Genomic DNA, 143,065 nt, shown 5'->3' on the forward strand with positions numbered 1-143,065 from the left:
CCTTTGATGTCTGCTATGGTCCACCCAATGGCTGTTTTATGCTCTTTTAGAACTTTAATTAAGCTCTCTTCTTCATGTGAGGAGAGACCTGCAGCAATTATAACAGGGAGAGTTTCGTTAGCACCCAAATATGTATATTTAAGATTATTGGGAAGAGGTTTAAGTTCTAGCTTTGGTGGGATGACAATGGATGGCTCCAATTTCGTGGATGATGGTCCAAGAGGCTCGATTGGTGGCCTAAAGGATGGTGGGTATGGCGGAAACACTTCTAAGGCAGCCACCACTTCTTGGAACTCCGGTTCACAAAGATCTTCCTCTTCTTGTGTTAAGACAGCTTCTAGAGCATCATTAGACTTTCTCTGCAAAATTTTGGAAGAAACCTCATGATCCACAACATCAATTGAAAAGCAAGAATCAAGAGAGATAGAAGGTTGAGATAGAGCATTAAGCATTTTAAATTCAACAGTTTCACCCAAAACAGTCATGGAGAGAGTGCTATCTTTCACTTTGATGATTGTGTCTGCAGTGGCCATGAATGGCCTGCCTAGGAGAATGGGATCAACACGATCTCCATTTGGATTGTCTTCCATGTCCATCACTACAAAATCAGCAGGGAGAATTAGTGTATTAACTTGAACTAGAATATCTTCTACAATACCTTTTGGATATTTTATAGAATGATCAGCTAGTTCAAGTCGCATTGAAGTCTTCTTCATCCCTTCTAAGCCAAGCTCTTGATAAACTGAATATGGCAAAACATTGATGCTTGCTCCCAAGTCCAACATGGCTCTTCCAACCTTCTTGCCTCCAATGTTAATGGGAATGTCAAAGCTGCCAGGATCATCTAGTTTTGGTGGAAGCTTCCTTTGCAATACAGCACTTACATTCTGGTCGAGCTTTACTCCTTCATTTGGAGCGAAATTGAGCTTGTGAGTTTTCAAGTCCTTGATGAATTTTCCATATGCAGGAATCTGTTCAATAAGATCAAGCAAAGGCAAATTGATATTAACTTTACTCAAAATATCATAAATCTCTTTAAAAGCCTTATCTTGCTTTGCTTTCTTAAGACGGCCTGGAAATGGAATCTGTGGAACATATGGAGCGGGTGGCACGTATCTATCTTCTTGAAGATGTGGTGGCACAAATTTGTCATCCCTTTTATGCAATTGGAATTGATCGGATTTCTGAGAATCTGATTTGGCCTTAGGAGCAGATTGAGAAGTTTTGAGTTGTTCTCCTTCCGTGGCCATGGTCTCCTCCTCTTCATTTTCTACAATCACAACATCATTTGAAAGATTAGAATCATCTTTATTATCAATGATCTTACCTGATCTGAGCACATGAATGGCCTTGGCTTCTGGGTTCTTTGGATTGATCTCAGTTTGGCTTGGCCATTTCCCAGGCACTCTTTGAGTTATTTCAGCAGCTATTTGGCCTAATTGGACTTCCAATTTGGAGATGGCAGCTTGTGTAGTTTGCTGAAAATTGGATTGGTTGATTGCCATCTGCTTCACTATATCTTCCAATGATGATGATGATTGTTGTGGCCTTTGGAATGAAGGGGGATTTGCTTGATTCTGGGTATTTCTCCATGAAAAGTTTGGATGATTCCTCCAACCTGGATTATAACTTTGAGAGTATGGATCATTTCTTGGACCTTGGTTGTAGGAATTTACCAACTTAGCTTGCTCTTGCACAAATTCTGGATATCCAGCCCCAAGTGGACAAGCTGTGGTAGCATGGTCATGAGATTCACAAATGCTACACACTTCCTTCGGAGGGCTTCTTGAGTTTAATGCAAGAAGAGCATCTAGCTTTTGTTCCAGTTTTGAAATCTGCACACTAGAAGCATCATTAGAACCACTAATAACACGTTTACCTCTTGTATCCGTATGTTGGGTCTCCATTGCTATCTCCTCAAAGAGTTCGTACGTTTCTTCTGGAGTTTTGGTTTTAAAAGAACCACCTGCAAAATTGGTGACTATATTATGACTAGAAGGGGTTAGTCCTTTATAAAACATACGCATTTGAAGCTTCAATGGAATCCCATGATGAGGACATTGGTTGAGCAACCCATTGAATTTCTCCCATGCTTCACAAAACGATTCATCATCTTGCTGTGCAAATAACAAGATCTTGTCCCTAAGCATGTCGGTCTTTTGCGTGGAGAAGTATTTTTCCAGGAACTTCTTTTGAATGGCAGACCATGTAGTGAGTGAACCAGGCTTCAAAGAATTCAACCAATACTTCGCCTTATCCTTTAAAGTGTATGGAAACACTCTCATTCGAAGTTGATCTTCTGTCACACCTGTCAAGGGAAAAGAACTCACAACATTAAAAATATCCTTTATATGAGTCAATGGATCTTCATTAGGTAAACCATAAAAGGAAGGCAGCATATTAAGATGAGAAGATTTAAGCTCATAATTTCGAGCTACAGTGGGCAGCAAAATGCTTGAAGGAGATGCTGGAATTGTTGGGATATCAAGTTCTCCCATGAACTCAATGGCAGCCATCATTTCTTCTTCTTCTTGGTCTGAACTTGCTTCCGAATTTGAAAGTGAAGAACCGGGAAGTTCAGTGTGGAGAGCAAGACTTGTAAATGTAGCAAGAGCTTGCTCTTTTGCAGTTGACAACTCCCTTTCTAGACGATTCTGAATTTCAGAGGTCACTCGTCTGGGTTGCAATGATGGTCCTGCGTTCAAAGATCTAGAACGTTGGAACGAAGACCTCACTTGTTCAAGTAATGGATTTTTAGACATAAACTACCTGAAACAGAAAATTAGATTAATTAGAAACACTAAAAAGAATAGGGTAACCTTGGGCACATAACCAGGGAAGAACTTTCGTTCAGTCCCCGGCAACGGCGCCAAAATTTGTTGTTAATATTATGTTAACTCGCAATTGTACGAGGCAATTAGTAGTATAGCAAGACAAGTACGAGGTCGTACCCACGAAGACTGAGAAGTTAAAACTAGTTATGTACTTAGATTACCAAATTCAAGAAAGTAGGAGGTTATGTCTAAAACAGAATTTAAAACAAGAGTGGTTGTGATTGTTGAACAAAAGAAGCAAAATGAAATTGCAAACAAAAACAAGTAAACAAATGTAACAAAGAGTGGTTTTAAGAGTTGGAAAACAGATTTTGAGACTAGGGCATTCGAATCACCATAACAATTCAATTCTGGGTTATAAAGATTCAAGTAACAAGTCTAATTCAGATTCAAAGATTGATTCTAGCTAAAGTATGATTAGGCCATGGTGTTTGGTCCTAACCTTGTGTTCCTAATTCCCTAATTTGATCATTTGTTGTCTAACCTAAAATTAAGCATTAGGAACCCATTAAGCATAGAAGAACATTTTAAACAACCAAGTATGTATCTAATCCCTGTTGTCGAATGTCCATACATACTCTTCCTATTCATAGTTCAATTCGAATTAAAGCATGGTGTATACTCTTAATTCAAACCAAGATAGTTAACAAACAAGTTCTAATGGTGATCAATCATTCAAACAAGCATGTTAACTTATAAGCATAATGAATAAGAACATGAATCATGAATCAAACTTGAAACTCCAAACTTATAAACCCAGAATATTCATGTTAGGTTACATCGAAGCCCTAGTTATGGATTTAGCTACTCATAATGGAAAAGAGACTTGAACATAAATGAGAAAACATAATGAATACAATAAGAGTAGAAAAACCCTTTTTCTGAAGTTCTTGTGGTGTCCAAGGCTTCTCCAAGTGCTTCTCCACTTCTAATGCTTCTCCAAGAGCTTCCCCACTTCTAGAAAGATGTATGAAGGATATGGAGGTGATTTGGGATGAGTTTGAGTGAGTGGTGATGGCTAAGGAAGATGAAATTCGTAGGGAAATGAAAGAGAGGTTTGCTGGAGTTGTTTTGGTGATTGTTGGAGTGTTTGGGATTTTGAGAGTGTTTGAGGATGGTTGGAGTGAATTGTGGGGGTTGTGAATCTCAGGATTTGTTGTTTTTTTGAATGTGGAATGGATGTGGTATTTATAGGGAGAGGGGAGTGACAAATCTGAATTCAATATGGCTAATGCATACAACACTTGCATTATAAAATCTGAATTGGTTGATGCACTTCACCAATAGATCCCACCAGCAGCCCTAGCTCATCTTCATGTCACCATGACCAAGCTTCCAACCAGAAATGATAGCTCATACCTAGCTCACCATGACCAAGCATCCAACCAGCACATGCTGAGGTCAGCATAACCAGCAACTTCAAGGGCTTACAACTTGGGCTTCTCTTAATCAAATTAGGACTTTAAGCACTCGAAATTGAAGTTCAGAATGTCTTCTTTCCAGCCATATATCATTTGGGCCAATCCAAGGTCGGAGGAGGAAGTTAAGGCCAAAACAAATTGCTAACTCATTTTGCGCGCTGATAAAATCCATCCTGAGCATGGCTCTGTGTTTGCTAGGTAACAGACTCCATATTTATCCAATGGGGCTGAATTTTGGATATGTTATAGTACACACCCATTGGAACAACTTTCATGAAGAATGCTGCCTCATCCGAGCTGTGTAGGTTGCTGAAACAAAGCTTGCAATATGACCTACGGAACTGGACTGGCAGGGGGCTGTAGCCAAAATGAGTTTGTCTTTTAAGCTCTTCTTCCATTCATCCAAATTAGGCCTTAACATGCTTGAATTGCATGAATTATGCTCTCTTGCTCTATTGGCCTACAAAACACACAAAGGGAGGGAAATAACTTAGAATTATAGGAATTAAGCAAAAGAAGTAAGTAAATTGGGCATGTATATGTATGAAATTATGAGCTTAACATCGATCGACTTCCACATGTTTGGTACGATCGTGTTGTACTGGGTTATGTGCTATCTCGATAGCTGATTTATTGTCACAGTACAAGTTTGTAGCTTTCAATGGTTTAACTCCCAGATCCTTCAGTAATCTCCGTAACCAGAGCAATTCACAAACTCCTTGAGCCATTTCCCTAAATTCTGCTTCAGCACTTGATCTAGCCACAACTTTTTGCTTCTTACTTCTCCAAGTGACTAAGTTGCCCCCCACAAATGTAAAGTATCCAGAAGTAGAACGTCTATCAGTGATGGATCCTGCCCAATCCGCATCTGTGTATCCTTCTGGGTCCATATGTGTATGCTTGGAGAATATCAACCCTTTTGCAGGGGCAGCCTTCAAGTACCTCATGATCCGTGTTACTGCATTCATGTGTGCCTCACTTGGTTGATGCATAAACTGACTCACCATACTCACAGCATAAGCTATGTCGGGGCGTGCGTGTGATAGATAAATCAGTCGCCCAACCAATCTTTGATACCTTTCTTTGTCAGTGGGTACTTGGTCTGGATACATCCCTAACTTGTGGTTCTGCTCAATAGGTGTGTCAGCTGGCTTACAATCAAGCATTCCAGTTTCTGTTAACAAGTCTAACACATATTTTCGTTGGGATAGAAATATGCCATGTGTTGATCTAGCAACTTCTATGCCAAGAAAATATTGTAACTCACCTAATTCCTTCATCTCAAATTTACTAGCAAGGAGCTTCTGCATATTCTTCATTTCTTCATTGTCATTACCGGTAACCACCATATCATCAACATAGATGATAAGGGCCGTAAGTTTGTCACCACTACGCTTTAAGAATAAAGTGTGATCCGAGTGGCTCTGAGTGTACCCAAAGCGCTTCATAGAATCTGTGAATTTTCCAAACCAGGCTCGTGGTGACTGCTTTAGCCCATATAATGATTTTCTCAGCTTGCACACGGTGTTGGGACCAAGTGCCATGGAGGTCCCTGATGGTGGTTCCATATACACTTCTTCTTGCAATTCCCCGTGAAGAAATGCATTCTTTACATCATACTGCAATAGTGGCCAGTCAAGGTTTGCAGCCAATGACATGAGAACACGTACGGTATTGATCTTGGCAACAGGTGCAAATGTCTCTTGGTAGTCAATTCCATATGTTTGTGTATACCCTTTGGCCACTAATCGAGCTTTGTATCGATCTATGGATCCATCAGCTTTGTATTTAATGGTGTATATCCACCGACATCCAACTGGTTTCTTCCCTTGTGGCAACTGGACCATTTCCCATGTAGAATTCTTTTCCAGAGCTTCCATTTCAATTGCCATTGCTTCAGCCCATCTGGAATCTGTTATAGCATCCTGCCACTTATTTGGAACACATACAGTAGATAATTGATTGACAAATGATGCATATGACTTTGACAATCTATGAGTTGAAACATGGTTATTAATGGGATATTTAGATGTGGCAGTAAGGTCAGGACAATATTGAGGTTTGGGTTTTCCTCTAGTGGTCCTAGGTGGGAGAGTGTATGGTATAGTATTAGGTGCTTCGGGAATTACATCAAGTGTTTCCTCATCACGAGACGATTGGTCCGATGGTTGAGAAGAAGGGGTTGTATTTTGTTGTTGATCACAGCAACCATTTGAATTGTCTCCTCCGGGATCTTCACCAAATAAGAACGACAATTTTCCTTCATCGCTGTCTAAATCTTCAAGTTCACTGGTGCTTGGCGACCGGTCGCTGGGTTCTGTGCGACCGGTCGCATTTGGACAGAATGCAATTTCGTCACTGGAGTCTTCGCAACCGGTCGCCTCTGGATTACGATCGGTCGTTTTTTCACAGAATCGATTTTCATCATCGCTGGAGCAAGGCGACCGGTCGCTGGGGTCAGTGCGACCGGTCGTTTCAGGAATGCGACCGGTCGCTTCTGGGTTACGACCGGTCGGATTTGCACAGACTTGGATTTTTTCTTCCTTCTCTTCATTCCTTCTCTCCCCCTGAAGAGAAGGGGGCATAGAAACTTCAAAGTAGGATAAATCTTCATGAAATGTGGCATCCATAGTGACAAAGAGCTTGCGAGTAGGAGGATGGTAACACTTGTATCCTTTTTGAGTTGATCCATACCCAACGAACACACATCGAATGGCACAAGGGTCCAGCTTACTTCTTTGATGAGATGGAACATGAGCATATACAACACAACCAAATATGCGAGGAGGCAGCTTGAGGACTATAGGAAGAGAGACATGACGAGCCAAGGTGTTCAGTGGAGTTTCAAACTTCAAAACACTACTCGGCACTGGATTAATTACATATACTGCAGAAAGAAGGGCATGTCCCCATAAGTAGTGAGGGACCGATTTATCCAGCATGTAAGCACGAGTAACCTCAAGTAATTGTCGATTCTTTCGCTCTGCGACACCATTTTGTTGCGGAGTAAAAGATGTGGAGGTTTGATGAATGATGCCTTGGTCTCGGAAGAAATGTGCCAAGACATTGTTCACATATTCCCCACCATTATCAGACCGGAATACTTTGATGGAGGCTTGGAACTGTGTGGTAATCATAGCATGAAATTCACGGATTGCAACAGAAACGTCACTTTTATGAGCTAGTAAATATACCCAAGTCATGCGAGTGCAATCATCAATAAATGTAACAAACCATCTTTTGCCATTGGAAGAAACTTTAGCAGGACCCCAAACATCAGAGTGAACCAAATCAAAAGGGAATTCCGTTTTATTATCACTTAAGGGAAAAACAGTTCGATGGCTTTTGGCCAATACACAGGTTTCACACTGAAACTGAGAATGATCTAGGCCACGAAACAAAGACGGAAACAAACGTTGAAGATAGCCAAAGGATGGATGTCCTAGACGACGATGCCAAAGCCAAATCTGATGTTGATTGCGAGCTTGTGAGCTGGAACCTTGAGTATGAGCTGCCCTTGGTGGTGAAGAGACCGTCAAGGAATACAACCCCCCTCTTCGTTTACCATGCCCAATCGTCGCGTGAGTCGTGAGGTCCTGAAAAAGACAATGGGAAGGATAGAATGTGGCATAACAGTTATGTGAGTCAAGTAATTTTCCAACAGACAGCAAATTGCAATTGATGAAGGGAACAAGTAGTGTATGAGATAAAGATAAGGAAGGGGAAAGTGTTATAGTTCCTTCACCAGCAACATTAGAAGGAACTCCATTGGCACTAGTGATGTAAGGATGACGAGACTTAGAAGATATTGTGGAAAACATAGTAGAGTCAAAAGTCATATGATCAGTGGCACCTGTGTCAATTATCCATGTAGTGGGTCGTGTACCTGATTCGGATTTGGAGAGTATGGTGGAAGATGGAGAGGCATCGGTAGTTATAACACGTGCTGCCTTGGGTGTTTTGTTGCGGGACTTGAGAGCATCCCACCACCCAGGATAACCATGAAGCTTAAAGCACTTCTCAACAAGATGATTACCACCATAATGAGTGCACTTCTGAGTTCCCTTTGCATCGTCAGTTTTGGGACCTTGGGGGGGAAGTCCGGAGGACGTACGGTGTGGTGGCCGATATGGCTTGACCACCATTGCACTTCCACCACCAAGCATGGAAGATTGGCGATTATCTTCTTCTACCACAAGTGCATAAGCTTCAATGACTGCTGGAAGCGGGTTCATGGCAAGAATCCGACTACGAACGGAATCAAAGTTGGGATCGAGTCCTCCCAAAAAATCGTACACACATTCAACTTCAAGTGCTTGTTGGTGAAGAGCCACATCATCGAGATTGGTATGTTTGCAGGGACGGAGGCTGTCAATTTCCTGCCATATTATGTGTAATTTTTCGTAGAAGACATTCACAGGTTCACCACTTTGAGAGGTGGTGACGGACTGACGACGGAGTTGGTACAACTTGGAGCTATTCTGAGTGACAGTATATGTCTTCCGAGCTGCATCCCACACCGCATAAGCCGTTGAGCAGTGATTGTTGTGTAGATACAGCTGCACAAAAATGGATTAAGCTGCATCCTCAACTTGTGATACTCGCAAGTGCACGAACCGTTGGTAGTTTAGCGTATGTAAGTGCGAGGTCGATTCCACAGGGATTGGTGATTGAATGATCCAATTTAGTTTCCCTACACAAAACAGAAATGAAAAAGAAAGGAAATAAATAAAACAATGAAGAAAGAAATAACTAACTCAAGCAGATAAGTTCCCAAGTTCAATTAGATTAATGGATTGATTCTAGCTAAAGTATGATTAAGCCATGGTGTGTGGTCATAACCTTGTGTTCCTAATTCCCTAATTTGATCATTTGTTGTCTAACCTAAAATTAAGCATTAGGAACCCATTAAGCATAGAAGAACAATTTAAACAACCAAGCATGTATCTAATCCCTGTTGTCGAATGTCCATACATACTCTTCCTATTCATAGTTCAATTCGAATTAAAGCATGGTGTATACTCTTAATTCAAACCAAGATAGCTAACATGCAAGCCTAAATGGTGATCAATCATTCAAACTAGCATATTAACTTATAAGCATAATGAATAAGAACATGAACCATAATTGAAACTTGGAAACTAATCAAACTTGAAAAACTAAAGAAAATAATTTACATAATGAAAAGTAAAGTGGAACTAAGAAAAACTGAAGGAGAATTTCAGCACAAATATTTCATTGCAACAATTGAAAACTAGAAAATGAAATTAAGAGAATTTGAGGGAGAGAAGGGAAGGGAGCTCTAGAGAAGTGTTTGAGAGCTCCCCCCCCTTGGGGTGTGTTTACAAGCTTAGAGAACCTCCCTATTTATAGGCCTAAGGAAGTGAAAAATCTGAATTCAATATGGCTAATGCATACAACACTTGTTTTATAAAATCTGAAATGGTTGATGCACTTGTATTAGAAAATTTGAATTGGTTGATGCACTTCACCAATAAATCCCACCAGCAGCCCTAGCTCATCTTCATGTCACCATGACCAAGCTTCCAACAAGCTCAATAGCTCATGCCTAGCTCACCATGACCAAGCTTCCAACCAGAAACAATAGCTCATCCTGAGGTCAGCATGACCAGCAACTTCAAGGGCTTACGAATTGGGCTTCCCTTAGGCAAATTAAGACTTTAAGCACTCAAACTTGAAGTTCAGAATGTCTTCTTTCCAGACATATATCATTTGGGCCAATCCAAGGTCGGAGGAGGAAGTTAAGGCCAAAACAAATTGCTAACTCATTTTGCGCGCTGACAAAATCCATCCTGAGCATGGCTCTGTGTTTGCTAGGTAACAGACTCCATATTTATCCAATGGGGCTGAATTTTGGATATGTTATAGTACACACCCATTGGAACAACTTTCATGAAGAATGCTGCCTCATCCGAGCTGTGTAGGTTGCTGAAACAAAGCTTGTAATATGACCTACGGAACTGGACTGGCAGGGGGCTGTAGCCAAAATGAGTTTGTCTTTTAAGCTCTTCATCCATTCATCCAAATTAGGCCTTAACATGCTTGAATTGCATTAATTATGCTCTCTTACTCTATTTGCCTACAAAACACACAAAGGGAGGCAAATAACTTAGAAATCTAAGAAACTAAGCAAAAGAAGTAAGTAAATAGGGCATGTATATGTATGAAATTATGAGCTTAACAGTGATCAAATAAGGCACGTACATTTTTGGTCATGGAGTTGAGGAGCCATGACTACACCAAACAGTTGTCTTCATCCCAAGCTTCATAGCTAGGATCATCAATGGCAGGGGCAATCTTTTTACCATTAATGAAACCAGCCATACGACGAGCAGTGATGGCCAAGCGAACACTACGAGACCATGCCAGATAGTTGGACCCATCCAACTTATCAGGAGTAATTTGAGAGTAGTCATGAGAGGACCGGGGTGGTGGAGTTGTGGAGTCGATCTTGGTGGAGTTGGTGGAGTCGATTTTAGAGGAGTCACCCGTGGAGTTGATTGAGTCGTTGGTGTCACCCATGAGGTAAATATATAAAGAGATGTAGAGGAAGAAATAGCTTAAAACTTCAGCAAACAAGAGCACAAAAAAGGCTTGTGATCAAGATCAATTTTGAGGCAAGGCAAAGTATGAGATAGGAACAATATAACAGCAAATTATGGGCAAGGATAGATAGAGATTAGGCAAGAACAAGGTTATGCAGAGACAACCAAAATCGATTGCTCTGATACCATGCCAAATATAGTGTAATTGAGAGAGTTGAGAATGTAGAACAAGGTAGGTTTTGCAGAGAATTCAAATCTGCCAATTGAATTACTAACTTGGTGAGGGTAAGATATACAAGTATACAAGGCTGATTATTAGTTACAAACAATGCACAAAACATGGAGGGAAACATGGAGAGTTTCCATCCCTAAAACGAGGAAATGAAAACAAGGAAAAGTAGGAGAGGTGGTAGACAAGCCTTTTAGGGATGTCTATGTTTTGTCTTTGTCTTAACTAACAATTCTGATGTTTTGGACCAGGTTTGGGGGCCTCCGGTGGCCTACATTATGTTTTAGGACGATTTGAAGCTCAAAAAAGGACCTCAAACACAAAAAAAAGGCAGCTGCTGTTTTGCCCAGAATTAGAAGGTTATTTTTCGTCACCAAAGAGGTTTTAGCGACGGTGTTCATCGGATTTTTCGTCACCAAAGAGGTTTTAGCAGCGGTGTTCATCAGATTTTTCGTCACTAAATGTCAGATTTCCAGATTTTTATGATTCCATATCCAGCTCAAATTCGTTCCAATTTCATTGCATTCCGAGACTTTTAGGAGCTATTACGGGTCTATGACATTCCAAGAAGCAAGTTGTGGGTGTTTAAGTTCGTCGCATTGTCAACTCTCTCTCACTTCGACATATTCTACGCTTTGTTCATCCATACACCTACACAAACCCGGGAAGTTCTCACACCCTCTCTCTCTTTAATTGATTTTGCATGACTTTGTTTTCTTTGTTTTAAACATTGAGGACAATGTTTGTTTTAAGTTGTGGGTGATTGAGTTCTTTGGTTTCATAATGCATGCAGCAGTCCTCTGTCTTTGTTTTCAATTCTGTTCTTTTTTGCTGCTGTTTTTGTATTTTGGCCCGCTTTACATTCTTTGTTTTTTCGTTCTGAATCCAATCATATAAAGAACGTGAAGTTTGGCCAAGTATTTTGTGAGATACGTGTAATTCTTTGCGCCTGGGTCAGAACTGCAGTTTTGTTTATTGATTTTCAATTCCTTTCAACTTTTAGTTTTTATTTTGTTGTTTTGTTTTGTTTTTCTCTTAAAAAGAAAAAAAAAATCTGAAAAATGTCATAAAATCCAAAAATATTTTCTTTTACTTTGAGTCTTGTTTTTTTTTTTTTTTTTTGTGTGTTTGTGGTAGTCACTTCCCAATTCTATGATGAGATTGAATTTTATTTGCAATTAACTTTCAAGAAATGTTGAGCATGACAATAATTCTTTACATTATTTTTGTGATTAGACTTTGGAAATCCTTATGCACATAGCCACATTAATATGATGTTCGATTGGGGAGTTCACATGATTTAAATTCCCAAATAAGGGTGTAGACTTATATAACCCTTATCATGTGAGCTTTTGAGCCTATGCCTTTCTTTCTTGAGTGTTATATACTATTCGATAATTTTCTTGTCTACAAGTCGTTGTGATCTCATTATTCTTTATTTTGGTCAAGTACTTGAGGATGTTTAAATTGTCTGCTAGAACTACTTTCATTATCTATTTGAGACATATTTCATGAACCGCATGGATTCTAGGAAGTGATATAGGCCTTGTTTCTTTCGTTTGAGCCCTTCTAGCCAACCCGTATCACTTTTATCCCTAGTTAACCCCCTTGTGCCTTTTATGTGAGCCTTTTTCGTTCTTTACCCAATTCTCCTCACCTTAATCTATCATATGTTTATCCTACACCCTTCTAAGGAGTTTTGTAGAGTATTTTCGTTGTTAAGGGAGAATTGCACAAATTATTCAATCATGTGGAAAGTAAAGGATACTATTTCAACCAAAAAAAAAAAAAAAAACTAATTTCGAAGCCTTTTCAACTTGAGTTATTAAGCCCTAGGAGTGTTTTACATTTAATGCCCTAAAGCTATCTAGCTTGGGAGTCATTGGCCTAACACTCGCTACATGGGTTGATTAGAAAGCTAATGGAGTTAGAAAAAAAAAAAAAAATTGTGAAAAAAAAAAGAAAAGAAAAAATTAAGAAATTTAAAAAATTCAAGATAGTATCAGTATGAAGTTTCGTGCTCAAAGTGCAAGTGTTATAATTTTCATGGAAAGCTCTATGAATTCCTTAGAATTTGTTCATCCATATCTTTTTCTTGTTTCACCCATCACCCTAAGCCCCATTACAACCTTAGTGAAAGTCCTACTTGATCCAAGAAGAAGTGTGGTTCCTCATGTGGAGAATAGGTGTGGAAGTACTATGGTCGGATGGTTTAAATGTTTTCAAGTATGCGATATCTTTCCATGAGATCTTTTATATTTGTCATGTGCCTTTATTTCAATCATGTGAGTACATCCTATTGCTTTGATTCCTCTCACATATATAAGTGACACTACCTAGTCAAATTTCGAGTGCTTTCATTGGAGTGAACATCCTTGGTGAGAATTGGAGTCAAAGCTTGTTCTTATTTGGTTATTTAACTTTTGTGAAGCTGAAGTCGTAGTTATGTTAATGTTGGCTATGTCACACACGACACTCCAAGTTGTTCAACTAAAGTTTGGTTAACCCTTTGATAATGTCTTGAGTTATTGTTGCTTATTTCTTGGAAGTTAGGTAACGGTTGGTGATTATCTCTGAGATCAATACTGGGAAGTTAGTCGATCACTTGTTTGCGTTGAGTCTTTGTTCTTTTGTTTTTATTTTCCGTGTTGTTTTGCTCGAGGACTAGCAAAATCTAAGTTGTGGGTATTTGAAAAGTCCATAAATATACTCATTTATGTACTCTTTTTATTTAGGTTTTGTAGAAAAATTAGATTTAAAAAGGGCTTATTACTTCACTTTTCTGATTTTCAGCTTTTCGGCGCTCTTAGAAGGTTTTTAAGGGAAAATCAACTTTTCGGAGGAATTTTAGTGCAAGGTCAATTGGAGATGAAAGCTAACACCTTGAAGTTCAATCTGTGATTTTTCTAGAATTTTCTACCAAGCCAATTGGTACAGTATTACAAGTAAAGTTAGCCCACGTGCAGACAGGACAGTTTCGTACATGTTACGTGAATATGAAGAAACGGAAGCCTTCCCGAATTTTCCAAGTTACGTGCTATATATGGTTGGAAAGATAAGACATTTATCTTTCTAAAATATATTTTTCCTGATTTTTCTAGAAGGCCGAAGATCCCCATATCGTGTGACAATTGGGCTGATCTGTATTTCCCTGTGGAGTTAGGAATTGTGATCTTTAATTTCCTTTTTGGATTCCTTGTTTACCAAGACTTCTTGGACGACTTTTCAGTAAATTTTAGGGTTTAGGACTTTGATTTAAGTCATATAAAAGGCCAGCCAAGGCCCCATACAAAGAATTCACGTCCAAAGGAGATCAACCGTGCAAGAGGAAAAAGCTGCCAGCGAGTTCTTTATTTTCCTTTCTTCTTTTAATTTTCAGTTCTTATGTATTTATTTTTGAGTTCATCCCAGAACATGAGTAACTAATTTCTTGTTAGTTAGGGCTTAATCTTGAAGCCCTAAACATGATTTCAATTCTATAAACAAGTTTGAATGAATTTTTCAGTTTCTACAAGCGTGATGATTTCGGTTTCTCTATGTTATGTGAATTCTGATATTTTGTTTCTGTGAGTAGCTAACTTTGAAGCATGTATCGGAATTAAATTGTTGTAGAACATAGGTCAATTGCCATATTGAATGTGTTCTTGTTTGCAACGAATAATTGGGTTAAGAACTAGTTATGAGAAATCGATTCTTGAATTCCTAATAACAAATGCCATGTTTTAGGGTTTTTGTGACACTCATATTCTCTTTGATCTTAATGGATTCTTGATTGTTAATTTGAGTAAATGCCATACTGGATTTCAATTAAGAATACACGTATTGATGTAAATGCCATACACTTTACATACACTTAAGAGAGAATCATACAACTCGAGTCAAATGCCATGATCTTGTTGTGAGTGTCGTCATCATATGCTTACTAGAAATTGATTATCTATTGTTGTTTATGGATTGATTGATTGTTTGGAGGTGGATAGTGAGTCCTAGCTATTGTTCTTGATTGATTTTAAACTAATTTCTCTTAAACTCTAATTTAAATTCTGTTTTGTTTTCTTTTATTTACAAAATCAAATCAAAACCCCCTTGGTGTTGGCGTGTGTGTGGAAGTCCTTGTGATTTTAATCTTTATTTTGTTTTCGTGTTTAATTGTGTTCTAGTTTTCTTTGTGTGACATTGATAAACATCTCTTTAGATTACAATCTCTGTGGGAATGACCCTTGCTTGCTTACTATACTATCATTTGATTTGTGCACTTGCAAGGTTTTAATATTGTTGTTAAAAATTACCAACACTCCCCCAAATCACCATAGCCACCTCCAGCCACCACCACAACTCACCGGACCGGCCAAGGAAGCATCGCCGCCACCTCCGCAACCCAGCCCAGCCTGCTCCGCCGTCCAGCAGCCACGAATCTGCCAGAAAAAAACCAGAAAATCGCGTCAATTTTGGCAGAATTTCATCGGCTCCGTTCGTCGTCATCCGGCCACCAAATCGGACGAATTAGGCACCCGGGCACCAGGTGACCCGCAGGAGGGACCTTCAAAAGGGTCCAGCTAGCTCAAAGTACCTATGAGTGGACTTTTTGTTTTATGAATGATTTATGCTAATTAATTTCATTAATTGATCTTGAATAAGTTTTATTCAAATATTAGAGTTGCATAATTATTATATGCTTTTAAGTATTTCCATTTTTTATGCTGATGAGGGGGATATCCTTAAGGGATATAGGAAAAAGGAAAATCTAATTAAATATCAAGTTTAATGGCAGCAGAGTTTTAAGTAAACATGAATTTGTTTATTCACTAATCTTTTCATAATTTTTATATATTTTTAGAAACCACCATAGGTACCCAAGATTAAATATGTTGCCTTGGGATTTTAAAGGTTGCCTTCGGTTTACATGTGTTGCCTACGGATTAAATGGTTGCCTTCGGTTATAATGATGTCTACGGACATCCAGTTGCCTTTGGTTATAATGATGTCTACGGACATCCAGTTGCCTTCAGATATGTTAGCATGCTTGACTTACACTCTGCGAGTCCTAAGAGGTACCAGGGACTGTGGGAGCAAGGTATGCGGATCAGGCCGACCAAGTGTTCTGCTAAGATTGCGGCTCGAGTGACTTTGTGTTTCCCGAGGTCTGCTAGGACGTGTCACTCCGGTGGCACGAGGATGGAATTGACGGAAACTAAAGGAATTGACGGAAATTAAAGGAATTGACGGATTGTAAGGAATTGACGGAATAATAAATGGGTACACCTAGGTGGTAGATTTGAAGTTGATTTCAATGCTTGCAAGGACTTAATTGTTTAATAAAGTGTATGGTTGATTCTATAGATATAAATATGAATGCATTGATTTCAGTACGAGTATAAATAAGAAAATGATTTAGTTTTATAACTGTTTTTACAGAGGGGTTAGTATGTTCATATACTATTTTTAGAAACTTTATTTTTGGTCCACTCACCTTTTTCATGTTTTGCGGCCCCAGGCAGTAGTCGTGCGTCAGTGCGCCACCACCGGGCCGAGTTCACCTTCCGCCACGTCTTTTGCCATTGTAGGGATTTGTATAATTAAATTATACTTATAATCCTTTCTGTGTAGATGCTCTGATATTGCCCTAGAACGCATGTCTAATTGTTGGTATGTAATTATTTTGTATGATGACAGTTGGTGTATATTGTTGTATTCATGTTTGACAGGTGTAGTTTTGGGATTGGTCTAATTGCAGGGGAGACTCTGCTGAGTTTTTCGGCAAAAGTCAAACCCCAGTTCCAATTAAAATTCTGACTAGAAGGGCAATTAGGTCATTTGTGGTCGGCACTTGCCAGGTGTCAGACACACACAGAATTCGGCTCAGATTCCAAAATGGAATTTGAGTCGGGTCCTATCATGCTCTCCTTGAGTCCACACTCAAAATAATTCCTCCCTCAATAAGGAGGGCAGTAGCGATCGTGTAGTGCATTCTAGAGCTCTTCTTAGGGTGGGTGGTTTTGTGAAAACACATTTAAAAAATCCAAATCTAGATGTCATGTCATCTTGGGTTTTGTCAAAAAAACTATTTTGAAAAAAACTGTTACTGGTCTCTCATATATATATATAATTTATATAATTGAAATTTTCAATAGGGACTGTTAGATCTGTATCATGTATTTAAAACCGTCGGATTAATTTCAACTAAAAATAACTATAATATAAAATTTGATTTGTACTTAAAACCCTCATTATAGCCTCCCTATACTGCATATGATCACAATTGACTTATCACTCACTCATGCCCACTCAGCCACAAGGCCCATAACATTTTGTTCATCTTATACCAATTCTTGGATTTTGTTATGAGTTATACCCAAATGAAAAAAAATATTCAAAATGGCTTTTTGGCCATTTACAAATATTATATTTATTTTTAGTTGAAATTAATCCGCCGGTTTTAAATACATGAGACAGATCTAATTGTCCTTATTGAAAATTCCAATTATATAAATTAAATATATATGAGAGAACATTAACATTTTTTTTACAAAATAGCTTTTTCACAAAATCCAAGATGACATGACATTCAGATTTGGATTTTTTAAATGTGTTTTCACAAAACCAGCCAACTCAAAGAAGAGCTCTAGAAACAGTGAGAGCTGGCTACGATTGAAACCAAATTTGCTACCCATAGTCAGTAGGATTTGCTACCCATTTTTAATGCAAATCAAAACCTAATTTCCTTGACTAAAATACCCAAAAAATGTTGAATGAAATTAATTAATTAACACCAAGAGTACAAAAACATCAACATGCAATTAATTCATGATTATAGAAAAAAGGAAAAGGGAAACATCAATCATGTTGGTATTCAAGAAATATTGAGAAAACATAATATAATCATGTTGGATATTTTCTGAAGAACTTAAAAGTAGTTCAGATCTTTTGCTCGCTGTTTTTAACTTCTCAAAATTCATAGATAACCAAAATAATAAAATCTCATTAGTTTGGAACATATATGCCATAATATTAATCATATTCTTTTGCTAGCTGACATATGTGGTTCTTAACTCAATTCATCAATAAGGACTCATCAACATTTTAGCACAAGAAATTTGAACAATCTTGCTATTTAAGAGATAACAAAAGTCTTTACTTATCGTTATCTTGAAATGATTGTATGGGATAAATCTTAAAATCCCAAGGATCTAACAAAGTTTCTTTGGGATTCCAAGGATGTAATAGAGTTTCAGTGTTATCCTGAAATTATTGTATTTGGTACTCCAGTCTAGTTTCTATGTGGATAGTTGGGCCTGATATGTTCTTCTTCACCACATCCATAGCAGGTGGGAGTCCTTATTTTATTTGGGGATGGTCCTCTACTACTAGATCCTTCATCTTTCTTCTCCCCAAAGTTCTTTTTTTGGGATTTTTTTGTTTTATGATCTTCAAACCTTCCTTATTGTACGTTTTTCATTTGGCTCATCGGGTAATCTTGCTCAAATGCATAGGAAACATCCACTATCTCTTGATATGTTTTGCTCTATTGAGCAACCATGTGTTGACGAGTACCATGCATGAGGCCTTATCGAAACCTAGTTGCCTTCATATCTTCATCTGCCATCAAGGAAGCTGGAAATCTTCCTAACTCCTTCAACTTTGCTACGTACTTGGCCACAGTCATCTTGCCTTGTTCTAGGTCGAAGAATTCTTGGATCTTGGATTGCTTGAAGGCGGTTGGAAAAATACCAATTAAGGAAATATTCTTCAAACTATTCCCAAATAATTGTGTCAACATACCCCATTGATGGAATACAGTGTCCCACTGTGACACCTCGGCCCAATTTTTAACTATGTATTTAAATTATTTAATTGTGAAATTTCAATTTTTGCCCCTGAGGTAGGGGTTTTGGTCACTTTTTAATATAGCAGGATTTTGGGGAATTGATTGGCACCATTACATATAGAGCGTCAATACGAGTTCGTAGACACATAGTGGGCTCAAATCAGAGTTTTAACGAAGAAGTTACGATCGACGGAAGTGCAGTGGCACAACCCTAAATATCTCAAAAGTCAGATTTTAAAAACCAATCATATTCTCTCTCTCTCTCTGTGCCCCGACCTCACTCTCTGTCTCGCAAAAACACCCAACCGACCACTGTTTTGGTCGGCAACTCCCTCCTCCAGCCACCGTTGGCCATGAGACAAGTCCCAAAAGAACCAGCCCAACATCCTCTTCTCATCCCTCCCTTTCTCCGCCACCTCTGTAGCCAGCAGTAGCTCGAAAACCACCTTGTTTTTCACCGAATTTTCAGTCATCGTTTCCGACGATTCCGGCCACCAATTTTGTCAATCCATGTATGCTTTTTCATCTATTCAACATGATCTAGCTAATGGTTGGGTTGGTTATGATCGATTTTGAAGTTTTGAAGCTCGATTTACGACCTAAGTTTTGACTGGTTTTTGGTTTGAATTTCCGACAAGCTATGGCTACTTTTTGGTTGTGGCCCAAGAGCAAAGGTTGCTCCACTAGTTGTCCTGATCACGTAGGTATAGGTATTATCTGGTGTTTCGAGAATTTTTCGGTCGCCAGAATTTTGTCAAGACACCCAAGCGCTACCAACGCGTGGGCCAAGGTTGGGTGGCTCATCTGGTTCTAAAATGTTCCCCATGTCGTCCCGAGCTCAACAGTATTCTCGGATGTGAATTTGGTTATCGTTTGAATATTGAATGGATTTACGCATATTAGGCGATATCCAGGTTTGATATATTCGGACCGTTGGATCGGCCCCATTTCCAAATATGTTGATCTATGCACTTCTAGGATCGTGTAGGAACTCATGGATAGAGAATCGGAGTTTGGATACTCCGAATCAATGATTCAAAGATTACATAAAACAGTGATCGTCCGATCGTGCTATCAAGAGCGATCCGATCGCTTGATCTGGACTAAACTTGCATGACGTGTTTAGTAAACCTTGTTGAACCCGTAGGAACTTTCGAATCGGAAATCAGAGGTCGTTGGCCTTGAGGGCCCGGTTGACCAAGTTTAGGAACTTTCTAAACTTCTAAAATTCCTAAAAATGCTTCCAAGTTTCCAAAAAATTCCACACAGTCGTATCGACATCTAGTATTTTTCCTTGAAATCAAAACACCAAAATTCTAACTTCAAAATCTTCGGAATTAATTTATCCTCAAATATAATGGTAGTATTTAATTGTGGAAATATTAATGTGAGCCCCGGAAAAATTTCAGAATGTTAGTACGGTCACTATAATAATTGCACGGTCCTATTTGAGGTAAGTTGAATTTTTCCACAATTAAATGTTTCTGGAGGCCTAAGTTTCTATGATTAGGTCACATAGCTTGGCCAACATATGGTCAGTGTGCCACTATGTATAAAAAGTAAAGAGGTGAAGGCATGTCAACCAAGTGATTAACAATTTCCCATCTGATTGAAATAAGGGAGTTTCACTAAAATACCCAAAATGGGGGCTGAAATTATAAAAATACCCAACACCCAAAACACTTTATAAACATACCCAAAACTCATCATTACACACACTCAAAACCCATTTATAAACATACCCAAAACCCATCATTACACACATACCCAAAACCCATTTTGGGTATGTTTCTATGTTTAAATAGTGCTTGGGTATTTTTATAAATACATGTCTAGGATTGGGTATTTTTATAAATATCTATTGAAATAAATCATTCAAAGTGATCTTCTAATCATTTCATTTGGTTTACGTCTATGATTCTTGTCAGCTCACTGCTCATATACTATATTGCAGGCATTACATGCTAATGCACTCTTCCTGTGCTCGATATAACAATGGTTGGCCCAGTACATGTGAAATGTTGCTTGAGCAAATTACAGCCAAGGGCTGTTTTCTGGTGGGAACTTCTTTTTGAGAACTTCTTTTTGAGAACACCGTTGGATTTAATCTAATGGCTCAGAAAAAGCAATTCTAAGTGAATCTGTTGTACTCTGTTGTACTAGAATCTGACCCTCAATTTGCTCTCTCTCTCTCCTCTCTCCTCCAAAACTTTTTCGGAAAATATTTCTTTCCCGCGTGGGCGCCATTTTTTCCCGCATTGTTGACTCTGTCCTTGAATGTTGATATTTTAGCCCCAAAATTATATTAAAAAACTTAAAGCAATCAGCTTTACCTTTCCAGATGACTTTTCAATCTCCCTAAACTACATCCCTCTTTTCTCATCTATTTTTCCATCTACCCATATTCAGAGACGGATCAATAGACTGGCTTCCTCGCTTTCATTTCTATACAAAGCATCACTCTTCTCTTCTGAAATATTTTCGTGAAAACTATCATGACTGGCTACCAATCTGGATCTATCGCTTTCTTTTTGGGAAATGGGTTTTGGATGTGCAGGTATGTGAAAAATTTGGGGTTGTATGTGTAGATTTGAGGTGTTTTATTTAGAAGAAAGGCAAAAAAACTAGATTTTTTTGTTTGGGTGGGCATGATTTATATTGGAGTTGAATATGATTGATTGTGTTTGTTTGTGGGTATTAGGATATGATCTTGCGGTTTTGTTTTTCATTCCATGTCTCTGCTTGTTGTCTACTCTTTGTACCAATATTTATAATTTATGGGCTATAGAAAAGCATAGAATGGATTGAACAACTCGGCTATGTTATTATGTGTTTGTTTGATGATTAAGACTGTGTTTTGGTTCTTGTCTCCTCATGATTAACACAAGTGAGCTCTTCTCTTTATTTTCTCTGGTTCTTGTCTCTTGCAGAGGTTATCTCCTTCCTTCCTTGCTCTGGTTAAGAAATCTGGTACATTCCTCTTCCTTTTCTTAATTTGAACATTTAAAAATATGGTATTTTGAATAAATCTCATGTAAAGACATTAATTTTGGCGAAATGGGTATTGGGTGTGCGGGTATGTGGCAAATTTGGGATTCTAGATGTAGACTTGAGGGGTTTTTTGTCTGCCTTGCCCTCCGCTTCACTGAATGGTTAGTCGGGGGAAAAAGTTTTACAACTGCCAAATAGTAGGTTTAGAGTTCCTAGCATAAACAGGAATAAGTCCCCTAAGGGGCTCTTCAGAGATTTTTATTTTCCTTCTCTTAAAGAAAAGAAATTTTTTAATTTTCCTTATGATATATTCGTGTTTCTCTTCTAGTTTGCAGCTGGATATACCTCTGGATAGAGGACAACAGTGTTGTGGAGTTCATTGGAAAGAGATTCATTGTAGGTAAGGCCTGTTTCGAGTTATGCTATAGGTTTCATAGGGCTCCAATTATTGATAATGATTGTTTGGCATCTCATAGCCTTATGCATACTGGTCATTGTTTCTCTGGTTTAATGAGAATACTCATTATATTGTTAATGTTTTGTCCATTTGTGTCATTTGTGGCTACCATATGGGCATACGGGACATATTTTCTTGGTTTTTCCTTTCTACAGAGGGATGCTGCAACTTTTTCTTCATTACTATACCATCTAGGTTTACTCACGGATAATCACTGATATGCAGGATGTGGGTGCTACCTTGGTCATCTGTCAATGGGGGTTTGATGATGAAGCAAATCACCTATTGATGCACATGAACTTGCCTGCTGTCAGATGGGTTGGTGGTGTAGAGTTGGAACTAATTGCAATTGCTACAGGTATGCCTTATTAAAAGCCTTTTTAGCACTTGAAATTTGGTAGATAATCAGCCGTATGTTGCTTTATATTATCATTTCCATCTTTGTCGACCAACAAAATGATGTATTTACCAGAGGGGTAGATGTTTGTCTAGTCTTAGCTTTCTCAAGAGCCACAACATCCTAGTGAACATGTACTCAATTGAAAAAACAACTGACATTAATTTGGGTGTTTTTGTGTAATAAGACAATTATTAGTTGTGTTTTTGTTTCAAACTTTCTATGACAGTGATAAACTATTGACAGGAGTGATGGGTTGTTGATAAACTATTGATGGGTGACTGATACAATATTGGTGGACTATTGATACATTATTCACTGGTTATTGATAAATTATTGAAGGGTTCTTGATATATTCATTATGTCGCTTTTTGTGCATATCTTGCTTTGTCTGCAGCGTTGGAAACTGATACCAGTAATATGCTAAATCATAATGTAATCGAATATAGAAAGAAAAAAAAATTGCTTAAACGTATTTTTGGTACTGCTGCATTTACTGTTGAGTATTCCTCTTAAATTGGGACTGTTTTGTTTCGTTTTGGGTTTAATATTGGAATTTTAGTAGCTTGGTTTTATTTTTATTGTGTTCATTTAATTTGTGCAGGCCCTTGTTTAAAGCTTTGGTTGCCTTGTGTTCAGAATCACAATGTTGCAACATCACTTGTTTGCCACAAAAATATGTTTCATAAACGCTTCAAAAGGATTCACTACAGCTTCAACATCGCTTTACTAAAGCTTCCTAAGTTTTATTTTATTTTTACTAAGAAGTCTTAATTACTATTTATGGAAATTTGAAGTAATAATTGGAGGAAGTGAATCATTTATAAATTATATCCATTCTACGAGTATCACTCTCTCAAAACAAGTTTTATAAAAGTGTCCGAACGAATTCACTAGAGCATTAGTGGTGTATCATTTTGGGTAATAGAAGAAAATATTAGCACATTCAATAATTTGTAAAGTTCCAAACATGTCATTTTGACTTTTGTCAAAATATGTTTCATAAAAGCATCACAAAGATTTCATTAGGGCTTCAATACTTATTCATTAGGGCTTCTACAAAAGGGAAGGAAATTGCAGTGAAATGGGAAAACTTCCAACCTTAAAGGCAAGGAAATATGTTGTAAGAGTTGTGAGCATTGAAACATATAATGTAACATAATCATTCAACGTGGTCATCTCTGCCAAACCAAAAGGCAAGGTAAAAACCTTGCACCTAACCATCGTACCACTGCCATCTGGCATCTATCAAATTATTTATTTGTTTTGATATCGAAATGGATTTAAAGCTTAAAATATGAAGTAATTTTTTTGTGAATTTTTATGAATTTATTATGAATTTTGGGAGTTAAAGCATTGTAAAATAGTAATAAATTAAATATAATAACACATGGCAGCGTCTTATAGGTACGTTTCAGAGTTTCCGACAAGTGTCAGTATCGCGTAATGCCATGTGTCATCAGAGCTTCATTCTTGTGTCTTTACCTTAAAAAATTCACAAAAAATGAATACAAAATCCAAAAAATGTACCAAAAATTTCTAAAAACTCCTTGTGACATTATCTTCTACTATGATGTGTGAAAATAAACTTTTGACTTTGGAAAATTTGAAGTAATAATGGGAGGAAGAGTTGTTGTAAGGGAGAGTAATAGTAATATTGTTAGTATATAAACAAACTTAACTTTGAGAAATTATTTGAATTTTGTATATGTCAAAATAATATTTTTAAAGCTTAAAAGATTAAGGAAATGTGATAAGAAGTTTGTGGGATTCTTTGGTGAAATTTTCAGATTTTGTATGAATTTATTATGATTTTTGGAACTTCAAGCATTGGAAAATACTAATAAATGGAAGAAAATGACACATGGCAGCACCAGATTGGTGCGTCATCAGAGTGTCTGAAAGGTGTCAGTATTGTGTACCGCCACGTGTCATTAGTGGTTTATTTTTGTATCTTAAACTTAAGCAATTGACAAAAAGTGAATAAAAAATTCAGAAAAATGCACAGAACATTTCTAAAATCTCCTTGTGACATTATCTTCGACTATGATGTGTGAAAACAACATTTTTACCTTGGGAAATTTGAAGTAATAATTGGAGCAAGAGTTCTTGTAAGGGAGAGTAATAGTATTATTCATTTTTTGTGAAATTGTTACATTTAAAATACAAAAATGAACCTCTAGTGACATGTGGCGTTACGCGATACTGACACATGTCATAAATTTTTATGACCCACCTATGAGATGTTGCCATGTGTCATTCTCTTCCATTTCTTAGTATTTTTCATATTTTAACTTCCAAAAATCATAATAAATTAATCCAAATTCAGAAAATTCACCAAAAATTCCCACCAACTCCTTGTCACGTTTCCTTTATCTTTTAATCTTGAAAATATAATTTTGAAATATAAAAATTCAAATAATTTCTCAAATCCAAGTTTGTTTCTATACCAACAATAATACTATGTTGAACATCCCTTACAACAACTCTTGCTCCAATTATTACTCCAAATTTTATAAAGTCAAAATTTTGTTTTCACACAACATAGTAGAAGATAATGTCTCATGTCATATAAATAACTATTTCTTTTTGCTTCAAAAATTAATTATAATTCAAACAAACAATTTTAATGTATTTCATTAATTACATTAGGGTTTAGGGTTTGGCATCCAATGTATTTTTCCCATTAATTACATTCAATTTTTGATCCGGTCCTTATGTGATCAAACAAACAATAGCTTAGGATTTACAAAGTGTATTTATGTATTTCATTTGCATCATTCACATTTAGGGACGACCCCCAACTTTAAATTTTTTTAAAAAAATTTAAACTACTTTTTTGGCTTGGGATATGAATTATTGGTGCTGAGAAATACATACGTATTTTTGTTGGTATTTTCCCATTTATTTTAATATTTTAAATGTATTTACAACAAAATTTGATTATATCTTTTTGAAAGGGGATACGTGTCAGCAAGGGATGTCGCCAGCTGGCATCTCATCCAAATCTAATTTGTTGTTAAAACTTCAAAATTTTATTACAAATGGTACGGTTTAGGGTTTACATGGTAGGGGTTAGAGGTTAGGGGTTAAGGGTTAGGGTTTAGGGTTTACGGGTTACTCGTACAAAGTATTATGGAAATATGACATTTCCTTCTCATATTATATATGTTTTTATGCTATCAAGAAAGAATAACTTGGGGTGGGTATTAAATAATATTGTACATGTGCACGTTTGAAAACCCAAGTTAATGTTTAATATTATACGTGGCTGTGTTGATCAAGCCCTCATGTCGTTGTCTCCATTATGAACTGTAAAAGGATAAAGAAACCGAAACCAACCCCAAAGCCACAACTGGGACACATGGGGAACCAGTTATGGGGTTACTAGTGAATGAACACGTGTACCATCACCCGATCACAAGTACCCTTTTTGAAGGAACACGTGCAAGTCTGTTATATTATTATTTTGTTTATGTTTTGTATTTCAACTATGTTTTTCTTTCCCGTGTATTTTATACATATGGTCAAGACGTGCAATATAGGCATTTCATTGTGGGCAATGTCGACTTCTTCAGCCAGCATTGAAACAAAGAGCTGTCGACACTGCGGTGCTGAGAAGGTCATTTTGGGTCCTTTTCAAAAAAAAATTAAAATTGTTTCATATTACAATTGTAATGAATTTAAAATAATAAAATATTTGTGGTTAGCTAAAATGGAGTGCATTGCTGGTAAAGTTTAGTTTTTCAAATTATTTTTTTTGGGTATAAACAAAGGAGGCATAGCCCCAGGAAAAGAAATAACTAAGTACCCTCAGTGCATATCAGACGGGATTTGGTAATCCCAACCGAATCCTCATCCAGTACCTAAACAATTCTTACCAACAAAATTAAAAACTAAACCACCCAGACAGTTCAATAATTCCATCACCCACAATCACACTCCTATATGCTGCAGCATCCCTGCAACAAGTCTATAGCAAGCTTTAACTAGAATAAATGGATGGCCTCATCACAAATTTGCACCAAGTCTACATTGGAGCTGAGAAATTCGCAATATTTTATGACAAACATCCCGCAGTCCCCCCTGAAACTTAGCAAGACACCGTGAATCATTCCACAATTTGTACATAACATATGTAAATTTGTAGGTGGAAAGTTACTCACCCACCAACTTGTTGGGGAGCATCAATTACTCGATTAACTGGCCACTCAGTTGTTAGTAGAGGACAACCGTCAACATATCCAGCTTCTTTTAACAACATAGGGATCAATTTCGCAACCGGCTGCAGTGCTTTTATCAATGTTTGAGTTCTGCACAAATCTAATTTCGAATCATACACAAATATTTCACAACTAGTTAAATGGACTCTAAACAGCTGGGCCTTGATTTCCTACTATATATTTTCCAACCCAGAATTTAGCTGGTCAACAACGCTTCTCTGTAAAAAAAAATTTTAAAAATAGACAATAGTTAGGATGAATTCATGGCACTATGAATGACCTTTTTAGGGAGAAACATATGGCAGCATCACTATGCATTGAACTTAGCATAGTTGTCTTCATGCTAGAATACTAAAGGAGAACTGAAAGTAATACAAAGATTTCAGGCATGAGTAATTAATAAATCCACACTATTCACTGTTATCAATAGATTCATATACATAATCTACTACCCAAATCCATATTACTCACCAATTAGAAAGATATAAAAATGATATCCATATCCATCAACACATTCAGATACAAAAATGATACACATATCCATACCATTCGCACTATTATCTACACATTCAGATACAGAAAATTATACCCAAATCCATACTACTCACCTATTATCAAGATATAAAAAATGAAACCTGCAAATTTAGATACAGAATCTGGTACCCAAATCCATACTACTCACCTATTAGAAAGATAAAAAAATGATACCCATATCCATACTATTGGCACTATTATCAACACCTTCAGATACAAAATCTGATACCCAAATCTATACTACTCACCTATTATCAAGATACAAAATTGATACCCATACATTCAAATTCAGAATATGATACCCAAATCTATATTCTATACTACTCAGTTATTCGCAAGATACAAAAATGATACCCAACTCCACACTCAGCTATTGGCAAGATACAAAAATGATACCCATATCGGTACTACTCACCTATTGGCCAGATACAAAAATCATATCCATATACATACTACTCACATTATTATCAACACATTCGGATACAGAATTGGATACCCATGTCCATAATACTCACAATATGATCAACACATACCTATATCGATGCTAACTTCTCAATTCCATTCCCGATCAAGGTCCCCAGGTACAGGCCCTGTATCACATGACATGGAAAAGGATATAGTTCACCATGAATGCAGGCACCATTCCTTCCATAAAAAGCCAAAACCATTAAAACTCTTACATATAACATTTATTTTATCAAAAAGTTAAATACTATTAATTTATGATATATGAGCTCCCAAGATTTGCTGAAATAAGACCACAAATTAATTATTTAGTTCTCACCCTGATCTACTACTAAACTAATCCAAAGCTCATACTCAAAATAACATATTCCATAACTCCAACAATGACAGAAATTGATGGTCACTACAATCAAATATCCAGTAAGCAACCAAAAAGCTCATCTCTTCATACCCAGTGAAAAACTGCAAATATATGGTTTATTATGTAATATTGATTCAAGAAAAATCTACCACTACTACCTGCTGACCAGATAAAGGGATAAACAAAGACATTTTTGCTTAGACTTAAATTTGAATAAAACAAGACCCCAACAATCAATGGTAAACATAATGTTCCCTATTGTGCCTGGAGGCTGGTATCATCCAGCTTCCCCACCATTACCTAAACCTAGGCTAGAGCAACTTTCGTGTTCACCTTGTGGCCTTTAATGGTAAGGAGATTATACCAACACAAAAAACTCTTTGGGGTCTCAGACATTTATTCAGAAACAAACCAATAGTAAAAAAGAAAACTGGAGAGCTGCACAACTATACTATATCTTTATCTTAGTCAGAAGCATAAAAACATCAAAAGCAGAGAAAAATTAAAAAGATCTGCTGGCAGTAGTGATGGCTTTACCTAGTAGCACTTAAGCGAGTCAGCTGTGGAAGTGTCATGGAACACCACCTAGCCTACTACTCCTATACACTTATTGCTTTGGATGACTAAAGCTCTGATTGGAAATTAATTACAAACATATTTCATAATTGCATAGCTTGGGAAGAATTCTGAGCAACTAAGCAGACATGTACAGATTGGGAAACAACCTATGTATGCTCTTTGGGTGTTCTAAGATTAAGAAGAAGAGACAACATATTAAGAGACTAATGGTGGAGGAAAAGGTTCTGGGTCTCGATAGGAAAAGGTTTAAGAGTGCTTAGTTTCTTCTTATATTTATCATGATGTAACAGGGCATGTTTATCTCCTATTTCAATGGAAGAAATTTTTCTTTAACTCTGTGATTCAGCACAAAGTTGGAAAGAATAACATGCAAGTATAAAAACACGTAAAGGAAAAAACATGCACAGAGCGTCCTTCCACACAGGACGACACACGTCAGAGAAAGGAAGCACAATGTCAACAAAGGGGATATCAATTTCAGTAAGAACAGCATCTCAATAAGAAGAATAAGAGTCAGAGGGCATTTGAAATGCCATTCTAAACACTAAACAAGAGTGTATATACAAACGACCAAAAGAAGAAAGGAACTAAGCAAACTACAAGGGCTTAAACATTCAGGCACAGATAGACTGCTTCTAATCTAGCAAAACCAAAATTCACAGGAACTAAGCAAACTACAAACGGATACTCATTCACACTACGATAAACACACCCATATCCATAAACTCCATTTAGCGATAAAATTGATAAGAGGAAGAGTTACAAAAGGTCGGTAGATAGAATATAATCTTACACTTCTTAAATTTCGCTTTCATTGCAGTTCACTTACCACAGAACTGGTTGATGCTTCTTTGAAAGATCAAAATTCGATTTGGGAGAAGTTCAGAAATGCAGATGTCGGGACAGCTAATTTTGGACAAACCGCTGATGATTCTTAGGCAACACTCGATTACGGAGGATGGAATGAATGGGCGACTGGAAAGGGTTTTGATATCAGAGGCAACACTCGATCACGAAGAAGTTGAGAAATGGGTATTTGAGAAGTTCAGAGATTTTGGGTCGTGAGATTTTGCACAAATGAAAACAGTTTTTTCTTTAATCTGGTTTTTGGGTGGAGTTATGACCTTTTGGGTACTTGTGTTGTGAGATTTTGGGGGTTTGAAGTTATTATTCATAAAATAATTAAATGGTGCAAGGAATGAACAAAAAAAAGGCGTGAGCGGCAAAAGAGGAGCTGCATTGTACCCGATTCTACTGTGAGCTTGTTTTTTCTCTTCAGCCATTGAGATCACTTCAATGGCTGAGATAGAGCCCCAAATAGAGGTTCGCAAAAAGATATTCTCACCTGAGCCGCTGGCTTACAGCCAATGCAAATTAGCTTTGGCCCGCTGCATATTTAGAAAAAGTGGTTGAAAGCCACGGAGCCTGATCACAGATAGTGGAACACGGCAAGGTGCTGAATCTGTAACTCATGAATTTTGAACACAAAACCCTAAACTCAAAGCTGCCATAAATTTTTGTTTTGTACTGTCAAGATTTCCCACTGGCATTGCCGAGGCTGCTTTTGACGCATTGAGTTAGCCCTGTCTTACTGAGAATGTTCTGCAACTTTTGCTTAAGTTTGAAAACGGGCATAGGGAACATCACATTAAAAGGATGAACAAACATCGAAAATAATTCGTGCAACTACGAGTACACTACGACAAGTTTCTCGTGTGCATTATGCAAGTTAGACTATATGGAAAGAGTGGTGTAGAATTGAATTGAAACTAGCTTGTTACGTTGTTTCTTTGCTTCGTCAGTGATTTTTAGTTAGTTGAGTCAAGTTAGGAGGTTTGCCTGCGGCTGTAGATAGATGAGAAAGAAGAATAGGCATCTTTGTATATATTTCTGTTTTTGTTTTAAATTTTGCCCTGCATTTTTTTAATATTTTATTTGCCAGAGTTTGATATTTTGTAAAATACTCTCTCTCTCTCTCTCTCTCTTGCGGGAGTATGAATATTATATTTTACTATTCATAAAAATAATTTTAGAAAGCTACAAAGATAGTCCCCATTCTTCCTCCAAGTTAAGCAAAACATCGATATTATGCCTTAGCACATGAAATATAGGCATTTGGCTAGTCTAGCCTCAAATGGTAGAAAACAAAATTCAGGGGCAAGTATTGCAAACATTTCTAAGCGCAAGGAAGAAAAACACAGAAAGAGAAGATTTTCTAACTCTATGCTAATTACTAATGTCAGTACAAGTAGTTGTAGGATGGATCACACTACTATTTGAGCTCAAATGCCAATAGGAGAACAAATAGAAGCAAAATCTTTCTGCTCTTTTGTTCGAAACGATTTTCCATCTTCATGCATTCAAGGGCCCATACCGATCATTTTCTTACCTTTGTTCTGCTTTCCATTTCCCTTCTTGTTCTCTCTAAACACATGGGCACCAGCGCTGCGGTCTCTAGATGGAGTTGCATGTAACAAATGCTTAACATCAAGTACACCATTTCTAAAGCGACCTTCACTTGCTTTCAGAACCCTGTTCTCAGGCCTTTGCTTCTCCATTGATCTTTTAGAACCACCACTGAAATTGCCACCAAAACGTCCAAGAACCATATTCTATGCAGATTGATTATTTAGTTAGTAAAAGTTGACCATGCTTCCCCATTCAACAAGGGCAACGGAAGAGAATAATCACCTGTTCCAGCAGTTTTTTCTCCCTTTCCTTTTGATTCTTCATTACCACTCTTGCTATACTTAGAGGAAGTCTCTGCTTCTTTGGAGGCTGTTTCAAGGGCAAGCACACATGAATATTTCTGGAAGACATGCAAATGAATATTTCCGGAAACTGAAAAGCATGCAAATGAATAAACACACAACCATAGTTGAAGGAAGCAGTGCTACTTGGAGCTCAGTGTACAACTGAAGGAAACCAATGTCAATTTTGTTAATGAGCTGTGTGCTTTACACTGATATTAGCACCATCAGTTTTATTGAACTAAAGTAATAACCTAAACAACAGTATGTCACAGCCAATCACCAGCCCACTGAAAACACGATTGGAACCACCACATCCACATTAACAGAACAAAACCATCATCATAACAGGCAACACACCTTAAAAACTAACTGCTATAAGCTACATCAGCACTCCACATTAAGCTAAAATGATGGACTATCTCTAAACTCATTAGAACTCAAAGCTAAATATTAATTTCAGGTATGAACTTTTTCCTTGGTCAATTATCCAAGCAAGTATTTATACCTTATGAGGTACCTTAGCCTTTCAAATCATCGTGGATGGGTTGAATTTAGGAGGAGATGAGTCATCAATAAACTAGCCCGAATAGGATTTAAATGCAAAGGATGCTAGAGGATTCAATTGTATCAAGATGATTGTGACATGAGATTTTCGATTGAAGGAGGTAATTATCAAACTGGCTACAGGTACATTACAACAAAGCTTGTAAAGTGTGGAAATAATAGGCACTATGGAAATTCTCCTGCTCACTTATCTTTCCAATAGTGAATCCTTTTCCCATTCCCACAACAAACCAGAACTCAAAAGAAAGCAGTGCATAGCTTAATATGTTACTTTTGAATAAGAACAGGGCAAAGCTCCATACCTTTCCACCTAGAGAAATCACTTTCCTATTCTCCAACTCCTTCCTTTGCTTCCATGTCATATGAGAAGAACCTGCAATGCAAAAATTTGAAGTGAAAAAGCAGACTAAAACTAGCTTTAACACAACTGAGAAGGCACACATTCAAACATATGAAGTTGTTCTATCGTATTACTTACATAATAAGTTCAATGCACAAATCATGAAGATAGATATCTCATAAATATTTTCCTATCTTTTATATATATATATATATATATATAGGGGACAGATCAATGGCACTATGTTTTTTACACAAGTTTTGACACAAATTGTAATCAAGTATAACTTTATTTCCCGGCTCATGAAATGTCTCACGCACATCCTAATATGGTTGAATCCAATTTCCCCACATCCTAATTAAGCAAGGTGTAGCAGGTTATTATAGATTAAGACATATTTTATTCATCACATCATGGCTTTTCTACTGTAATACCTCTTCCTAAGAATCTTCCAAAATATAAATATGATTTTGCAGATAAGTGCAAATTCTCTCAAGAAGGAAAACTTTAGCAATACTATTGTTTCACAAAGATATAAACAAAAATATCTCCACTTCCCAGTAATAATAAATACCAACAATTAGTATAGATGATTACGAGAAAAAACCTCCATGGTAACAGGTGAACTGGTAAATAGTACCCCTTCAAACTGTAAATAAATCTTGATCATTCATAGGGTAAAGGAGTTTTCCCTCATGCTTTAAATATTGTTAACACTAAATCCGTTTTGAACTGAACAATGATGCAATTGCAGTTTTCTCAACTAACTATTTACTAGAATATAACCATGCCTCAAGTTTAATAGTGGCACCTCAAAGGTTCCAAATCTTCCGTACACCTTGATACCAATGAGACCTATGGATTTCAGAATCCAAATTCAGTTGTTAATGACCCTAATTTGACAGAACTGTACGTAAATTTAGGAGAATCAAGTTCAAACTCATGAAAGATCCCTCCAACCTTTCGAATTCTAGTGCATCTAACCATGTATGACATATTCCATAACCTCTTGATTAATAGCTCTTACAAAACATCTTTGGTGCACTCTAACTCTCCAACTAGAGCATCTCAAGTCTAGTCAATTTTTGATTCGTAGTTTGATTAACTAAGACTTTAAGTTCATCAAATGCCATGATAGACTTGCAAAGCAAGAATGCAGTCCTGGACATGCAACAGAACTTGATTAAGCAAGAAATTAGCTCCATATTCACATGCTTAAGAGACTGTTGCCATATAAGCAAACATATATTTCACTCTGTTAGGTCTCAATACTGATTTCCTGATTCAATGACAATCTCAAATAAGCTCGAAATACAATCCATTCACTTCTAACACATATCCATAATCACAGCACAGAGAACATAAGTTCATCAAGAAGTTTGAAATTGATTTCAAGATACTGCTGAGAATATAAAACTGGAGCAATGTACTTTTTGACACTACAGTTTCTTAAGTAATTCAGGTCATCCAAGCCCGAAACTGACCAACATAATCACTATATGCCAATCCTTTACAAACTAGCATGTCTGCGTCATGTAGGACCAACCTAGTTTCATTCATCCTTAAGCTATTCATTACAACTATTTTCTCATATTATGCTGGTTGATTTTACAAGAAGGAAGATGCAAAATAATATCAGTTTAGAATAATTCAAATTTTTTATCAGTTTTCACAATATACTTCATACTATCACTGTATCAGAAAGAATCACAAAATTAAGAGCATAGTTAAACAAACTGAGCTACCAATAGGGTTACAGGTGCTTTTTTCGGTTGACAACCTTCCATTAAAACAACAAAAGAAAGTGGATGAATCATGAATGTGAAAAACAAGAGACAAATACACATACCCAAAAGCTCAATCTGTTTCGAAATCTTCCTCATGTCCATTTTTTGGATCTCAGTGGCAATTTCTTGGTTATCAGTTTCCATGTTTTGGTCCTTCCTATCCATTTGTCTCGTAGAGGGTCTCCCTTTGTTTCTTCCCTTATTCTTATGCATTTTTTGGGCTTCTTCGAACAATTTGAAGGAACAAAGTATTGCACAATTTTGTAAAACCCAATAACCTGCAAGGGGGAAACACAGCCCTCAGAGGTTGAGCTCAAACTACATAGCCTTGTGTGTGTGTGTGTGTGTGTGTGTGTGTGTGTGTCTTCACATTTTGCTTTCTCAACGGAAAACCACAAATTAAAATTAAATGAAATACCTCATGCACTTTACCAGCATACAGGATGAAGCACGAATTTGAAATAAATAAATAGAAAAAATAAACTCAAGCACTTCCACCAAACGAACCACGGAAGGTGAAGCACAATTTTAAAATTTAAACAAAAAAAAATGGAAGATGAAAGAATGTGATTCCACTCTGTCTGTATGTCTTGATCAAAACACAACAATCAAACATACAGAAAAAAAAAATTAACAAACAAACCCAGGTAAATGACATGAAATTTATACAAAGAAATGCATTGATTTCAAAGGCAAAACCCAAAATCCTATGCACCTCTCCTTTTTTTTCCTTTCTAAGCTTCTTTTTCCAACACTCTGCCTTGCCACAGCAATGGGAAAACCCAAAACCAGTCACAACTCAATCAACCTAAATTAAAACAGTCCAAAAACACAAACTCTGAAACATCCACTTTTTCAAACACTAAAAACAAAGAAATAAAATCAGAAATAAAGAAAAATTCAGAAACTTTCATACCTTTAATGGAAAGTGGACGATGGCAGTACTGAACGAGTGAAATTGAGAGAGGAGGGAGGAGGCGGAGCAAGAGTTGAGAGAGGTTTGAATCGCGCGAAAAAGAAAAAAAGTGAAACTAAAAAATGTAGAAAAATCTCGCGTTTTAATTTGTGGACTAGGTTTTGGGAAATTCTAGTCGGACCCAACTGTTTGCTAAACAGACCCAACACTTTTTTTACTCTAAATTCCAATTGTGCCCTTAGAGGTTGGAACAAATTAGGGTTTTATCACATGTTGCATTATTTTTTTTAAATTTTATTTTAAACACAAAGGCTATGGTGTTTTATTAAGGGTTAATTACATTTTTAGTCTATCTCAACAAAAAAAAAAAAAAAAAACAATTACATTTTTAGTCATCGGAATTTGGCTCAAAATTAAATTTGGTCACGGTGATTTCTATTTTCCGATTTTCTCACTGTGATTTCAATTTTCCAATTTCATCACTGTAGTTGCAGCAGTTAACAAATTAAGTCCTAAGTCTCAGTTCCGTCAGTTTGTTTGATTTAAAAAAATATTTAATCTATATATATAAAGCAAAAGGCAGAGAATGGTGAAACATTCAAAATACCAGAAAATGCCATTGGTTAATGCAAACATTAAGAATTGAAATTATTAATTAAATGAGGATAATATGGTAAATTCACACTTTTTCATGGTAAAAGAAAAATCAAATAATGGCCTATTTTTATGGAACATAACTACCTATTATCTTTTTTAATTCTAAAATCATTTTTAATTTTTTTTAAAAAAAGCCTCTCACAGGCGCGGAAGCGCGTGCAGAAAAACTAATATTAAGTAAACATCAATACAAAAATTTAAAATTTCAACAAAAAAAAAACTATCCTACCCCATCCTTCCGTCCCACTGTCATCCCCCTTCGCCACCATCCCTTCTCCAAGCGCCCACCACCACCTAACCCTTGGGCTCCAACCCATGTTTAACATAAAAAAGGAGTCTCCTATTCTACAACCACTTCTCAGACCACGTATATTATTAACTTTATTTTTGTTATTTACTTCCAAATACATGGGATATATGTTTTTCTGATGGCTTTGCTTGGGCCTGATGGAACAAGGGATTCGAAAGAAGTGCAAATACTGATGGTTCACGATACTATTATGCCTTTCGAGTTACCTCCTTTGTATGTGCACATCTTCTTTGAGGTTACCCAATTTCTATTATAGCAAATCAAAATACCAATTGTCTCCATATTCCATAAGGAAATATCGCTTTGTTAACACATGTCAAGCTACCAATAAACTAGTGGTTTCGACCGAAAAGAACTAGTGGATAAACCCGCAATGATGAAACAACAACGAAATATCAATAATACAACAATAAAAGCAATAGAATTGCAAACAACAGACCATTGTGTCAATTTCTCACCACAACAATAAAACACTTCGCTAACTATGATCTAATCATATGCATGATCAATCCAGAAATAACAAGTTCAGATATGCCATTACAGAAAATCCAAATAACAAATGCAAGAACAAATCCACAAAGAACAAGGACATTGGGAGATTACTCAAATAAGTTATTAGCCTCTATAATGATTCTGTAATAAATCATCAATAAGTCAGCAGACAAAATAAGTGTGCCACTACATAGTGCACCACTAATTAAGGCACTAGTCCTTGTCTAAAGGCACTATACCAACCCTTGCACTAAAGAATGTTTTATGATGTCTTGGGATGAGCCAAAACAACTCCTATAAATAGATGGAGTGTGTGTGCAAGTAAAAGAAGTGTGAAGAGAAGCATTAGTGCATACTCTCTACGTTGGTGTGTGTGTGAGACAAGAAGTGTGAGTGCATATCGAAGAGTTGTAGTGAGCTTTACACCCACATAAAAAGAAACCTCATATCTCCCTAAACACTCTCCTTCAGGCAATTCACCAAGAGCCTTGGTCTTCGGTACGTGAAATCAATGGAGTAACTTTTATAGCCAATCCAACGACCTTGGAGACGAAGAACGTGTAGAATCTTGTTGGCGTGCTCGAAACGTGGAAGCATCTCGGCGGGCTAGTAATTGCAAGCGGTTTTTCACTTGGAATCTTCTGCAAGGTATGCAGTACCTTATTCCGAATATATTAACAGTAATTAACAGTGGTATCATAGCTTGTATGCTTGCTTTTCGCCATGTTGAATGATGCATGAGATTGTGTTTTTTGTTGTTCCGCAAGAACTACCATGAAAGCATGAACCAAGAAACTTCTTTTTTTTTGTTTGATTGTTTTTTGATGTTTTCTTTCCACGCAAGTATGTTCCTCTATGTGATGTGAACTTACCTTTAATTTTTCGTACAAATTAAAGGAGTAGTTTAGGAGTTTTAGAAACCCAAGTGCATGAAAAACAGTTTGTTTTCGAGTTTTTTAGAGCATGTTTGCATGCTGTTAAGTTGTTTTTTATGCCGTTTCTTTGCCTTAGCATATTCTCTGTTGCATGAGCTTTCCAATGATACATCGTATGCATCATTTGGATGCATAACGAAGAAGATAAAGGTCTCCAAAGAAGGCCAAATGATCATGAAAATCTGAAAAATTTTCCTGGAAATTTCAGCAAGATGAACAGTGTTCTTCGTGAACAGTGTTCTTTGTGAACACATCCTCTTTGAAGGCGCATGAGAGCACGTATGCCCTTTGTAGAGCTTCATCTTAGACAAATGGAATCCAATCGTGGACTCCTCCCGTCTATTTTCTAAAAATCATTTGGCTAAGTATCACTTGGAATAAATGAAAAATTGTTTATTTATGAAGTTAGCAACAATAATGACATGTCATTTAGAAACTAAATATGTTATTAAGTTGTTCATATTTAGCATGCCAAATATGGATTTAGGATTGGTTGAGTTAATTTATGGGTCATACCAGTGGAATTGACTACCCAAAAAAAAATGTGTGAAGTCTAGGCAAGTTATTTAGGAAACACCTTTGGTGTTTAAGAGGAAATGGTATTTAAGCGAGTTCATCTCCACCACTACTCCCGAAACTTACCTGGTCACATTTTTTCGATGGACTTTCATTGGTTAACCTATTAAATGGACTCCCAATTTTAGATTCGTATGAGACCCATACGCTTTTATGAAACTGCGCAAACAATTGTTTGGTTGGAAACTTTGTGTTTTCTCAGTAGAAATTTGTTTAAAATAATTGAAAATGTTTATTTAGACTTGCTTTTTTTGGGTGATGATTACAAGCATAGCGAATTTTCGAGTCCAAATTTTGTAAGGAAGGATAATTATTTTCAATTTATTTTTTAAACAAGTAGAAATGTGCAAAACACTAATACTAAAGTCAATCCTTGTGTTTGATAGATAATGACCACCAAAAATGTTGTTGCTAACTTAAATAAGGGAGACAAACTTGAGGGTACCAACTATGATATTTGGCATAGGAAAATTCAATATCTCTTGAATGAGCAGGAGTTATTGGAAACATTAACCAATTCAATGGTCGAACCTGAGGTTGGGCAAACGGCCCAACATCGCCGTGATCTTGAAGCTTATCAGACTTGGTTCAAAAAGGATCGTTGTGCGCGCTTTACTATGCTAAGCAACATGTACAATGATCTTATTGGGGGATATGAAAGCTACCCTACTACCAAGGCTTTATGGAATCAACTAAAGTTTGATTTTGGTGGTACGTCCACCACTCGACTTAGAAGTTTGGTCCTGAAGTTTGGTCCTGAAGTTTGAGGTATACCGCAAGAATCCTAAGCACACGATTCATGAGCACTTAAGGGTGCTTTCTAGCATGATACGTGACTTAAAGGCTGCTGGAAATACCCTCACTGATGAGCAGCAAGTGCAGGTAGTCATCAAATCCCTGCCAGATTCATGGAGCTCCATGAAACAAATCATGACACATAATGAGAATATCAAAAAAATTTCTGATATTTCTCGTCATGTTGAGCTAGAATCGGAGCGCCAAGAGGCGACCAATGCTACTGCCCTTTTCGCCCAGGGTGGCACGTCTAAGACTAAAGGGTCTAAGCGTAAAGGAAAAGGAAAGACAGATAAGCAGGATGGGGCAAACCAACTTGCACCAAAGGATGACAACAAAACCAAGCGCCGTAGGGGCAATCATGGTGGGAAGAAAGACTTGTCCAAAGTCAAATGCTATAACTGTGATAAGAAGGGTCACTTCGCTCGTGATTGTACTGAGCCGAAGAAGGTATCTTTCTTAACTGAACCTTCCCACATATATGTATGTGAACATGTTTTAGTTGCTAATACGTCCTCTAGGTGGATTGTAGATACGGGAGCAACTAAACATGTGACTCGAGATCGAGAAGGTTTTCTGGATTATCGTTGAATTTCAAAGGACACCTCTGGTGTGTTCATGGGTGATGGAAGCTGTTGTTAATATTATGTTAACTCGCAATTGTACGGGGCAATTAGTAGTATAGCAAGACAAGTACGAGGTCGTACCCACGAAGACTGAGAAGTTAAAACTAGTTATGTACTTAGATTACCAAATTCAAGAAAGTAGGAGGTTATGTCTAAAACAGAATTTAAAACAAGAGTGGTTGTGATTGTTGAACAAAAGAAGCAAAATGAAATTGCAAACAAAAACAAGTAAACAAATGTAACAAAGAGTGGTTTTAAGAGTTGGAAAACAGATTTTGAGACTAGGGCATTCGAATCACCATAACAATTCAATTCTGGGTTATAAAGATTCAAGTAACAAGTCTAATTCAGATTCAAAGATTGATTCTAGCTAAAGTATGATTAGGCCATGGTGTTTGGTCCTAACCTTGTGTTCCTAATTCCCTAATTTGATCATTTGTTGTCTAACCTAAAATTAAGCATTAGGAACCCATTAAGCATAGAAGAACATTTTAAACAACCAAGTATGTATCTAATCCCTGTTGTCGAATGTCCATACATACTCTTCCTATTCATAGTTCAATTCGAATTAAAGCATGGTGTATACTCTTAATTCAAACCAAGATAGTTAACAAACAAGTTCTAATGGTGATCAATCATTCAAACAAGCATGTTAACTTATAAGCATAATGAATAAGAACATGAATCATGAATCAAACTTGAAACTCCAAACTTATAAACCCAGAATATTCATGTTAGGTTACATCGAAGCCCTAGTTATGGATTTAGCTACTCATAATGGAAAAGAGACTTGAACAGAAATGAGAAAACATAATGAATACAATAAGAGTAGAAAAACCCTTTTTCTGAAGTTCTTGTGGTGTCCAAGGCTTCTCCAAGTGCTTCTCCACTTCTAATGCTTCTCCAAGAGTTTCCCCACTTCTAGAAAGATGTATGAAGGATATGGAGGTGATTTGGGATGAGTTTGAGTGAGTGGTGATGGCTAAGGAAGATGAAATTCGTAGGGAAATGGAAGAGAGGTTTGCTGGAGTTGTTTTGGTGATTGTTGGAGTGTTTGGGATTTTGAGAGTGTTTGAGGATGGTTGGAGTGAATTGTGGGGGTTGTGAATCTCAGGATTTGTTGTGTCTTGAATGTGGAATGGATGTGGTATTTATAGGGAGAGGGGAGTGACAAATCTGAATTCAATATGGCTAATGCATACAACACTTGCATTATAAAAGATGAATTGGTTGATGCACTTCACTAATGCATACAACACTTGCATTATAAAATCTGAATTGGTTGATGCACTTCACCAATAGATCCCACCAGCAGCCCTAGCTCATCTTCATGTCACCATGACCAAGCTTCCAACCAGAAATGATAGCTCATACCTAGCTCACCATGACCAAGCATCCAACCAGCACATGCTGAGGTCAGCATAACCAGCAACTTCAAGGGCTTACAACTTGGGCTTCTCTTAATCAAATTAGGACTTTAAGCACTCGAAATTGAAGGTCAGAATGTCTTCTTTCCAGCCATATATCATTTGGGCCAATCCAAGGTCGGAGGAGGAAGTTAAGGCCAAAACAAATTGCTAACTCATTTTGCGCGCTGATAAAATCCATCCTGAGCATGGCTCTGTGTTTGCTAGGTAACAGACTCCATATTTATCCAATAGGGCTGAATTTTGGATATGTTATAGTACACACCCATTGGAACAACTTTCATGAAGAATGATGCCTCATCCGAGCTGTGTAGGTTGCTGAAACAAAGCTTGCAATATGACCTACGGAACTGGACTGGCAGGGGGCTGTAGCCAAAATGAGTTTGTCTTTTAAGCTCTTCTTCCATTCATCCAAATTAGGCCTTAACATGCTTGAATTGCATGAATTATGCTCTTGCTCTATTGGCCTACAAAACACACAAAGGGAGGGAAATAACTTAGAATTATAGGAACTAAGCAAAAGAAGTAAGTAAATTGGGCATGTATATGTATGAAATTATGAGCTTAACAGAAGCCATATAGAAGCTTTGGGAGTTGGTTCATATCAACTTCATATGCGCAATGGGCGCACATTGCTCCTCAATAATGTGCTCTATGTTCTTGGAATTCAGCATAATCTATTTTCAGTTTTAGAGTGTTTGCATGATGGATATTGTTTTAAGTTTTCTTCTTTTGGTTTGGATGTGTTATTGGATGGTACAATTATTGGTCATGGTTTTTTGAGGAATAACTTCTTTTATTTGGATTTGAATGATTCCGATTCCTCATCTTCTTATATAGCTTATGTTGATGTACATGTTGATTCTGCAACTTGGCATGCTAGACTAGGACATATAGGACGTGACAGGATGACAAGATTAGCTAGAGAAGGTCTTTTAGGCCCACTCGCTAAAGTTGACCTACCTATATGCGAATGTTGTCTGGCTGGTAAAGCTATAAGAAAGCCTTTTGGTAAGGCTAAGAGAGCTACTCAACCACTAGAGTTAGTTCACTCGGACATTTGTGGACCTATGAGTGTGAAGGCACGTCATGAGGCCTCTTATTTTCTCACATTTATTGATGATTACACGCGATATGATTGTCTAAAGCCTTGGATTGTTTCAAGCGTTTTATAGCTGAGGTTGAGAATCAGACAGAGAAGAGTTTAAAGGCTCTTCGTACAGATCGTGGACGCGAGTACTTATCTAAACAGTTTAAAGAACTATGTGAAAATAAGGGGATACGCAGGCAACTTACTGTTCCTTATACACCGCAACAAAATGGTGTTGCGGAGAGAAGGAATAGAACTTTATTAAACATGGTTAGGTCTATGATGGCGCAAGCTAATCTCCCAATTTCGTTTTGGGGAGATGCAATAGTAACTGATGCCTACATTCTTAACCGAGTGCCTTCCCAATCAGTCACTTCAACCCCTTATGAATTATGGAAAGGCGAAAAGCCCAATTTGAGGCATTTGCGCCCTTGGGGATCAGCTGGTTTTGTTCATAATACTTTTCACAAGCATGGAAAGCTTGGCCCTCGAGATAAAAAAACATATCTTCATAAGGTATTGCAAGCACTCGAAAGGCTATGTGATGTATGGTGAACATGCTGATGGAGGAATGACTGAAATAGATTCCCGAAATGTGAATTTCATAGAGAATGATTTTCCTAGCATTGGTGACGCCCAAAAGAATCTTGACCTCCATGAGTTGGAAGGAAGTGAAGATATTTCACAATCTTTAAGCGAGGATGGGGAATTAACTCCTGATCCAGTAATCGCTAAAGAAAGTGACAATGATCTGCAAACTAGTGGGAGCATACCAAAGGATGGTACACCGCTAGAAACTCAAGATTTAATGGGGCGCAAGAGCAAACGAGGAAGCATACCGATACCACTGTTAATTATGTTAATATATTTGGAATAAGGTACTGCATACCTTGCAGAAGATTCCAAGTGAAAAACCGCTTGCAATTACTAGCCCGCCGAGATGCTTCCACGTTACGAGCACGCCAACAAGATTCTACACGTTCTTCGTCTCTAAGGTCGTTGGATTGGCTATGAAAGTTACTCCATTAATTTCACGTACCCAAGACCAAGGCTCTTGGTGAATTGCCTGAAGGAGAGTGTTTAGGGAGATATGAGGTTTCTTTCTATGTGAGTGTAAAGCTCACTACAACTCTTTGATATGCACTCACACTTCTTGTCTCACACACACCAACGTAGAGAGTATGCACTAATGCTTCTCTTCACACTTCTTTTACTTGCACACACACTCCATCTATTTATAGGAGTTGTTTTGGCTCATCCCAAGACAGCATAAAACATTCTTTAGTGCAACGGTTGATATAGTGCCTTTAGACAAGGACTAGTGCCTTAATTAGTTGTGCACTATGTAGTGGCATACTTATTTTGTCTGCTGACTTATTGATGATTTATTACATCTCCCACTCACCCACATAGGGTGTGATAACCGCATAATCATCTTGAACCTCTTGTATACTCTCGCCTTCTCATACAGGAAATGGGTCGTGCGACCTTGCGAGAAAAGAACTCACAGCTACAAGAGCACATTTTATTAAGTCATCACCAAACTAATAAAAGTGCATCATTTGAAATCATCTCGCACATACACCAGACTTGTTCAAACTACACCGGTAACAACACTCCTAATCCCTCATAAAAGCAATGCTTCACCCCAAATATGTATTGTACTCATGACATGTCAACAACAAAATAAGACATAGACGCTGGCCAGCTATGAGTCACAAAAACATGGTGTATTGTCGAACTGTCTTCCTCAAGCGCTCATATCAATCCAATTATACTTAACTGCTTTCTTAGACATGCGCCTTGAGACCTTATAATTGATCCTAGGAAAAAAATGCTAAAGTAGCGACATCAAGCATTCTCTTTATGATATAGGCTAAAGTCAATTAAGGGTACATTTTTAGGATCTAAATTAATGATCCAAGTGGCTCACATAGTGATGAAGCAAGGATTCATTCATCGCTCCCACTGTCGATCGCATCTAGCACATACAGTATAAAATGTATGCTATGATGCATTCTCATAAAAATGAGCATGTCACTTATCCAAGAATTTGACATACATCATACGAATCTTAGTCTAGATATTACACAAATGTCTAACTTGAGTTCTAGTCTAAGTCACCCTCTTGGCGCCTTTTTGGAATCTCACATTCGGCTCAATACATGCTTCATAGATTTTATGGCAATTTTCTATGATCGACCTCTATCCTTTCCAAGGTCTCATCTTAGCTCCAACTAAGGCGACATATAGAGAAGTGTTTTATCTTGTTGCCTACTTGGGCGCATAATATGTTGTCTAAGCATTTTAGAACATAACACAAATGTCTCATCTTGCTCGCTATCTCAGCGCCAAGGTAAATCTCCCATGTGAGTGGGCTGATTCAAGCCTGGTGACAAATCTTTGTGCAAAAAAAAATATCAATCATTCTAGAACAAGTACCATGGAAAAAACGATTAACATTGCATTAATAATAAAGTCAATTACAAAATAGGTATATTAAAACCTTCGTAGTCCCATACTCCTAATACGAGAAAGGAATACATCTCTAGCAATGGGTTTAGTGAGAGGATTAGCAACCATATTGCCACTTGAGATATGCTTTAATATAACATCTCCTTATGCTACTCTTTGTCTGATATAGTGATAACTAATATCTATGTGTTTGGATTTTCCATGGTATTTCGGATCCTTTACATATGCCAAAGCAGATGTACTATCTGAGTAAACAAGTACTGCCTCACAGGTTTTGGTTGTATAGTTTAGTCGTTGCAAGAATCTTCTTAACCAAACAGCTTCCTGAACTGCTGCTGAGCAAGCAACATATTCTGACTCCATTGTGGATAGGGCTATGCAAGACTGTATCTTGCTACACCAAGAGATAGCTCCACCTCCAAGTATAAAAGCATAACCAGAGGTGGATTTGCGTTCATCTCTGTCATTTGCCCAATCTGCATCGCTGTAACCTCTAAGTCTCAAATCGCCACCATGGTAGCATAAGACAAGATCAGCGATACCTTGCAGATATCGAAAAATTCTCTTTACCGCTTTCCAATGAGCAGGTCCAGGATTACTTTGATAACGGCTCACCATACCAACTGCATGACAGATGTCTGGCCGTGTACACAACATAGCGTACATTAGACTTCCTATCGCAGATGCATAAGGAACTTTGGTCATTTGGTTTCTTTCTTCATCATTTTTAGGACATTGGTCAAGGGTTAGGACACATCCTTTTTCCATTGGTGTGTCTATGGGTTTTGAGTGATGCATATGAAAACGTTCAAGTATCTTCTTAATGTAAGTCTATTGAGACAAACCGAGAAGTCCTTTTGAACGGTCTCTTATGATTTTCACTCCTAGCACATAATTTGCCTCACCCATGTCCTTCATTTCAAACTTTGCGGACAACCACTTCTTAGTGCCGACAATAGAATCCATGTCATTTCCTGCTATGAGAATGTCATCAACATACAATGAAAGAATCTGAACATTTTCCTTGGATCGTTTTAGATACACACAGTGGTCTTCTTCAACCATCTCAAAACCAAAAGAGATGATTGAGGTATGAAATCTAATGTTCCACTGTCTAGACGCTTGTTTGAGGCCATAAATAGAACGTTTGAGACGACAAACTTTGCGCTCTTGTCCTTTGACCTCTAAACCCATTGGTTGATCCATATAGATCTCTTCGTCTAGATCTCCATTGAGAAATGCAGTCTTAACATCCATTTAAAAAAGGTTCAAATCCTTTTGTGCGACAATAGCTAGGATTAGGCGAATAGATGCAAATCTCACCACAGGGGAGAAAGTATCATCATAGTCTATACCCTCTCTTTGAGTATAGCCTTTCGCCACAAGACGTGCCTTGTACTTGTCAATTGAACCGTCCGCTTTGCGTTTGATTTTCAAGACCCATTTGTTTCCAATGGTCTTGCACCTAGGCAGAAGGTCAACTAACTCCCAGACCTTGTTTTTGTCCATTGAGCTTATCTCATCTTGCATAGCAGTCATCCACTCTTTACTAGCTAAAGATGATAGCGCTTCCTTATAAGAAGCAGGCTCTTCTTCATCTATTGGAGTACACAAGAAAGTTTCCCCTTCAATTTCAAAAAATCGACGGGGAATATTTCCTCGTTTGCTTTTGCGCACCATTAAATCTTGAGTTTCTAGCGGTGTACCATCCTTTGGTATACTCCCAATAGGTTGCAGATCATTGTCACTTTCTTTAGCGATTACTGGATCAATAGTCAATGTAATAAATCATTAATAAGTCAGCAGACAAAATAAGTGTGCCACTACATAGTGCACCACTAATTAAGGCACTAGTCCTTGTCTAAAGGCACTATACCAACCCTTGCACTAAAGAATGTTTTATGCTGTCTTGGGATGAGCCAAAACAACTCCTATAAATAGATGGAGTGTGTGTGCAAGTAAAAGAAGTGTGAAGAGAAGCATTAGTGCATACTCTCTACGTTGGTGTGTGTGAGACAAGAAGTGTGAGTGCATATCAAAAAGTTGTAGTGAACTTTACACCCACATAGAAAGAAACCTCATATCTCCCTAAACTCTCTCCTTCAGGCAATTCACCAAGAGCCTTGGTCTTGGGTACGTGAAATCAATGGAGTAACTTTCATAGCCAATCCAACGACCTTGGAGACGAAGAACGTGTAGAATCTTGTTGGCATGCTCGTAACGTGGAAGCATCTCGACAGGCTAGTAATTGCAAGCGGTTTTTCACTTGGAATCTTCCGCAAGGTATGCAGTACCTTATTATGAATATATTAACAGTAACTAACAGATTCTAATACTGAAATTTTTTACAAGTCCGATGCGAAAAAGGTACATCCTTAACATTAGATGAGATGCAGAGACATACCTCAACATCAGACAAAACAAGTCAAGGCCCAGGAAAAAAGTGATACGTGGCCTACAGGGAGTTTTTATAGAGGTCAGTTAACCAAGATTTTAAAAAAGAGGGCATTTTTCCAAAAAGTAGGCGAGCTGAGGGTAAAGCCGCTAATTTCCAAATAAGTAAATATTTTCAGCTGTTACCTGTCAAAATAGAGTCCTAGGAAGTGTATGTAATTATCGTGTGAGGATAATGTATTGCCTCTTCCTACTAACGTAAACATAAGATATGCCAACTTTAATCTCCCTGAAAGAAAAAAAGAACAGGAATATTATGAAATCCATCCATCATGAACTGGTAGGCTGCATATTGCTAGTGATTAAAATACAGAAGATAAAAGTTCATACAACATTGAATTTTCTTCATTGACATTCCAAATATTACAATGAACAGTCAAATGGCCATTAAAATCTCAATCTATTATATCAAAACAAAGCTTAGCCTCATCCCAAGGGCCATTTATCTCAAATTTGTATTCTTGCATTCGTATAAGCCAGTATGGACAGACCACAGTTACAAAAACCAACAACCCTAAAAACACGACAAAAAGAAACAAGTGCAGGGTATAAACCAAAGCCAAGGTCGCAATCATCAGACCAAAAGAACACCAAAGGTGCAGACGGAAGGAATACTTCCTAATACAGTAAGTAACCAATGGAGCAAAAAGGAAAACTTGCAAGGAGAAGAGCATCATGGCAAACACAAGCTGACTTGATGGAAGGCGTGAAGCAATAAAAACTGAGGCCACAACAGAAGCATTTAAAGAGATGCAACTTGTCAACGTTGGATTGTTTGCAGCCCCTAGGGTTCTTATGGTGGATCCAAAGTAGTCATGGAGGAAAAGATGAAGCACAAGGAGTGAAACTGTTACTGCCCAGATGGAGTCTGAGCTTATTGATCTTGTAAGAGTTTGATAAATGGGAGCCAGAAGATATAAGCCCGTGGTAAAGAAAGAAATATTGAGGAAGTAATGGAAGAGAAGATTGAGGGAAAACATTTCTTGAGTGAGGAGGAGAATAAGAAAACCCAATCCAAGAAGGGTGACATCAAGAAGCAAAAGGGAATTTTCATTAAGAGTTGATTTGAGGGTGTAGATCCAAACCAAACCAATGAGAGCTACAATGCACAGATATTGGGAGATGGAAACTGAATCCTGCATCACTTTTAGCATGTCCCTTTTGCCCACATTGGCATTTGTGACCATTTCTTCAAGAAAAGATTCATCAGTGTGATTGTCATCAAACCCAGGTTGCATCCCTCCGTAAGCCACTTTTCTCCATTTGGCTTGGGCAGGAGATGTCCTTTCAGTCATGCTGGTATCCATTACAATCCAAATGTCGAGCAAAATCAAAATCTGTCCTCAGTTACATTAAATCTCATGGGTGTATTTTGCTCTATTTGTTTCAACCTGTCCAAGAATATGGAATGGAACATAGACAATGAATAATAAATACGACAAACTATTAAAAATAATCTATTGACATTAAAGTTATTCTTGACCCTAATATTTTGTAGTTTTTGATCTATGCAAAGCATTAGCCATTTTATTCCACTCTTATTTTCAGCTGCTTCTTCATCAGCTTGGTATGGTTGTTAGTTGCTACAATAAAGAGCAGTGGAAAAGGCCAAACGTCAGTACTATACCTTAACTTAATTTCTGTTTCTAGGTTCCCTGATAGATTTCGCCACATGTTCTCATCACTCAACTCCACACTAACCTTGATGGATGTTTGACAATTTTCTGGGGGAGATGGATCCGTAACAATGACTCTGTGTTTTCCTGTTTCAGGTACTCTTTATTCACACCCACACCTACATTTCCATATGAACATTTGGAGTCAGTTATTTTCACCCCAGCATGGCAAGAAGGCTTGTTTTTTTTTTTTTTTTTTTTCATTCCTTCCGCTTCTTTAAGATCCATACTGACAGATCTCACAAAATTTATGAGTAGAGAACCTATTTCTTTTGGTTGTTTTAATGTTTAGGGTAAAGAACAAAAGTATCCTCAGTACAGCCAAAGTGTAAAATGATTTGAAACTTATTCCACTCCACTTGGGTTTGCGTTTTGTACAATGTAGAGTCATCATTCAGTAAAGAATGACAAGCAAAATCTTATTAATAATTAAGCAATCAGATTGTGAAACTGAGAAACCCACTTGTGCTTTCACATCCAATCTTAATTAGATTCTAAGTGAGGATTCTGCTCCGGTATTTTGGGTCTTGTTTTGGTTCTTGGTATTCTCCTTTCTGGGCAGGAATTAAAGACCCAGAGAGGCCTTCAGGAAACTTCAGTATTAAAGCCTGTATCCCTGCAGCACCCAGATGAGAAGGACTGAATGACTCAAATGAGAGAAGATGACTGTATGACAGAGAAAATGGAGTTCTTTTGAGTCTGATTTAGAATGGTCACAACTAATAGGAAAATAAGAAAATCATTAGGAAAGAGAGGGAGTGCAGGGGACAAAAGGGAGTGCCAAAATCACCTACCCAAGAAAAGCTTTAAAGTAAAAACCTCTCAAAAATATATATATATGAAGAAGGCAATAATATTTGAAACACCAGATAACCATACAGAAATAAGTACTTATAAAGTACAGAAAGAATGAGACAACCCTAATAATTTGAAAAGGAATCCGGTCTTGCATTGAGTAGAGGAAGGATTTAATTATAAAAACAAAGATCAAACACCAAAATAACCCCTAGGAAGGAACACTTACAATCAATTCAACCTCTCAACAGAAGAGAGTCACATTGAGCAACACAGATGTATTTCTCTATGATAAAACGTCACCTTATCTACTCTAGGACAATAAATTAAACTACCAGCCTACAAGCTCCTGTTTTGATTTGAATAAACAAATACAAATAAATAAAGAATTGCAAGAACAACAATCTATTTGGGTGTCAAATACTGAAAAGGGCACTGCAATTTGCACCAACTATTTTCATTACTCAATTATTGTATTGTTTTCAGAGAGCACAAACATAAGAACTAACAAGCGAAAATTCTATTAATATTCTTTTTTTTCTGGATTCAAAACAATAGATATAAGTATACTTCTGCAATACACACCAAAAACAAAAACAAAAACAAAAACAAGAAGAAAGAGAGATGAAATAGAGGAACGAGCTTACTTACAATTAGAAGCTGAGCTGAGCTGAGCTAGAGCTATTTGGAACGCCAAAGAGAAAAGAGATGCAAAGATTGAGGTCGGGTCGCTGGAGCAGACTTTAATTTGGTTTCAGGAAAATTGGTGTTTTGGGGAAAAAGATGCCGAATATGGCGGTGCTGTAGGAAAAAAACATAAAAGAGAAGTAGCAAACGACGCCGTTTTTAACAAGACTTTCCTTTTTTAAAATGAAAAACAAATTTGGTCTTTGAAAAAAAGCGGCATATTCTTATTATTTATTAGGGTGGTCATCCCCTCTCGAATCATCCGAAACCTTATTTCAAACCCTAAACCCAGTCCCCTGCCTGAGACATTACTCTCTCTCTCTCTCTCTCTCTCTCTCTCTCTCAAGTTCTCAACCCCTCAAAACTTGTTCACTCATTAACAATGGCGGACGAGGATTACAACGACTTGGATATGGGGTTCTCTCTCTGCCTCCCTTTTTAAACTGTGGTTGTTTCTGTGTTTTGTGTATATGAATTTGACTCACTTTTATTTTATCTAATGCAGATATGAAGATGAGCCACCAGAGCCAGAAATTGAAGTAAGCTTTTCTTTTTGTTTTGTTAGTTCGCTGTCTCTTGAAAGAGAAAGTTTTTGAAGAAGAATAATGGACAGGAAGGTGCAGAGGAGGATGTGGAGAATATTAACAATGATGATCTTCCGGGAGACACCATTGAAGCTGAAGACAAAGAGGAGCAAGCACAGGTGGAACGACCTCGGAAAACCTCAAAATTTATGACCAAATATGAACGTGCTAGAATCTTGGGTACCCGTGCACTGCAGATTAGGTATTTCAAATTCCAAACCTTTCCTTTTCAGTCTAAAATTTGAATTTGAATTTTGTTGATTAATTTTGGCTCTGACCCATCACAAATTTTAATCTTTCGACCAGCATGAATGCCCCGGTGATGGTTGAATTGGAGGGTGAGACTGACCCACTTGAGGTAACATTCCCCCGAAGCTATCTGTATATCATTTTAACCCTTATAAATACATTAGCAAATTAGTTGCCCCTCCCTCCCTTGAAGATGCTAGAATGTTAGTTATCAAGCTTCAGCCCCAATTTGACCATGTTATTTTGCTGCTTACAAAATCAGGTCCTTGCATATCGGATTTTTTATTATTGCTTTCTTAAATACTCATTTGAACAGTTTGAATAAGAGGTGAAAGTGAAGGAGGACTAGAACTTATGGAGTGATTATATCTTAAAACAAATACTAATGACCTTGTTGACTATCTCACTGTAGATAGGATGGATTTCTAAGGTTAATGGTTTGGGAATAAGAAGAGGAAATTAAAGAGTAATAAGTTTGTTGAATAATTGTCAGGAGGTGGTTTGTTTCTTGGTTAATTTTTGGGAGAGGAGGACATGATGGATAATATGGAAGCATGACTGTAAAGGAATTGTGTGAGTATATATCATGAGAACAAATTTATGCTTTTAATGTTTCAGTTTAATAAATTGTTGTTTGTTGTGTCCTCTCTCCCTATGAAATGTGAACAGATCAATGAAGGAGTTAGTTGATCTTGCCTTTTTGTTCATATGCTTTTACTATGCTTGGAGGGTCAAGAATTTGGTGTATGTAGTTGCTTATGCATATATAGTTGTGATGTGCGGATTAGGGAGTGAGTGTCTGGCCTCTCTAGTTCAGATGCTCATATATAGGTAGATGGTTTGCTCACTGTCATATATAGCTAGATGGTTGTAGGTGGTGAGGGGCTAGGAAGTAGCTTTTTTTTTTTTGAAGTGTGGCTCACTGTCACTATAAATGAGATTGTTTCTCTAAGTGTAATAGAGCCTATAATCAAGTAAGGACTGCTAGTTATCTAGATTAACAGCTGGGAAGAACATTATAGCAGTAAAGATAATGTTAATGACTACATTAATCAGAAAGAAGATGAATGTGACACATGCTTTGGATAATTGTTTTAGAAGACATGTTAGGCCAATGGCCATGGCACTCAGAATTAGAAAGATATTGCATACCCTTAGTTGGATCTCCTTTGTTGTTTCTAGTTCTTACAGCCATGTGTTGGGTGGAAACAATTTTCATTCATTTTCTACTCTTAAGTTGTTTCAAACAGTGGCCACATGGACCACATGATGATTGATCTATTTTACTATATATTGAACCATATTAGTAATTTCTTAGTTACAAATGAAAAGATGGTATATAAGTGAACTCCAATTGCTCCCTAAATTGTGCAATAAATTTTGTTCCCTTACGCTACACGAATATAATCTTTATTATTTTGAATTGCTTAGATTGCTATGAAGGAGCTTCGTGAGCGGAAGATACCCTTCACCATACGCCGCTACCTGCCTGATGGAAGGTGAGGTTCTGGTTTTATTTTCGCCTATGACTTTTTGGTCTTGGCTTTGTAACTTGTAACTTAATTGTTTAGGAAAAATGTTAATTGGGTGTGAAATTTTCAGTTACGAAGACTGGGGAGTAGATGAATTGATTGTGGAGGACTCGTGGAAGAGACAGGTGGGAGGTGATTGATCAGATTTCATTTACGCATGTAGAATGGTTACAATGTCTATATGTAATCTATAATTGTTAGGAAGATCTGCCTTTTGCCACTGGCCCTATGAACTTACATGTCGAAACACTGTTTATTTTTGGGTAAATATGTTGGAACTCTTTTGCAGACAATGTTCATATGGCCTTTCTTTTTGGGGTCCCTTTGGTTCCCATCTGTTAAAATTGGCACTGATCAACCTTAAAGTTACAAATTATTATACCATTGACCCTTATTCTGTGAGCTCGTTCGAATGTCATATTGACAAGAAATGAGAAATTTTCTTTAAAGAGAAAATCTAACGTTGTAAATTTTTACTTATTTTAAAAGTGGCATCAATTTGCAAAGGACCCACTAGTATAGTGGTTTGGAGTATTTACTCCCTCAGGTAAGGTCCTGGGTTCGAGTCCTAGTATCAGTGTAGTGTGTGTGAGTTTAGTATGCTATCGCCCCTCTCAATAGGAAAGGTCCTCAAAAAAGTGGCATCAATTTGTATCCATAAGTGCCGTGCCAATAAAAGAGCGCTTAACTTGAAAGTAGAAAAGAAACTATAATGAAGACTCTGCCGGTGTGTGATGCAATTAAGCCCACCAAAAAACAAATTGGACATATGTCCATTTTAATTGAAAATGTCTCATTCAGTCCACCAAACAACAAATTGGACCAATGTCCATTTTAATTGGAAATGTCTCATTCAGTCCAGCCCACCAAAGAGGGCTTGAGATCCGTACATTCCAAATATCAAAACTTTTTTTTTTTTTTTTTTTTGGTCAAGCAAATATCAAAACTTGACTCTACTAGAAACAGAGAAAGAGAAGATTAGGAACTAGTTGTTGTATTGGAGGCCGAATGTCCTAAATTAGCCAAGACATCCGCAAGTATATTTGCTTCTTGAAAACATGCTGGTTGTGTACACAAGAAATTAATATCATTAACCACAGAGTAATATAAAACTAAGAGAGTTAAGAGAGAATTGAAGAAAGAGAGTAACTATGGAATTTCTCATCTTAAGCTCGTATCTTTCATCTTCATTGAGTGCCTATTTATAGGCAGCTAGAATAGACTATTACAAATATAATATAGTGAGTAATTGGGAGGGTGAGTCATATGGTAGGTATAGTTGGATACGATGTGACATACATTAGGTATACTAATCCATGGTGGGCATCCATTACATATAGTTTATAACACTCCCCCTTGGATGTCCACCATGCATGAAATATGCCTCGTTAAAAACCTTGCCAGCAAAACCCAGTGGGATAAAAACTGGTCGAAGGGAAAAAGAGTACATAATCATGTGTTACATATAATTTTGTGTTATGTTCCATATAACACAGACGAACGTGTGACACTGCCTCATTAAAACCTTGCCAGGAAAAACCCAGTGGGAAAAAAAACCTGGACGAAGGAAAAAGAGTACAGTGTTGGATATCTTTATGACTCACACGCTCCCCCTGATGCTGGCAAAAGATTTGCGAGTTTACGCATCCCAATATCGTGAACCATCTTTCTGAACCTTGTAGTTGGTAATGCTTTAGTGAACAAATCTGCAAAGTTGTCGCTTGATTGTATTTGTTGGATATGTATTTCACCACTTTTCTGAAGCTCATGGGTGTGGAAGAACTTTGGTGAAATGTGTTTGGTTCTGTCACCCTTGATGTAACCATTCTTGATTTGTGTAATACAAGCTGCATTGTCTTCATATATTGTTGTTGGAGTATTTTTATTTGAAGACAATCCACACGTTTCTAGTATATGTTGAGTCATATTCCTCAACCATATGCATTCACGACTTGCTTCATGTAGTGCTAATATTTCGGAATGGTTCGAAGAAGTGGCGACTAGAGTCTGCTTTATGGATCTCCATGATATGGCAGCGCCACCACAAGTGAATACATAACCAGTTTGAGATTTGCCATGATGTGGATCAGAAAGATAACCAGCATCTGCATAACCGACTATTTGTGGTTTTGATTTCTCTGAATAATATAAACCCATGTCGGTTGTTCCACGAAGGTATCTCAATATATGTTTGATACCCTTCCAGTGCCTTTTTGTTGGTGCAGAGCTATGTCTTGCTAACAGATTTACTGAGAAAGCAATATCAGGTCGTGTACAATTTGCTAGATACATTAAAGCTCCAATTGCACTAAGGTATGGTACCTCTGGACCAAGTAGCTCTTCATTATCTTCTCTTGGGCGAAAAACATCTTTCTTTACATCAAGTGATCGAACAACCATAGGGCTACTTAATGGATGAGCCTTTTCCATGTAGAATCGTTTCAACAATTTTTCTGTATATGTTGATTGATGGATAAAAATTCCATTTGGCAAATGCTCTATTTGCAAGCCAAGGCAAAATTTAGTCTTCCCAAGATTTTTCATCTCGAATTCTTTTGTTAGATATGCAGCAGTTTTTGTAAGCTCTTCAGGGGTCCCTACAAGATTTAAATCATCCACATAAACTGCAATAATAGCAAATCCATTTTCCGTTCTTTTGATAAAGACACACGGACAAATAGGATTGTTTATATACCCTTCTTGTAAGAGGTATTCGCTAAGGTGGTTGTACCACATTCTCCCTGATTGCTTTAGTCCATACAAGGACCGTTGTAATTTGATCGAATACAAACCACATTGCTTTGGAATATTTGTTACAGGATTTTTAAAACCTTCGGGGATTGTTATATAAATATCAGTATCAAGTGATCCGTATAAATATGCTGTAACAACATCCATAAGTCGCATATCAAGCTTTCCTGTGACAACCAGGCTAATCAAGTAGCGCAATGTAATTGCGTCTATCACGGGGGAATATGTTTCATTATAATCAACCCCGGGTTTCTGTGAGAAACCTTGTGCTACAAGGCGTGCTTTGTATCTCACAATCTCATTTTTCTCATTTCGTTTTCGTACAAACACCCATTTGTGTCCAACAGGTTTTATGCCTTCAGGTGTTCGGACTACTAGTCCAAATACTTTACGGTTTTCCAATGAATCTAACTCTGCTTGTATAGCATCTTTCCATTTTGGCCAATCTTTTCTATGTCGACATTCTTCAACCGTTTTTGGTTCAGGATCCTCATTGTCTTTTGCAATATCTATTGCAACTTTGTAAGCAAATATATTATCTATAATCACTTCCTTTCTATTCCAGCTTTCTCCTGTACTCATGTAATTTAAACTAATCTCATCATGTGTATCTTCGGGTGCATATGCCGCTACAGGGGCAGTGTTTTTATCAACCTTAAACTGATCAGTTATTGTCTCTTCAGGAGTACCTTTTATGATTTTATATTCTTCTGGAATATGCACTAGTGTCTTTCTCTTTCGGGGATTTTTATCTTTAGCACCCACAGGACGCCCACGCTTCAGGCGTGCCTTTGATGTGTTATCATGTTGTCCTTCAGGGATATCAATCCTTGCGGGAGTATTTACGGCCGGTATATAAGACTTTATTACTTTCTTTGTATCAGTAAATGCGTCCGGTAATTGATTTGCAATGTTTTGCAAATGAATGATCCTTTGAACTTCATGTTCACTTTGATTTGTATGTGGATCAAGATGAGATAGTGATGGTACATTCCATGTAATTTCACGCCGTTCTTCTGGAATCGGTACTTTTTCTCCCCCTAACGGCGGGAAAATTGTCTCATTAAAGTGGCAATCTGCAAATCGTGCCAAGAACATGTCACCCGTTGAGGGTTCAAGATATCTAATGATGGATGGAGAATCAAATCCAATGTAAATGCCAAGACGTCGTTGGTGACCCATTTTAGTTCGTTGTGGTGGAGAAATTGGGACATAAACAGCACAACCAAAAATCTTTAAATGAGAAATATTAGGTTGTTGTCCAAAAACAAGTTGCAATGGAGAGTATTGATGAATAGAGCTTGGACGAATGCGAACTAAAGATGCAGCATGTAATATAGCATGTCCCCAGATCGAAGGGGGTAATTGTGATCTAAAAATTAGGGGTCTAGCAATCATTTGAAGGCGTTTGATAAAATTTTCTGCTAAACCATTTTGAGTATGAGTGTGTGCAACAGGGTGTTCAACATTAATACCAATTGACATGCAATAATCATCAAAGGCTTGAGATGTAAATTCACCAGCATTATCAAGACGAATAGTTTTAATAGGATAATCAGGAAAATGTGCCCTTAATTTAATTATTTGAGCAAGTAGTTTTGCAAAAGCATTAGACCTTGTAGAAAGTAAGCAAACATGTGACCATTTGGAAGATGCATCTATTAATACCATAAAATAACGAAAAGGTCCACATGGTGGGTGAATAGGTCCACAAATATCTCCTTGAATCCGATGTAAAAACATGGGAGATTCACCAACAACTTTTACCATTGATGGTTTAATAACCAACTTTCCTTGTGAACAAGCCACACATGGGCAATCACTCTGTGGAAGAATCTTCTGGTCCTTCAATGGGTGACCAAATGTATTTCCAATTATCCGACGCATCATTGTTGTCCCTGGATGACCAAGTCTATCATGCCAGAGCATGAATAGTTTCTGGTTATTAAACTTCTGGTTTATATAATTTGATTCTACTGCACTTATGGTAGTATAATATAATCCTGATGAGAAAGCTGGAAGTTTTTCCACTACATGCTTCTGGCATGAGTTAATATAAGTGATGCAAAGATATTCTTTGTTCCCCTCATTCATGGTTTCAATATGAAATCCATTAAGACGAAGATCTTTAAAACTCAGTAGATTTCTTCTGGATTTGACTGAATACAAAGCACTTTCTATATAAATGTTTGTTCCCCCAGGAAGTATTATTGTGGCTCTCCTGGAGCCTTCAATTAACTTGGAAGTACCCGAAATGGTATTTACATTGGCTTTAGCTATTTTTAAGTGCGTAAAATATTTCTTATCTCGAAGAATCGTATGCGTTGTTGCACTGTCTACTAGACATACATCTCCATCACATCTTTTGGAATAGCTCAAAGCATTGATATTTTTCATATTTCTATATAAGATGATAAAGATAATTAGATCATGAATCCATCTTATTGAATTAAAAACATTACACAAAAATGCAGAAATTGAAACACTCCATACAACAAGCCCTTTATTTTAAGTATTAAACACAACATGCGGAATTTTAAACACACAACATAAAGTACAATGCAAAGTTCAACATTGAATCATTCATCATTCATGTCATCATAGGCATCATGCCCATCATTGCTATCATTGCCATCATTGCCACCATCATTGGCATTTTCTTCATTGATTATGGGATCAGTGTTTCCATTTATTTCTGTAAAGAAATCAGAAACTTCTAAATGGGTGATATCTAGCGGCTCGTTATCATCATCAAAAAGATTATCGAAATCAGTGTAGTTTGTTTCCTTTTCCTTTCCCTTTCCCTTGATTGATTCTTGATATAGATTAACAAGATGTTTTGGTGTACGACATGTACGTGACCAGTGTCCTTTCCCTCCACATCTATAACAAGCATCATCATCTTTCTTTTGGGAATTATACATCACTTTTCCTTTTCCTTTTCTATCATTATTATTCCACTGCTGGTGGTGTGATGTGTTTCTCTTATGACTTACTTGATTTCGGTAATTGTCATAATTACGACCACGACCTCGTCCTCGGCCGTGTCCACGGCCGCGTCCACGACCACGCCCATATCGGCTTGCATTTGCTTCAGGCCATAATGTTTGCATATTTTCATTTGCATTCGCTTCAGGGAATGGTTTTGATCCCGTTGGATGAGACTGATGATTTTTCATTAAAAGCTCATTGTTTTGTTCTGCAACAAGAAGACATGAAATCAGTTGGGAATATTTCTTAAACCCCCTTTCTCTGTATTGCTGCTGCAGGAGCATGTTGGATGCATGAAAAGTAGTGAATGTCTTTTCCAGCATGTCTTCATCTGTAATTCTGTCTCCACACAAGGTTAATTGAGATACAATTTTAAACAATGCTGAATTATACTCATTTACAGATTTGAAATCCTGCAAACGCAGATGCATCCAATCATATCGAGCCTTTGGAAGTATTATGCTCTTTTGGTGGTCATATCTTTCTTCCAAATTTTTCCAGAGTATTGCTGGATCTTTTACCCCAAGATATTCAGTCTTTAATCCTTCATGAAGATGCCGTCGAAGGAAAATCATTGCTTTTGCACAATCCTGCAGGGATGCTTGATTCCTTCCCTGATGGTATTTCCCAAATTATTTGCTTGCAAGTGGATTTCAGCATCCAGAACCCACGTTAGATAATTCTTTCCAGAAATATCTAGTGCAATGAAATCGATCTTGGCAAGGTTTGACATTGTTGTGTATCTATAAAATAACAGTATAAATTAATAATATAAATACTCAAAATTATGTATTTGAAGCTATATATCAAAATTTAATAAATTTTAAGACTTCTGGCTCTTTGGATTATCATATCATTTAGAACTTCTAGTTCTAATATTATTTTGAATTTAAACTTCAGGTTTTCATTCAACAAAATTCACTTCTTAGTATTTATGATATTACAATTATCATTTTGGTTTGGAACTTCGGGTTCGTAATATGAACTTCGGGTTCATGTATAATAAGGAAACTTCATTACATAAAAATAATATATAAACTTTAGCTATTAAACTTATGCATATATTCAAAAAGGGAATAAGTATATGATATATAAATGTCATGCACGAATGTTAGATATAAAATGGATTAGAAAAATATTCTGCACAAAGGTTAGATAATAGATAAGTAACCTGCACAAAAGTTAGACAATATAGAATATTCATGTGTTGACATAGCTTCCACCTGTTTTAATTAATATATGTATAGCTACATCTAAATGAAACTTGGTTAGTAAAAATAGTACTCATATTTAAATTACAGTATATGAATTTAGAGAGAAGAAGATCATACCGAGTTCAATCAAGAGCCTCGGGTGGTTAGAGACTCGTGCTGATAACGTAATATAAAACTAAGAGAGTTAAGAGAGAATTGAAGAAAGAGAGTAACTATGGAATTTCTCATCTTAAGCTCGTATCTTTCATCTTCATTGAGTGCCTATTTATAGGCAGCTAGAATAGACTATTACAAATATAATATAGTGAGTAATTGGGAGGGTGAGTCATATGGTAGGTATAGTTGGATACGATGTGACATACATTAGGTATACTAATCCATGGTGGGCATCCATTACATATAGTTTATAACACAGAGAAAATAAACGCTAGGGAGGTCTTTTTCCATTTTGAAGTAGCTGAAGAAGTATTTGTGAATAATCTTCAATCTATTAATAAATAATATGGATTCAGATGGCAGGCCCATTACAGACCAAATTTAAGAGCAATTGCTTCAACATCTGAAATAGAGTAAAAACCAATTGGCATCGATCCTGGAACACGAACATGACCAAAAACATTTCTAAACCCCCACTAGCTTTCCCACAGTTCAAAACTGGGCTGTGAAAATTAAGTTTCCAAAAAGGAGTATCAAGGATTTTTCATTTAATGTTATACAAGGTTTCGCTGAGAAATGTTTGGGAGAAGGATAGTGGGATGGTTCCTTTTTTTTTTCTCTTAGATTTTAAGGTAAGGAGTTATGATGATTCCAAAAGTCCAGTAAAAATTGTTTTGTATGGAGGAGACCATTGGACATCATTTAACATGGACGAAAAAAATATACCAGTTTCTTTGAACCCAAATTTGCCAGCAAACAGTAAGTTTTTTCACAATCAGGTGAGGCAGACACAATATTTAGCTTAAGAAAGGGTGAAAGTTGAGAACAGATTTGCTGGGCAAAATGTCACTCAAACAGAGATGATTAAAAAGTTCATCACTTTGATTACAAATGGGAGACATCTGATGTCCATGAACTTGGCTAACTTTTCTGTAGTATTTAGCCAATTCTGTAGAAACTGCCAGGCAAAGATTTTAACTTCGGGCGGTACAGCCAATTTTCAAATAGAAAAGGAAAAACAATGAAAGAGAAAAAGAGACTATTACAAAATCTTCCGATAATTTATAGTGACACATGTACACAGTTCAGTGCCATCATGTTCAAAGTAACATTTTAGATTCAAGGAAATCATGCCAGTCTGGTGCTCAACCAAATGCTGCAATGAGGAAACCCTTGTAAATGCTCATGAACTTGGCCACGAATGCTGAAAAATAAAATAAAAATTGCCGGTGAGAAACACCATTAGAGATCCATGACCACTTCTTACAATGCATCACTTATGAGCACAAGCCAAAGAGGAAGCTGTAATTCCATAAACTAAATAAAATATGATGACCAGAAAAATAACTTCACACAAACTATTATAGATTCATGTGAAGAAAAAAGTGAAAAGACATGACAAGTGTGAGGAAGAAAGGAGAAAGAAAAAGAAAATTGCGAAAAATGATTCATGTCGTATCCCAGTATCCATCGCATTCGGAGTGTACGTTAGCCCATATCAAAAAGTCGAAGTAGCCAAAAGTCAAGAAATAATAGTACTCCATTGGTGGACATCTTTGCAACAGCTTGAAGGGAGTGTTGGCTGGGACCTATTTTGAGCACATGTTTTACTTTATGATTGTGTTTTATTAGCCTATATTAGAATTTGACTTCTAGGGGTATTTTTGTCTTAGTTGTGTAAACATATCAAATGTCTGGCGAGCATTTACAGGATTGATAAGTGGGGATATGAAGACTCCAGCTTCAAGATGAAATTGCATCTAAGATGAAATGAGACCGCCAAGTTGCACACAACGTCATCATGGAAAGTAGTAGTACAAAACAACACTAAAGACACATCCTCATCATTATTTCACCCAACATCTAGAAGCATAAAGGTACCTTCAAGGTGAAATATAGCTTTCTGCCCAAGACGCATCCTATGTTCCTGTAAAATAGAGAAATGAAACTCCAATGTAAAAATATTTACAGTAATCAAATACTGACTTTAATAAACTATTTCTAAGCTGAGCCACAAGCTTAAATTCCGTCTGACAACAAAACCTGCTAGTCTGCTCTTCATAATGCGTTCATCACATTAACAAGATAAAAGTGATGAAATTTGTCTACTGCCAGATTTCTGATGCGACTTAGTAACCTTATAGTCTCTTTATCCAAATTGTTCAATTGTGCTTCTGTTTATCAAAAGTAAAGTACAGGAACACCAACAGGAAGTGAAGAATCATCCTTGGTTTTTTATCTTTTCTTTTCCTTTTTTCTAGGAGACGGATCAATATTACCCCAACACGACATAGCTCCCAGTACCCTACATTGCATCAGAAATTGATGACCAGATTACTTCCACCAACCCTACTGCCCTATAATATAATTAACAACAAATAGCTGTTCTGCCTTTTTTTTCATCATCTACTAATATATATAAATCAGTAGGACATGGGGGATATTTTCAAGATGAAGGAAAATGACTATTAGGACATTGTGAATCACAATCAATGACTTGCTCACTTTGATTCACTTGTAGCCGGGTCAGTATGATAATGATTCTTAATCATGTATATGGGCACCAATTGTACAGCATAAGAGATTGCAAGTTCACAAGGGTTATAGATGCTCAGAGACATAAAGCATGATCAAAACCACATTGTGGAAAAGAACTACTGTCAGAATCAAGACTTTTGACCTAGACTTGATTATATACTTACATAATATGCATTTTCGTCCAAAATAAACAAAATACTTACATAATATGCAGCCCAATGGCAGACCTCGTGCTTCAACTCTGCATCCAACTTCTTCAATAACTCATAAAGAAGCCTCTGAGAAAAAGCAATTAGGAGCTTCAAATCAATTGGGAAAAGAATCATACAAAATAATAGTGGGAAAGATCTATACCTTCAACACAATATCTGCAAGAATACATTTAAGAAGTAGCTCATACAACTTTTACCACACTTGATAAAGCCTAAAGAAAATAGGTGTGGTAAAAATATTGTAAAAAACAACAAAGGGAAAGAAATCTCTACCTTCAAGATGATCTCTGGAGGAATACAATTAAGAAGTAGCTCATACAATTTTTGCCGCACCTGATAAAGCCTGAAGCAAATAGAACAATCTCTGATAAGATAGTTTTAAGAAATACTAGAAGATTAAAAATGAGAGGTCAGGAATCATCTGTCCTATTTCTATAATCATGAATATAGTTAGGAAAATAAAAGGAAAAGAATTCAGACTTTAGCAGTCACTAATTGTATGCAACAAAATAACAATACAGAATGTGTGAAATCCTTTCACGTAATATAATTGCGTTATGGTCAACAAGGGCCTGCTGGTCACTATTTTCATGCAATTAATTCAATCATAAGTTACAAAAGGTGACGCTTCGATAAGAGAAGAGTATGATCCTGCAAATACATATTCTATTTTATGCTACATGGCACCCATGCATGCTGCCATGAATTTCACAAGGCTTGGCCATCTTTTTGCTTCTAAGATATTCCTTTTTTTACCTCCCACTTTCATGCTTTCTAGATATAAAACAGTTTCACATTTGTAGATGAAAGACTGACCAAATCAGGACATCATAGGAGGTTAGACATCAAGTGATGGCAGAATGAGTACGTCTTACAAGATTAATCCAACAAGCATATATACAGAAGTTATGTCAAATTTGGCTATGTTGCAATATTCTACTTCACGGCCAGAAAGAGAAGCCATAACTATCTACTTAGTCTGCTTGAAGATGAGACATTGAGACTGACAAAGATCTAATGGCAGATTAACAATTGGTAACACGTTGAAAAGAAGCGGAAAGGGTGAGGATGGATAATACATACATCAAGATACCACAAAGTCAAGGCATGTGGCAAAGTAATTATGTTATGGATAACTGAGAAGTCCAAGCATAGTGCACTCCAGGTGGTACAGAAAGATGGACAAAAAGAAAGTTTAATGGCAAAACATAATCTCCGGATGGACAAGAAACTCATCATAATAATTATAGCAAAAGGATTAGCCCTAAATTCTTTGATGAAGACACCCAAAAAAGAAGCTAATTTTACTACTTTTTCTACACTATATCCACTTCCTCCATCCTATCATCAAAACCTATTAATCTTTTTTCAGAAAAACAATCCACATAAGATCCGATATCACAGACCGTCAAAGATTACATGCCTTTTTGCTGCCCCATATCAAGGTAATGACGGAAAACCCACACCACTTGAAGCACATTCAAAACCAAGCCCAAGTTTGCATTGTGAAGTGGATATGTACCAGGTTACAAAGAGATCAATAAAATGGCTTCTCAATCTATCAAAGTGGTTGAAGACACCACAAAAGAAACAGAAAAGCAAATACAAGAAACAAGCAATAAACATCACTAGACCACAGCTAGCCAATCCAGCATAAAAGAAGAAAAAGAAATCTCTCAAAAGTCAAAAGTAACTGATGCCCCCATAAAGATAGCCAGACTTTGACTCTATCCCAAGGTGATGACCCGAAGAAATATCTCTTTTAAAGACATAGCTACCACCCTACCCAACGTTAGAAGATAGACCTGAAATAAGAATCTAATCAAACTGATTAAAAGGTAAATCTCCTACCCCTAGAAAGGCACCCTTATATTCTACCACGTTATAACCATTAGATGGGTTTTTTCTTTTTTCTTTTTTTAACAACTTGTAGAGGGGGGGGGGGGGGGGGGGGGGGTCAAATGTGTAACATAAATCTGTGGAATTCCCACATTTATCTTTTTGTAATTTATTGAGTTGGATTTGATCATTAACTACAAAACGACAATTTCGAACTAACTACGAAAAAAATATTGCAATAAACGCCAATATTGTAGAGTGCAGAAAAACCAAACCTTTTTGGGCTCTGCTCCTTCATTACATCAGATGCAATTTCAGAAACATATTCCTCCCAATCCATTGGGGGTATTGCCTGGTTACTTGTAAAGGGATACCTACAACCACATCAATAGTACACAGAAAGACTATAGATATCAGGAATGTGCAAAGTCTACATGGTGCACAGAAGAAAAAGAAGGAAAAGAACTGCTTGGTGCAGCTGATGATCAATAAGAAGAACTATGGAACTTAACTGTTGAACACGACAAGTTTCTAATGACAATATAGATCTCCTTAAGCTCCTATTTGATTTTTCAGCTATACGAGCAGCAAATCCAGAAGGAAGCTGCAGCCCTTCTTTCTTTCCAATGAACTCCAATACTTTCATAATCTGGCACCCGAAAAAATGAATTCATTTAAAGATGCACGAATTAACAGTGGAAGTCAACATACTTGACAATCTTGTGTCTAACACAAGCAATTATACAAGTCGGAAGACAGAAAATTCAACCTGTTCTTCTGTCGGTGCATTTATTCGCACATTAAGACACCGAGACCGGATTGCTTCAGTAACCTTTGAAGAGCTGTTACAGCATAGTATTAGCCTGCAATAGGCACTATATTTCTCCATAGTTCTTCGAAGAGAATGTTGAGCTTCTCTTGAAAGTTTGTCAACTTCATTCAGCACTAAGACTGATATTGCAAACAGGACATAGTATCAGTATGCACTCTTAAACATTTGGACACCCAAATACTTTTTCATCCAACTGCAGTTTTTACTTTCCATTTTATTTAATTCTTGGTGCAAGCTGGGGAGGAAAAGGAAGAATACAATGCCAGTTTCACAGTACTGTGAAAATGATGAGAAACCACATAAATAACCATAATATAAACAAGTAATTCATTCAACTAAGAGATAAATATAACCAAATAAAAAGAATACGACCTGCATACATTGAAGTATATGTACAGAAGAAATACTAATAAATGATCAGCAAGTAAACTTATTTAAAACTACCTTTATATCCTTTTTTCCCTTTTGTGTCAATGGGTCTATTTTTAGCCATTTCTTTAATTATCTCTTGAACAATATATCTGTCCTGAAACCCTGCATCACTGGGGTTCAGTTCAATATGGTTGGTGCTCGATAATGTAGTCAGCTCTATATCAATGGTTCTACTTCCAGCCTGAAAATAAACCACAGAAGCATTTTAGTTAAAATGCAATACAAAATTAAAGGATAAAATAAGAAAGTGGAGTCCAAATACCAGTTATAAGGTGCTCAAAAATGCATGTACTATGTAATCAACAAGGATGATATTAAGAAAACAAAATACAGATCTATCATAAAACATAAATATTGTTTACTAAAAGTCAACAAACCCAAAATATCTTGAAATAAAGCGAGCATGAAAAGATAAATAAATTCGCCAAATACATTATACTGGGGGGGGGGGGAGGGGATTTATCAAGGAAGACATCTGATGCGGACATCATTAGTTAGTTTCCTAGATTCTCTAGTTTTCCAGATTTCACTAGGTTTTTAGTTTCCAGATTTTTAGTAGGATTTGATTTAAGTTTCCTAGTTTATTTGAATTAGTTCCTTGGTGGATTAGGATTTCTGTTTTAGTAAGGGATTTTTATCCTATTGTCTCTAGGTTTTAGTTTGCTATATATACCCCCAATGTAGTTCTTTAAATTGGAGTTGTTGAGATATAAAGAAAAGCATATTTTCCAGAGATTGGAGACTACTTGGTGTGAAGCCAAACCCCTGGAGTGATTCCAGACCCACCCCTTTTGTTCTATTTTCTGTTTTCCATTGTTTTCGCTTCCGCTAAACAACCTAAATACTCAATTCACCCATATCCTACATCAACATCTTAATCATTTCCAAAAGCTGCAATTATGTGGATGAAAACAAAGTTCAAAGATTCTATCAAGAGAAAAAACCCGAGACGATTTTTCTTTTGAAAATAAAAAAGTAGGTACAAAACTCTGTTCTTTTTTGGGAAAGCTAACAAGGAGTAATAATAATAAGCAGCACGTGTTTTCTGAAATGAACAGAAAGTGAAATCTAAGTAGAATATTCAAATTACATTCAAGTATGTAATGATTTGTCAATGTAATGCTTTAGCATGCTCAATGAATTTGCTAAAGTCTAAAGATGACCAGTAATTATCCAATAAAACATAAATCAACGCAGCTTCACCTAAATATTAATGAAAAATAACAATATTTCCTACAGAAGCAGCATGAATGATCAATCACATGAATTAAAAAGAGGGTGAAGCTTACATCAACTTTCCATGCCCTGTTTTCCACCTTCACCTGCCAACCACAAGAATTTCTCAAAATCCATAATCCGTCACAAAAGAAGCTTTTGTTCTCTTCAGACATGTTCTTAGTAGCCAAACAAAGGGTAAGGGCCAAAATATGCATAAATTGATAATTGTTACTGGGCTGGGAGAAATTTAAAACAAAATAAAAAGTGTGAGTTAAAAAAGCAGGGACCTTATCGGCGCTGGGTCCGAAAATCTGACGAAGAAGGGCGATGATTAGGGTTTTCTTGCCGGAACCAGAAGGGCCATAAAAGAGCAAATGGGGGCAGTCCTGCTCTGAGACCTGTTTGAGATCAAGATGTCAAAAATTCAATTATAAATAAAAACTAGAAATTGGGAAATGAAACCAGTAGAGATGACAGGATGAGGGTCTGGGTTCTACAAGTTTCTTGAGGTTTTGTGCGATATCTTGGTGGACCATTGCCTGGTCTAGGGTTTTGGGTCTGTACTTGTCCACCCACAGCATCTTCTTCAATCTTCAATCTTCAATCTTCACTTCTGAGACTACTGCCTTCACTCTTCAGTCTTCACTGAGAGAAGGAAAGAGCAAAAGTGGCGGGAACTCGCAGTCTGCTGCTGACCGTTACGGAGTGGTGCGGACTTGTTTCATCAACTATTAACCGTTGGTTGGATAAAATGGCTGCGTTTTAATTCCTATTATTTATTTGATTAAAAAAGTTAAAATGGAAAAACTTATCAAAAAAGGGTGATTTTATCTGGGGAAATAGCCCTATATACCACCAATTTTATAATCTTAACTAAAAATACCACCCCTTCTCAATTTTTGTACAACTATCACCTATAAATATAAAATTATTGTCCACTTATTGCTGAATTTTCACAAGTTCAGAAAGTTTATTCTCTCTTAGGTCACTCAGCTCTCTCTCTTTCTCTGGCACAGCTCTCTTTCTCTTTGGTTTCTGTCTAACGCAGCTCTCTGTGTCTCTCTTGGCTCTCTCTCTCTCTAGCGCAACTCTTTGTCTCTCTCTTTGCTCTCTTTCTCATAGCGCAGCTCTTTCTCTCTCTAGCTTCGTTATGTCTTTTTCTCCCTCTGTTCAGTCTCTTGCTCTCTGTTTGGAATCGCGAACCCCTCCCTTTAGGTACGTCTTCTGAATAGCTGCTTGCAACCTTGAAGCTTTAGTGGATCGCCGACCTCGAAAAGGTAGTGTTGATGGTTATTTTCTTAAAATCAGTGGGATTATGTGAAATGGGTTATATTTTGATTGTTTGGGTTTGTGTTAAATTCGTTTTGGCTTTAATTGCTTTGGGTTAGGTTTTGTTGAATATTCATGCTCAGTCATCTGGGTTTGTACCAATTGCACTTAGATTGGTCTGGATATGTGAATCTTGAAACTTGGGATTTTCCATTTGATGTAGTAGATCTGTATAGTGTGATTGCTGATGTATTACTGGTGTACTGCTGTTGTGTTCCTCTTATTTTACTGTCGTATTGCTGTTATGTTGATGTTATATTGCTATTATATTGCTTTTATATTGTGGTTATATTGCTATTGTATTGTATGGTTATTGTGGTTATATTGTGTTAATGAAATGTTGTTTTGTCATGGTCAGAAATGGAGACAATTGTTATTCTCGTGTGCTACAATGGAAAATGGGTCACCTCGAAGAAGATGTGCAAATACGAAGGGGGTGAGTCAAAAGGATTAATAGTTCCACGGACCATCAAATTTGCTGAACTGTTGGACCGTGTGCATCAGATTGGTAATACAAACAGCAGGGAAGACAAGGTTAGCTTAAAATTCTCAGTTTTGGTGGCCTCGAATGAGTCGAAGCACATAAAGATTGAGGACGATGATGATGTCAAATTTTTTATGAAGTACAATTCTGAGGTAACACCTTCAAAACTAGCTCCCTTACTCGTGAGTATAGAAGATAAAGGACTGACAAATGATGTAGTTGATAGTATACATATCACGACAGATAGTAGTCGGATGGGTCGTTCTTTAGTTGTCATTGTTGAAAGCAATGAAGTAACTTGGAATAATACAAATGGCACTGATGTGGGAGGTGAAGTAGGGACAGATTTTATGGATATGATTGATTTTAGCGAGGTGGATCAGATGCATGGTGGTGATAATGGTACTGAAAGAAATGAAGTGTCAGTGTACTCTGCCCCTCCTATTTTGGGCTGCTTGAACACATATGCCCAACTGCCAATAATGCATTTAGGAGGAGAATCTGAACCCATTTGTGAACATTATTGGAATCAAATAGGTGAACAGAACCGGTACAATGAAGCCGGTGTAAATGATGGAGAAGTATATTTGGATAGGGGGTTTTCGCGAAGTGAAAAAAATTCGAAAATTACAGTTGGGCAAATTTTCTCTACTAAGAAAGCATTGTTGATGGAGTTACAGTTGATGGCATTAAGAGGCCACTTTGAATTTAAGGTGCAATTGTCTTGCACTAAGAGGTTGCTTGTGGTTTGTTGTCAACGTCCATGCCCATGGCGAGTCCGAGCATCGAGAGTTGGAGAATACAGCTTCATGATTGTGAGGTGTACAACTATCCATGAATGTGATTTGAGGTTTGTAAGTGACAACCATCGTCAAGCAACTGCAGCACTTGTAGCCACTTCATTTAAAAGGAAGTTTAAGGATTCTCGGACAATATACACAGCAAGTGACATTATGAGAGATGTGAAACACAAGTTTGGTTTCAGCATCCAATATTCGAAAGCTTGGAAAGCAAGGGAGTTAGCTCTATTGTCCATTAGAGGATCAGCGGAGGAGGCATATTATATCCTTCCAGCTTATTGCTATGAATTGGAGCGTTGAATCCCGCCACAAAAACACACATCCAAACTGATGAGAACAATCACTTTGTGTATTTCTTTATGGAGGTTGGCGCATGTATTAGAGGGTTTCGTTCTTCCATGCGCCCAGTGATAGCCGTGGATGCCACTCATTTAAAATCCAAGTACAAGGGTGTTATGTTTGTAGCAAATGCATTCGATGGTAATCGAAATATATATCCTCTTGCTTTTGGGATCGGGGATTTGGAGACGGATGCATCATGGCATTGGTTTTTTACTAAACTTCATGAAGCCATTGGTGAGTGTCCCAATCTTGTTATTATTTCTGATCGCAATGTTAGCATAGAGAATGTGTGGAACAAAGTTTTTCCAACTGCGCAACAGGGCATATGCTTTTATCATATGAAGGGGAACATGAAACGCACTTGCAAGTTGAAAAAGCATGATCACATACTTATGCACTTTGAGAAGGCTGCGAAATCTTATTCCATTGCTGAATTTGATTGTCATTTTCGCAAGATCAAGCGAAAGGAACATGTTGCTCAATATCTTGAAGAGGCAGCGTTACATAAGTGGTCTAGAGCTCACATGGATGGACGCCGCTACAATGTAATGACAACAAATATTGCGGAGTCAATCAACTCAGTCCTTAGGTTTGCAAGGATGATGCCAGTGGTTCATTTGATAGGGGAAATTATTAATCTCCTTGTGAAATGGTTCACCGAACGTCGTGACTTGGCTTTGAATTGCACAACAACATTGTGCCCCAATTTTGGAGAGAAGAAGTTGAGGAACAGGTTGGAGGATGCTGCAAGGATGAATGTGGTTAAAGTAAATAATGCATAGTATAATGTTTTGGACGGTTATATGGACGAGCTCGTAGATTTGACGAACAACAGTTGTAGTTGTAGAAAGTTTCAGCTTGAGCAGCTACCTTGCAAGCATGTAGTTGCAGTTTGCCGCTTCTTGAAAGTAAATGTATACTCAAAGGCTTCTTGGTATTACACTCGGAAAACTTGGATGGATGCTTATTCGGATAGCATCTACCCGGTACAGCCTCACGGAATGTGGGATATTCCTGAAGATGTTCGAAGTCAAGTTGTGCTGCCTCCCATGGCAAGGGTCATGCCAGGTAGACGAAAGAAGATAAGAATTCCCTCGCACGGAGAGGGCACCATTAGAAGAAAGTGCTCAAGGTGTGGTTCTGCAGGCCACAATAAAAGCACCTGTAAAAACAATATTCCATTGCGCAATGTATCTTAGACAATATGATTTGTGTTGCTTTGGTAGGTCATGTAAAATTTACTTTTATTTGTGGTGGGTTTCGTGTAATGTTGAATGGGAGTTCTTTTAAATTTGCATAATTTGGGTTGCATTGCTACAGCATGCTGTATTGCTTCTAGATTGCTATTATATTGTACTTTTATTGTACTGGTATTGCTTCCAGATTGCTATTATAATTTGAGTGCGAAATTAAAGGGCCTGGAATGTAATTCCAAATTGATAAAAAAACATTAAAGTTCTTAGAATTCCTTTATTACACAGTTACCGTGATACTCCGACTAAACCTTCTTTTCTGATTACAAATTCGGCCGATGCATAGGCCAGATGTGGGGCAAATACAAGGTGAAATGTCCTATGTGTTTGACTACATATAGTTGTTGAAGGAGCATTACGAATGTTAACCCCAATAGATTGCTCATGTCTTGCCAAGAACACTCTTGAATTTATGCAATGTGCCCAAGCCAGTCCCAAAGCTGGACTCACCCGTCTGCCTGATGTGTCCAGGGACTCCAAGTTTCCCAACCTCACCCCATTCACTCCATCAGGTGGCCCAATAAAATCCACCACTTGGTTGGTGAAAATCACCGCCAACCCAAACTTATTTGCTAAACCCTTCAATGTCCCAGATATGTTGAAGAACATTTCAGACCGCCGTTTGAAATCTGCCGGTGTTGTCTGATACTGTGATCGGAACAATGCAGCAATGAAATCAATGACAATGAGTTTCATAGGTAGGCGGGTGTGATCAATGGCAAAAAATGCTTCTATGTCTCCAAGGACATGGATGAGTTCTTGAGCATCATGAACACCACGAACATATATGTCTTCCAATGGCTACAACCTTATTAAGTTGGGGTATGATGCATGATAAAGGTTGCCTAGTTGTTGCAATCGACGAAATGAGAAGCTAAATTCTGTGAATATGTAGACGGAGGAGCGCCCTAGTCCGCCATGTGAGGGTGGGAGCTGAGCTCGTACCGTAAGTTGGAGACAAAGCTGCGTCTTCCCTGAACCACTCTCCCCTACCAATTCTGTTATGGAGTTGCAGGGTATCCCACCCCCCAAGCAGTCATCTAGTATTGGGCATCCAATGGATAATTTAGGGGTTGAAAGAGGAAGGAGCATGAGGTTTTGGGGTGTCATGTTTCTGTAATTTAGGGGGGGATGTGATGGTGCTACAAGGCATGCATTATATATATAGAGTTCATTTTGAAGGTCTGTAATGTAGGCCATCTGTCTTTTAAGGGATGTATACTTCATCCTTTTTCCAGGTTGTAATTACTTTTTTTTTTTTCTTGAATTTTTGAGGAGCAAATAATTTTAAAAACATTCTGATGCAGTACGTACTGTAATAGGATCATATTGTAACTCTATCATCTCTCTATTGTACTCTTATTGACATAATATTGCCATTATACACATGTTTATTGAATATTTATTGCTGCTATATCGCCACTCAACTGGACACCGATAAACTGTATACGCACAAATACAAAAAGAGGCATGATCATTCCATAAAATCCTATTTCCAAACTTACATAATACAACAACAGGCCACCCCATGGTTACATAATACAAAAAAAGGCCACCTCATAGTTCCATTTCCCTGTTGTTGACAAATTCGAAGTTTGCATACTTTTCAAGTGCGGCGACCACGACCCATGAAATTCATGACCCCGGCCACAGTGATTATGGCCCAGTTTCCTGCCGGATCCACTATTTTTGCAAACTTACGAAATAGTTCAAATCCCCTTTCCACTTGTTGTTGCTTCAACTTGGCCATTTCTTCTGATTCCTTGAATACCATAATTGCAGTGGTAGGGGCAATTTCAATTTTTCCTTTGATGGTCCGTGGAACTATTAAGTCTTTTGACTCACCCCCTTCGTATTTGCACATCTTCTTCGAGGTGACCCATTTTCCATTGTAGCACACGAGAATAACAATTGTCTCCATTTCTGACCATGACAAAACAACATTTAATTAACACAATATAACCACAATAAATATACAATACAATAGCAATATAACCACAATATAAAATCAATATAATAGCAATATAACATCAACATAACAGCAATACGACAGTAAAATAAGAGGAACACAACAACAGTACACCAGTAACACATCAGCAATCACACTATACAGATCTACTACATCAAATGGAAAATCCAAGTTTCAAGATTCACATATCCAGACCAATCTAAGTGCAATTGGTACAAACCAAGATGACTGAGCATGAATATTCAACAAAACCTAACCCAAAGCAATTAAAGCCAAAACGAATTTAACACAAATCCAAACAATCAAAATATAACCCATTTCACATAATCCCACTGATTTTAAGAAAATAACCATCAACACTACCTTTTCGAGGTCGGCGATCCACTAAAGCTTCAAGGTTGCAAGCAACTATTCAGAAGACATACCTAAAGGGAGGGGTTCGCGATTCCAAACAGAGAGCAAGAGACCGAACAGAGGGAGAAAAAGACATAACGAAGCTAGAGAGAGAAAGAGCTGCGCTATGAGAAAGAGAGCAAAGAGAGAGACAGAGAGTTGCACTAGAGAGAGAAAGAGCCAAGAGAGACACAGAGAGCTGCGTTAGACAGAAACCAAAGAGAAAGAGAGCTGTGCCACAGAGAGAGAGAGAGAGAGCTGAGTGACCTAAGAGAGAACAAACTTTCTGAACTTGTTAAAATTCAGCAATAAGTGGACAATAATTTTATATTTATAGGTGATAGTTGTACAAAAATTGGGGAGGGGTGGTATTTTTAGTTAAGATTATAAAATTGGTGGCATATAGGGCTATTTCCCTTTTATTTGAACCCCATAATTTGCTCTTTTAACCTCATACTAATTTTAGATATGAATAACCTATTTTACTCATATATGTAATTGCTGTTCAAAGCTGCAAAGACTTATATCACAGTTTGAAAAACTCGAAATGGGAGAGGAAGAACCTTATGTTGAATTCTATGAAAAAATTATTGGGATAGTCAACAGTTGTGCAAGCTTGGGAAAAGTTATACCAGAAGTGGAAGTGGTAAAAAAATTCTGAGATCATTGCCTATCAGACTTCATCCCAAGAAGACTGCCATAGAAAAGGCAAGAGATATAGATACTTTATCTCATGCTAATCTTAGTGGAGCTTTGCAAACCTATGAGTCAGAGTTACGTCTTGTAAAGACGGCCAACAAGAATTTAGCATTGAAAGTTATAAAAGAAGAAGATGATGATCGTAATGAGATTGATCTGAAGCAACTTGCCTTAATCACTCGTCATTTGCAAAAACTACTAAAGAAGCAAAATTCTAAAGGAAGTGGTGCAGGTACAAGATCTTCTATAAAAAAAGACGTCAAAAGATGGGTCTCAAGGATTCATTCCCAAGTCTGAAGGTAGGAAGTGTTATGCATGTTCAGGGTATGGACATGAAGCCAAAGAGCGTGCAAACACTATCTCTAAACAAAAAGAGGAGAAGAAAGCCCTGAAAGCCTCTTATAATTCTTGGAGTGACAGTGAGTCAGATATGTCCGAGGTTGAGGAGGAAGAGATTGCTTTTGTTGCCCTTGAAAACAATGATGAATCTGATGATTCAGATGAGGAGGACGTAGATATTGAAGAAACCAGAGAAAGGTACAAGGAATTGTATCTTAACTTTGACAAAGTGAAGAAACAAAATGATGGACTCAATATCAAAGTGCAAAAAAAGGAGGATGCGTGGCAGAGGACTGAAACATCTCTTCGATCCCCAAGTCAACAACTTACTTGCTGAGAGAGACTTGTTGAAGGAAAAGCTCAAGGAAGCTGAGGAGAAACTGCACATATTAATCATAGGAGCTGAAAAACTTGACAGAATGATTGAAATGGGTAAGCCAAATGGTGAAAAAACAGGTATAGGTTTCAAACCCTCCTCTTCAACTAATTCTGTGACTAAATTTGATAAACCTAATATTAACTCTAATATTGTTGCTTCTGATATTGCCTCTAAAAATATGAATGCAACTCTTTTACATGATAATGTTATGACTAGTTTTGTGCCAAAAAGGTTTAATCAAGTGTGTCATGGTTGTGGTGAAACAAGTCATATTAGGCCAAGATGTCAAAATAGAGTTAAAAAGTTTAACAAGTTTACTGCAGAAAATCTTCAAAATCAAATTTCAGAGTTAGCAAAAGAAGTTAGCAGATTGTCAGCTTCTGTTGAGGCCCACAAATCCAAGGTTGGGCCCGAATAAATTCCTGGCCCAGTACAACACCTTATTAAGAAAATATCCGACTTGGAGCACGCAAAAGTTCATCACACACGCTCTCACGAGCCACAATCCACGTGTCATGCCAAATAAATAATCTGTCATGCTAAGAATCGAGAGAAGCTTATTAAATGCACTAGCTCTATGAGCCCATGCTAATTATCCTGTCGAGCATCATATCCCATTCCAAAGGCGATAAAATTCAAGCACACCAATCAACATGCCATGCCAAGCGGAAAGTCGTTATTTTACACCTAGCCACGCTACAAGCTTAAGTGGGCCCAAGCCACGCAAATGCCCGGGGCTTGCTGAGTGGGTTGTGGTGTGGATGGTAACGAGCTTTCATGAGGCCCATTGATGAGCCGAGAAATGGAAGTTTTGGGCTGCTTGGGAGCCCCAAAACTCAAGCCCATCTCTTGAGCCCAAATATATGGGTAAGCATAAAGGAGAGAAAAAAGCCCAATACTCTAGAAAAATCAGCCCAATACTCTAAAAAAACTAGCCCAATACTCTAGGAAAATTAGCTCATTATTTTGATAAAATAGCCCATCACCTAAAGAGATTAGCCCATTCTCTTAATTGGCTAAACCATCACCTAAGGAAAGCCCACATAGCCAAGATAAAATATCTGTAATCTCTAGCACATGGCTGGAGACAAAAGCCACAACAAAAGCCAAAGTTGCCCAAGTATGTTAACCGCTGGGAGACTCCAACACGTGGGCAAAGCAAACCTCAAGGTAGAACGCTCAAAAAACCAGAGGATATTAGTGTGCGCAGGAGAAAAGGCATCGTTCAGACCAACGCTATTACCTATCTCCTTCCTTTACCCGATCTTGCCATGAAATAAGGGAAGAAAGAATGAGAGGTGATAGCCAAAGATAGGAGATTATCACTAGAGTGGCTGCGGGAAGATTTCTGCAAACCCCAAAATCTGGTCTTTGTATATTGGGCAGAGGGGGATTTCACAAAACAAGGATGGATCGAAGGAAGAGAAGAGAAATGAAAGGGAAGACTTAGCAAAATTGGAGAGAAACCAATAGGGTTTCTTGGAAAAGAGGAGCTTCCAGCGACTATAAAAGGGGGGGTATCCTCTACCCATTATCACAACCACATCAAGAGAGCAAGCATCATCTCTCATCCTTGAACCCACATCTAGAGAGCAAGCATTATCTCTCATCCCTGAAACCTCTGCAATATCGAGCCCCATTCCTCCATCTCTTCCCATTTTCTCGTCTGGTAAATCGTTCCAGAGCTTGACAAAGTTTTCGTCAAGCTACCGGAAACTACTCAACACACCCATTATACCCCCCATCTCTCTCTCTCTTCAACAAACCTTCTTAGAATCCCTTCCCCCTTTCCTTAGAACCCCTGTTTCTCATATGAATTCACAGCCCTATCTCTCTTTAATGCTAAACTCATGATTGCTTTGCTCCTATGCCACAGGCTTCTCATGCCAAGCTAAGAATTTACCTGTAAGCGACTGTTAGTTTTGCTGGTGAAGGTAACCAAGGTGCTTCCTATGGCTCAACTACCGTTTCGAAGCATTCTTGGGGTTTGATTCTTGAACTCAGACCCAGGGGCAATTTTCACACATTTGGCTCTTTACAGTAGCCTAGGCCCGTAGTAGTTGCCGGAACGAAAAAGTCCCTATAGCTTCAATGCAATATGGAATAATGAAGCAGAAATGGATATGGAAGAAAAAGGAACAAGCTGGATCAAGAAAAGAAAAAGTTCAAGACAACTTACTATGTTCCTTAGCTATCACTTCTAACATAGATGAGACTAATGTTGTTTGTATGGTTGCATTTACAGCTCTGAGTGCATGTCTCAAAGACAAATGGTACTTTGATAGTGGTTGTTCTAGACATATGACAGGTGACAAAAATTGGTTTGAATCTTTCGTCGATATGAAGGTAAGTGGGTCTATAACCTTTGGTGACGGTAAGAAAGCTTGCATTTTAGGTAAAGGTACTATCAAGATTGTTGGCTTACCTCTCTTAAATGATGTTATACTTGTTGATGGACTAACTACTAATCTTTTGAGTATTAGTCAGTTATGTGATGAGTTTGGAGAAGTTAAATTCAACAACAAAAATTGCATAGTTAGTGATCTAAGTGGCAAACAAGTTATATGTGCACCAAGATCAAAAGAGAATTGTTATTGCACTAGCACTAACAATTCAAATTTGTGTTTCAAGGCAGTGGATGATCAAGTGGAGTTATGGCACAAAAGATTAGGACATGTGAATTATCGAGATTTGCTCAAGTTGTCAAAGAAGTCTTACGTTCGTGGACTACCAAGTGGAAAGCCTGAAGGAGTGTGTGGAGGATGTCAAATTGGGAAGCAAACTAGGACAGCTCACAGTGCAACTAAGTTCATTGGAACCACCAAAATTCTTGAGCTTATGCATATGGATTTGGTAGGTCCAATGTCAACTCACAGCATTGGTGGTAAGAAATACATTCTTGTTTTAGTTGATGACTTTTCAAGGTATGCTTGGGTAGACTTTCTTGCTACAAAATATGATGCATTTGATTCATTTTCTAAAATTTGTTCTAAGATTCAAAATGAGAAAAATGATAAAGTAGTTCATCTAAGAACAGATCATGGGACTGAATTTGAAAATACATCTTTTCATGATTTTTGCAATACTAATGGAATTGCTCATGAGTTTTCTGCTCCAATAACACCACAACAAAATGATGTTGTTGAACATAAGAATAGAGTACTGATTGAGATGGGAAGAGTCATGCTAAATGCTATAAATCTAGCCAAGCATTTCTGGGCTGAAGCTATTGGTACAACATGTTATACCTTAAATATAGTGTATCTTAGACCAAGTACAAACACCACACCATATGAGCTCTGGAAAGGTAAGAAACCCAATGTAAGTCATCTTCTAATCTTTGTTAGTATTTGCTACATCTATAAGGATAGAGATTTAGTGGGAAAGTTTGATGCCTGTAGTGATACTGGTACTTTTCTTGGTTACTCCTTAAATTCTAGGGCTTATAGAGTTTACAATCATCAAACCAAAATTGTCATGGAATCGATAAATGTTATTATTGATGATTGCAAGACATATGAACCTTTTGATGTGTGTGTTGATATTACAGTGCCACAAAGTTTATCTAACGTGAAGGAAGCTTCTACAACTGATCACAGTGACATTGACATTCAAGACCACATTGCCACAACTGTTGAGACCAGCAATACAAGTTCACAAGTTCAATGTCCAGGAGTCAAACAGGTTCAACGAGATCATCAGGTTACAGATATCATTGGTGATCCCAATGCTCAAAAAATGACTCGAAGTCAAAAGGCTCAACTTATAGAAGAGATAAGCTATTTATGATATGTATCTCATCTCGAACCAAAAAATGTCAAAGAGGCTGTTAGCACTAAAACTGATTAGATAGAGATGAGTGCAACTTACAAGTGACGTGGACGATCAAGAGATCGATTGAGCGTCGGATGCGGATTCTTCCTGTCCTTGGATGCTGATCCTGAATAGAAGGAAGCCGAGACTCGTAAGGTCTGTGGAACCGGTGTGGAACCAGCCTAAGACCCTCCGATGTCAAAGTAAGATTGTTTTCTAAGAGCTTTTGCTGTTGACAAGATATTAATATAAAAGTCAAGCTGAAAAGTCCTCCCCTTGTATTGTAGTGAATGGGCCTCTTTATAGAGGGCATTTTGTATGCTCTTGGTACTTAATTTTGATGTGGGACTTGTGGGAGGGACCTATGAGGTTGACACGAGTCCTTAGATATTTCGGGCGAGTGCTTCGAGGTTGATTCTGCAGAATCGGTAGGGGATACCGATTGTAGACTATGATGGGCCTGCAGCGACCGTTTGCTGCTTTGAGACAATATCATCGGTAGCCGATGCTGATTGTTCGGAGCCTTGGGCACTTGGGGAGTTTCTCTAGTCCACGTGTCACTGGATGAGTGGAGGGTCAGATATGGTACAAACAGAGGCTATTGTGGACAATGAATGGATCTTAGCTATGCAAGAGGAGCTCAATCAATTCACTAGAAATGATGTTTGGTATCTTGTTCCGAGACCAACTAACACCAATGTTATTGGTACAAAATGGATCTTCAAAAACAAGACAGATGAGAAGGGAAATGTTGTGAGAAATAAGGCAAGACTAGTTGCTCAAGGATATACTCAAGTTAAAGGCATTGATTTCGATGAAATTAACATTTGCTCCAATTGCTCGCTTGGAATCCGTTAGATTGTTGCTGGCTATTGCTTGTCATCTAAAGTTCAAGTTGTATGAAATGGATGTCAAAGGTGCATTTCTAAATGGCTTGCTCAAGGAAGAGGTGTATGTTGAACAACCTGCAGGATTTAAAGATACCATTTTCATCCTGATCATGTGTATCGGCTTAAAAAGGCTTTGTATGGCTTAAAACAAGCTCCTCGAGCTTGGTATGAGAGATTATCCTCTCATTTGTTGCTGAAAGGTTACACCAGGGATATAATTGACAAAACCTTGTTTGTCAAAAGGGTTGCTCATGATCTAATGGTTGTACAAATATATGTGGATGATATTGTTTTTGGTTCAACTTCAAATGCCTTAGTTTCTGAATTTACTGACGTCATGCAAAATGAATTTGAAATGAGTATGAGTGGTGAACTAACGTACTTCCTTGGATTACAGGTACAACAATTAAAAGATGGGATGTTTCTATCTCAAACTAAGTATGCGAAGGACTTGGTTTCAAAGTTTGGATTGGAAAGTGCAAAGCCAATCACAAATCCCATGAGCACCACCACCAAGCTTCATAAAGATCTAATTGGAAAATACGTTGACCAGACACTTTACAAGAGCATGATAGGGAGTTTGCTCTACTTAACTGCTAGTAGACCTGATATATCATTTTCTGTTGGTGTTTGTGCACGATTTTAGTCTTGTCCAAAAGAATCTCATTTACTCGCTGTTAAAAGAATCATTAGATATGTAAGTGGTACTCTCAAATATGGAATTTATTACTGAAGGAACAAAAACAAGGTGACGCCGCTACCACTGAAGGCAACAATGTTGGAACATAATGTGTAATGGACTATAGTGATTAATTCACAACTTACGATGTAATTATTTTGAGTTATTATTATTTTTGAAATCCTTTTTAGTATCATTAACATGACATTAATGTTTCAAATTTGAACTTCAAATAACATAAGTTTAATGTATAGATATTTAAAGGTAGAAATGCATTAATTATATGGGCTCGTGTAGGGATGGCATAAATCCCCGATTTCGGGGCAAAATGGGGATCGGGTACAGGTATCCCCTCATTAGGTATGAGTAGGGGATGGTATTGATATCCTCGTCCCCGAATTTGGCCTGATAATTATATGTTTATTTTCAAATTAATAAATACATAATAGAATACCCTTAAAATATTTAAGTGGTGAAGGTAAGAGGTTTCAAACCCCTAACTACGCCTTTAAAACTCACAACCTTAACACCAGTGCATTGGCACTCCTTGTTTTTCTTTTAATTTTTTGCTTTGCCCCTTGTTTCTTTATTTCCTTTCTACCTCTATGGCTCCTAGGGACCTTTCGAGTTTTTTTTATTTTTTTATTTTTAAATAATTATTGTTGGCACTAAAACTGAACAGATAGAGATGAGTGCAACTTACAGGTGATGTGGACGATCGAGAGATCGATTGAGCGTTGGATGCAGATCCTTCTTGTCCTTGGATGCTGATCCTGAATAGAAGAAAGCCGAGACTTGTAAGGCCTACAGAACCGGTGTGGAACCAGCCTAAGACCCTCCGACGCCAAAGTAAGTTTGTTTTCTAAGAGCTCTTGCTGTTGATAATATATTAGTATAAAAGTCAAGCTGAAAAGTTTTACCCCTGTATTGTAGTGAAGGGGCTTATTTATAGAGGGCATTTTGTATGCTCTTAGTACTTAATTTCGATGTGGGACTCGTGGGAGGGCCCTATGAGGTTGACACGAGTCTTTAGATATTTCGGGCGGGTGCTTCGAGGTTGATTCTGCAGAATCGGTAGGGGATACCGATTGTAGACTATGCTGGGCCTGTAGCGACCGTTTGCTGTTTTGAGACAATATCATCGGTAGCCGATGCTGATTGTTCGGAGCCTTGGGCACTTGGGGAGTTTCTCTGATCCACGTGTCACTGGATGAGTGGAGGGTCAGATATGGTACAAACAGTGGTCCCCCAAGTTACCGATTGAGAAGCGACTTCTCGGTTGGGGACTTGAATCTGTCTCCGGCATTCTGATCTGGACTCGATGGTCTCGTTGTTGCTGATGGTGGCATGTAGTCCCCCAAGTGCCCGAGCGAGTGAGCTTTGAAAAGAGACGGCATTCGGTACCGTCCGGCGCGAGAGGTGAGTGAGAACTCATCAATGTGCGCCTGCCGTTCGGCACGAGAGGTGAGTGAGAACTCATCCCGTGCGCCTGTCGTTCGGCACGAGAGGTGGGTGAGAACTCATCAATGTGCGCCTGCCGTTCGGCACGAGAGGTGGGTGAGAACTCATCAATGTGCGCCTACCGTTCGCCAGTGGAGTTGTGCTCGAAAGTGGCTAGAGTTGCACCATCTGGGAAGTTGAAGTGTCTCTGAGGATTGGAAACGTTTCAAATGAGGACGCTTGGGCTCCCCCATGCATGCGTGATACGTGTCAGCATGGCTGTGAAGAGTCGCGTCGTTTCATATCCCGATGCGTCGCTTCGCTTCCCGATGCTAGGTTCGTCTTATAAATGTAAGGAAGGGATGATAGTTGGAATACTTGAAGTTTTTGAGAGCAATCAGAGCTTGTGAGAGGCGATTTCCGGAAACCGTGCGAAGGCTGAGCAGGCGATTTCCGGCGACTAGGAACCACCGTGTGAACAAGGTATGTTGCTATGTTTATGATTTTTCGTGAATCAAAGTGTTGAATTCGATGAATTTTTGTATGAACAAAGCATGAACAAGCATGAACATAAGTGTTTAGGAGGTAGAATAGGACTTTGATTCTAGCATGGCACTTAGTTTCCCTTCGTGTGTTGTTTGTAGATGTCAGATATCGAATCCGAGCGTAGTCGTAGTCCGAGGGCATTCGAGGATGATTCGTCCTCGGGAAGCTCTGCCGAAGAGAGTGGGAGTGCCGAATCTGGGAGCTCTTCGAGTTGTGAGATAGTGGAGGGGGCAGGGGTGCGTACTGAGGCTGGTGGCACTTCGCATAGCGTGCCTAAAGGTAGTGAGCCTTCGACTTCTGGTCGTGGGGCCGATGTGGGTGACGTGTCTGTTGCTACGCCAGGGGAGGGAGTGCTGAGGGTTGTTGCGGGCAAGCAACGGATCCCGATGGCGAAGCCGAAGGAATTGGTGTTTGGAGTAGATCATTTAAAGCCGAACACACTGACCGAGGCTGAGCTGGCCAAGATTCGGGCAGAGTATAATATCCCGGAATCGGTAGTGATGCGAATCCCAGAGCCGCTGGAGTCGTTGAGTGATAATGACAAAGGAGTTGTCTTTTTCACTGATGTTTTCAAGCATGGGCTTCGGCTACCATTGAGGCATTCAGTGCAGAAGATCCTGGCGACGCTTGGATATGCGCTGGGGCAATATAATTGCGTCTGGTGTTTGGAAATCGGCACCAGGGGTGATTGTAGAAAGGCGGATCCCTACGACCTTCCAAACAGTCGGTAGGTTGAGGCCTGCCATTCGGCTGGAGTGTTGTGGGTTTTTTTTTTTTTTTTTTTTTTTTTATACCGTTGGGAGTTTTGTTTCAGTGTCCTTGAAACGGCCTGCTGCGCCGATCAGAGAAGTGGAAGCGATCGAGCGGGTCCGAGTGAAGATTGCCGAAGAAGATCGCTTTTTTAAGGAGCTGTTGTACTTTCGGAATCTGTTCAAGGCAGGCTTGATCGGTAAGGCGGAACACGACCGAAGGGTGAAGGAGGAAGAGGAGGAAGAAAAAAGACAAAGTAAGTGATGCCGTTCGGCAGTTTCTTTCTTTTCTCATTTTTATGACTGCCGTTTCCTATCTAACTTGTGTTCTTATGCAGTGGCAGGTGGAAGGCCGATGAGTGAAGCGACCAAATGGCGGCTGGAGGGCCACGGGGCGCCGAAGCAGAAGAAAGGCGAGTCCCCCAGACCGAAGAAGAAGAAGGCTGCAGGGGCGTCCGGAGGGGCTTCGGCAGATGAGATGACGGTGGCCGATCGTCGCCGGGAGAAGAGGGTGGCCGAAGCCGAGACCGTTTGGGAGGTCCACCTCCAGGTGACGGGCAAAAGGCAGATCGAGGGTTCCCTTGACGTGACGCCGTTGCCGAAGAAGCCTAGGGGGCCGAGCGAGGGGACCTCCGTTCTGATCCCCGATGATGAAGGAGAGGGGGAGGAGGGGCCGGTCAACATTGTCTGCCCTTGGAAGGCCGTGCCGTTCATCAACAGCATGATCGATGGCGCCCAAATGGAGCTGTCAGAGATCGAGCAGCTGTCGATGAAGACGTTGCGCGAGCAGACCGGACGAGCCTTCCGGCTTCAGGCTGCAGTAAGTTTGTAGTTTTTGTTGATTCCAAGTGTTTTGGGGTTTGGTATGTACTAAACTTTGGATTGTTGCAGGCTGATATGGAAATGTAGCTCTGTGTGAAGCGAGCCGTGAATGCTGCCGAACGGTACCAGAAGAAATTCGAGGAGGGCTGTTCGAAGATTGCCGATGCCGGAAAGCTCATTCAGGAAGCCGATCGGCGGGCTGAACAGAATGCAGCAAAGATTGCAGAGCTCTCGTCTAAGCTTGCAGCGACTGAACTAGAGGTGGTGGCAGCGCACGATGCCAAGACGACAGTGGAGGTGGCGATGGATGCAACTGAGCGGTTGCATGCCAAAGAGGTGGAAGAGGCTAAGGTGAAAGCCGTGGCTGACTACCGAACCTCGGAGGAGTTCACACTGATGCTAGATAAAGAGGTCATGGAGCAGTGTGATGACATGGTGTACCGATTCAAGCGGTATAATGCAGATAAGAAGCTGAAGTTGAACTTTCTCCGGGATCCGCCTCCGCTGCCAGAAGGGGTGACCGAAGAGATGGTGGAGGCATACAAGGGAGAGGATGCCGATGCCGAATCTGCTGGTGAAACTGACTCAAGCAGTGGGGAGGAAGATGGTCATCCCGTGCCAACTGCTACCAGTGTGCCTGCTGCCGAACCGTCGACCGATCCTGAGCCTGCGTCAGCTGATGCCGAAGTCGAGACGACCGATGCTGAGCCTCCCTCCTTTTAGACTTGTGTATTTTTATCTTCATATTCTGGAAATGTACGATTTTTTGGAACATGCCGAATGACACTGTACTAAGACAGATGGCCCTTTTGTGGCCTTTTGATCTCAAGTTTGATTTGATTCGGTTTAATTTGCTAACTTCCGTATTCTTATGTGTGCATGCCGTAGGTAGTTTATTCTGAATATAGTATTGCTGTTTATGGTAATGCTGTATGTATAGAATAGGGAGTGTATTAAAATAAACTGATTACAAAGGTGATGACCTAAGGTGTGGTCATTTGTAGTAATATTTCAAATGTTCTACGTTCCAAGGGTGGCCGAGGGTATGGCCATCGGTACCGCGCAATCGGTAAGTTCCGGGTCGGCAGACGGTGACGACCTCATAAGGACTTTCCCATGTAGGGCCAAGGGTGCCTTCGTTGGAGTCCTTGGTGGCGAGAGAGACTTTGCGTAAGACCCAGTCCCCCAGTTTGAACGATTGGCGTTTGACGCGCGAATCGTAGTAGCGGAATGGTCCTGGTTTGTAGGCAGCATTCCGAACCTGGGCCTGGGAACAGTGTTCGTCGATGAGGTCCAGGTTGAATGCAAGCAGCGTTTCATTTTGCTCTGGCGTGTAAGATGCCGTACGGCACGTGGGTGCGTTGATTTCCACTGGGACAACGGCTTCGGTACCAAAAGCAAGGGAAAACGGTGTTTCGCTAGTCGACCGTCGGTAGGAGGTGTTGATGGCCCATAATGCCTTTGGGAGCAGATCGGGCCAGGCTCCTTTAGCTGGCCCAAGCTTCTTCTTCAGCGTCTTCTTGATGATTTTGTTAATGGCCTCTACCTGGCCGTTTGATTGTGGGTGTGCTGGAGATGCGAAGAACAAGTTGATCTTGAATCGGTGGCATAGGTGCCGGAACTGAGAGGAGTCGAATTGTTTTCCGTTGTCGGTGATGATTGCGTTCGGGAGGCTGAACCGACAAATTATGTTTTTCCATACGAAATGCTCGACCCTGGCTGCGATGATGGTCGCCAAAGCTTCGGCCTCGGTCCACTTTGTAAAGTAGTCGACAGCGACGATGGCGAATTTAAGCTGTCCCTTTCCTTAGGGCATGGGGCGGATGATATCTAAACCCCATTGAGCGAAGGGCCAAGGGCTGACAATCGGAGTGATTGGTTCGGCAGGCAGTTTTGGGACAGAGCCGAAACGCTGGCAATGATCACACCTCTGGACGAGTTTGGTGGCATCGGCATGAAGAGTCGGCCAATAATACCCTTGCCGTATGGTCTTGAAAGCCAAGGATCGGGCGCCGGAATGGTCCCCGCAGGCTCCTTCATGAATTTCTCGTAAGACGTAGTTTCCTTGCTGTGGGGTCATGCACCGAAGTAATGGTAAGGAATGACCACGCCGATAGAGGATCTGATTCAAAAGGAGGTATCGTGCCGATCGGCGGTGGAGAGTCTTAGCCTTGGTCTTGTCGTCTGGTAACGTTCCGCTGGCGAGGAATGCGTGGATTGGATCCATCCAACTAGGATCCTGCTGAACGGCATGTACCTCGGCTTCAGAGGTGCTGCGCCGAGCGAGGATTTCGATCGGCACATGGCGACCAACGTTGTCGTCGATGGCCGATGCAAGGCGTGATAGGGCATCGGCGTGGCTGTTCTCGGATCTGGGGATCTGTTGAACTTGATACGCTGCAAAGTGTTGGAGCAATCGGCGGGCGTGTGTCAAGTAGGCAGCCATCGAAGTATCCTTGGCTTCGAATTCGGTGAGCACCTGATTAACGACAAGTTGTGAGTCACTGCATATCCTGAGTTGTTTAGCCCCTATCCCTTTAGCGAGCCGAAGGCCTGCCAAAAGAGCTTTGTATTCTGCTTCGTTGTTGGAAGCCTGGAATTGGAAACGGATGGCATATTCGATGGTTGTTTGATCAGGGGCTTTTAGTACTAAGCCGGCTCCGCTGCCTTGTCGGTTGGACGAGCCGTCTACATAGAGAGTCCATAGGGGTATTGATGGATTAAAGGTCCCTTCGGTTGGATGGGCGACAGGGGCTGCCGAAGCCGGTCCGGGGGCGTCATCATCCGGATCTTCCTTTTCGAAAGTAGTCATTTCGGAGATGAAATCAGCTACGGCTTGATCTTTCTCGGCAGGCCGAGGGTGATAGTGGATGTCGAATTCGCTGAGTTCAATGGCCCATTTGACTAGCCGACCTGACATCTCCGGTCTCTGTAGTATTTGGCGCAAAGGCTGATTGGTGAGAACGGTAATACTGTGGGCCTGAAAATATGGCCGAAGCTTGCGTGCTGAGAGAACGAGGGCATAGGCGAGCTTCTCCAGCTCGGGGTACCGAATCTCGGCATCTTGCAGGGCATGGCTATTATAGAAAATTTGTAGTTCTATGCCGTTTGGCTTGCGAATGAGCACGGAACTGAGTGCCGTTGCCGAAACCGATAGGTAGAAAATGAGTTCTTCGCCGGGAAGAGGGGTGGACAATAGGGGCGCTCTGCTCATGTAGGTCTTGAGGTCTTGGAAGGCTCGATCGCATTCGGCAGTCCAGACAATCTGCCGTTTGCTTCCTTTGAGGGCTTTGAAGAATGGGGCACACCGATCGGTAGCCTTTGATATGAATCGGGCCAGAGCAGCGACTCGCCCAATGAGACTCTGAATATCTTTATGTGTCTTCGGTATCTGCATGTCGAGCAATGCCTTGATTTTTTCAGGGTTGTCCTCAATGCCTTGTTGGTTGATCATGAAACCAAGAAATTTGCCCGAGGAGACGCCGAAGGCACACTTGTTTGGATTGAGGCGCATGTTGTACTTCTTCAAGACATCGAACATAATGGAGAGGTTGTGGAGATGAGAATCGGCTGTTTTACTTTTGACCAGCATATCGTCCACATAAACCTCCATCGAGGTGCCGATGAGTTCAGAGAAAATTTTGTTCACCAATCGCTGGTATGTTGCTCCAGCGTTCTTCAAGCCGAACGGCATGACGTTGTAACAGTAAAGTCCTTTGTCAGTGATGAATGCCATATGTTCGCGATCGGCAGGGCTCATGAATATCTGGTTGTAGCCTGAGTATGCGTCCATGAAGCTGAGAAGTTCATGGCCTGCTATGGCGTCCACCATCTGATTGATCCTCGGCAAAGGAAAACTGTCTTTTGGGCAAGCCTTGTTCAAATCGGTATAATCCTGACACATTCTCCAGGCGCCGCTTGACTTCTTGACCAAGACCGAGTTTGCCAACCAAATTGGGTAGGTTACTTCGAGCCGCATTGCTTCGTACCATTCGGTATCGTAGGGTCGCCATTTCTGTCTGATGGGTTTGAAAGTGGGACAAATGCTGAGCTTGTGACTGATGACATGTGGAGCGATGCCGAGCATGTCATTGTATGACCAGGCGAAGACTTCTGTATTGGCGCGCAAAAAGGTAATGAAATCGGCACGCAATGCCGAACTCAAGGTGGTGCTGATTCGGACCTGTCGGTCGGACTGTGCCTCGGAGAGGGTGACCGATTCTAAATCTTCAATGGGTTGTGCTTGTGGGGTGACAGCCTCATCCCTGGGATCATCTGGTTTGTCCGTCCCTCTGCCGTTCGGCACAGTCATCCTGGTGGAAACTGAGTATGCTTCGCGAAGCGTAGCTCTTGCTGATTCCTTCATTGCCGAGACGTAACATGTCCGTGTGCTCAACTGATCCCCTCACACTTGGCCTACGCCAGCGTGCGTGGGGAACTTGAGGAGGAGCATGTGTGGTGAGAGCATGGCTTTTATTTTGGTGAGCGCCGTTCTGCCGATGATGGCGTTGTATGCCGTTGGGCAGTCGACTACCAGAAAGTGAGTGTAGATAACCGTCCGTCTGGGGACAGTGCCGACGGCGAACGGGAGCTGGACACTTCCGATCGGTTCAACCACGTCACCCGAGAAACTTAAGAGAGGAGTGATATCCTTGTTGAGGTGCTGAGGGTCTATACCGAGGGCATTAAAAGCGTCGGCAAATAGTACATTGACCGAACTGCCGGTGTCTATGAGGATTCGGCCTACATCGAATTCTGAAATATCGGCTCGTATGATCATGGGATCGGAGTGGGGGAAGATGACGCCTCGTTCTTCCTCTTCAAAAAAGGTGATAGGTTCCCAACCGTTTCGCTGGATCTTGTCGTTGCATCCCCCCGCTACATTGAGGATCTGGGGATGCCGTACGGCACGAACGTAGCTCTTGACGGATCGATTGCTGGTTTCGGCGATGGGTGCCCCTCCACTGATCATATTGATCTGCCGACTCGAGGGTTGATCCGGAGCCGTTTTGGTGTTTAGGTACTGATCCAGCTTTCCTTCGTTGATGAGGCGTTTGACAATTTTTAAAAGGGCGATGCACGATTCTGTGTCGTGGCCATTGTACTGGTGGTATTGGCAGAAGACTCCTGTGTCCTTCTCGGTCTGCCGAGGGAGCTTGCGATTAGTCGGCTTCGGTATCATCTCACTTTATGTCAAGAGGACATGCTCGTAAGTGGTGTTGAGTAAAGTGAAAATTTCCTCTGGCCGATTCTTTTTCGAATCTCCCAAGTCGCTTCGCCTGCCGGAGTCCTTGCCCCTTTTGCTGCTGTCCTGCCGATCCCGGAAGGTGTCCTTTCGTTTGTTTCGTGCTTCGTAAGGAGCAGAGGCAGGGGGTGCCGTTTGGTAGGGAGCCTGAGTTGTTGTCCGATTCGCTGGGAATCGGTCATAGTTTAGAGTGGAAGGCCGATTGATCGGTGCCGCTTTGCTTGATGGGGCCGAAGCCGATCCTTTGCAGTTGAAATGTTCGGCCTTGACGTGGATAGCTGCCTGTTTCATCAGCTCGGTGTAAGTGGTCCAGTTGCTGCTGTGGACCAGATAGCGAAACTGAGACGATCGAAGGCTCCGAAGGCTGCCCTATCGTCAGTTTCTGGACATCGGGAATATTCATGGTTGAACCTAGCCGCATATTCTCTCAGAGGCTCATCGTCTTGTTGTCGAACAGTATAAAGGTCATCGGCAGAGTACAGTCGATCGGTTTGAATCATAAAATGGTTGAGGAAAGTTTGCTTCAACTGATCGAAAGAATCAACCGTACCTGGTTCCAATCGGTAAAACCAATTTAAGGCAGCTCCGGTCATGGTGGAGGGGAACAATAAGCATTGGCCTTCGTCCATGAGTCCTTTGCAACCCAGAGCCAACTGGAAGGTATGAATGTGAGTTACAGGGTCTTCCACCCCTGAGTAGAACGATATTCGGAGTGCCTGGACCTCTTTTTCGTGTCTGAACGTTCGGATGCGGCTGGTGAATGGCCCTGGTTGTACCTTTCCCCACGTTGGCGTCCGAGGCTGGTTCTGTTCCTCCTCAATGCGGTTCATCTTCTGGAGGAGGAGACGGATGGTAGGATCGGTAGAGGGAAGATCGTCACCGAAGGGTTCCTTTGCATCTTTCTCCGTGCTCCGGCCAGCGTGGTGGCCTTGAGCTTCTTGACTTGCCGTTCAGCTTGGGCTTCTTTCATAGCCCCCCCTATGCCGATCATTTTCTCTATTTGATCGATGGCTATGGTGCTCCTTTGAAGGTCCTGCCGATCGGTGGGAGATCGTGGTCCCCGGTGAAGTTGGAACATAGTCTGATTCGTCCGTTTCTTCCAGGCCGATCACATCGTACCTTCGGCGTATGGGGGATTTTGGTCCAAGTGCCTCCAGACGTCGATCGTTGAGCTTTGCTTGGATCGGGATGGGCGAAGGCTATCACTCTTTGCGCCGATCGTTGATCCTATCACGGCAATCGAAGTAAACTTGATATTCCGAACGACGCTCTTTTGGGGAGGGGACGAACAGCCTTCGGGAGGCAGATGGCTTGCCTGCGGCTTGCTGCTTCCCTCTGTCCTGAGCGCTGGGCTTCCGCACGCTTTTAAATGATTTCTCCTGCCGAAACTGCATGGTCCGCTCCAGACCGTTCTGCAACTGGGTTGAGTGTGTTTGCTGGTCATGCAGTTGCCTCTGGGTGTCATCAAGTTTAGAAGCTAGGATATTGTTGTGCTCCTGCATTCTCGCCATTTCCCATTGTCGAGTCTCCATGCGAGCCTCCAGAGTGTTTGGTTGAGCAGGCGTTTCTGTTCGTGGTGTGTGAAGCAGGGGAGCTAGACTTGGCTCACCACCGATGCCGAGGATGGGGCCATCGGCAGGGAGGGCAGAAGATGGATTCATTTTTTGGTCTCAGAGTTTTTGAGATATGGGTTAATCGATAAGCGATTCCCACAGACGGCACCAATCTGTTGGCACTAAAACTGAACAGATAGAGATGAGTGCAACTTACAGGTGATGTGGACGATCGAGAGATTGATTGAGCATTGGATGCAAATCCTTCTTGTCCTTGGATGCTGATCCTGAATAGAAGAAAGCCAGGACTCGTAAGGCCTATGGAACCGGTGTGGAACCAGCCTAAGACCCTCCGATGCCAAAGTAAGTTTGTTTTCTAAGAGCTCTTGCTGTTGATAATATATTAGTATAAAAGTCAAGCTGAAAAGTCTTACCCCTGTATTGTAGTGAAGGGGCTTATTTATAGAGGGCATTTTGTATGCTCTTAGTACTTAATTTCAATGTGGGACTCGTGGGAGGGCCCTATGAGGTTGACACGAGTCTTTAGATATTTTGGGCGGGTGCTTCGAGGTTGATTTTGCAGAATCGGTAGGGGATACCGATTGTAGACTATGCTGGGCCTGTAGCGACCGTTTGTTGTTTTGAGACAATATCATCGGTAGCCGATGCTGATTGTTCGGAGCCTTGGGCACTTGGGGAGTTTCTCTGATCCACGTATCACTGGATGAGTGGAGGGTCAGATATGGTACAAACAATTATCATAATGGAAGGTGTCAATTAGTCATTTCAATTGGTATAATGTTCTTTCAATTTATGAGACCTATATCGTGCTTCCATATTTTCCCAATTTCATAATCAAAATGCAATGCGATGAGAAAACTTTCCTTTTCTTTTCCTTCATTATTATTTCACTGCTGGTGGTATGATGTGTTTTTCTTGTTTGAATAACTTCCTCGATTTTGGTAACTGTAATGACCATGACCACGACCTCAGCCATGCCCATTGTTGAGGCCCAAAAAATCCAAGGTTGGGCCCAAAAATATTCCTAGCCCAGTGCAATACCTTATTGAGAAAAAACTGGATTGAAGCACATAAAAGTTCGTCTTATGCGCTTGCACATGTGCCACGCCAGGCAAACAAGCAACACGCCGTGCTACAAGCTTAAGTGGGCCCAAGCCACTTAATTACCCGGGGCTTGCTGAGAAGGTTGTGGTATGGATGGGTACGAGCACTCACAGGGCCCATTGAGGGTTCAAGGAATGGAAAGTTTTAGGCCACTTGGGAGCACTAAAACTCAAGCCCATTCCTTAGGCCCAAACACATGGGTTAGCATGAGAGAGGGGGAAAAAGTGATCTGAAGCCTTAGGAGAACACCTCATAGTCTGCTGCAACACTTAGACAATCTCACGTTAGTTAAAACACCCAAAATAAAGCAAATAGGCTACTTCCAGCAGCTTGACGAAAACATGCAGGCCGCTGGAAAGAAAGTACCAATAACCCGATACTTGTGAACAAAGCCCAGCCCAGATCCTTGTTAAAAACCTAGCATCGTATTCCACCCTTGTTAAAGCTCCAGAACCAAGTCAAACAGAGGTCATCGCAAAAACCAATGGAAATCCATAGGACATGAGGAATACCCATGGGGAGGTCTAGCCGCATAGAAAGCCTTGGAACTCCAAAGAGCCTGTGACATATGCGTTCTGGTTGAAGAAATTTCACCAAAAGGGAGTGAATGGAAAAAAGCAAAGGAAAAGTGGGAATGGAGGATCGATAGAATTAGGGTTCTAAGCGCCTATAAAAGGGAGCTTTCTCTACCCAGCAAGACAACCACATTCAGAGAGCAAGCTTCATCTCTCATCCCTGAAACCTCTGCAATTTCGAGCCCTATCTCTTCCCATTTTCTCTTCTAGTAAATCATCCAAAGTGCGACCAAGCTTTGTCAAGCAGCTGGGAATTTACTCAATACACCCCATTCTTTATTTCCATCTCTACCTCTCTTCCTTAGTCAAAAATCTCTTCAGATCTCTCTCCCCCTTGCCCTGAATATTTGTTTCCATAAGAAATTCAAGCTTTTGTCTCTCTCATATTGCTACACTTGTGAAGGCTTAGCTCCCATGCCACAAGCTCCTCAAGCCAAGCCAATCCATTGCTAATCTGTCACGTTTATTTGGTTGATTGGTGAAAGAATCCAAGGTGTTTTCTAAAGTTGTCACTACTCCTTTCAAAACTCTCTTGGAGCTCGGTCTTTGAACTCAGAAACAGGGGCAATCTCCTCCGCTCATCCTTTACAGCAGCCCAAGCCCATTCGTCTGGCTGCTGGAAGAAAAAGACCCCAACACCCATATTTGCTTGCATTTGATTAAGGCAATAATGTATGCATATTCTCATTAGCATTCGCTTTAGGGAATGGTTTTTAGCCCAGGATATTCAGTTTTCAATCCTCCATAAAGATGACGACGAAGGAAAATCATTGCTTTTGCGCGATCCTGCAGGGATGCTTGATTTCCTTACTTTATGGTATTTCCCATGTTATTCGCATGCAGATGAATTTCCTCATTGAGAACCCACGTTAGATAGTTCTTGCCAGAAATATCTAGTGTAGTGAAATCAATCTTATCAAGATTTAACATTGTTGTATATCTATAAAGATAGAAATAAAAAATTAATAAAAATAACAGTATGCATCAATAATATAAATGTGTAGGATAATAATTTTAAGGAGATGATTGGATTATGTTTGTACCATATCTGACCCTCCACTCATCCAGTGACACGTGGATCAGAGAAACTCCCCAAGTGCCCAAGGCTCCGAACAATCAGCATCGGCTACCGATGATATTGTCTCAAAACAGCAAACGATCGCTACAGGCCCAGCATAGTCTACAATCGGTATCCCCTACCGATTCTGCAAAATCAACTTCGAAGCACCCGCCCGAAATATCTAAAGACTCGTGTCAACCTCATAGGGCCCTCCCATGAGTCCCACATCGAAATTAAGTACTAAGAGCATACAAAATGCCCTCTATAAATAAGCCCCTTCACTACAATACAGGGGTAAGACTTTTCAGCTTGACTTTTATACTAATATATTATCAACAGCAAGAGCTCTTAGAAAACAAACTTACTTTGGCATCGGAGGGTCTTAGGCTAGTTCCACACCGGTTCCGTAGGCCTTACGAGTCTCAGCTTTCTTCTATTCAGGATCAGCATCCAAGGACAAGAAGGATCTGCATCCAATGCTCAATCGATCTCTCGATCGTCCACATCACCTGTAAGTTGCACTCATCTCTATCTATTCAGTTTTAGTGCCAACGGATTATAATATGTATTTTATGTACTTGAAGCTACATGTTCAAGTATAATAAAAGTTAAGACTTTTGGCTCTTAAATTATCATATCATTTAGAACTTTTGATTCTAAGATTATTTTGATTTTAAATAAAATTATCATATCATTAGGATGTGAACTTCAGGTTTCCACTCAATTCAAAATAAAATTCATTTCTTGTAAAAGTATTCATGAAATTACAATTATCATTTTAGTTTAGAACTTCGGGTTCCAAGGATATTGGTCTATGAACTTCGAGTTCATGTATGATAAAAATTCATCCTCATCATATCAATATTGTAAGTTTATAGAGTAAAAAAAGCTAATATATGTAAAGTTTGGTCGTTAACTATGTATATATATATTTAAAAACAATAAGTATGTTATATAAAAGATAAATACCCTACACAAATGTTAGATATAAAAATGGATAATATAGAAGATTCATGCTTTGACATAGCTTCCACTTGTATCAATTAACATGTGTATAGCTATATCTAAATGAAACTTGGTTAATATAGCACTCATATTAACGATTGAACTAGTAAATATAATAAAAAATGGAATATAAATTTAGAGTGAAGAAAATTATACCAAGCTCAAACCAAGATCCTCTGGTGGTTAAAGACTTGTGCTAATAACATGATATAGAACTTAAGGAATTATGGAGAGAATTTAGAAGAAAATAATAACCATAGAGTTGCTCTTCTCAAGCTTGTAATTTAATTCTCTTAATGCCTTCTACTTACAGACAAAAGAGAGTACAACTATTTACCACACTTAACAAATCTATATATAAAGCAAAAGGCAAAGAATGGTAAAACATTCAAAATACCAGAAAATGCCCTTGTTTAAAGAAAACATTAAGAATTAAAATTATTAATTAAATGAGGATAATATGGTAAATTCACACTTTTTCATATTTAAAAAAAATTAAAACTAAATCAGATAATATATCATATTTTTATGGAATACAACTACCCATTATCTTTTTTAATTATAAAATAAATTTAATTTTTTAAAAAAAGCCTCTAGCAAGCGCGTGCGGAGAGGCTAGTATAACATAAGGTAAATTACAATCAAATCATTGTGGGTAAAAACATAGTGGTAGGAATTGTGGGAAAATGTATATGGTGGGCATCCATAATAATTAGATTGATTTATAAGGCCTTCTCCAAGCCATTTGGTCCTAAACCCAAAATTTCCCCCTCCAAAAAGTAACTATTTGAGTTTTTCCCGAAGTCAAACTATTTTTTCACCCAGCTCTTTAGACTCAAATTTTAAGTTTGCAACTTTATTAAATTGTTTAAGAATTGTTTAAGTCTAATTTTTTTTTTCATGGATAACTTTTTAGAATGGTTTAAGAATGGTTTATGAAATTCCACAAATATAATTTTTTTATAGAAATGGGTGGATATTTATAGAGTTTGAAGTGAGTTTTGAGGTTGGATTTGATTTATATTAATTTAAAATATTATTTTGGCCGTTTGAAATTTTTTCTTTTACCATTAAAATAGCTTGGATTTAATATGGATCATTAATAATTTTTTTTACAGTCCCTTCCTCCAAGGTTAGGGTTTTAGCGCCGCCAGTCTCCAGTACAGGTTGATTAGGGTTTCTAGGTGATTGCTTGTGGTTTACGGCTGCTTTCAAGGGTGTCTGTCTCATCACACGTACAGTGTGAAATACGGCGGCACTATTGTTCAAGCGGGTTTTGGGTGTGGTCTTCGGCTTACAGAGGGAAGCATCAAGTGGATGATGGCGGCTGTTGATGATTTGGTATCAGGTCTCACCTCTTCCTTGGCAATTTCAGAATCCGAATTAGTGGAGGTTGTTGGGTTAGAGGATTTGGGAAACTTGAAGGCTGAACGGTTCTTGCTTGTTGGGAAATTGCTCACTTCAAAGGCGTTTCATAAGGGGGCTTTATTTGGCACGTTGAAGAGGATTTGGCATACCAGGGAGGAGTTCACTGCGGTGTCTCTGGACGACCCCAAGAGGTTCCTATTCTCTTTCAAAACAGATTTCGATAGGAAGAAGGTGATGAGGGGCTCCCCTTGGACTTTTGATAGGGCATTGTTGCTACTGGCGAGCACTGATGGTGAAGTGGATCCTATGTCCGTTTCGGTGGATTCGCAAAGTTTTTGGGTGCGCGTGCGCCGTATTCCGCCGATCCTTCTGACCCCGGCCATGGGAGAAAAACTAGGTAATTTTTTGGGTACATTCTACATGGTGGATCGTGGCTTAAATGGAGACTGCTTAGGGAGCTTTCTACGTATTAGGGTGGGTTTGAAAATCAATGAGCCGATGAAACAATGTGTCACATTGCGTTTGTCGGCAGATGAACAGGCTAAACAGTATGAAATCGAATATGAGCGGCTCCCGTATTTCTGTTTAGGCTTATTATCACAAAATGTCCCTGACATTTGCGAAACTATCACATTGCATCCTTAAAGTTTTTTTGTATCACTCATGGTCCCTAACGTTAATATAGGTGCTCTTAAATAGTCCATCTGTCAAAAAATCTGTTAAATTCAGGGACATAATCGTCAAATCAATCCAAAATTATAAAATATATATATATATATATATATATATATATTTCCTTCCCTTCTCTCTTTCTTTTCTTCTTCTTCTTTGTCTCCGCCCCGTTCTTTTCTTCTCTTCTTCTCTCTCTCTGTTTCTCTTTTTTTTCTTTCTTTTTTTTCTTCTTTTTCTCATTTTCTCTCTTTCCTCCTCTCTGTCCCTAATTATCCTTTTAAGATTATTCTTTTGAGCTATGTCCATCACACGAGGCCAATACTCATCTGCTTTCGCATTAATCTCCTTTGAAGACCACAAAAACTCAACTTTTCCATTGTCCAAATTCATCCCAGTAGCCCTCCATATCTCTATCATGTAGCGCCCAACAGTCTCTATCTTTTTCAAATCACCCCCCATCTTATTGTTTAGCATTGCAAACCAATCTGCAATCCATATTTTCACTCTGCAGCCAGCAGAGGTCATCTTGTTCACATTTATCGTTTCATAACTCCCTACACAACAGCACATTTGAACCACAATGATATAATAAAAACATGCCCTTAAGTTTCTTACTACAATTATTCTTTCAAAACACAAGAAAGTCCGTTGCAATCCAAATAATCAATACACGAGAATAACACACTGCAGAATCTCAATTTGAGTATCTTCTCTCCACAAAAAGTATCAATTCTTGTTCAAAATCAACTATTGAAATTTACAGATATATAATCAACATCAATTATGTGTTATGAATTTTACGATTGTTAAAGAAAATTTGAAAAAACACCTGAGCAATATGCATTCGACCGAAGGGTTCAAACCCATCATTCGGACTTATGAGCCAGCAAATTCTGAAGCTCGTCCTCTTGAATACATTCCTCTGCCATGCTCCTCAACATCTGGTACTTCTCCTCCAAACTCATTCTTCACCAAATCAAACCCACAAGTTTGAAGTAAGTTCAGATCAATGGAAAAAATTGGAAACGATAAGAAATGATAAGAAAAGCGAGAGAAGTTTACTGGATGGTTGGATTTGAAGGGCTGGATGGTGAAGCCTCGGAAATTGAAAGAGATTGGACTTCATCGGCTTGGGGGGCTTGCTCTGGTGCTTCAATCGCCATTGGAGAGGTTAAGTGTGAAGCTTTCCCAAAGAAGGAAAGAGGAAGAAAAAGAGAAAAAAGAAACAACGAAGGAAAAGAAGAAGAAAATAGGAGGAAAGAGAGAAAAGAAGAAAAAAAGAAAGAAAAAAAAAGAGAAACAGAGAGAGAAGAAGAGAAGAAAAGAACGGGGCGGAGAGAAAGAAGAAAAAGAAAAGAAAGAGAGAAGGGAAGGAAATAATTTTTTTATTTATTTATATAATTTTGGATTGATTTGACGATTTTATCCCTTGATTTAACAGTTTTTTTTTACAGAAAGACTATTTAAGAGTACCTATATTAACGTTAGGGACCATGAGTGATACAAAAAAACTTTAAGGATGTAATGTGATAGTTTCTCAAACATCAGGGACGTTTTGTGATAATAAACCTTCTGTTTATATTGTGGGCGACTGGACCACGTGGGTGTTGCATGCACACTCTCAGGGGCTATTGAAGTTGAACAATACAGACGGTGGAAAACGATAATGAAGGATGTGTATAGTATCCGGGCAGAGAATCATTTAAAAGGCCAACGGCTAGGGTTGTTTGATGACGAACCTCAAAAGGATGACACGGCTTCGATGCCGTCCAAGTGTACGGGGGTGGTTCGATCCTTCGACGAGGCTTTTGACGGGCAAGGAATGATGGAGATGGATAGTGGGATGGATTGCCCCCTGGCACAAGTCTTTAAAAGGCGTCGAGTGCACAAGGAAAAGGAGGTCACGGTCTCCTCATAAGGGGCCGATGGTGATGTGGTTGGCCACAGGGAAGGTAGGGTGCATTTGAACCAAGGGGTCTCTGAGGCTGCGCGGTCGGATATGGGTCACCTGCGGCTGGATGGGGATATCTCATAGATCCTTCCTACTGCTCCAAGGCGTTTGGACAAGGGCAAAACAGTTTTGGGGGAAGATATCACTGCGGCTTCTGCTATCTTGGGGCCGCCAACCTCATTCTGCAAAGGTAGTATACAACGCGGCTTTCAGCTGAGCCGTGCCAGGCCCCGGGGGAGTCCTGTGATGACTGATAATACATCTAGTGCTAAGCGCACACCCGTGATGGGTCCCCGGGGTCGGGCCCATCACGAGCAATGACAATATTATGCTGGAATGTTCGAGGCTTGGGCAACCCACGAACATTCCGAGCTCTAAGATTCCTTCTCAGAGATAAAAAGCCTCATATCATCTTTTTGTCGGAGACCAAAAAGACGGTGCGCCAGATGGAGTGTGTGCAATGGCAGTTGGGTATGATGGGATGCTTCAGTGTTGGACGAGAAGGAAGGGTGGGGGGTTTAGCTTTGTTATGGCAACACGGAGTGGAAGTATCTATTCTTTCTTCTTCTCTAGGGCATATTGACGCTATTTTAAAGGGTGTGGATATGGAGACTTTCCGCTTTACTGGGTTTTATGGTAATCCTGAAACGAGGTTACGTTGGCACTCTTAGGATTTGCTACGACGAATTGCAGGGACTGTTCAAGGGCCATGGCTTGTAGGTGGGGATTTCAATGAAATACTTGAGGCTCATGAGTACTTTGGTCGCCGTTTCCAACCCATGTCACAAATGAGGGCCTTTCGGGAAGCTTTGGAGGAGTGTGGTTTGACAACTATTCGGTTTCAGGGGTATAAGTTTACATGGTCTAGCCGGTGGTAAGGTGGTGGGAATGTAAGCTTCGGCTGGATAGAATGGTGGCTAATGGTGACTTTGTTAGGACTTTTCCTGAGGTCACAACACATCATCTGAATTCTATGGTGTCTGACCATCTTCCTTTGTTGTCATATTTGAGACCAAGTACTTGGGCGCGGAAGCATAAGCGGTTTTTGTTCGAGGAAATGTGGACTACTGTTGAGGGTTGCCAAGACGTCATTACGCATGCTTGGGAGTCTGAGACTGGAACTGTCATAGAGAAATTGAAGGCTTGTCAAGGGTCTCTGCAGACGTGGAATAATGACCATGTAGGCCGAATACCCACAAAGCTCCGAAGTCTGCAGCGGAAGTTAGATGACACCCAAAGAAGAAGGTTTTCTCCAGTAGTTGAGTTTCAACAGAGAGATATTTGTAGGGAAATGGATGTGTTACTGGAAAGAGAAGAAATGTTGTGGAGGCAGAGATCGCGGGTCTCATGGATGAAATATGGGGACAAAAATACAAGATTTTTCCATGAACATGCAAAAATGCGGGGACGACGGAATCTAATTACGACTATTGTAGATGATCAGGGGATATGACGTACATCTACTGAAAGTATTGGCATTGTTTTTTGTGATTATTTTCAAGGCTTGTTTGCTTCCAATGGCCTTCATGAGGCAGGGGCAGTCACTGAGGTGGTCAAGCCGATACTCACTCCATCTCAAAATTTGCGCCTCAATCAAGTTCTCTTAAGGGAGGAGATCGAAACTTCTTTGGGTCAAATGTTTCCTACTAAGTCTCCAGGAGTGGATGGTATGTCGGCACTGTTTTATCAGAAGTATTGGGGGGTGGTAGGCAATGATGTGGTAGGGTACTGCCTTAATGTATTGAATGGGGGTTCCAGTGTGAAAGCAATTAATCACACACTTTTAACGCTCATTCCTAAGGTTGACAATCCGGTAAAAGTTACGGAGTTTCGGCCAATTAGTTTGTGTACAATGATCTATAAGATGATTTCCAAGACTATAGTTAACAGGTTGAAGCCTATTATGCCGCTTATCATCTCCGAGTTTCAGAGCGCGTTTGTCCCTACACGGCTGATTACGGACAACATTATTGCTGCTTTTGAAAGCATCCATTCTATTAAACGGCGTGGTGGGAGTAAGCTGAAGAAAATGGTATTAAAGCTGGATATGTCTAAAGCTTATGGCAGAGTGGAATGGACCTTTATTGAGGCTATGCTTAAGCGTTTGTTACATGTCCACTGTTACATACTCTGTTCAAGTTCGGGGGGTGGCTTCGGGAATGATTGTGCCATCAAGGGGGCTGCGTCAGGGAGATCCTCTCTCTCCTTATCTGTTTTTAATTTGTGCGGAGGGACTGTCTGCTTTGCTTTCTAACGCACTCAGAATCAAGTGTATTAGCAGCATTTCCGTGGCTCAGGGAGCACCTACTATTTCTCATTTATTTTTTTGCAGATGATAGTCTCTTTTTTTTGTAATGCCTATCTTGCTGATTGTGCTTCTTTGCTTCAGATTCTCAGCATGTATGAGAGAGCATCTGGTCAGAAAATTAATTTTGATAAGTCTGCAGTATGTTTTAGCCCCAACACTGATTCGGTGATGAAGCAACTAATTGCTGAAATGCTTGGAGTGTCGATTGTTACATGTCATGAACGCTACCTTGGGCTGCCCACCTTAGCTCAACGCAGCAAATCCTGGATGTTTAATCATGTGCGAGAACAAGTGTGGCTCAAGCTTAATACTTGGGATACGAAGTTGCTGTCAGCGGCGGGCAAGGAAGTCTTAATTAAGGCGGTTGGTCAGGCACTACCTACTTATACAATGGGAGTATTTCAGTTGCCAAAATCTTTGTGTCAGGAATTATCTGTTATGATTGCAAGGTACTGGTGGGGGAAGAGTGGTAGGAAAGGAATTCATTGGTTGGGTTGGAGAAAATTGTGTAAACCAAAATGTCTAGGAGGCCTTGGTTTCAGACACTTTGAAGCTTTTAATAAAGCCATGGTAACAAAACAGGATTGGCGTATTTTAGACAACCCCACCTCTCTGGTGGCTAAGATACTTAAAGCCCAATATTTTCCAGAGGATGATTTTATGCAGGCTAGTTTGGGGAGCTCGCCGTAAATGATATGGAGATCTATTATGTGGGGATGTGAGGTTATTGAGGATGGCTTGCTTTGGAGGGTGGGCAATGGAGCTTCTATCCGTGTTCTCTAAGATAGGTGGATTCCAAAACCATTTACGTTTAAATCGTTGATGACTAGAGGGCTGGAGCGGACTTCTATGGTCTCTGACCTTCTAACGGCTTCTGGCTCTTGGAATTTACCACTGTTAGAGCAACATTTTAGCTTGGAAGATCGGGATATCATTTCTAGCATCGCTTTGGGATCAGTTTCACAGCTGGGTGATAGCAAATATTGGTTTTTCTCAAAGAACGGGAAATATTCCGTTAAAACTGGTTATCGTGTGGCGGTAAGGCAGTGCGATGAGGATTTTGGAGTGGGGGGATCGGATCAGAGTGCTCAAGAAGGCTTCTGGATGCGAATTTGGAAGCTTGCTGTCCCCAACAAAATTAAGATGCTGCTTTGGCAGGCATGTACTGAAATTCTACCAACTGCAGTCAATTTATTTAAGAAAAGGGTGCTTCCGTCTCATGTGTGCTCAAGGTGTGGGAACTATCCTGAAGATGCTTACCACGCTTTGTGGTCTTGTAAAATGAGTCAAAAGCTATGGAAGTGTACCCATTTTATCCGGTGAATTAATATGGCGGGGGGCACCTTCGCTGATGCTTTTGAGGCTGTGGCTTCAATGATGTCGAAAGCTGACTTAGAGCGCTTTGCTTGTTGTACGTGGAGTGCGTGGAAACTGCGTAATGATTCTTTGCATGGGAAACAGATTACACGGGTGGATAATATGGTGGAAAACACGATGGAAATGCTGGAAGTGTTTAAATCTTGTGAGGAGCGGTCCAAGCTCCCCCTTGTCTCTCCACAGGCCCGTTGGTTGAAACCACGGGTCAATACTCTTCTCCTTAACTGTGATGGGGCTGTGGGACATGAGCAAGGTGGTCGGGGTCTGGGGGGGATGTTGTCGTGACAACGCCGGAAACTTTATCTGTGGTTTCGCATCTGTTGGTCCACCTGGTTTGGATGTTTTGGGCACGGAGTTGGTGGCTATCCGGGAAGGGTTATTGATGATGGGATACATGGGTTTTACTCGGTTTACCATTGGTCTTGATTCTCAAGAAGCTGTTTCTATTCTTAAAGATGGGTTGGATTGGTGGAGTAATATTGGTAATGTGGTGGAGGATGTTCGTCGGTTAATGTTTGATCGAGAGGTGGCTGGAGTGTTCTACCAACATTGGAAGGGCAATGGGGTGGCACATAGTCTAGCTCAGCATGGGTTGAGAGTGAGATCTCGACTTTTTTGGAAAGACCGTGCTCCTCCATGGTTAAGCATTCTTTTAGATAAGGATATAGCTATGGTGTAGTTCATTGTTTGTTTTGAGATGTGGTGGTACTCTTTTTCCTTGACCGGATTTTCCCCCATTAGGGGTTTTGAATGGCAAGGTTTTAATGAGGCCACACTCACGCTCTCCGTTCGTTTGTAAACTTTATCATTGGTTGGTCCTACGGTTGAATGAATCTTTCTATTTGATAAAAAAAAATATGGATCATTTGATTTGGGTTATTGGTGGAATAAAAAAAAAAAAAAAACAAAGGTGCGACACCAAAACACAATAGTTGGCGCGTGACAGCTTCTGCAACAACAACATCACGACACTTGGCGTCCATTGATTCCTTCTTGCATATGGGCTGTTTTAGCCTTCAGTGGGCTCCACCAAAAAGTTTTCGTGTTCAATTTGGCTCCAAATTTGAATTTTCTCAAATTTTGGCCCCCTACTTTTCTTGAGTTTGGAGAAAAATTGGGTTATAATTTGGAATTATTTGGGTGTTCAAGATGGCCTAACAGAAGTAAAATTGTTCGAGTTGAAATAAAATTACACGACTCACCCCCAAAAATCCAACAGTGAAAAAAGTCGAAATGGGACATGTGTCCTGAATCTGATTTCACAGTTTCTAGGCTAGGGCAGCTGTTGCATCTGCATATAAATATGGGATTTAGGGTCGAGCCATCTCTACGGATACGGCGCCGCACAATAAGCTGCTGCTGCTGCAGCCGCAACAGCCGGCATCTCCAGTGTCTACACCTCACGTGCCCTAACCGACTCCTACCTATCCGACCTGACCCTCCGGTACCTTTCCGAGTCGGACCCTTCGGCCTCCGCCACCGACGACCATTGCAGAAGTAGCTCTATGTATCTGGCGACGTCGCATTTGATGTCCTAGTCTTCATGGCCAGCTCCCGATGTCGAGCCCGGCGTGAAACGCCCCTCTGAAGGTTCCTCACTTTCCGCTTTCTGTTTGGTTACTAGGAAAATTTCTGGGCTGCAATATTTTTCACATTTTAACTCGAATTTTTGATCCGATGTAATTGTTTATTATTTGTTTGATAAGAAAGTGAGAATCTTGAATATGGTTATGATTAAAGTTCATTGCTTTAATACAGACGTTTACTGGAAGTTTCTAATCTTAGTATCATAAGAGATCAAAGAGTGGGAATGCAGTTGCTGTTTTGATGCATGCATACGTTGCTAATTTAAGCTTATTTCTAAGTTAATCTTGTATGCAATTGTATTTCTGATTCTATGTGTGCTTTTTAATTTTGTTATCAGCAAGTATGAATATGATTTTTTGCTTGAATTAGTAATGTTTGAAACTGATTAGTATTTCAAGCTTACTTTCATCAAGTCAGTTCTCCACAGATTTCACTTAGATCAGGAATCTATTAATTTTAGAAATTGAATTTGTTGATCATAGATTGCAGCTGTTTGTGTGCTATTGTCTATTTGCTTATTAATTGATAAAGAGACAAAAGTTATATTGCTATAACATAACAGAAGTTTATGATTGGTTCATTAGGTTCCACTTGTCGCTCCAAGTGAATCCCTTCCTGAGAGACCTGGAGAGCCAGACCTGGAGAGCCACATTATCTATCTATCCATGATGTAGATTTGCATATATTCCATTTCATAATTTTTAAACAGTTCCACTTGAAAACGGGGCAATGTAAGTTTGGTGCAACCTGCAAATTTCATCACCCGAAAGATATCCTAATACCATCAGCCGAGCAAGAGAATACAATTGGAGAAACTGGGACAACTATTCAGCCGGAGGGAACTGGACTTTCTGTGAAGCCTCCTGTTTCATTCAGCCCTGCACTATCATTTAACTACAAGGAGCTTCCTGTAAGACCGGTAAGGACGAAGCGACACATGAGCCTTTTATTATTCTATTTGCATTACGTCCAGATTTTTAGTTACTTCTTTCTTCTTTTTATTTCACAGCTTTTTGATGTTGTAAATTTATGTTGATCATGTATCTTTTGCTTCTAACAGGGTGAACCCGATTGTCCATTCTATTTCTACCTAATTGGAAGGTTTGCATATGTATAGTTTTGTTGACTTATACTGTGATAAAAGTAAAAGAAGACTGGGAATTCTTAAATGGCTTTTGTTTTCTAAATCAGTTGCAAGTATGGGGCCACTTGGGCACGACTTAAGAGAACATGAAAAGGCTCTATGGGACGATCTTGTTGCTGCCTCCACCACGCACTCAGCGCCGTTGGCAATACCTCCTTTGGTGAGGAGAAGGCCACGCAGAGAAGTTTGTAATCGGTAATGTGTAATGTCCAAGTTTGTAATCAGTAATCTTACGACATGAATTCTTTATAAAGTACTGTAACATAAAAAAGGGCATTCATGTGATCCACCAGTACTTGGCCTCTTTTCCTGTGCGTCAGGGCCTTCATGCGATCTGATAATCAACTTGAGTTGAAATTTATTGAGAAAATTCTCAGTGCAGTCTGTACCCCAAAGCAGACCAATGCCTCTTTATATTTGGAGAAAGACCAGGAGTCATTAAGGGATCCGACCACATCATGTCACCAGGAACCAAGTTGGGACCTCCTCATGGAGCATCAAGAAAGGTCCCAACTTGATTCTTGGTGACGTGATGTGGTTGGATCCTCAATGAATCCTGATCTTTCTTCAAATATAGAGAGACATTGGTCTGATTTGGGGTCCTGACTGCACTGAGAATTTTCTCAATAAATTTAAACTCAAGTTGATTATTAAATCGCATGAAGGCCCTGATGCACGGGAAGAGAGACATTACTGATTACAAAATTCTTTGTTAGCGGGATGCGATTTGTGAGGCTGTACCCTTACTCTTTGTTTGGATGAAGGAACTAAAAATTACATATTATTGTAAAATGATGGAATTTTGATCTCTGTCATTTCAGTTTTTGGATTTATGTGTGTCGGATTTTGTAAATGATAGAAATTTCAATGTCTAGATAGCTCATGGAAATTGTAAATGTTAGAAATTAAATATTTTATGAAATTGATAATTTATTTCTAACTCATGAACGACATTTGTATCAAAAGAAAAAAAAAACTCAAAACCAACATAGAATCTATTCCTCCAAATAGAAAATAACATTTTGTTTGATGAACTAAAGAGGTCAACAAATTGAAAAAAGAAAACAGAGAATATTATTAGCAATTCAAATCACTCCCACATGCAATGCATACTTTTTTCTTTCCTCTATAGGGAATGCCTTCATCATATTCATTTTTTGTTAGCCAAGCACATGCTTTGAGGTGTTAATTTTTACTAAGACTTGATATTGCTTGTTCTTCAGCATATCTCTGCTGGATCAAGGTTCTTGATATTAGTACCAATAAACTCTTCAAACGATATACTTCAGCATATCTCTGCTGGAATTTAGCGTGTGCTGTTTTTGGGGCACTGGTCATCCATAACATAGAGATGTCATCCCATTTTGATGAAGTAAAAGCTGCAGTTGATGCTTTGAACCTTAGGCAATGAGAACTAGAGAACTAGTGTTGTAAGCTATGTGACCTTATCCTCACCAAAGGAGCTACTGCTGACGACACTGAGTGCATGGTTGAGGCAGCAACAAGATCGTCCCATAGTGCCCTTAATGTTCTCTTTCGTCATTTCTAATCCTCTTGGTGAGAGAAACTCCTTAAGGATTCATAAGCTTTCAGAGTGCTTTGGGGTTTGATTCTTGAACTCAGGCAAATGGGTGACATCATCCACTCTCTTCACAGCAGCCCATGCCCACATAGAGCTGTTAGAACGAAAAAGCACCTACACCTGTCACAAAATTAGGTGATTATTTAGATCACTTTACCATGTTTGCATTAAAAAAAAAGTTATTTGTAACTACATAAATATTTGAGATAGGAACTCAAAGTCTTCCCTACCTAACAAAACTGAGAGATATACTGCTAAATTGATAGTTAGTTGAGGAAAGCATATGATGAGACACAATTCGTTGGAGGTGAAAATCTGGTTGCATAGCATACTCATTTACAACAATTTGAGGTTGGCTTTATGGTAACAAACGGTACAATTCAAATGAGTTCGAACAAATATTTTTTTCTTCGTATATTGTTATGACTATCCTAAACCAAGCAGAGGATCCGAATCCATCCTACAATACCATCAGAACAAGTTATCCAAATCCAATAGACAAAGTTAAAAACATACCAAATTGGACTCAAACCAGAAATAGAAAACTTTTGGCCTTTGACCACTATTTCTATTTCGAGATGCTGCTTCATTGTTCATCTTTTCTACATTAGTAGCCATGACATTGAAATGCACAAAACCAGTATGTATTCGGGCTCGGACAAAAAGAGGAGAAAAACACTTGCCACAGACAAAGTGCCTGCCAACTGCTGAGAGATTTAGACATTGTGAGTTTCGAAAATAAAGAGGGGAAATAATAAATAATACACAATATTCATTCAATATTGAAATGTTGGAAATAAACAACATTCACAAGGATATGATAATCGAAACAATATTAACAAGTATACAATCTTTGGTGTTTAAGGGTGGGATGTTTCACACTGAAGGTAAGTAGGTCATTGATAGGTTTACGACCTTCAAAATGCAGTAAGAAATAATCATACATTTTCGAAATGACTGTAACTAGTAACTACTACTCCATTAAGGGTGGAGCTCAAAGCTTCTATATCAGTAACCAAAACATCACACTAGTGTCTGGTTATACTAATATATTAAACTGAGACTCCAGCAGCCATGTAGCAGAAGCTTCCGTATAGCGCCACTTCTATAATGACAGCAACCGTCGAACAAAACCAAGCCTGTTATAGTACCATGGGGGTACTTGGTTTATGGTTTGGAGGAGATACTTCCAGGAAAGTAAAAGAACCCTTGCATTTGGTGCCAGCTGCCCATTCCATTCCTGCTTCAAGCAGTACGAACAGCAGTACAATGAGCTGCAGCTTCCCAGACCTGCAAACAGAAATCAAATTCAGTTGAGTAAGAATAGCAAATAGCCTCCTCAATGTCAAAGCTACATTGTAACATATTTCATTTAACTGCTCTGAGAAAGTCAGAATGGGTTCTTTCCTGTTCTGAGCTTGATTCTTTCTCACCTTGTCTTGTGATACTACTCTGCACTCGAGTTCTTCTCGGAGCACCTCCCATGTGTTCAGTGAAGACGTGAATGGATGCTAGTTGTAGGATAGATATACTAGTTGAAGAAGACTACTGATCTGAGGAATTTCTGTAGTTTGTGTTGAAAGAGGAAATACCACCATCTCCAAAAGACTGCTTCTGAGAAAAGACATCTTTACTTCGTCTGTACTCATTGCATTCGGAGAAGGGTAGAGAGTTCCAGATAGCATTTCAACCATTTTCATTTGCTGGTCTTTCTTTGTACCAACAAGTTCACCTAAGGTTGAAGTTTCCAAAATTTGGAGATGCTGGGACAGATTTTCTTTCTATTTTTTCTTTTTTTTTGGGTTACACACACATCAAAGATCTTGGACATAACCCTTGCCGTGTGTGACAGACTAGTAGCTTGTGTCGTTTGTCCTGGACATAAATGTCCAAAACTACGAACAAGTTTCCAAAGCCTCCAGTTTCAGAAATGTAGACAACTGTGAGTGTTTTACTCAACACAGTTGAATTATTTGCAGGAGAATATCACTGTCTGTAATAATGTGAGTTGGAGACACATTCTTACAAGGACTCTTGTGGTTTATAAGTCCCCTTTGATATTCTCCTATGAATAAAATGTTGTGTTTTTCTCCTATAGCTAATACAGATAATCTTTCCATGGAGTACTTCAGTGTCTGCGTCACTGTGGTACTCCACCATTCCCATCATAAACCCTTCCCAATGATTTTGGTAGGTTGTAGTCATTGAAAAGAGTTTATGATGTTTCTATTATTCAAGAACTTTGTGGGAAAAGAGCCGCAGATTGCGACTCATTGCATCCAATATAGTTATTGGCATGCAGATAATCTCCCTCTAGCTCAAATTGACAAAAGAACGATTCCAGATTTTCTTCTGCTTGAGAATAAACCTAGATTAAGAATCATAACAAGCAAGTGTTAAGTTTGGGTGTACTTCTTGTGCTCCATATTAAGAATTATGTATATGCAAGTTTCAAAGAGCATGTGGATTCTTACCTCTGAACTCCTAGTTTGATTCTCGAAATTAGAGGCGGTGTTGCCGACTGGTTTACTGTCATAGTTGGTTGGAATATTATTCTTGTTTGGAAGAGAAGGATCAATATCCCCAATTGGAGCATTTCCCAGCTCAGGTGGCCCAGGAGGACGAAAGGGTGAATCCAGCTCTTCTCCTAGCTGAGCACATAACTGCCATTGCCAGATTAAGCATCACAAAACAAGCAAATGTTAAGTTTTGATATTCTTGTGCTCCATATCAACAAGTTCACATCAGAAAATTTTCAAAAAGTCTCACCTTTTGAAGCATATTAGATGAAACACAGCCACCAGGTTCACCATCATCAGGATTGCAACTGCAAAGAAGAACACGTTCTAGCTCTTTGTAGGCCAGAAGTTCTTCTGGGTCGGGAATCATATGATTGATAGCAGCAGCTTGGTTATTAGAATTAGAGCCAATGTAATCACCAGTAACAGGAACATTTCCCAGCTGAGCTAGCTGTTGTTGGCGAGGCGGCTCAGGAGGAGGAGAAGGTAAATCTAGATATTCTCCTCCCTTAGCACATAGCTGCCAGATTAAGAATCACAAACAAGCAAGCATTAAGTTATTGATATATTTCGTGTGCTTCACATTTCCAATTTTACATCAGAAATCTTCAAAAAGCAGATTAATTCTCACCTCTTGAATCATATCATCAAAATAAGATGAAACATAGCCACCAGGTTCACCATCGTTCTGATTGCCACTTCCAAGGAGAACATGTTCTAGCTCTTCGTATGTCAGATGTTCTTCTGCCTCCGGAATCAGATGAATTCCAGCAGCTTGATCAAGCTCAGAATTAGAGGCCATGCAGCCAGCAATACCAGGATCAGCTGATTCAACACAGATTGAAACATCCTGCTGCTTCTTATTATCAGACTCATTGTCAGTTGACTTATTCTTCATGCGGCAGAGAACAAAGCCACTCAGCTGATTGGGATTAGAACCTGGGTCAGTTGGAGTGAGATAGTACTCCTGCCTGACCCAGCCGGTGTTCCTCGACTTAGACACACGACCTTCATGGAAGGTCAAGGTCCTCTTTTTGCAAGTGACCGATTTGGGTAGTTGTCGAGACTTGACTTGTCGTGGCTTGCCTGTGATTTTCCAGAAGCCCTTCCCTGTGGCCCTGTTGCAGCGAGGACTGTTGGCATATTTGTAATCAGGTCGGCTGAAGGAGAACCAGGCCCTAGGTTGATATGGAGAGTCTGGGAACATGAGCTCTGCAAAATCCAAGATTATGTATAAACTAACAGATTTCACAACAGCATAAATTATTGAACAAAATTGTAAATTGGAAATGAGAAAAACAGGATAATTGATCAAGATTATGTATAAACAAACATCATATATACCTTGGAAATGTGAAAATGAGCAGTGAAGAGAAATTGAGACAGATTAATGGATTACCAGCTAAATCCCAAGGCTCGTACTTGTAGACATCGATTTCAGGGATGGATTGGGAGGCCTTGCCCTGCATCATCCTCTTCAAGAAGCATCGAAAAAGTTGGATAGATTCATTATCAGGTAAATCCGAAGGCTTGTAAACGATTTCATCAGGCATGGCTTGGGAGTCCTGGCCCTCCACCTTTTTCATCAAAAGGTTCACCATTTCCTCCTCAGAGGGATGGAATCTGAACTTGGGAAGCAAATCATGCACTGATTCTTCTGTTGTTGTGCTCATACTGCTGCTCATCCCTCCTTCAACTGTTTTGGAAAATTGGAATATAAGATGATCAAATGCTTTTCCTTCAGAGAAGAAGCAGCAGAGAGCAGTGAAAGTTGTATTCATAAACAAACAAACTCACCAATCACAAGCCACTGTGCTTTTTTGGACTTGTGTTTGAGCCCAAAGATTCCCAAGTCTTGATGAACAGACATGGTTGACGGCATTGGCTTGAACCATACTCGTACGTGTGGATCCCACCCACTTCCTTCCCAAGTCTTGATGAACATACATGGCTGACGGCATTGGCTTGAGTCATACTCATACGTACTGTGGATCCCACCCACTTCCTGTCTTGCTTTTTTGTTTTCTTTTGTTATTTTGAGGAATCTGCCCCTCTCGTAAAAAAAAAAAACTAAAAGAACTTAAGACAAACAAATAGAACACCACTGCAACTGTTCACAATCCCATGGTGTTGTAGTTTTCCTTTTTTTTCACTTTTGTTTTTCAATTAATGTAATTCTGAAAATTTTAAAACAATATTTTTATAATGAACGAACTTGTAATTTTTTTTTTAAAGAAACCCCTTTTTTTGGGATAAAAGAAACATTGGTTGTAGAGCTGTAAACAGGTCAAATTCGAATCAGATATACCTCGATCTAAATCAGAATTCATTTATAATTGAATTATCGGATTCAGAACATATTTGGACTATCAGATTGCACCTATAAATCTATATTCGTTATGCATTAGATTCAGATCAGATTGAATTATTATCTTATTTATTTTGTGACGTACACAAAATCAAAATTTCATTAGTAGTCTCGTTCTTTTATTGTATTTGTCTACTTTTTATATCAATTTTTGACATTTTATATAATAAAAAAAATAGTTTTAAGTTTATTATTAGTGCGTATAAAACTAAAATTACTCATTTACACATATAACATATTAATATAAATCCTAGAAAAATTAAATTATAATTCATACTAAGTCAAATCGGATTATTATCGGATCGGATCAACTATAATCCATATCCATATCCATTTATAATCTGATTATCGGATTCGAATTGTAATCAGATTATCAGATTGAGAAGTCCAATCCATCTCCTATTAATTACATCGAATTCGAATTGCATTCAAATCAAAATCCGATCCATTGGCATGTCTACTTGGTTGAGTTTACTTATAAAATAATTGGGTTCAAATAAAAACTTACCTAAAATTTTTTAATCACCAAATGGACTAGAGTTAAAAATTGATTAAGATCAATCTATTGTACTGTCCAATAGGGTTCCACATCTTACAAGGGTTTACAATATTAAGGACATTTTTTACCATGTTTTAGACCTCAACATTCCATAAACTTATAAGTGTATCTATAATCTTGTAACACTATGATTGACAATATTAAGGAATCATATCATAATGCTTTGGACATCAACTTTCCATAAACTTGTAAAGTGTATACATAATGTTGTAATCCTATAATTTACAATAGAAAGGATCCCTATTACAAGGTTAAGGTAAATGTAATCCTATAACTTTCCCATGAGGAGGGAAAACAAAACCCAAGTTGGGAGGAGGGCTTCACTTTCCCCCCTACTTTCCCATGTGCCAAATAACGATTTCCCATGCCTGGACTTACCAAACATGGGAAAACAATTGATTTCTCATCCCCAAGCCTCCTTTCCCATGAACCAAATGGGGCCTTAATGTTCTCTTTTGTCATTTCTAATCCTCTTGGTGAGAGAAACTCCTTAAGGATTCATAAGCTTTCGGAGTGCTTTGGGGTTTGATTCTTGAACTCAGGCAAAGGGGCGACATCATCCACTCTCTTCACAGCAGCCCATGCCCACATGGAGCTGTTAGAACGAAAAAGCACCTACACCTGTCACATAAAATTAGGTGATTATTTAGATCACCTTACCATGTTTGCTTAAAAAGAAGAAGTTATTTGTAACTAAATAAATATTTGAGATAGGGAGGAACTCAAAGTCTTCCTTACCTAACAAAACTGAGAGATATACTGCTAAATTGATAGTTAGTTGAGGAAAGTATATGATGAGACACAATTCGTTGGAGGTGAAAATCTGGTTGCATAGCATATTCATTTACAACAATTTGAGGTTGGCTTTATGGTAACAAACGGTACAATTCAAATGAGTTCGAACTATATTGTTATGACTATCCTAAACCAAGCAGAGGATCCGAATCCATCCTACAATACCATTAGAAAAAGTTATCCAAATCCAATAGACAAAGTTAAAAACATACCAAATTGTACTCAAACCAGAAATAGAAAACTTTTGGCCCTTGACCACTATTTCTATTTCGAGATGCTGATTCATTTGTTCATCTTTTCTACATTAGCAGCCATGATATTGAAATGCACAAAACCAGTATGTATTCGGGCGAGGAAGAAAAGAGGAGAAAAACACTTGCCACAGACAAAGTGCCTGCTAACTTCTGAGAGATTTAGACATTGTGAGTTTCGAAAATAAAGAGGGGAAATAATAAATAATACACAATATTCATTCAATATTGAAATGTTGGTGTTGATGCTCAAAATGGTTCGGTCAAGATTGAGTCCAACTTAGTGATTGGGTATGATGGATGATGGGTGAAGGTGTGGACCTTCAGCAAGTGTGTGAAGATTTGGGCAAGCGATAAAGATACGGAAGACAGGATATACGTGGTTCACCCTTAATGAATGAGCTACGTCCACGGAGAAAATGTTCTCATTATAATAATGTTTACATTTGTGCAAAGGGGATTAGACCCAAAGGTAAATGGAAGAAGGCCTAGGGCCTAAGGTACAAAGTTAGGAATCTGAAGCCTAGGGGTCAAGTCCCTAGGTCCGGAGACCCAGGACCCGAAGGCCAGACTAGCAGGAGAGTCCTGAAGAGAGAGCCCAGCCTAGTCTCGGATAGGATAGGATCCGATCCCTTTCTAAGAGGAGAGCAGTCTTCTTTTATAGGTGAGGGGGAGTGTCCACCTCTTGTAGTCTTCCAATGTGGGACTCTTGACATTGCCCCTAGTGGTGACTTGTGGCAAGGCTTCTTTGGCGAAGGTGATGACCTCTCAAAGCATGGCACATGGCTAATCTTGTTTAGCTAGTTGCTCGGTTAGTTACGGTGTCAACAGTTGGAAATAAACAACATTCACAAGGATATGATAATCGAAACAATATTAACAAGGATACAATCTTTGGTGTTTAAGGGTAGGATGTTTCAGACTGAAGGTAAGTAGGTCATTGATAGGTGTACGACCTTCAAAATGCAGTAATAAATAATCATACATTTTCGAAATGATTGTAACTAGTAACTACTACTCCATTAAGGGTGGAGCTCAAAGCTTATATATCAGTAACCAAAACATCACACTAGTGTCTGGTTATACTAATATATTTGTTTATACCCAAAATGAACAGCCAATGAGAACGAGACACGTGGAGGAAATCGAGTCTGGTCAGGGACGCCCTCGGCACCCTACCTACCGATCGCTCCATTAGGTCAACACACTCTTCTGGGACACGTGGCATGCTCCCAAGCGACGTCCACAGTCCCACATTGAAATTACCAACAAAGTGCACACCTCCCAAGGCCTATAAAAGAGGCCAACTACCCCAAAACAAAGGTAATTAGAACTTACGGCATACAAGCCTATAGATCTGTCAGTTGAACTTTCTAAATCCTGAACTTACTTAAGCATCGGAGAGCCTTTGGCCGGTACCACACCGGTGCCTTGAGTATTACAGTGCGTTTTCTCATTTTGCAGATCACACTCCCTACCGAAGATCTAGCGATACCGAGGGTATAAAATTACAAAATTACTAAGTTGACCCTTAAAGCCTGTGAACCAGTTTTTGGCGTCAACAGTTTGGCGCCGTCTGTGGGAAACGATAAACAATCGACCCTTTATCCCTAAAAATGGGGACCGCATCAAAAACCACGTTCTTGCCACAGGAAGGAGTACCGTTCGGCATGCCTGGAGGAGCAAGCCCAGCGCTGCCCCCATACACGCCGGCAACTAACTCCCCTGTGCTCCAAACCGCTGAAAATGCGGAGCTTTTAGCCCAAGTAGTATCCCTTCGGCAAGATATGGCCAGGTTACAAGAACACAACAATGTCCTCTCGTCCAGAGTAGACGAAACATAGCAGTTGCTTAACCAGCAGCAAATGCAAAGCATTCAGGCCGACCGATCGTCTCAGAGTTTACAGACACCCCATCGGCAGAAGAAGGGCAAAAGGGTGGCCGAGGCAACGCCTGCGTCGTCCAAACAATTGGTAGTCCCGGCACCAAAAAATAAGCCCTATGTGCCGAAAAAGGTCTATTCCGATTGTCGCCATAGGCTGATGGATCGGGAGGCCGAACGGCAAACCGAACGGCAGGGATCGCCGATCGGGATAAAGGCGCGCCTAGACGATCCCCGGTTGAGAAGTCTGGGAAGGAAGTCGCCGATACGAAGGATACAAGTCTTGGAATCATTGCCAGAATCTGACCACGAGTACGTCCCTTCCACGAATCAGTCATCTACTTACCGTTCGGCAACGCCAACGAGGCAGTCAGAGGTCAACCCGATCGGGTATCCGCTGCAGTCAGAGCATCATACTACGGAAGAAATTCCGAGCTGGGATCCGGTAATCCGCCTTCTCCTACAAAGGATGCAGAAAATGGAGGACGAGAGGACTCGTTCACAAGAGCCCGACTGGGGAAGGCTTCGGCCAGGACCCTTCACTGAGCGAATAAGGCGCTCAAGGCAGGATAGAGATGTGCAGCCCCTACGCATATCCGCTTACACAGGCGTGGAGGACCCTCTGACGCACCTTCACTCTTTCCAATCAGCCGTGGGGTGCCGAGGGCTGAGTGACGAAGGAGAGTGCCTGCTGTTCCCCTCTTCGCTCATGGAGGCGGCGTTGAATTGGTTCTACCGTTTGGAACCAGGAACAGTTGATTCCTTTGATGAGTGTTGCATTCCTAAAAGGACACAAATTAATGTGCAAACAACCAATTAAAAATACCCGCAAGTGCACGAATCTATTGAGATATAGATTATGTAAGTACGGGGTCGATCCCACGAAGAACTTGTCGGTTTCCTATAAGTTCTAATTCGAGTACAAAGAGAACACTTAATTAACACACCACAAATGCACAAATGAAAGAGGGAAACTAGAAATGAGTAAAGAAGTGTAAAAGAAATGAAACAACACAAGAAAACTAAAGAAAAACACAAACAGCACTTTCTATCACCCTTTTATCACCTATGAATAGTACTAAAGCGACCGGTCGTGAGGCAAAAGCGACCGGTCGTTTTTGGGCAGAGTCGAAACTCAAATTTTGACGTGAAAAGAGACCGGTCGTCAGGTAAAAGCGACCGGTCGTTTTTGCATAGAGTCGTTTTCTCTGTTTTTCAGTTTCGACCTCTGTCCAGTGTTTTGCCTATAACTTTCCAACCGTTTATCCAAAATTCACATTCTTTATACGGTTGGATTCAGCGCAGAAAATGCAAGAACACAACATGGACCAAAAGTCCAAAACAAGAAAGAAATAAAATTCAGTAACAAAGACACGTAACGTGTCAAACACGCAACTCACACACACATTGGGGGGGGGGGGGTTTGATTTGTTTGAAGTGACCTATTTCTATTGCATGAAAGTAAATGGACTTTAAAATTGAATAAGAAAGGCAGAGATGAATTATCAAAGAGTGGAATCAAGATGTAACAAACACTAGGGTTTCGGAATCCACCCTAAACAATTCTACCAATGTTCATGGATACTCAAGTGATGAACTCTAAACATGTTGTTGAAGATGTTCGCAATCAAGACCAGTACGAGTGGCTCAAGACGCATTGATTCTCTCTAATGTACGTAAAGTGCAGTACGAGTGCTACAATACTTGTGCCTTCCCTATAATCGAATCTAGGTGTGCTTAGTACTTTGATTCAATTACAAGAAAAACCCATTAAGTTCAAAGAGAATATGAACATCACAAGAACCCTAATAGCATGGTGTTTACATTAGGTATTCAAGAAACCAATTCACATGGATGGTTCTTACTCCATCCATTTATTGCTTAGGAAAACATGAAGATACACATAATCCCAACAATCTCAAGAAGCATGCTTTCAAAGATGGCCAACCAAGGAAAAACACACATCAAGGATAGATTAATTTGGTGAATTGGAATTCATCAACAATATCTAGAAATTCATACACTCAAGTATCAAAACAATAAGGTAATCATGTTTAGGGCTTCAAACTAAGCCCTAGCTATGGAGTTTAGTTGCTCATACTTATTCCAAATACAAGCTCAAAATAAAATTAGAAAGAGTTTACAGATTTTGAGAAAATGATGAAAGCTTCAAGGTCATCAATGGTGGAAGCTTTCTTCTCCACTTTGCTTGGCTGCCCTTGGCTTTCTCCTAGCTCCCAGCTCTCCAAAATCTGCTCTCAATGTGTAGAATAAAATGAATGAATTTAATCCCCCATGTTCTATATTGTAGAATGAAGGAATTGTCATCAGCTTTGCAGATTGCACATTCATCTTCCTTTAGCCCATGATTTCCAGCTCACTTTTAATATATAAAACTCCACCTTTTGTTAAAGCTTCAAACTTTGTCCCCTTGCCATGATGAAGCTTTGTCATTGAAAATATGCTCTTTGCCTCTGAAAATATCTCTTAACCAAGGTAATTTCTTGTTACCAAGTGTTATGGTAACAAGAAGAATCAAGATAACAATATGGAGGTAAAAGCTGGAGCACTTCGGATTTCCAAAGCTGTGGTAACATGCTGGATTGGTTGGATAGGCAATACTTGTCCAATAAAGCTCAAATTTGGATATGTTGTAGTTAACATCCATTGGAACAAGTTTCATGAAGATCTTCACCCCATCCGAGCACCAGAGCATGTTGATCCCAGGCCAAGAAGTTGACCTACGAAAATGAACAAAAACAGAATTTATAACCAATAATGCATTTTTAGCTCATTTTCATTCTAACCAAGGTAAAATCTAAGAAAACACAAAAAGGAAGTAAAAAGCGATAAAATGTCAAGAACTAACTCAAAATAATAGGTGAATAACATGAAAAATCATGTGTAAAAATGAACCGAACAAACTTCCCAAACTTATTTTTTGCTAGTCCTCGAGCAAAACAGAAACTAAAACAAGACTCGAAACAAAACTTTCCGAACACTTTCCAAAGAGAGAGCGACTCATGCAAACGACTCAAAAGTTTTCACAAGAAAAACTCAGTTTAGACATCATTCACAAGGCAGCAAAGTTCAGAACACAACATGCTCAAGTGTAGTAGTGTGATGGCCAAATGGAACTCATTCTCCAATTTCAGTTTTTCACACAACTTCGAAAATAATACCAAGCACAAATGTAACTTCAAATCTCACCAAAGTTGTCCTCTCACAAATGAATAACTCGGAAGAGGGTTACAATGCATCACTCAATAGTAAATATGAGAATAGAGTTAAACCATAAGGGACTTAACTCACAATTAGCAAGATGAAAAACATGCATGAATATGATCTCAAGAAGGATGCCAAACACTTAAAAGAAATAGAATGTGTGCAATACAACCACATGACATTTAGGATCAATTTAGGTCTTTACCATGGGTTGTAATGGGGCTAAGGGTGTAAGGTGAGTAAGAAATGAAGGATAAGGATACAACAAAGTCCAAGGAACTCACAATGTAAGAGCATATAATCGTTGACTAAAAGACTTTGAAACATCACGCTTGAGATTTTCACTCATTTATTTTTTTATTTTTTTATTTTTATTTTATATGTGATCAATTAGACCACAAAGCCTTATACCTCCACTAAATATGATTCACACTCCTTTCTTCCATTCGAACAACCAAGAAACATGGAAATGAAATTGAAACCATTGCCATTTAACCACAACTTTTCTCTTTTCTTTCACCCTTTGAGTGAAGTACTCTTCTTTTTTTTTTTTTTTTCGAAATGTAATAACCCTTCCCAAACTTAGCATGAAAAACACATCTAAATTAAAGCTCATGAGTTCCTTAGAAAGGTAAATTCTTGTTTTTCAGGCTAAGGCTAGAAGTAAAAATTGGTTACTTGAAAGAAAAGGCATACATATAGGCTCAAGGTGGTTAACAATGGAAAATCATGCTTAAGCATGCATAGGGTTAGCTTGAAAGGCACAAACGGTCCAAAGAGGGCCTTAATATCATTTCTCAAATGTCATGTAATCAAATTGCACAAGAATGAGTGACTTTTAAGTGCTCAACCAAATCAATGAATAATGAGATCAAACAACAACTCAGATGACAAGAAAAGTAAGAATATGTGTATAACACTCATGAATTGAATCACAAGGCTCAAAGCTCACATTATATGGTTATACAAGTCTAATTCATGCTTGATACAATTCTTTGGATCATGCAAGTCCCTCAACTGGAGAATTATGAAACAAATGGCAAGTGCATAGAGGGTTTCAAACATATCATGCTAGAACGATGCCATTTAGTGAATAATAATTTTTTTTTTTTTTTTTTTTAGCATTTTCAATCAAGTCATGTAAACATTCATCACAATCTCATCATATATGTCCGGAAAGTGACTTGAAAACAACAAGACTCAAAACAGAAAAGAAAACAAAATAAAAGAAAGCAAGAATTTAAGTGAAACGAAAAAGACTTGCTATCCCTTCCCAAACTTAGAAATAAACATTGTCCTCAATGTTAAAGAATTCAGGCATCAACAACGTTATAACAAGAAATAAAGGGAATAAAGCAAGTAACTACAATAACAAACAAGAAAAACAACTACAACACGGTTGCAAAACAAAACAAAACCAAACAAAACCAAACAGTAAGCCCTAACAATAGTCCTACGCACGCAGAAATCCAACCCAAAGAAATGCACAAACCAAAATGAAAGCCCAAAAGCGAAGAAAGTATATAAAACAAAGAAACCAAGTCAGAAGCACAAAGAGCGAGAACTCAGAAAAATAGAAAAAGTGGGCCCTGATGTCTCGGCCCCTGTGAGTCACGGGATACAAAGTGAGAGACGTGTCGACAGGCAGAGGTCTCTCTCACGTTCCCAAGCTAGAATTATTGGCTTCATAGGAAGGTGGGACGACTTTTGTTTCTCGAAAGCGCTGAAAGGCAGAAATGCAATTAAAGGGGTTGGGGACCAGGTGAGGTGACCTAAGGGGATAGGCCGTAAGGGCCGCGCAAAACGCAGAAGCGCAGTGGCTAGGGTTACGTAAAAACTAACTCTATAAAAGAAGAAGAGAAAGAGTTGGGGAAGAACACACAAACTCAGAAACACACAAAAGAGAAAAGAAAGACAAAAGAAAGTAAGAGTTGAAATGGCGTCTTCCTACCCATTCTCGTTGGATCTCAACCTAGCTCCACCGACTCAGACTCGGGGCCAAGCAGTGGCACCAGTGTGGATGCCCTACTTTGCCTCCGCACGGGGGCACGTGACAGTGAATGACTCGATACTGCTGGACAACGATGTTGCCCTTGGAGTTGCTAGAAATTTAGTGACTCCCAAGGATATACGGGTGCTGGGAGCAAGGGATGACAACCGGGTCGTGAGCGATGCTCTGGCACTAAGCGTGCAAAGCACCGCAACAGTCGCAAGTGTGGGTCATCGCCTACTTGCGAAGTCCCATGAGGTAGAGGTGCTGAGAGGTCAGTTGGCGGCGGAGCGAAGTATGGTGGAAGAATGCCAGAGTATTATTAAAAGCTTAAAAAAGGAAAGGGCAAGGGTAGTGGAGGTGAATCGACACCAGCTGGAGGCGTTGCGGGAAGAGAACAAAAATCTCTCAAAGATGGTAAGTGTTTACGCCTATGACATGAGAAAGCAGCTGGAGGACCTGGACCAACCGGGTAAACGCAAGAAAACAGATCGCGAGAGTAGGTACGCTCAAGCTAAGAGTGCGATCTTTGGGAGCTCGAGTGATGAGCCCCAAGAGGCTGTGCGTGAAGCCCTGGAAGAGGATAGCCATAGGGCTAAACTCAAAGGTCCAATGGTCGAGACACCGAGCACTGTGAAAGAATAATTTCTAATGTATTAGTGGTGTGCCTGTTTGTCTTTGCCCTTCCCGTGTATATATATATTTTTTTTAATTATTAAAATTTCTCGTTTTCGGAAATAAAATAAACGAAAGTTGCAAAAGACAAACAAGAAAAACAAAACGCACTTCCCAAACTGGAATAAAGGGAATGCGACAAACGAAAAAGAAACAAATCACACTTCCCCAACTGAATTAAAACAAAGACGACAAACTAAAAAGAAATCAAAACACAATGCAACAGAAAACAGGGAGGAAAAGAAAGTAAAGTGAAAGTAGAAATGCTTCCCTATTAACTGGACGCAACCGCAAATTGCTCAGGAAATGCAAAGTGGTGTCGGCTCCCTTATGAGCATATGTCTATTTAAACCACTTCTCGGTTGAAAGAAGGAGTACCCTTCACTTCATCCTGCAAACTCAAGAAAAACCATCAAATAGTCCAAACAGAAACATCAATGGCATCCCCCGATATGCTTATTGATGACCTTAACCTTGAGTTGTCGCTTGCACCACCAAATGCCCAGATACGGGCTCCTCCAAACCCTATCTTCCCAAACTCCTCATACCACCATGGCTCGGCCTCAAACTTCTCTGAGGCGGTGCCGTGTAGGACAGTACTGCCGGAAGGCATGACTGTCAGCAGACTTACAGTTGCAGATCATCTGCATGTGGCGCAGAGGTCTGACAGGATGGCAGTGGACGAGTCCCACAATCTAACCGTGCTCAACGCGGTCTCGGCCACAAATTTGGGCATGCGCCTACTGGCGAGAACACGAGAGTGCGGGGCACTGAGTGAGGAGGTGGCGGCCCTGAAAGCTCTGGTGGCGGACCTGCAGAAGCGGCTCTACAGTGCCAACCAGCATGTAGAGATGCTGCAAAAAAGGAATGAAGATCATGTAGAGCTGCTGCAGATTCTACAAGCAAGAACAGACAGAGGCAATTAGCAGAGGCCTCAGGTGGCGCAGAATGCAATAAAGAACATGTGATTAGGAATTATTTGTACGCATTTGCACGTTTGTGTATGTAATCACATGTTATGAAATGAAAAAGCATTCACGCCCAATTCCTGATTGTGCATTAATGAATTGAAAACACTTCCCAAACTTATATGAAACACTGTTTATAACTGATGGAGATTTAAGATTAAACAATGCCATATAGAGAAACTGGGATTGATAATCACACAAGAAAAGAAAGAGTAAACAAAAGTTGAACAAACAGTAAAAGTTTAAATAAACAAACTAACAACCGTCTGAAAATAAAACCCAAAAAACAAAATAAACGAAGAGTTCAAGAGGGTACAAAACTCAAAGGACTACTGAACATCATCATCCTCATCACCATCATCATCAACAACATCATCAGAGGTCCCGGGTTGACCTGGCATCTGGAGGTGCGTCCAAATGGCATCTGTGGTGAAGCATCTGCAAGTCCCAAATGGCTCGGAGAGAGGGCTCCCAAGCAGAAGTGTCGACAGTGGGAGCAGGTGGGAATGGCTGTGCTGGGGCCGGCCCATGTGGTGGTGGTGGCATATGGGGCGGCACTGGAGCCGGTGCCGGTGCATGGCGCCTCTGAGAGATACTCTTGGACACAGAAGTGTCCAAAACGGGACCCATGGGCTCAACTAATATATCAGTAGGGCGAGCCCGAACACCTGAGCACTCACAAATCATGCTAACAAGGCAAGGATAATATATGATGTTTTTCTTACGTGCACAAGCCTTTAAGCGTTCAAAAATAATGTCATCAATAGGTAGGGAAAAAGTTCCCTCATGCAAAACTTTCAGGATCTTGACCCCTACTATGGGAATTTCCGACCGTTGGCCGGATGGGTAGATGTTGTGGCGCACAAAGCTCCACAGGATGGCGAAGTAGGGTGTCAACTTACCCTGAATGAGGACATTCTTTTTGGTTTGAGATGCAAAGTCAGCAGGGTCAGCATAAAAAAGTCTTTCAGCTGCACCTTGCATATCAAAATCTCTATTTACATATTGGTTCCACTCCTCAGTATCCCCCTCAGGCAAGGGAAGAACGTCAGAGATAATGGAGGTGGATAGTTCAAAATTTTTGCCCCGAACCGTAAGGGGCACCTCTTCATTATCTCTAAAGTTCCCCCTAGGGAAAGCAGCATAAAACTCTCGCACAATTGATTCATTGTATTTTGTATAGATACGAGCTAAAGGTAAGAGGTTTCGGTCCCTAAGAAGGTGCTGGACTTGAATAAGTCCAGCGGTTTGGATGGAGGGACTAAGATCTAGGTTACGCTCAGTAACCACAGTGGCAGTGAGCATTGCCTCTTCCGGTTGAGGTGCACTTCCGGAAGAAGATGCACCCCCTCTGGTACCTTTTCTAGCTCTAGACATCTAAGAAAAATAAACCAATATGCACAAAGCAAAACAACAAAATTCATGCCACAATTCCCAAACATGCAATATGTCACAAAATACCAAAAATTAACCACAATGCCAGAATTGCATTCACAAAGCGAAAATTTCAATCCACAATGATGCACAAATTCAACAATGCCACAAAATTAATACAATGCACAATTATTCCAAAATATAAACCACGTTGACAAAATTTCCAAAATGTAAACCACATTCCCAAAATTCAACCATAATGACAAAATTTCAATAATAAACACAAATGACAACAACAATGATCAAATAAGAGATTGAGAGTGAGAAAAACATACCCAATTGAGCAAAATCACACCAAAACAACCACAAACCACAATCAAAAACAAAAACAAAGAAAAACAAGTTAGAAACAAGAATAAACAATAAGAATAGCAATTAGAGTAACAAAATCAAAGGGAAACTCAAAGAAAAATCCGAAATTTACCTTGGATGAACAGTAACCCTAACCGAAAATCCTCCAAAATTGATGCAAACACTTGAAACTTCAAGGAATAGATGCCAAAAACGGATTCTACTCGAAAAAACAAGTGAGAAAAGTGTGATTTGGGTTAGGATTAGGGTGGGTTGTGAGGGATTTAGAGGGAGGGAGAAGAGAAAAAAAATGAAGGGGGGGGGGGGGGGGTGTCTGTCGCTGGGAAGAAGAAGAAGTGAGGAGAGAGAAGAGAGAAAAGAAACAAAAAGAGCCGGTTTTTTTTAAAAATAATCGTGACGAGCGACCGGTCGCAAGTGAAAAGCGACCGGTCGCTTTGAAACAGATTCAAAATAAGGGAAATTGCGCGAAGAGCGACCGGTCGCAAGGCAAAAGCGACCGGTCGTTTTGAAACAGATTCAAAGTAAAAGAAATACGCGAAGAGTGACCAGTCGCAAGAGAAAAGCGACCGGTCGTTTCTTCACAGATTCATTTTTTCCAAGATACCAAAATAGCGACCGGTCGCAAGGCAAAAGCGACCGGTTGTTTTTAGGCAGATTCAAATTTTTCAGCAATTCGCGCAGAGCGACCGGTCGCGATGGAAGAACGACCGGTCGTTTTTTTTTTTTTTTTTCATTATAAACTTTATTAAGGACTTACCTTCCCAACTCAGTTTTTCACCACAGCAGGTACATCAATGAAGTGGAGCACTTCATCTTCTTGATGCAGAACATTTTCGTGGTAGACTTTCAACCTATGCCCATTAACCTTCGATTCATTTCCCGTGCTAATATGTCGGATATCAACTGCACCATAAGGGTAGACATTAGTAATAATATATGGGCCCGTCCAACGGGATCGAAGCTTACCTGGAAAAAGCTTGAACTTAGAGGTAAAGAGTAATACTCTTTGCCCTATTTCAAACGACTTCCTAATGATATGCCTATCATGAAACGCCTTTGTTTTTTCCTTGTAAATTTTTGCGTTCTCATAAGCATCATTGCGAAGCTCGTCCAGTTCGCTCAGTTGTAACCTTCTGATATTTCCTGCTTCCTTCATGTCGAAGTTGTACTTCTTAATTGCCCAAAGGGCCCTGTGTTCAAGCTCGACAGGTAAATGACAAGGTTTACCAAAGATTAAGCGAAATGGAGACATACCGATTGGAGTTTTGTAAGCAGTTCGGTAGGCCCAGAGAGCATCGTTAAGGCGCAAAGACCAATCCTTTCGAGTAGGACCAACAGTCTTCTCTAATATATGCTTCACCTCTCTGTTAGAAATCTCCACTTGTCCACTAGTTTGAGGGTGATAGGGGGTGGACACCTTGTGAGTTATGCCGTACTTCTTGAGTAGGGTCTCAAATGATCGGTTGCAAAAATGGGATCCCCCATCACTAATGATGGCCGTCGGTGTTCCAAACCTACAAAAGATATCGGCTCGAAGAAAGCTAAGAACAACTTTCGCATCATTAGTCTTGGTTGGAATTGCTTCCACCCATTTTGAAACATAATCAACTGAAAGTAGAATAAATAGATTTCCAAAAGATGAAGGAAATGGTCCCATGAAATCTATTCCCCATACATCAAATATTTCAACAATCATAATTGGATTTAAAGGCATTTGATTTCGAGATGAAATGTTACCCATCCGTTGACACCTATCACAAGATAGACAGAATTGTGAGGCATCTTTGAACAAGCTTGGCCAATAGAATCCACTTTGCAAAACTTTTAATGCTGTCTTCTTGGCTCCAAAGTGGCCACCACATGCGTTCGAGTGACAGAATGTGAGTATAGACTGATATTCGGTCTCGGGAACACATCGCCTAATCACGGAGTCTGAACAATACTTCCACAAATATGGGTCATCCCAAACATAGGACTTGGTGGTTTTCAGCAATTTGTCCTTTTGACCTCTTGACAAGTCCCTTGGTATATTTCCTGTAGCAAGAAAATTGATAATATCAGCAAACCATGGGTCATAAATTTGCAATGCAAAAAGTTGCTCATCAGGAAAGGATTCACGAAGAGGAAGAGTGTCTTCTTCGGTATTGGAGTTAGTGATCAATCGGCTAAGGTGGTCAGCTACCACATTCTCCGATCCCTTCTTATCTCTGATTTCTATATCAAACTCTTGGAGCAACAAAACCCATCGTATCAATCTTGGTTTTGCTTCTTTCTTTGCCGAGAGATATTTCAAAGCTGCATGATCAGTAAAAACAATTACTTTAGAGCCTATCAAATACGAACGAAATTTCTCTAAAGCAAAAATTACAGCTAAAAGCTCTTTCTCAGTAGTTGAATAGTTCAACTGAGCATCATTAAGGGTACGGCTTGCATAATATATGGCATGCAATCTCTTCTCAACTCTTTGTGCCGATACAGCTCCAACTGCAAAATCAGATGCATCACACATTAATTCGAAAGGTAAATTCCAATTTGGAGGCATAATGATAGGTGCAGTTGTGAGAAGAGTTTTGAGCCTTTGAAAAGCTGCCAAACATTCATCATTAAAATCAAAATTTGCATCTTTGGCAAGCAAGCTACACAATGGTCGAGAGATCTTAGAAAAATCTTTTATGAATCTTCTATAGAACCCGGCATGTCCTAAGAAGGATCGGATCTCTTTCACTGATGTGGGAGGTGGCAAACCGCTTATCACATCTACTTTGGCTCTGTCAACCTCAATGCCTTGACTGGAAATCACATGACCTAAAACAATTCCCTGTTGTACCATGAAATGACACTTTTCCCAATTGAGAATTAAGTTGCATTCCCGGCATCTTTGCAAAACCAAAGATAAGTTGTTAAGGCATGAATCAAATGAATGACCAAACACACTAAAATCATCCATGAATACTTCAATAAATTTTTCTACCATATCGGAGAAAATACTCATCATGCATCGTTGGAAGGTGGCCGGGGCATTACACAATCCAAATGGCATACGCCGGTAGGCGAAGGTACCATAAGGACATGTGAATGTCGTCTTGTGTTGGTCTTCAGGAGCGATGGCAATTTGGTTGTATCCTGAATAGCCATCCAAGAAGCAGTAGTAACTGTGACCTGCAAGACGTTCAAGCATTTGGTCAATAAATGGTAATGGAAAATGATCTTTTCGGGTGGCGGTATTTAATTTTCTATAATCAATACAAACACGCCATCCCGTTTTGACACGAGAAGGAATAAGTTCATTTTCCTCATTTCTTACAACAGTTATTCCTGACTTTTTAGGAACCACTTGGACCGGGCTTACCCACTTGCTATCGGAAATAGGATAAATTATACCCACATCCAATAGCTTCAGAATTTCTTTTCGGACTACCTCTGTCATGATTGGATTTAACCTGCGTTGAGCATCTTTTGTGGGTTTGGAATCAATTTCCAATAAAATTCTGTGCATGCATCTTGTTGGGCTTATTCCCTTGATGTCCGCAATACTCCAACCAATTGCTCCCTTGTGTTCTCTTAACACTCGCATCAACTTCTGTTCATTTGCCACATTGAGATTGCTAGCAATAATCACGGGCAATGTCTCTGTTTCACCTAAATAAACATACTTCAAGTGGGATGGCAATGGTTTGAGCTCTAACTCGGGTGCCCTGTCAAGAGAAGGAACAAGCTTTTCAGTATTGACTGGCAAAGGTATAAAATTTGGAGTGTACTTACGTGGTATGGCTGGACATGCATCAAGGAATTTCACAGCCTCATGTAACTCATTATCAACAATTTCAGTAACTTGAGGATTTTGTATCAACACCTTTTCTAATGAATCTGTACCATGAGTACTATTAAATGTATTTTGCACAATATGACACAATGTATCAATACGAAAACATTCATGTTCATCATTGGGGAGTTTGAAGGCATCATATACTTTGAACTTTATTGTTTCCCCTTGAACTGTCATTGTTAATGTTCCTTGTCGAACATTGATCACAGTATCTGCAGTGGCCATGAAAGGGCGGCCAAGAATCAATGGAAGATCTGCACCCGGAATAGGAGCTTCTTCCATTTCTAGCACCAAAAAGTCAGCTGGTAAGATGAGATCATTTACTTTCACAAGTACATCTTCCAAGATTCCTCTTGGATATCTCACTGAACGATCCGCCAATTGAATGCTGACAGAAGTTGGTTTAAGATCACCTAAGTTAAGGGCTTCAAAAACAGAATAAGGCATCAGATTAATTGAAGCACCTAAATCAAGTAAAGCTTTTTCAAACAATTTATCTCCAATAATGCAAGGAATTGTAAAACTTCCTGGATCTTTCAATTTGGGAGGGAGCTTCCTTTGCAAAACAGCATAAGCTTCTTCCGTTAGTGCAACCATTTCATGATCTTGGAATCTCCTCTTGTTGGTACAAAGGTCCTTCAAGAACTTTGCATAACTCGGAATTTGCTTGATTGAATCCAAGAGAGGAATATTGACTTGCACTTTTCTGAAGGTTTCCAATATTTCCTTGGCTTGTTGAATCTTTTTGGAACTCATAAGCCTGTGAGGAAAAGGAGCACGTAAGATATCTTCATCAGTAGGTTCACGACTTACCTTCTCCTTTCTTGCCCTTCTTGCAAGTTCATGCTTTGGGATCCATTCGGATGAAGAAGCTGCTTGTGTATCTTTCTCTTTGTTGATTTCATCCTTTTCTTTAGGCTCAGTCACTTGTTCAACCTGCATGTCATCAACATTGTGAATCAAATTTTTAGAACCAACAATTTCACCAATTACCTTACCAGTTCTCAAGGTAACTGCTTGAACATGCTCATGCCCAGTTGGATTAATCACTGGTTGGCTAGGCATCATACCAGGTTCCCTTTGACTCAAAGCTGTAGCAATTTGCCCCAGTTGATTTTCTAGATTGGCAATGGCCTTATCCGTTTTCTGCATGTGGGTGTCATTCCTCTGTATGTAGCTTTTTGTCTCAGTGATGAAACTATCTGTGTTTCTAGCCATTGAAGCAACAAGTTCTTCCAAAGATTTTCCTGTAGATTGTGGGTGAGATTGATTTGAACTTGATTGGTTAGGTGGTGGTTGTGGTGGATTGTAATAGTGCATTTGACCATGAGGTGGGCGAGTATGTTGTTGGCCTTGAGGTGGTTGAGTTGGCCCTTGTTGAACATTCGAATTGTCACTCCACCTGAAATTCGGATGATTTCTCCACCCCGGATTGTATGTTTGTGAGAAAGGATCATTCTTAGGCCACTGACTTCTCTGAAATGAGCCCACTGCATTCGCTTCCTCATGTGCCAAGGGACAATCTTCAGTGTCATGACCAGTTGTGGAGCAAAATGCACAAACCTTGGATGATCCCGGTGCCAATTTCTTCACCATGTTGGTTAGGTTTGCAATCTGAGCTTCCATACTAGAAAGGGTACTTACATCATAGGATTCCCCTTTTCTGACTGGTTTTTGCCTTGAATTATATTGGCGAGCATTTGCAGCAACAAGATCAAATATTGCTCGCACTTCTGTTGGAGTCTTGGTCATTATAGTTCCTCCTGCAGCTGTATTCACATTATTTTGATCCGCTTCAAAAAGTCCTTCATAGAAGTGTTCCATTAGAAGCCAAGCTTGTACGTTATGGTGCGGACAAGTGATTAGAAGTTTCTTGAAACGGTCCCAATAATCCTGGAAGCTTTCTCCCGGCCTTTGCAGAATTCCTGTAATCTGACTTCGGAGTTCATTTGTCCTTTGTGCTGGGAAAAAATGTTGCAAGAACTTTGTAGCAAGATCCGTCCACGTTGTGATGGAATTTGGAGGTAGATAGTGAAGCCATTCCTTTGCTGTATCCTTCAAACTAAATGAGAAAAGTCTCATTCTTATCTCATCACTACTCATGCCTTCGATCTTTATTGTGGAACACACTTCCTCGAAGTCTAGGATATGTGCATTAGGATTTTCTCCGGGATTTCCCAAGAACTTAGGCAATATGTGTATCATGCCCGATCTCAACTCAAAGTTTTCCAAAGTGGTTGCGGGATATACTATGCAAGATGGTTGTCCAGCTGCTGGCGGTGAAGAGTATTCTTGCATAGTAAGTTCCACAATTGCAGCTGCGGCCGCCATTGGTGACGGTGGAGGTGACTCGACTATTGGTGCGCTTGGTGATGATGAAAACGGTGAGAATGAAATAGGCAATGGAGTAGACACAGCTAGTCGGATGTTCCTTTCTCTCAAAGCTTGAGCTTGGATATCTTCTATTGTGCAATCAAATGAAATATCCAAATTCAAAAGGGACATAAGCAGAGTGTTCCTGCAATAAGAAGAAACAAAAAAACAAACTCAAATAAAATGAAACGACAAACAAAGAAAAATGAAAACAAAATTAAGTACTCTAAATATACTCAAACAAAACAGATAAGCAACCGTGCCAGTTCCCCGGCAACGGCGCCAAAAATTGTTGCATTCCTAAAAGGACACAAATTAATGTGCAAACAACCAATTAAAAATACCCGCAAGTGCACGAATCTATTGAGATATAGATTATGTAAGTACGGGGTCGATCCCACGAAGAACTTGTCGGTTTCCTATAAGTTCTAATTCGAGTACAAAGAGAACACTTAATTAACACACCACAAATGCACAAATGAAAGAGGGAAACTAAAAATGAGTAAAGAAGTGTAAAAGAAATGAAACAACACAAGAAAACTAAAGAAAAACACAAACAGCACTTTCTATCACCCTTTTATCACCTATGAACAGTACTAAAGCGACCGGTCGTGAGGCAAAAGCGACCGGTCGTTTTTGGGCAGAGTCGAAACTCAAATTTTGACGTGAAAAGAGACCGGTCGTCAGGTAAAAGCGACCGGTCGTTTTTGCACAGAGTCGTTTTCTCTGTTTTTCAGTTTCGACCTCTGTCCAGTGTTTTGCCTATAACTTTCCAACCGTTTATCCAAAATTCACATTCTTTATACGGTTGGATTCAGCGAAGAAAATGCAAGAACACAACGCGGACCAAAAGTCCAAAACAAGAAAGAAATAAAATTCAGTAACAAAGACACGTAACGTGTCAAACACGCAACTCACACACACATTGGGGGGGGGGGGGTTTGATTTGTTTGAAGTGACCTATTTCTATTGCATGAAAGTAAATGGACTTTAAAATTGAATAAGAAAGGCAGAGATGAATTATCAAAGAGTGGAATCAAGATGTAACAAACACTAGGGTTTCGGAATCCACCCTAAACAATTCTACCAATGTTCATGGATACTCAAGTGATGAACTCTAAACATGTTGTTGAAGATGTTCGCAATCAAGACCAGTACGAGTGGCTCAAGACGCATTGATTCTCTCTAATGTACGTAAAGTGCAGTACGAGTGCTACAATACTTGTGCCTTCCCTATAATCGAATCTAGGTGTGCTTAGTACTTTGATTCAATTACAAGAAAAACCCATTAAGTTCAAAGAGAATATGAACATCACAAGAACCCTAATAGCATGGTGTTTACATTAGGTATTCAAGAAACCAATTCACATGGATGGTTCTTACTCCATCCATTTATTGCTTAGGAAAACATGAAGATACACATAATCCCAACAATCTCAAGAAGCATGCTTTCAAAGATGGCCAACCAAGGAAAAACACACATCAAGGATAGATTAATTTGGTGAATTGGAATTCATCAACAATATCTAGAAATTCATACACTCAAGTATCAAAACAATAAGGTAATCATGTTTAGGGCTTCAAACTAAGCCCTAGCTATGGAGTTTAGTTGCTCATACTTATTCCAAATACAAGCTCAAAATAAAATTAGAAAGAGTTTACAGATTTTGAGAAAATGATGAAAGCTTCAAGGTCATCAATGGTGGAAGCTTTCTTCTCCACTTTGCTTGGCTGCCCTTGGCTTTCTCCTAGCTCCCAGCTCTCCAAAATCTGCTCTCAATGTGTAGAATAAAATGAATGAATTTAATCCCCCACGTTCTATATTGTAGAATGAAGGAATTGTCATCAGCTTTGCAGATTGCACATTCATCTTCCTTTAGCCCATGATTTCCAGCTCACTTTTAATATATAAAACTCCACCTTTTGTTAAAGCTTCAAACTTTGTCCCCTTGCCATGATGAAGCTTTGTCATTGAAAATATGCTCTTTGCCTCTGAAAATATCTCTTAACCAAGGTAATTTCTTGTTACCAAGTGTTATGGTAACAAGAAGAATCAAGATAACAATATGGAGGTAAAAGCTGGAGCACTTCGGATTTCCAGAGCTGTGGTAACATGCTGGATTGGTTGGATAGGCAATACTTGTCCAATGAAGCTCAAATTTGGATATGTTGTAGTTAACATCCATTGGAACAAGTTTCGTGAAGATCTTCACCCCATCCGAGCACCAGAGCATGTTGATCCCAGGCCAAGAAGTTGACCTACGAAAATGAACAAAAACAGAATTTATAACCAATAATGCATTTTTAGCTCATTTTCATTCTAACCAAGGTAAAATATAAGAAAACACAAAAAGGAAGTAAAAAGCGATAAAATGTCAAGAACTAACTCAAAATAATAGGTGAATAACATGAAAAATCATGTGTAAAAATGAACCGAACAATGAGCTGAAGCAGATCTTCCTGAATCATTTTATGATTCAAACAGACAGACTGTACTCTGCCGACGACCTATATACCATCCGGCAGAGAGACGACGAGCCGTTGCGTGAATATGCCGCACGATTCAGCCATGAATACTCGAGATGTCCGGATACCGATGATAGGGCAGCCTACGGCGCCTTCAAGAGTGGCCTACGGTCCTCACACTTTCGGTATCTGGTACACAGCAGCAGTTGGCGTACGTAGATGAACTGATGAAGCAAGCGGCAATCCACGCCAAAGCCGAATACTTCAATTCGAGGGCCGAGCCCACGGCTCGGCAGAGCGAACCCATACAGCGATCCGCAACGGCACAGGCTTCGCCGTTCGCGCCAACAAGACAATCTGCCGGCTATCCTGAGAACCACAAGCGCAAAGACGCCGGAAGCTCCCAAAAGGGCATTCTAAGAAAAACAAGAGCAGGTACGGCAGGGACAGCTACAGAGTGCCACTACCGGCTCATAACCAAGGAACGGAGGTGTTCACTCTGCTCAACACCTCCTATGAAGCGGTGCTGTTGAACGAAAACGAGATCATCCCGAAGCCAACTTTTCGGAAGCCTAATCGGCAAGACGGCCGGGACACGGGAAAATTCTACCGATACCACCAGCAGAACAGCCACAATACCGAGGACTGCATAAGCTTACGAAAAATTGTCGAACGGCTCATTCGGGAAGGCAAATTGGATCAGTACATAGCCAGGCCACAACAGGCGCCAGTACCGAACGCCAATCGGCAAATCAATATGATCAGCATGATCAGCGGAGGGCCAACCCTCGCCGGAGGGTCTAACCGGTCAAGAAAGCAGTATGTCAGAGTGGCACAATACCCTCAGGTCCTCGGCATTGAAGGCAGCCGGCACGCTAAGATGCTGAAGGTCCGGTGGGAACCCATCACCTTCTCCGAAGAAGAAGAAGAGGGGATCATCTACCCACATGACGACCCCATGATCATCCGAGCCGAGATTGCCGCGTTCGATGTTGGCCGAATCCTGATCGACACTGGAAGTTCGGTAAACGTCATCTTCGCCGATGCGTTTAAGGAACTCGGAATAGATGACAGCCAGGTCAACCGGCAACTCTCGCCCCTCCTCAGCTTTTCAGGAGACTTGGTCCAGCCAATCGGCAGTGTCAGCTTGCCGATCACCTTCGGCATAGCCCCACGAAGGACCATGGTCTACGACCAATTCCTTGTAGTGGACTGTCCGACGGCCTACAACGTCATTGTCGGCCGAACGGCGCTCACGACAATAAATGCCCACTTGTCCCCCCACATGCTACGCATGAAGTTCCCAACCTGCTACGGCATGGGGGCAATCAGGGGTGACCAGTTGAGCGCTCGGAACTGCTATGCCACGGCATTAAAATCAACGGCGCCTCAAAAGCAAAAAGAGACCTTCACGGTCGTGGACTTGCCGAACAGCAACGACCCAGTGGATGATCCAAGGGAAGAGACGCCTACTCCGGTGGCACAACCTGCCGAGGATCTCGAAACCGTGGCACTATACGAAGGTCAGCCGGACCGGTGCGTATGGATCGGTACCTTGTTAAACGCTACCCTCAGAGCCGAATTCATCCAGTTCCTTCGGCAGAATTCGGAAGTCTTTGCCTGGTCCTACAATGACATGCCGGGCATATCCCCTGATGTCATCAACCACAAGCTGAGCATCTCACCGGTGTTCAAGCATGTCAGGAAAAAGCGCCGATCCTACGATGCCGAACGGTATGAAGCTATGAAGAACGAAGTAGACAAACTCATGACCATAGGCTTCATCCGGGAGGCTATATACCCGGACTGGCTGGCAAACTTTGTCATGGTTCGGAAGCCAAAAGGCGGATGGCGAATGTGCCAAGACTATACCGATCTGAACAAAGCCTGTCCGAAGGACAGCTTCTCGTTGCCACGCATCGATCAGTTGGTTGACGCCACTGCCGGTCACGAACTGCTCAGCTTCATGGATGCATACTCTGGATACAACCAGATCTTCATGCACCCTGCTGACAGCGGGCATACGGCATTCATAACGGATAAGGGGCTATACTGTTATAACGTCATGCCGTTCGGCCTGAAGAATGCTGGGGCAACCTACCAGAGGCTGGTCAACCGAATCTTTGCTGAGCAGATCGGCAGCACGATGGAGGTGTATGTAGACGACATGCTGGTAAAGAGCCGAACGGCAGGGGAACATCTGGAGAATCTATCCCTCATGTTCGGCATCTTGAAGGCCTACCGAATGAGACTCAACCCAACAAAGTGCGTCTTCGGTGTCTCTTCTGGGAGATTCCTCGATTTTATGATCAGCCAGAGAGGTATCGAAGCAAACCCCGACAAAATCAAAGCCATAATCAACATGGAGGTGCTGAAGACACAAAAGGACATCCAGAGCCTCACCGGACGAGTGGCAACCCTCACTCGCTTCATCTCCAAAGCCACGGACAAGTGTGCACCGTTCTTCAAAGCCTTGAAAGAGGGCAAACACCATATAGAGTGGACTGCCGAATGCGATAAGAAGTTTCAAGACTTGAAGGACTATATGGGCAGAGCGCCGCTACTGTCTAAACCCCTTCCTGGGGAAACTCTCTCTCTATACCTATCGGTATCCACCACCACCGTCAGCTCAGTACTGATACGAACACCGGAGAAGGCGGCAGAATCTCGGTACCCCCCACTCGAGCAGCTGGCTTTAGCTCTGGTCGTTTCTGCCCGAAGGTTGCGGCCCTATTTTCAGGCCCATACCATCACCGTCCTAACCAACCACCCCCTTCGACATGTATTTCAAAAGCCTGAAACGTCTGGTAGGCTGGTAAAATGGGCGATTGAGCTGGGAGAGTTCGATGTACAGTTCAAACCCAGACCTGCCGAGAAAGGACAGGCCGTAGTAGACTTCATCTCCGAACTAACACCTTCGGAAGCATCGAAACCTGGGAACACCCCTCCACTGATAAGCCTGCCGAACGGTAGCCATTTCGACCAGTCAATTCCTGTCTGGGTCCTGCACGTAGACTGCTCGGCAAACCAACAAGGGTGCGGAGCTGGCTTGGTACTCACCGCTCCCGATGGAACCGAGATGGAATATGCCATCCGATTTAGCTTCCGAACGTCCAATAACGAAGCAGATTTATACCCAAAATGAACAGCCAATGAGAACGAGACACGTGGAGGAAATCGAGTCTGGTCAGGGACGCCCTCGGCACCCTACCTACCGATCGCTCCATTAGGTCAACACACTCTTCTGGGACACGTGGCATGCTCCCAAGCGACGTCCACAGTCCCACATTGAAATTACCAACAAAGTGCACACCTCCCAAGGCCTATAAAAGAGGCCAACTACCCCAAAACAGAGGTAATCAGAACTTACGGCATACAAGCCTATTGATTTGTCAGTTGAACTTTCTAATCCCGAACTTACTTAAGCATCAGAGAGCCTTCTGCAGGTACCACACCGGTGCCTTGGGTCTTACATAGCGTTTTCTCATTTTGCAGATCGCGGTCCCTACCGAAGATCTAGGGATACCGAGGGTATAAAATTACAAAATTACTAAGTTGACCCTTAAAGCTTGTGAACCAGTTTTTGGCATCAACAATATTAAACTGAGACTCCAGTAGCCATGTTGCAGAAGCTTCCGTATAGCGCCACTTCTATAATGATAGCGACCGTGGAACAAAACCAAGCCTATTATAGTACCATGGGGGGACTTGGTTATGGCTTGAAGGAGATGCTTCCAGGAAAGTAAAAGAACCCTTGCATTTGGTGCCAGCTGCCCATTCCATGACTGCTTCAAACAGAATGAACAGCAATACAATGAGCTGCAGCTTCCCAGACCTGCAAACAGAAATCAAATTCAGTTGAGTGAGAATTGTGTGGGAGCAAATATTTCGTCTTCAATCACAAGATGTCACGCGGACAAGAAGAATATCTCATAGGTTAATTAATTGAGCCAAATAAATAGGAATAAAAATGAGATATTATCTTTATTTAATGAGATAATATCACCAATTTAAATATTATCCCAATTTGGAGATATCAAATCAAATCCCTAATGGACTCAATTTATAGAATTTGGGGAAAGAATAAACTTGTTCCAAATAAGAGTTTTTTCTTTGAAAAATTAGAGATGCCTTGGGCCATTGGCGGACCCAGAAATTTTTTAGCGGATGTGCAATATTGACTAAGTATGAAAAATGGTTTTTTTTAACCAAAAAAAAAAAAAAAAGGTTTTTCGGAATAATCATTTTCTCAAGATAATTTTTGGCGGCTCTTGATTTTATAGGATTTTAGTATGAAGTATATATTGACTTAATGAGCCATTATTTTTAGCCTAAATCGTATTCTGCACTAAAACTGATTTTTCATATTTTGATTTGGCTGGAATTTGATTTTCTAATATTTTTATTTGAATCCAAATGGGGGGTACTTCCTTATTTACATTGTCAACTTAAGTAAATGTCTTTGTCCTTTTATTTTCATTTATTTTTATATTACTCCATTTACTTAAATGTTGAAAATGGAAATAAGGTAATCTGTACACCAGTTGAGCAAAGGGGCAATTAGAAACACCTACAATGGTTTTTTCAGCGAGAGAAGGTGCAGCTGCACCTCCTTGTGCCTTAATAGGCCCGCCACTGCCTAGAGCTCTATAAATACATGGCTTCATTCAACACTCAAGGTAATCCAACTTCTACCCGAGAAAACCCTACACTTGTGCGTTTTTGCAAGGCATTGCAAACATGTTTGAGTTGAAATTAGTCCCACATTGGTAAACTATAGTTCCTTAAGGTCTTTATAAGACCTACTCTTGGAAATAGAATAACTAGGATTGGGCTATGCAAATGGCCCAATTGAGTGGCTTGTGGGTTTGGCCTTTGGGTCAATGGTGAATTAATATATATATATATATATATATATAACATATATATTTAATTAGTCAAAAGACAGACCTTGGGCCTTGGGCCTTTGTGATTTAAAATTAAACCCAATTAACTAAAATAATTTCGAGTTAATTATTTGAATTATTTTTAAAAATTCAAATATCAGATAAGTTTGTCTAATTGGGTTAACAAGTATCAGCCCTCTATATAAATAGGAGCCCTGGTTCTGTTTAAAAGACATCAAAAACGCAGATAACAAGAAATCATCATTCCTGTAGCCTGAGAAATAAGCATATAGAATTCGCCAGAAATCAAAGCCCTAGTGCTCAGACTTTGGTTTATGATAGTTGTATCCTGGTGGAGCAGACGCCTGTTGAACTATAAGCATTAAGTAGGGGCGAAATTATGTTTCAAGGACAATGCAATCTGCAAGCCTCTATTTGAAAAACCAATCAATTTTTATTTTACTGGCTTATTTAATTTCGTGATTTTGTTTACAGTTTAATTTAATTGTTGAATTAAATTATTAGTGTAATATTGGTTGTTGTATCACCAGCAATCTATAGAAATATGGATCAACAATCAGTGGGGGCTAAGAATCCTCACTCTAAAAAGTCTGAGAAGTTCAAAAGAGTGGACTTCATGGGGTGAAATTACACAAATTCTTGCTTGTTTGTGAATTTTTGCGGATAAAATTTTGGTACAAGGACTATTTGTGAGCACACATATTAACCTTAAGGACTACAAATGACACAAAAAAAACATAAGAACACAACCTGATAGTTTCGCAAACCTCAGGAATGTTTTGTGATAGAAAGCCTTGTTGTAAATAAAACATCTTTTGCAAGGGGGAGTTCATGGCATATCAAGGTTTGGGTTGGCTGTTGTGGGTGTTGATTTGGGATAACGTGGGTAGGATATGGAAGGAGGCTGGATTGGGGAAGGGGTTGGGTGCAATGAAGGAGGTGGTGAAATTTTATTTTATTTTTGGTTTTTAATTTTTAAAGTTTTTTAATGGTTTATAATTTGAAATTATTTTTTAAAATGTATTTTTTTAATTTAATCCACGTGGCGTCATATCATTGGATATGTGAGACTCACATGTGTGCCACATCATCAATTTAACAGATGTTTGGACGGAATCTGACAGTAAGGACTCTTTGGTGAGCACATGTATTAACCTTAAGGACCACAAATGACACAAAAAAACATAAAGGATGCAATCTGATAATTTCGCAGATCTCAGGGATGTTTTGTGATAAAAAGCCTTTACAACAATGAACTTGGCAAAAGGTTATCAAAGAAGAAGTTCCAGCGGCAAAAGAGGATCCTATTCCAAAGGAAACATTAAGTGCCATAAATGCTTGGAAGCATTTTGAATTTTGTTGCAGGAACTATATCTTGAACAGTTTGGATGATAATCTTTGTGATATTTATTCAGCCTGTAAAACAACCAAGGAATTATGGGAATCACTAGAGAAAAAATATAAAATCGAAGATGCTGGTTCTAAGAAGTTTGTCATTGGCAAATTTCTGAAATTCCGTATGGTGGATTCTAGGTCTATCATAGCACAAGTTGAAGAACTCCAGAAGTTAATCTCTGAACTTCATGCTGAGGGATGTTCAATTAATGAAAACTTTCAAGTTGGTGCAATAATTGAGAAATTACCACAATCTTGGAATGATTTCAAGATATACCTCAAGCATAAGCGTGGAGAGATGAATATGGAAGATCTCATTCTCAGGCTACGAATGGAAGAGGATCATAGGAAGGGTGACAAAAATGATATGTCTGCCTTAGAAGCTAATGCCAATATTATTGAGGGAAAAACCTTCAAGCCAAAGGGTCAATCCAAGAAGAATAAGGGCAAAATTTTAACAAGCAAGATGCGGCCCTTGCACCAAAAACAAAGGATTTCAAGAAGATAAAGGGCTGTTGCTGGGTTTGTGGAAAACCAAGCCACAAGGCACAAGAATGCTGACACCGAAGGGACCATAATCCTGCCAATCAAGGCAACAATCATGGGCGAAACAACCAGGCCAATGTAATTGAGGATTTTGTTGCTGTTGTTTCAATATGGTTTTGAATGACAAAGATTGATAGATTGATACAGGTGCTACCAAGCATATATGTGGTGACAGAAACATTTTTTTTTATTACCATCAGATTTCTGGTGGAGAAAAGCTGTATATGGGCAATGCCTCTGCTTCTGTAATTAAAGGAAAAGGCAAAGTGGTGCTGTAATTCACTTCTGGAAAGAACCTGACCCTACATAATGTGGTGCATGTTCCAGAAATTAGGAAAAACCTTGTGTCAGGCCCATTGTTGATTAACAAGGGCTTTAAACTTGTATTTGAGTCTGACAAGTTTGTCCTAACTAAGAGGGGAACGTTTGTAGGAAAATGCTAATTGGCTGATAGTCTTTTCAAACTCAATGTATTGGTTTTTGATGCTATTAATGAAATAAATAAGGCTTCTACTTATATTTTTGAGTCATCTAATTTATGGCATGCTAGATTCGGACATGTTAATTTTTATTCCTTACATAGAATGTGTAATTTAGGATTATTACCAAAGTTTAATATTGATTTCAATAATAAGTGCCAAACATGTATGGAATCCAAATTTGCTAGACAAACTTTTAAGTCAGTTTTGGGAAGATCAAATGAATTACTTGGTTTAATTCATAGTGATCTTTATGACTTTAAATCTACACCAACTCGTGGAGGGAAGAATTATTACATCTCCTTCATTGATGATTGCAGTAAGTTTTGCTATGTTTACTTGATTCATAGCAAATATGAGGCTTTGAATATGTTTAAGACATATAAGGCTGAAGTAGAGAATCAACTTGAGAGAAAAATTAAGGTACTTAGATCAGATAGAGGTGGGGAGTATGAATTTAAAGCCTTCTCTGATTTTTGTACTACACATGGAATTGTACATCAAACAACAGCTCCTTACACACCACAACAAAATGGTGTTGTAGAAAGGACAAATAGAACTTTTAAAGATATGATTAATTCCATGTTAAATAGCTTAGCGCTTCCACACAACATGTGAGGTGAAGCATTACTTACTCCAATTAGAGTTTTAAATAAAATTCCACATAAGAAGACTAATAAGTCTCCTTATGATATATGGAAAGAAAGAATACCCACTTATAAAACACTGAAATTGTGGGGTTGTCTAGTAAAAGTACAAGTTCATTTACCAAAGCGAACTAAACTTGGACCAAACACTATTGATTGTGTATTCATTAGATATGCGAACAATAGTGCTGCGTATAGATTTCTATTAGTGAAATCTAAAATTCCAGACATACATGTTAACACTATCATTGAATCAGTTACTGCAGAATTCTTTTAGGAAATATATCCTCACAAAGAGAACGTGAGAGAGTCATTGTCCGAATCGCCTCCTACCAGCAGCAGTTGAAGTCTTACTACGACAAAAGGGCCAAGGTTAGACAATTCCAACCTGGCGACCTAGTACTCAGAAAGACTTTCATCACTGCACAAAGAGAAGGATCAAAGAAGATGAAACCCAATTGGGAAGGCCTTTACGTGATCAGCCAGTTTGGGGGCAGAGAAAGCTATACAATTGACACCATGGAAGGGAAGGAGATTCCAAGGAAATGGAATGCCTATCACCTCCAAAGATATTATCCATGAAGCTTCCTCCTACTTGCTCAGTTCCCACCAGATGACTGAGCCTTGCACATTTCTGAAGAAGAGAAGTAACTACTGGAAATTTCAGGTTATTTATCCAATTGTTTCCATTTCGAATAAAGCGATGTAATCTTATGAAATCAAAGCAAGTTCAGTTTCTCATTCCAGAATGTGTAAAACAAAAAAAAAACAAAAAAACCAGAGACATTTGCCCATAAGCAACGTCCTAAGGGAGATGCATGACGACAACCAAAAGCGTCCTTCAGGAGACGCAACCCACAAAAATCGTCCTTCAGGAGACGTACGATGTGCTGTGAATTTCCTAAGGGAGATCCAGGTTCCTATCCGTTTCCTAAGAGAGGCAAGATGGTCATGTAAAAGCATCATTCGTGAGATGCAGCCCACAAGAAGCGTCCTCCGGGAGACGCAAGGTGCACTAGAAATTTCCTAAGGGAGATCTAGGTTCTTATCTGTTTCTTAAGGGAGGCAGGATGGTCATGTAAAACCGTCATTCGAGAGATGCGATCCATAGAAAGCATCCTTCATGAGATGCAGGACGCACCTGGAATCTCTCAACGGTGACCCGGGTTCCTGTCAGTTTCCTAAGGGAGGCATGATAACCAAAGTATCCTGAAGAATGAGTAGAAGAGCACCGTTCATGCAAGCGGTGGGTAAACATTCAAACATCCTAAGGGAGATGCAGAGCCAAGATACTAGCCGGTTACTTAAGCAGTTAACAAAGACATAAAGCAAATTGAGGTTAAAGAAATAACTGGAGTTTCCATAGCAAAGTGACCAACCGACAAAGTTCTTCAAAAAGAAGATGGTTAAACAAAGACCAATTATTCCAAACAAGAAAGCAGATTACAAAAAGCTGAAAAAAATAAAGGAGTCTTCATCTACTCCGAGATGCCGGTAGGAGACCCTTGATCTGCAGCCTCTTCGGTGTGCACTTGATCCGCCATGCCTTCAGTAGCTCCAGCTGTCTGCTCAACGACATCTGCTGCCATCTTATCAACCGTACTCTCCTCTACTCCATTCTCTTGAACTACAGTCTCATCAATTGCCTGCTCTTCAACTCCCTCCACATCCACAACATTGATCAGCTCACTTTGAACAGGAAGCAAGTCAGGCTAGTGCGTCTTGATGTTTTCAACTCCAATGGCAGAAAAGGGAGCAGTCCCATTTGTGCAGTCTAAATAGCCAAGCTTGTATGCATTTGTGATAGCTTCAAGCTTGAATTTTTCAGCAGTCTTGTGATAGGCACCAAATCTGGCCAGAAGCTTGTCGTAACCAAGGGAGATGTCAGCATTCTTGCACTCAAGAAGAAAGTAGGCATCTTTTCAACTAACCAAATCACTAGCAGAAGAACTAAGTTCACCATCTTTCTCAGCCAAGAAACTCTTTAGCTCAGATATCATTGCCCTCAATTCAAACATCTTCTTTTCATAACGGATCTGCTCAACTGAGAGTTAGTCAGTCAAATATGCATTCTTCTTCTCCAACTTGCTGAGTTGAGCATAAGAAGGGGCAACATCAGATGAGTTTCAGATGGCTTCAACAACAAAACTACTACTTTTTGAAGCAAATGTACAGCCGCTTCCTTTTGCTTCTCTAAGGAAAAACTTGAGAATGTGCCAAGGTCACCAGCCTGATGGATATGATCAACCAAGACGCAGGCAACCATGCTTAACAAGAAGTTCTTTTGAAGCATATCAAGCACGCCTGCTCATAACTCAACAGTTGGATCGCGATGGTTGGGCGAATGAGCAAACCTCCCAGTTCGATCTCCATCCCTTGACTGGTGCAGACGACTCAAACTTTGAAGAGGAACATCAGCATCTCTTTTCCTCTCGGCAGGTGAGACGGTTTGAGAGCGTACCTCTTCACGGGGTAGATCATAGTTTTTGAACTTGTTAACATGAGACTTGAGTGAAACGTCCCGAATGTTTCGCATACCACCAACTTTCTTACTATTTGCACTGACAAGATGCTTAACCCCAACAGATGAAGAGGGAGCTACTCCTACTTGAGTCTTCTCAGCAGAAGAGAGCCTTGGTTTCTTTTTCAGTGGAGACACATCCTTCGCACGAAGTCACAGCTTTATTTCTTGAAGACTTGACGTCAGCCTTCCTTTTTGAGGAGGGTTTCAGCAGAACACTCGTCATGTTCAGCCTCACGAGGAGATCAACCTTGCTATCATCCCCATGAAGTACGAGTTGAAAGACCCTCACTTGATCAGTCCGAAGGAGCCAACTCACAACGACAAGCTACAGTGGGTCCCTCTCAAGCTCAGTCTACCAACACGCCGCATAGGCAGGACAATCAAGTAGATTTGCTCTGTAGAGACAATAATGAGGTAAACCAGCGATGCCCAAATCATAGAGGACATCAACGTGAACTGCATGCCATACAGGTAGAAGATGTCGAGAACCACATAAATGATCGACTTCGAGACTTGAAGATTAAAGGTGATTTCGAAGTTGCTCTACGCAAGGAGGTAGCCCAAGTGAATGTCGCCGAGATCGAGCAGGCGGCTCCACCAAAGCAATTGTCAATGTCTTCTTTCACATACTTCAAAGGGATTCTTATTCCAAGAGCCATTT

General features: G+C 39.6%; 8 protein-coding genes, 3 long non-coding RNA genes, 1 other non-coding gene and 4 pseudogenes across 28 annotated transcripts; 8 read left to right on the forward strand and 8 right to left on the reverse strand.

Annotated features, from left to right (window-relative positions):
- The first annotated feature begins 2,043 nt into the window (after nt 1–2,043).
- LOC148292861 (small nucleolar RNA R71) lies at nt 2,044–2,150 on the forward strand. The gene has a single exon (XR_015826011.1). It is a non-coding gene; the product is annotated as a small nucleolar RNA R71 (small nucleolar RNA).
- Nucleotides 2,151–21,136: 18,986 nt separating this feature from the next.
- On the forward strand, nt 21,137–23,551 carry LOC148292862 (uncharacterized). 4 transcript variants are annotated; one of them, XR_015825821.1, is made up of 5 exons: nt 21,137–21,432; nt 21,806–21,845; nt 22,195–22,266; nt 22,549–22,681; nt 23,325–23,551. It is a non-coding gene; the product is annotated as an uncharacterized LOC148292862 (long non-coding RNA). The 4 variants fall into 4 exon arrangements; XR_015825819.1 differs by having other exon boundaries at nt 22,202–22,266; XR_015825820.1 differs by lacking the exon at nt 22,549–22,681.
- A 2,894-nt stretch (nt 23,552–26,445) lies between these two features.
- On the reverse strand, nt 26,446–30,161 carry LOC148292863 (uncharacterized). 3 transcript variants are annotated; one of them, XR_015837028.1, is made up of 4 exons: nt 29,712–30,161; nt 28,011–28,122; nt 26,887–27,161; nt 26,446–26,806 (listed from the first exon to the last, which is right to left on the reverse strand). It is a non-coding gene; the product is annotated as an uncharacterized LOC148292863 (long non-coding RNA). The 3 variants fall into 3 exon arrangements; XR_015837029.1 differs by having other exon boundaries at nt 26,446–27,033; nt 27,118–27,161; nt 29,712–30,159; XR_015837027.1 differs by having other exon boundaries at nt 26,446–27,161; nt 29,712–30,158.
- Nucleotides 30,162–30,950: 789 nt separating this feature from the next.
- Nucleotides 30,951–47,291, reverse strand: LOC110759391 (uncharacterized). Of its 3 annotated transcripts, none has more exons than XM_088255912.1 (6): nt 47,206–47,291; nt 47,030–47,080; nt 34,389–34,604; nt 32,502–32,572; nt 31,574–31,660; nt 30,951–31,494 (listed from the first exon to the last, which is right to left on the reverse strand). In XM_088255912.1, the coding sequence occupies exons 3-6, from the start codon at nt 34,537–34,539 to the stop codon at nt 31,243–31,245; spliced, it is 561 nt and encodes a 186-aa protein (XP_088112038.1). In that variant the 5' UTR covers nt 34,540–34,604; nt 47,030–47,080; nt 47,206–47,291; the 3' UTR covers nt 30,951–31,242. The 3 variants fall into 3 exon arrangements, with proteins under 3 accessions (XP_088112038.1, XP_088112039.1, XP_021817135.1); XM_088255913.1 differs by lacking the exons at nt 47,030–47,080; nt 47,206–47,291 and adding exons at nt 35,042–35,134; nt 35,243–35,370; XM_021961443.2 differs by lacking the exons at nt 47,030–47,080; nt 47,206–47,291 and adding an exon at nt 35,243–35,400.
- Nucleotides 40,334–50,351, reverse strand: LOC148292864 (phosphatidylinositol N-acetylglucosaminyltransferase subunit C pseudogene; annotated as a pseudogene). Of its 9 annotated transcripts, none has more exons than XR_015837054.1 (4): nt 50,202–50,349; nt 47,206–47,308; nt 47,030–47,080; nt 40,334–41,527 (listed from the first exon to the last, which is right to left on the reverse strand). The product of XR_015837054.1 is annotated as a phosphatidylinositol N-acetylglucosaminyltransferase subunit C pseudogene, transcript variant X9 (transcript). The 9 variants fall into 9 exon arrangements; XR_015837050.1 differs by lacking the exons at nt 40,334–41,527; nt 47,030–47,080; nt 47,206–47,308 and adding exons at nt 47,353–48,470; nt 48,781–48,874; nt 49,219–49,371; XR_015837046.1 differs by lacking the exons at nt 40,334–41,527; nt 47,030–47,080; nt 47,206–47,308 and adding exons at nt 47,353–48,470; nt 48,707–48,874; nt 49,219–49,371.
- A 120-nt stretch (nt 50,352–50,471) lies between these two features.
- Nucleotides 50,472–52,895, forward strand: LOC110759384 (DNA-directed RNA polymerases II, IV and V subunit 6A). The gene is made up of 6 exons (XM_021961437.2): nt 50,472–50,654; nt 50,743–50,776; nt 50,851–51,023; nt 51,128–51,179; nt 52,502–52,569; nt 52,673–52,895. The coding sequence occupies exons 1-6, from the start codon at nt 50,620–50,622 to the stop codon at nt 52,740–52,742; spliced, it is 432 nt and encodes a 143-aa protein (XP_021817129.1). The 5' UTR covers nt 50,472–50,619; the 3' UTR covers nt 52,743–52,895.
- Nucleotides 52,896–57,932: 5,037 nt separating this feature from the next.
- On the reverse strand, nt 57,933–59,092 carry LOC148292865 (uncharacterized; annotated as a pseudogene).
- A 1,483-nt stretch (nt 59,093–60,575) lies between these two features.
- Nucleotides 60,576–67,527, reverse strand: LOC110759394 (replication factor C subunit 3). The gene is made up of 11 exons (XM_021961444.1): nt 67,283–67,527; nt 67,073–67,183; nt 66,857–66,889; nt 65,580–65,748; nt 65,073–65,254; nt 64,816–64,952; nt 64,579–64,677; nt 62,738–62,807; nt 62,456–62,530; nt 61,596–61,641; nt 60,576–60,918 (listed from the first exon to the last, which is right to left on the reverse strand). The coding sequence occupies exons 1-11, from the start codon at nt 67,364–67,366 to the stop codon at nt 60,860–60,862; spliced, it is 1,065 nt and encodes a 354-aa protein (XP_021817136.1). The 5' UTR covers nt 67,367–67,527; the 3' UTR covers nt 60,576–60,859.
- Nucleotides 67,528–68,421: 894 nt separating this feature from the next.
- Nucleotides 68,422–70,939, forward strand: LOC148292866 (uncharacterized; annotated as a pseudogene).
- A 282-nt stretch (nt 70,940–71,221) lies between these two features.
- On the reverse strand, nt 71,222–72,103 carry LOC148292867 (DNA repair protein XRCC3 homolog pseudogene; annotated as a pseudogene).
- Nucleotides 72,104–84,705: 12,602 nt separating this feature from the next.
- LOC110759389 (uncharacterized) lies at nt 84,706–86,925 on the reverse strand. The gene is made up of 3 exons (XM_088244473.1): nt 86,108–86,925; nt 85,640–85,779; nt 84,706–85,280 (listed from the first exon to the last, which is right to left on the reverse strand). The coding sequence occupies exons 1-3, from the start codon at nt 86,923–86,925 to the stop codon at nt 84,706–84,708; spliced, it is 1,533 nt and encodes a 510-aa protein (XP_088100599.1).
- An 8,669-nt stretch (nt 86,926–95,594) lies between these two features.
- LOC148292868 (uncharacterized) lies at nt 95,595–96,337 on the forward strand. Its single transcript, XM_088244474.1, has 2 exons — nt 95,595–96,217; nt 96,328–96,337. Exons 1-2 carry the CDS (start codon nt 95,595–95,597, stop codon nt 96,335–96,337), a joined length of 633 nt encoding a protein of 210 aa, XP_088100600.1.
- A 2,838-nt stretch (nt 96,338–99,175) lies between these two features.
- Nucleotides 99,176–101,263, forward strand: LOC148292869 (uncharacterized). Its single transcript, XM_088244475.1, has 3 exons — nt 99,176–99,473; nt 99,768–100,297; nt 100,655–101,263. Exons 1-3 carry the CDS (start codon nt 99,176–99,178, stop codon nt 101,261–101,263), a joined length of 1,437 nt encoding a protein of 478 aa, XP_088100601.1.
- Nucleotides 101,264–102,179: 916 nt separating this feature from the next.
- Nucleotides 102,180–102,629, forward strand: LOC148292870 (uncharacterized). Its single transcript, XM_088244476.1, has one exon. The coding sequence runs from the start codon at nt 102,180–102,182 to the stop codon at nt 102,627–102,629; it is 450 nt and encodes a 149-aa protein (XP_088100602.1).
- A 1,718-nt stretch (nt 102,630–104,347) lies between these two features.
- Nucleotides 104,348–105,514, forward strand: LOC110759392 (uncharacterized). The gene is made up of 2 exons (XR_015825661.1): nt 104,348–104,456; nt 104,598–105,514. It is a non-coding gene; the product is annotated as an uncharacterized LOC110759392 (long non-coding RNA).
- A 1,501-nt stretch (nt 105,515–107,015) lies between these two features.
- Nucleotides 107,016–110,715, reverse strand: LOC110759388 (uncharacterized). The gene is made up of 7 exons (XM_021961440.2): nt 110,580–110,715; nt 110,182–110,478; nt 109,414–109,994; nt 109,033–109,302; nt 108,738–108,926; nt 107,697–108,631; nt 107,016–107,553 (listed from the first exon to the last, which is right to left on the reverse strand). Exons 1-6 carry the CDS (start codon nt 110,662–110,664, stop codon nt 108,497–108,499), a joined length of 1,557 nt encoding a protein of 518 aa, XP_021817132.2. The 5' UTR covers nt 110,665–110,715; the 3' UTR covers nt 107,016–107,553; nt 107,697–108,496.
- Between the last annotated feature and the right edge of the window lie 32,350 nt (nt 110,716–143,065).

Source organism: Prunus avium, chromosome 7, assembly GCF_965620075.1.
Source record: "Prunus avium chromosome 7, drPruAviu1.hap1.1, whole genome shotgun sequence".
Taxonomy (NCBI): Eukaryota; Viridiplantae; Streptophyta; class Magnoliopsida; order Rosales; family Rosaceae; genus Prunus; species Prunus avium.

Excerpts from the sequence above, each read along its gene's own strand:
- LOC110759391 (XM_088255912.1), bottom strand. The coding sequence starts at position 34,539 with ATGCATAAGAATAAGGGAAGAAACAAAGGGAGACCCTCTACGAGACAA. Across the intron at positions 32,573-34,388 it reads GAAACAGATTGAGCTTTTGG|GTTCTTCTCATATGACATGG; the intron begins GTATGTGTATTT and ends TTTGCATTGCAG. Across the intron at positions 31,661-32,501 it reads TGATTTCTCTAGGTGGAAAG|CCTCCAAAGAAGCAGAGACT; the intron begins GTATGGAGCTTT and ends CCCTTGAAACAG.
- LOC110759384 (XM_021961437.2), top strand. The coding sequence starts at position 50,620 with ATGGCGGACGAGGATTACAACGACTTGGATATGGG. Across the intron at positions 50,777-50,850 it reads CACCAGAGCCAGAAATTGAA|GAAGGTGCAGAGGAGGATGT; the intron begins GTAAGCTTTTCT and ends AATAATGGACAG. Across the intron at positions 52,570-52,672 it reads CGCTACCTGCCTGATGGAAG|TTACGAAGACTGGGGAGTAG; the intron begins GTGAGGTTCTGG and ends TGAAATTTTCAG.
- LOC110759394 (XM_021961444.1), bottom strand. The coding sequence starts at position 67,366 with ATGCTGTGGGTGGACAAGTACAGACCCAAAACCCTAGACCAGGCAATG. Across the intron at positions 67,184-67,282 it reads CACAAAACCTCAAGAAACTT|GTCTCAGAGCAGGACTGCCC; the intron begins GTAGAACCCAGA and ends GATCTCAAACAG. Across the intron at positions 61,642-62,455 it reads GCCATTGGGCTGCATATTAT|GAACATAGGATGCGTCTTGG; the intron begins GTAAGTATTTTG and ends TCTATTTTACAG.
- LOC110759389 (XM_088244473.1), bottom strand. The coding sequence starts at position 86,925 with ATGAGCAGAGCGCCCCTATTGTCCACCCCTCTTCCCGGCGAAGAACTC. Across the intron at positions 85,780-86,107 it reads TTGCTCCAACACTTTGCAGC|CAAGGAAACTACGTCTTACG; the intron begins GTATCAAGTTCA and ends ATGACCCCACAG. Across the intron at positions 85,281-85,639 it reads GCCACCAAACTCGTCCAGAG|CACACCCACAATCAAACGGC; the intron begins GTGTGATCATTG and ends TCGCATCTCCAG.
- LOC148292868 (XM_088244474.1), top strand. The coding sequence starts at position 95,595 with ATGGCGGCTGTTGATGATTTGGTATCAGGTCTCACCTCTTCCTTGGCA.
- LOC148292869 (XM_088244475.1), top strand. The coding sequence starts at position 99,176 with ATGGTGGCTAATGGTGACTTTGTTAGGACTTTTCCTGAGGTCACAACA. Across the intron at positions 99,474-99,767 it reads AATACCCACAAAGCTCCGAA|GCTTGTTTGCTTCCAATGGC; the intron begins GTCTGCAGCGGA and ends ATTATTTTCAAG. Across the intron at positions 100,298-100,654 it reads GGAGTAAGCTGAAGAAAATG|ATTCTCAGCATGTATGAGAG; the intron begins GTATTAAAGCTG and ends TCTTTGCTTCAG.
- LOC148292870 (XM_088244476.1), top strand. The coding sequence starts at position 102,180 with ATGGGGCTGTGGGACATGAGCAAGGTGGTCGGGGTCTGGGGGGGATGT.
- LOC110759388 (XM_021961440.2), bottom strand. The coding sequence starts at position 110,664 with ATGCCGTCAACCATGTCTGTTCATCAAGACTTGGGAATCTTTGGGCTC. Across the intron at positions 109,995-110,181 it reads CGAGCCTTGGGATTTAGCTG|AGCTCATGTTCCCAGACTCT; the intron begins GTAATCCATTAA and ends TGGATTTTGCAG. Across the intron at positions 108,927-109,032 it reads CATCTAATATGCTTCAAAAG|TTATGTGCTCAGCTAGGAGA; the intron begins GTGAGACTTTTT and ends TGGCAATGGCAG.